General features: G+C 42.5%; 2 protein-coding genes and 1 pseudogene across 12 annotated transcripts; 1 reads left to right on the top strand and 2 right to left on the bottom strand.

The window, feature by feature from the left end:
- The first annotated feature begins 10,218 nt into the window (after nucleotides 1–10,218).
- LOC310922146 (putative ribonuclease ZC3H12B) lies at nucleotides 10,219–54,070 on the top strand. The gene is made up of 6 exons (XM_083882548.1): nucleotides 10,219–10,257; nucleotides 46,882–47,647; nucleotides 50,471–50,610; nucleotides 51,326–51,560; nucleotides 51,648–51,754; nucleotides 52,311–54,070. Exons 2-6 carry the CDS (start codon nucleotides 47,046–47,048, stop codon nucleotides 53,729–53,731), a joined length of 2,505 nt encoding a protein of 834 aa, XP_083738674.1. The 5' UTR covers nucleotides 10,219–10,257; nucleotides 46,882–47,045; the 3' UTR covers nucleotides 53,732–54,070.
- Nucleotides 20,918–26,697, bottom strand: LOC310922288 (ribosomal biogenesis protein LAS1L-like). Of its 10 annotated transcripts, none has more exons than XM_083882738.1 (6): nucleotides 25,034–26,682; nucleotides 24,663–24,788; nucleotides 24,405–24,474; nucleotides 23,146–23,227; nucleotides 22,216–22,335; nucleotides 20,918–21,707 (listed from the first exon to the last, which is right to left on the bottom strand). In XM_083882738.1, exons 2-6 carry the CDS (start codon nucleotides 24,773–24,775, stop codon nucleotides 21,556–21,558), a joined length of 537 nt encoding a protein of 178 aa, XP_083738864.1. In that variant the 5' UTR covers nucleotides 24,776–24,788; nucleotides 25,034–26,682; the 3' UTR covers nucleotides 20,918–21,555. The 10 variants fall into 10 exon arrangements, 6 of the variants coding, with proteins under 6 accessions (XP_083738864.1, XP_083738865.1, XP_083738863.1 ...); XM_083882739.1 differs by having other exon boundaries at nucleotides 25,377–26,682; XM_083882737.1 differs by having other exon boundaries at nucleotides 22,216–22,332; nucleotides 24,663–26,679.
- A 4,717-nt stretch (nucleotides 54,071–58,787) lies between the features above and the next one.
- Nucleotides 58,788–98,916, bottom strand: LOC310922084 (ribosomal biogenesis protein LAS1L-like; annotated as a pseudogene). Its single transcript, XR_014592774.1, has 12 exons — nucleotides 98,720–98,916; nucleotides 97,347–97,472; nucleotides 97,089–97,158; nucleotides 95,830–95,911; nucleotides 94,899–95,018; nucleotides 94,249–94,390; nucleotides 88,147–88,233; nucleotides 76,686–76,901; nucleotides 74,722–74,861; nucleotides 73,902–74,278; nucleotides 73,575–73,716; nucleotides 58,788–61,353 (listed from the first exon to the last, which is right to left on the bottom strand). The product of XR_014592774.1 is annotated as a ribosomal biogenesis protein LAS1L-like (transcript).
- Nucleotides 98,917–115,196: the final 16,280 nt, after the last annotated feature.

Raw genomic sequence — 115,196 nt, 5'->3', positions numbered from 1 at the left:
CTTTGAGTTTTAGAGTCTTTCCATGTATCACAGGTGTCTGCTAGTGTTATAAATATATTATATAATTGGCTTTTTGCAAATATTGAAATAAATACTATATGTGTTATATTAGAAGTTTATGTTGTAATTACATAGTATGCTTAAACTATCTGTTTGGCCGGGATAACATCCAGTGAACATATAAAGAAGACCCTGTTATTGATATACCAACTATCAGCAGCTACCATCTGAAGAAAGTATGGACCAAGGCCCAAGCTGGAGGTGATTATGATGACAAAGCCAAGAAACACGCATGCTCTAAAAAGGTAGACCCAAGGAGGGGCCATGCTAAACAGTTCCTGGAATATGGAAACTAGTTTGTGGAAAAGTTTGAATATTCAACAAGACTGGTGCAATACAAAGAGTATTTAAAGAAGGCCTCTGAAATAGCAGGTTGTGGACTTGACTGAATGCCAAGTCACCCAGCCGGCCGTACTACCTTTTGCCTAATACGTTTCCTAATTGTCTTATTTTTTTTTTATTATTTGTAGTGGTGTGTTTTCGTTTTTATCAGTTTTATGTATGCATTTGTTCCTTGTTTTATATTCCTTTTTATAAGTTGTAATGGTTTGCCCCATGCCACCCATGTTCCACCCTTTTTAGTTTTACCCCAACCCCAGTTATATGTCAGTCACAAGTTATACAGCCCCTGGGTCTTGTCTGTCACTTTGGGGTCTCTCCCAAAAGTCTTGAAAGCTCCAGTAAGAACCCCAAGTGATTGGACAAGACTTCAGCTGTCTCCCCACCCGAGTTATTGATTTGTTACAATGTATGTAATTTACCTAAAGAGCCATATCCCCTTGGCCCCTGATTTGTCCCCAGTTAAACCCATCCCTGAGTTCCTCCCCCCAATAAAAGGTGTTGCATTGGGGGGTTTCCTGCTTTTTTTCCCCTTGCTTTTCCTCCCTCCTGCTTCTGCTGAGGGATGTCTGCTGGGGCAGATACCCTGATGAATAAAGCCAGCAATTAACCCAGAACAGCCTCCCTCTTTTTTCCTGCTGTCGTTGCTTCACTCCTTTGGGCAAGCAAGAACTCACAGGGATCGGTGAGGTTCATCCTGCTACCAAGCCGTACCTTTTACTGTCGAGGTGTCAGGGCTAGCCGAGGCAGAGACAAGACACCTCTTCAATTATTAAACCTATTTCTTAAAATTTACCAGGAAAGTGGACTCTGTTTTTCACACTAAGGAAAGCCAGAACCTCCCTTGGAATGGAGAATGTAAACCCACTCCCTCCAAATTATACTTTTGAAATTAAGGGGCTCTCAGGCAAAGGTATGGGGATAGGAATAGTAGTTCTTCACTAGTAAGTATAACAAGGCAAACAAACAATAACTATGGCATTAAAACAAAACAAAACCAGAAAACCTTGTGACAGCCTTCTTGGCTGAGATGGAAAGGGATGGAGGAGAGACTTTTCTTCACAAAACCCTGGGGCAGTCTGATCCCGGTGCCCCTACAGGACTCTGAGGAACACCAAGCTGGAACCTTGGATAAATCCTGGGCTGGTGGATGAGATATATTAGAAGCTCCACAGTGGTAGCTAGAACTGTGGGATGTCCCGGCGGGCTGGGGGTGCAGGGCTACAGCGTAGCAAAAAAATACTCAGAGCAGTGCTGAAGAAGCAGCGGGGGCGGGACAGCAGCAGCCCCGCTCCAGCAAGGAAGGAGGTGAGCTCAGAATTCCTGGACACACAAACAGATGGTAGTAAATCCCTAGGTAGGACTGGACTTCGGTGGTAGCAGTGAATCCTCCCTGCAGTAAAGCCGCACCTCGATGCCTAGAGACAGAGCAGCTTTCCCCACCCCCTTCCCCTCTGAGGGAAACTCCCAGGGACAAAAGAAGTGTAGCCCAATGCTACCCTCCTGCCCCGACTTTTGGCCACCTCTTTGTTTTGGTCAAGCACGCGCAAGTACCCAGCAGTTAGTCTCCCAGCAACTTATGGCAAAAAAAATTCCATAAGTAAAAAAGGAAGAAATTTAACCCCCAACACCAAATCTTGAAATTTCCTCTAAATTACTGAGTTTCTTAAATAGAAATAGATTCTTTCTGTATCCCATTGAGGTTTTGAGCTTTCAAAATATACTCTTCACATTTGCCAGATTTTTTCCTATGAGTGGGTCACCCCAATTGCACTGGTGTCCTGGGTTGACAGTGCTTCCTATCCCATATCATGGACTACCTTGTTATGTCTGTGAAAAACGAGGTTCACTTTTTAGTAAATTTTAAGAAATATGTTTAATAAAATAATTAAGACAATTAGGAGATAAGAAAAAACCAAGAACGGCCGGCCGGGTGACTCGGCATTCAGCCAAGTCCACACCTTGCCTTCTCAGAGACACTCGTTAAATACCCTTTTCGTTGTATCGATATATGAATATTCATAAAATTCCATAAACTAGTTTCCATATTCCAGGAACTGCTCTGCATGGTCCCTCCTTGGGTCCGCCTTTTTAGAGCATGCGTGTTTCGTGGCTGTGTCCTTTTTATCGCGTCCAGCTTGGGCCTTGGTCCGTGCCTTCTGCGGGTGGTAGATGCTGATAGTTGGTGTTATCAGTAGCAGAGTCTTCTTTACATGTTCACTGGATGTTATCCCAACCAAACAGACAGTTTAAGCAAACTTACACCAACTACTCCCTTTATATCTAGTCTTACCAATAGCAGAAATAAGCTTATACCTTTATATTCTTACTATGTTATTAATCATATAGCATACATCTTGCGAAAAGCCAATTTTATAATACACACATATAACAGTCTAACAGCTGCCCCTGTTTTCCTGTTGGCTGGGCGGGCACTGTCTGCCCCCCCTTTTCTTGGCTCTGCTGGCATTCGCTCTGCTTCTGCTCTGGGCTAGCCTCGCTGTGCTTCGCTTGCCGCTCTCTCTCTCCTTTACGCTGCTCATTTTCGCTGTTTCCGTTTTTTTTTTTTTTTTTTTTCTTCTTTCCCTTTCTTTCCCTTCTTCCCCCCCCCCCCCCCCCCCCCCCCCACACACACACCCTTTTAAGATTTTGGACCGGACCGGACTGGACCGGACCTGACCTGACCAGAGAAGTCCGAGGATCTCCAGGGCCCGCAAAAGAAGCTCTTTCCCTTGTGTCGGGGGGTGTTTATTCATTTGTTAATAAACCGTTTTTTTCCACTTTGTTCGAGAAATTCCTTCCCAAACCCAGGGCTGGGGGAGGGGTGGTAGAGGTTTTGTTATTAGGGGATTCCTTTGGAGGTTCTCCCTTAATTCAACCTAAACCAGGACACCTTTTGGTGCGTTGGCCCGGGAAACCGAGTCAAAGAAAGTGGAAAAAACCTTAATAATAATATTGGTGGTTCTAATTGTTTTGTGGGTGTATCGGGATGTTTTTTTCTGGACTCATAATGGCATTCGGGGTGAAAGCCTGCCAGTATTTCTGGTCCCTAGGGTTTTTTGAGGTTTTACTACCTCTGTGGTGTCTAGGGTTATTTCCTTACCCAGAGATAGCTTTGGTATTTCTCCTTATACGTAATTTATGTAGTCGTGGGGCACTAACCAGAATATTGACCGGGCTTGGCTTGTTTGTGATTGTTTACAAGAAGATTGTAAATATGCTTGATGATTCGTTGTTATGGTTGGGCACTCAGTTTGTTAGGGGAGAAGCAGGGGAAGAGTTTTTTCAGCCTCTGTTTTCCCTCTTCTCCTTTGAATTGTTTATATCTCTGTTAGAAAATATTCAGTTTCCCCTGAGTGTTAAAGAGACCATCTTTCTGGCATTTAATTTAGTAAGTTTCCTCTATACTGTCTGCAGTTTATATAAAATGAAAGCTGAGATTTCCAAAGGGGCTAATGAGACTTCTGATTTAGGGGCAAGGCCAAGTAGGAGAAATCTTGAGTGGAGTGGGAAATGGGAAGATATGGGCCAAATTTTAAAGGAGTTCTCTGATCCTATAGTCTGGAACTTTCCATGTGAACAAATTCAGAACCCAGCTGAGGTGGCAAAGTATTTGAAAGAGAAGTGCCAGGGTAATACCAAGGAGAAAAGGATTATTACAGTGAGCTGGGCCCTGGCATATGTTTATCGTACTCTCTTAGATACTGAAGGGCAGCAGACAGAAGACAGGGAACAGGGAGATAAACTAGTTACTATCCCAATCACTCAGGCTGCAGCTAATATCCCAGGCCCCAGGCCAGTAGCTGAATCAGACAGTAGGGCTCAACCAAGGGCTGTTGCTGCTAATAGAAGAGGCGGAAAGTGTACAACTAAGACTGATCGCAAGGTGGAGGATGATGATGATAATCCAGGAGAAGGACCTTCACCAAAATCAGAAACCACATCGAGGGGTGTAGGTTCTGGAGCCAATATTGATTCCTTTTCCCGAAAGGACCTTCGAGGTCTGAGAAAGGATTACAGGCGACAACCTGATGAATCTATAATAAGTTGGTTAGTCCGCCTCTGGGATGTTGCAGGGGAGGCTACAGTTCTGGATGGCACTGAAGAGAGGCATTTGAGATCTCTGTCGCTTGACCCTGTTATTGATCAGGGCATGATGAGGGAGGCTAGTCCTCACAGCCTCTGGGAACGGATTCTGGACGGTGTAGCACAAAGATACCTGTGTGCAGATGACCTCTATTTGCAGCAGACACAGTGGAGGACCATAGAACAGGGGATCCAACGTCTGAGAGAGATGGCGGTAGCAGAGCTTATCTTTTCAGATGATATAACAACTAGGAATCCAGACCTGGTAGCGTGTACACCTGTAATGTGGAGGAAACTTGTGCGACTTGGGCCATCTGAATACGCCTCTGCTCTAGCAATAATGAAGCGAGAGGAGACAGATGAGACTGTGCTCGATATGGCGAAAAAGCTTCGAGCATATGCTGACGCTGTACATGGCCCAACTCATGCCAGAATTGCAGCTGTGGAAACACGACTGCAGAAATTAGAGGACAAAATAGAGGAGAATCATAGGAAACTCCGGGAAGAGATTAAGGAGGACTTCCTCCAAATCTCGGCTGTGCAAATTAGAGGCCCTGGTATCCAACGCAGGCGCTCCTTTGATGGGGAGAGAAGGTACACCCCACGAGCTGAGTTGTGGTTCTTCCTGCATGAATCTGGAGAGAACATGAGGAGATGGGATGGAAAGCCCACTGCTGCTCTGGCACAACGGGTACGTAATTTGAAGGAAGGTAGGATTCAAAGAGGAAGTCTCAATAAACAGAGAGCAGCTCCAGTTGTTCGCAGCCAGGATGTCAAGTATGATGTCGATGATGACATGTCCGATCCCCTTGAAGGAACCTCTAAGACATATACTCCAGGAAAGAAGGATAATCATGCTTAGAAGCTCCCTGCCTCTAGCCAGGTAGAGGTTAGGGAAAATCGTGTGTTTTGGACTGTGTGGGTTCGTTGGCCTGGCACACTGAAGCCACAAGACTATAAGGCTTTGGTTGACACTGGCTCGCAGTGTACATTGATCTCATCGAGATATGTAGGGGCAGAATCTGTTTCTATTGCTGGTGTGACCGGGGGATCACAGGACTATACGTTGGTGGAGGCAGATGTGAGCCTGACTAAGAATGAGTGGAAGAAACACCCTATTGCGACTGGCCCAGAGGCCCCATGCATCTTGGGCATAGATTACCTCCGGAGTGGGTATTTTAAAGACCCGGAAGGGTTCAGGTGGGCCTTCGGAGTAGCAACTGTGATGGCAGAAAGTATTCGACAATTGAACACCTTGCCTGGACTGTCCGAGAACCCGATCACAGTAGGACTTTTGAAGGGAGAAGAACAAATAGTACCAATTGCCACTTCAATAGTGCATCGGCGGCAATATAGAACCACTCGAGATGCTGTGATCCCCATCCATAAGATGATTCGAGAGCTGGAGAGCCAAGGGGTGGTCAGCAAAACCCACTCACCCTTCAACAGTCCCATCTGGCCGGTGCAGAAATCTGACGGAGAATGGAGATTGACTGTGGATTATCGTGCCTTGAATGAAGTGACTCCACCTCTGAGTGCAGCCGTACCAGACATGCTGGAACTACAGTACGAGCTGGAGTCCAAGGCAGCAAAGTGGTACGCCACTATCAACATCACAAACGCATTTTTCTCTATTCCTCTGGCAGCAGAATGCCGGCCTCAGTTTGCCTTTACATGGAGGGGAGTGCAGTACACCTGGAACAGACTGCCCCAGGGGTGGAAACACAGCCCCACCATCTGCCATGGGCTGATCCAGGCCACACTAGAAAAGGATAAGGCTCCAGAACATCTACAATATATTGATGATATCATTGTGTGGGGAAACACAGCAGCAGAAGTGTTCAAAAAAGGAGAGAAAATCATCCAAATTCTCCTGGAAGCCGGCTTTGCTGTTAAAAAAAGTAAAGTTAAGGGACCTGCTCGGGAGATCCAGTTCCTAGGAGTGAAGTGGCAAGATGGACAGCGTCAGATTCCTACGGATGTTATTAACAAAATCACAGCTATGTCCCCCCCAACTGATAAGAAGGAAACACAAGCTTTCTTAGGTGTCATAGGTTTCTGGAGGATGCACATTCCGGAATACAGTCAGATTGTGAGCCCCCTTTATCTGGTTACCCGCAAGAAGAACGATTTCTATTGGGGCCCTGAGCAGCAACAAGCTTTCACCCAGATCAAGCAGGAGATTGCTCATGCTGTAGCCCTCGGCCCAGTCAGGATGGGACCAGATGTGAAGAATGTGCTCTACTCTGCAGCTGGGAGTCATGGTCTGTCCTGGAGCCTTTGGCAAAAGGTACCTGGTGAGACCCAAGGCCGACCACTGGGATTTTGGAGTCGGAGCTACAGGGGGTCTGAAGATAACTACACCCCAACGGAAAAGGAAATCTTGGCCGCCTACGAGGGAATCCAAGCTGCTTCAGAGGTGATCGGTACGGAAGCACCACTCCTCCTGGCACCCCGACTACCGGTGCTAGGGTGGATGTTTAGAGGAAAGGTTCCCTCCACCCACCATGCCACCAGTGCTACCTGGAGCAAGTGGATTGCCCTCATTACACAACGCGCCTGAGTTGGGAAACTGAATCACGCTGGAATTTTGGAAGTAATTACGAACTGGCCCGAAGGTGAAAGTTTCAGTGTTGCAGATGAAGAACAAGAACCAGTGACCCGGGTTGAGGAAGCTCCGCCATACAACCAACTGCCGGCAGAGGAAGCACGTTATGCTTTATTCACCGACGGTTCCTGCCGCGTCATAGGGATGAGTCGGAGGTGGAAAGCAGCTGTCTGGAGCCCCACACGACAGGTCACAGAGGCCACTGAAGGAGAGGGTGGATCCAGTCAATTTTCTGAACTCAAAGCCATTCAACTGGCCCTAGATATTGCAGAGAGAGAGAAATGGCCAAGGCTCTATCTGTATACTGATTCTTGGATGGTAGCCAACGCTCTGTGGGGATGGCTGAAGAAATGGAAAGAGGCGAACTGGCAGCGTAGAGGAAAACCAATTTGGGCTGCTGAAGAGAGAAAGGATATTGCGGCCCGGTTAGAGAAACTACCTGTGAAGATTCGCCATGTAGATGCCCATGTCCCCAGAAGTAAAGCTAATGAGGAGCAGCAGAACAATCAGCAGGTAGATCAAGCTGCAAAAATAGGGGAGTTGAAGATAGACCTTGACTGGGAGCACAAGGGAGAGTTGTTCCTAGCACGATGGGCCCATGATGCCTCAGGTCACCAAGGTAGAGATGCCACCTATAAGTGGGCACGAGACCGAGGGGTGGATCTAACCATGGACAGCATTTCTCAGGTTATCCATGACTGTGAGACGTGCGCTGCCATTAAACAAGCCAAGCGGATGAAGCCCCTCTGGTATGGAGGGCGGTGGTCTAAGTACAAGTATGGGGAGGCCTGGCAGATTGATTACATCACACTGCCTCAAACCCGCCAAGGCAAGCGCCATGTGCTGACCATGGTAGAAGCCACCACGGGATGGTTGGAAACCTACCCTGTGTCTCATGCTACAGCCCGCAATACTATCCTGGGCCTTGAAAAGCAGGTCCTTTGGAGGCACGGTACTCCCGAGAGAATTGAGTCAGACAATGGGACTCATTTTAAAAATAATCTTATTAAAACCTGGGCGAGGGAACATGGCATTGAATGGGTGTACCATATCCCCTACCACGCACCAGCTACAGGTAAAGTGGAGAGGTACAATGGGTTGTTAAAAACCACCCTGAAAGCATTGGATGGGGGTTCCTTAAAAAACTGGGAGCAGCATTTAGCAAAGGCCACCTGGCTAGTTAACATCCGAGGTTCCACCAACCGAGCGGGTCCTGCTCAGTCCCAGCTCCTTAATATAGTAGATGGAGATAGAGTCCCAGTGGCCCATGTTAGAGGTTTGTTGGGAAAGACAGTATGGATCAACCCTGCCTCGAGTACAGGCAAACCCATCCGTGGAATTGTCTCTGCTCAAGGACCGGGTTATACATGGTGGATAATGCAGAAAGATGGAACAACACGATGTGTACCTCAGGGAGATCTGAATGTGGGGTGAAACTCATATGTGCTGAATGTTACTACCATTGTCTGTGCATTAGATCACTCACATATGAAACAGAAGGAAACGTATAAGTGTCAAAGGTCTGAGCAAGTAAGACGAATGGAAATGTGTAAGTGTCGAAGGTCTGAGTAAGTGAGATGGAAGTTTTTTATTGTGTGTCCACGTATGGGATAAGGGGTGGAATGTCCTGGGTTGACAGTGCTTCCTATCCCATATCGTGGACTACCTTGTTATGTCTAACAGCTGTCCTTGTTTTCCTGTTGGCTGGGCGGGCACTGTCTGCCCCCCCTTTTCTTGGCTCTGCTGGCATTCGCTCTGCTTCTGCTCTGGGCTAGCCTCGCTGTGCTTCGCTTGCCGCTCTCTCTCTCCTTTACGCTGCTCATTTTCGCTGTTTACATTGTTTGTTTTTTTTTTCTTCTTTCCCTTTCTTTCCCTTCTTCCCCCCCCCCCCCCCACCCTTTTAAGATTTTGGACCGGACCGGACTGGACTGGACCTGACCTGACCAGAGAAGTCCGAGGATCTCCAGGGCCCGCAAAAGAAGCTCTTTCCCTTGTGTCGGGGGGTGTTTATTCATTTGTTAATAAACTGGTTTTTTCCACTTTGTTCGAGAAATTCCTTCCCAAACCCAGGGCTGGGGGAGGGGTGGTAGAGGTTTTGTTATTAGGGGATTCCTTTGGAGGTTCTCCCTTAATTCAACCTAAACCAGGACAATTGGCCATTTCATGTTAAGGGAAAGCTGGTATTGGTTTCAGAATGCTTTGGGAAGCTGAAGGTACAGCAACACTGAAACTGATAGGAAGCAATTACATGCTAGCCCTGAGATCTTCAAAGCATCTAGTCCTTAAATATCAATGTTTTAAGCAAAGCCTAAAGTACTTGTAAATTTTATTAATCCTGTGCCAGAGCATCCTACCTAGCTAAAAGTTTAAGTCCCTGGATATGTTAATCTTGGCCCATTCCAAAGGTATGCCTAAATATTCCTGCATTTGGTCATGTCCTTTATTTCATCGTCCAACTCCATGACCTGCAAAACTGGGAAAACAGTGTATTTTTATAAACTGCCTGGCGCCCATCTGCCCTCCCTAAGCCTCCTCCTCCTATTTCAGCAAGGGGATCGGATGTCCGTAGGGGACAACGCCAAGGGAAACTGTCTCACTTTTCCCATTCTCTTCCGGATCCCGACTATACAGCCACCTCGTGGCTCGCTCCTGCGGTTCGGTACTCTCCGGCAGTCAAGCGATGGTGCCCGCCCCCCGTCCCCGTTCGCAGTTCCCGTCCCTGCCTGCAGCGCCCCCTGGCGTCGGGAGGGCCGACGCGCGCTGCCGCGTGCAGGCTGCGCGTGCGCTGGCACCGGGAGCGCGCTGGGCGCCGCGCGGAGCTGCGTGCCTGCAGTAGCGGGGGCGCTCGCGTTGCCGGGCGACGGCGGCCGGGCGGCGGCGCGGGCCCGGTGTGGTGCGGGCTGCAATGAGGAGGCGGCAGCGGCCCCCACACTCTCGTCGGCGCTGAACTCCGCGTCCGCACTTCCCCCATCCCGTCCCGTCCTGGCTCTGCTCCTCCACGCCCCCTCATCTCCCCTTGCTCCGGCCAGCCCTTCCCCCTCCATGCGGCGGGAGCGGCCGGAGTGGGGCCCGTGCCGCGGCCGCTCCGAGCCCCGCCGTCCCTCACGTCTTCGCCGCCAGATCCCGCAGGGAGCCGCGGAGGGTGTCCGTAGCGACAGCAGCGGGTGAGGCCCCAGCCGGGGGCGGGGGTGCCGAGGGCGGCTCGGAGCGGGGGAGCGGCAGAGCCCGGCGGAGCACTCCCCCGGGGTCCGCGCGACGGGGGGATCGAGGCTGCGGGGCGCCCCCTGCCGCTCGTCGGGCGCGGTTCGCGCCCGGCCGCAGCCGTGGCGCGGCCTTGGATCGCCGCTGCCCGGGGGTGCCCCTGCCGCCTTTCGCGCACTGGGAGCGGCGGCCGCCCGGTCTGGCGCGTCCTTCCCCGCTGCAGGGTCGCTGCCCTTGGTTGCTGCCGCCTGTCCCGCAGTAGCCGCATACTGGGTGCGGGGACACGAGGCCTTTGCGGGGACCCATTGCAGCGTCCTCGCACAGCCTGCGGGAGCGTGCTCAGAGCCTGCGGGCTGTTGTGGCAGGGCAGGTGAAACGGCCTGGGCAGTGGGGTACGGAGCCGGGAAATTCTCCTGGCGTCGTTTAGTAATTTAAAGCTCCAAGGAGAGATTGTAAAGGCTGCGTTAGCACGCTATTTAAGGTGTTCAGTGTCTGAACAAAAAAAAATGCAAAAAACTTGTATTAACGAAGAAAGGTGGTGAAATAAGGAAATTTTGTAAAGGATACCTGATGATTGCAACTTGCATCCTTCCATTTTGCTTTATAATGCAACTGTGAATAAGGAACTGTTCACTCATTCAGTATGCTTGAGGTTTGAGATACTTTTTTAATCAGTTCATTTGAAAATGTTATTTTTCATAGCTGTCTGCTTTTCTAATTGTCATTAAATCATTCAGAAATTATATTTCACAACAGGCGTTTACTTCACAAGCTAGCAAAACAGTAAAATTGAAGCAAAAGCTATATTGTGTCTTCTGATAAATGTGAATCTAAATTATTTGGGTTTACTGAGATACATCTGATATAGTTTTACTTTTTTTTTTGTTATAATCTTGCAATGTGTTTCAGTGATTAGCATGTGTTGCTATAAATGAGAAGTAAGAATAGGAGGCATATAAAAATGCTGGTCATTTATGAACTTCCGTTATGCATATCAGTAGTTCTGAGTGCTTGGGAATATGCAGCATTCTTATGCTTGGTATGTTTGTTTATTGAAATGGAAGAGCCTGTCAAGTAGTCTTTTTTGTATAGGAGGGATCCTTTGTTAGTAAGATATATCTTTTGCTTGCCAGATGTTATAACTGAACTATGGTATATAGGACTGGAAGGTATATTTCACAAATTTGGCTAGTGCCACTGATAAAATTAGTTTTGCTTCTTAATGGAAAAATGGGTTAGTGGGAATTTCAAGGTCATCTTCAAATATAGAGTAATTGAGCTGCCTTTGGAATATGTCTTTTCTTCTTCAATGTCACATGTTTTCTGTATATCAATCCTGTCACTGTTGTCATTTTCTGGATCTGTTTGCTTTCTAAAATAATCTGATGTTTAGCAAGTTTTAATAGAAGCAATCCATAAAGTTTCTTAAGTCAACTTCATTTGAATGGTCTCAATAAAAAGTATATTAAAAAAAGAAAATGTAACTGCTAAATCTAAACCTAACTCAAACTCACTATTTGGAAAGAATGACAAGAAAAAGGGTTAAGATGGATGAATGGATACCAGTGACACTTTATATGCTGATGAACTAGTTGTAAATTAGGTAAGTTCTGGCTTTCTGTTCTTTGGTCTTTCTGGAAGCCTTTTCCAATGAAAATTATTCCATTGTAGACATCTGCTGGTTTTGACTTTCCTAGCCACTTTACAGTTTGCAACTGAAATGTTATTTTGTTGAACACTTATAATTCTACTATAAATCTGTGAATAACCAAAGTAAAACAAATTGCTTCTATCATTTGCACTTTTTTACTGTTTGAATCAAGAGCAGAAGCGCTAGGGCTTTTGGGAATAAGGAAGGCAGCATCTAAGTTCAGTTATGAAAGCAGGGTTTAGAAAGATGAAGAAAAGCAATTTATAAATTTGGAAGAAGTTCCCAGGTGTTGCCACATTGGAAATTAGTTTGATATATTGATTTGTCCATCTCATGATGCGAAAAAAAAACATTAAAAAACCCAAATGGCTGTAATGCTACACATACCTGAGAATGCTGTCCTCGTTTGCATAATGGAATCTGTTAGACAATAAAGGGCTTTGAAGAGCCATATTTTTATGGCTAGACAACTATATACTTTTAAATATATATCATTTTTTTGTAATTTTATTGTAAAAGGCTATTTTTTATACACTGTAAATTAAAAACTTGTTTGAGCAATAATACTAGTATTTTTAAAATGCTTTACCATCTGTTAATGTGGGGTGTTTTTAGTTTCCTGTGGACTGTCCCTTTTTGTTGAAAAGCTATATTTTATATTATAAATTCACGGTATCACAGATAATTCATCTGGAAATAAGAATACCATTACCACCTTTACAGATCCAGGCTGTCTGGTGCCATGATATGTAGTATTGCATTAGATATATTTCAGAGTTAGAAAACATATTTGGAAGTGCAGAGCTAAGCAATATAACATTTCCTGAGATGTAGTTTCATTCTTCTGAGGTGACCAATTTATTCATGAGACTGGCCATAATAAGAAAAACACTTCATTAGCTGACAATTTTGATTCAAATATATATGTTCTATATTTAAATAAGCACTTCAGCTAAGTATCTTTGACTTGTAAAGGTAGCTATTGTATTTAATTTTCTTTTGTGGGTTATTTTTGACATGGCTTGCTAGAAAGCAGATTGATTCACCATGTCAAAATAAAACCTAGGCTTTATGTCATTTGTTGTAGACCTCTTCTAGAATTTCATTAGGAAATCATTGTACAGTAGAACTAAAGCATTTTACAAATCCCAGCATAGGCCAAGGTGCTTGTTTGTTACACAGTCAGAATTTAAGAGCCCCCTTTCTGCATTCATTCTATCTGGAGAGAGACCCTCATTGAGATTAATATCTGTTCTCATTAGCTGACTCAACTTCTATTTTAATTGAATGCTGTAACAGGGGCTGAGTATCAACCTTAGGTTAAAGCCAAAGGTTTAGACTCTTATGTTTAGCGAGGACATCCACAAGAAGTATGCATTCCTTTAATGAGCCCACAGACACCTCAGCCAAATCACATAAAGTCAAAACTAAGTCTGACAACTTCAAATTAAAACCACGTGCTATTGCCCCCTCTGACACGATGCTTTTTCTTTTTTAAAAAAATATCAAATACTAGTTTCCATCTCTTTGCCAAGTCTCTCCCTTTTCTGATTTCTAGGTTGTCCTGATTTAAAATACAAACAAAACCCCCACCCCTTAAAACAAAATAATCCATCACACCAAAAAGCCTTCCTGCCTCAGGTCTTGTCCATAGGTAGACATCCCTTTAGAAAGGGAGTGATGAAGTTGCTGGAGCATAGGGATTAGCCATTTTCATTTTCAAAAGCAGAGTAGTAGGCTTTTTCTCTTGTCTTCTTGATGACTTTCTGGCTTCTTCACCTTGGAAATGAGCGGTGTTGCCATTATACGAATAAAGGAATCTTAGCATAAAAGAATTAGTTTGTGTTGGGCTTCCTTCAGGAGATCACTTAGTCCAACACCATGCTTAAGGCAGACTTAATTAGCCATGTACCAACTTTGTTTTTGCAAAAGCAAGGTAACTGGAGTGAAAATATAAAGTCACAAGATGCCTTCAAGCTCCTCTTGCTGCTTTCCATAAAGGTACTGTTTGATGCTTACTGAATGAGGTGTCTTTCTCTGCTTCAGACTTTTTTTTTAGTAGTTTCTAAAGTGATTGTTTCAGTTTATCAGAAAGCTTCTGTCCTAACAGGTGAGTCCATCCTGCCTCTTGTTGGATGGCATAGCATGTGAGAGTCCATCCAGTATATTGAGGTCTTTAAAAACAGAATACTTTTTTTTTTTTTTCGGGTTTCTTAAAGATTGCTTCTGGATGAGAATTTTGGTTAACGGAACATTTGGTTTAGTCTGTCAAAGTAGTGTTGTAAATATTCAATTACAAATTGAATTAGTGTAAGTTAAGATGATAAGAAGCATCACATCCTTGATGTGTCTTTGACTTAGCTGCAATCACAACTTTTTTTTCCCCTTCACAGAGCATTAATGAGTCATTTATATCTGCAGAGTAGGTAGTACCAAATGGCCTCCTATCAGAATGTGGATTAGGAGAAGTAGTGTATTCCTTTGGTCATAGATCCAAATAAATCATCTTGGTTTATAAGGAACTGCCCACAAATAAGCTTTAAGGAGTTACATGTCTGCTTTTATTTTATGTAATGTTGTCAGCTGAAGTGTAAATGTTGCCTTAGTAGGGACAACACACCTTTTGAGTAGCAATAATGCTAGCTGTAGCTCCTTAAGATTATTAGAAAGGGAAGATTGGTGGAAAAAGGGTACAATATATTATTGTTAGAACACCTGTTTTTAAATGTGTGTTTACTGGATAATTATTTCCCCTTTTTTCTGTCTTAGGAAATAATGATTAAATACCTAATGCAGTAGAAATACTCCATTTTCTTCCCTTCAGAAGGCCTGTATTTTATACTTGCCTTGTGCTCAGCACTACTTGTTCTTTCTAGGTTGGGTTAACTCCAAACAGGAATCATGTAACTTAAGAAAGAGCTAAAATGCTGCTTCCTCTGTTTATAATTCCAACTATGCTCATTCTGTCCCTTTGAATTCATACTTATGAGTATGACAAAATTAATGAAGTTTGAGGCAAGGTGCTTAAATTTTATACTACTTTTTCATTTCTCTTCAGTTCACACTTGATTTGTAGTTCACAGAATTATAGAATATATTGAGTTGGAAGGGATCTACAAGGATCATCAAAGTCCAGCTCCTGGCCCTTCACCCCAAAAACCCCACTGTGTGCATGAGAGCATTGTCTGAAGGCTCCTTTAGCTCTGAGGCTTGGTACCATGACCACTGCACTGGAAGCCTGTTCCAGTCCCCGACCACCCTCAGGGGGAAGAACCTCTTTCTAATATCCAACCTAAACTTCCTCTGTTGACTCCTTCACAAGTGATTTCAAGTTCTCTATGTGATATGCTAGACACAGCTTGCTTTTATGTATAGTCCAATACATATATCAGTGATCACTGAAAGTATTTGCTGAAGTAAATTTGAAGTACCTCAATCATTGAGGTGTTGCTGTAGTTTTTTAGGACAATTTTTCAATTTTTCAGTTTAACAAAACTCCACAATATGCTAAGAGCGCAGTAAAAATGGATACTTTCCTAACAAGTTTTCTATTCTATGGTGTTGTTTCTGTCATGCAGTTTGAGTTAAATCATGCAGTCATGATCAAAACAAAATGACTTCTTGGCAAGTTTAGATTTGGTAAAAATCTGGTGAAAAGATTTGGGCCAAGGGATTAATCACATATTTTCATAGCAAAGAAAACATTGTTTTATTTAATGTTCCAAATCTACTGTGACCCTAGTATTTGATATATTTTATTTTGGGTTTTCAGAAATTGCCATGATTTCTCCAACTTATAGCTAATCAAAATGCTTGTTCTCATTTCCCTGGTGTCTGTTGGTAGGTTCATATTTTTCTGTTCCTGGCATTTTCTAAAAGGTTAATTTCTGAACCCTTTATAAAAGGTGCCACAAATGTTTAGTCATACTCTTGTCAATCTTGCAGGGCCAACACCTAGTGTTTGTGATGTACAAATCCACAGTTTGAGCAGAGTTAGAAATATAAAATGAAGTTCTGAGCACTTTCTTTGAGGTCTTATTTCTGATGCAGCAAAGTACTCTGCTTTTCTGTTTAGTTTCTTGCTTGTTATTGGGAGTTGAGCATAGTAACACAGTAACTCGGTACAATTTCTGCTAAGCTGAATGAGGAAGTTTTCATCAAGGTCAGCCAAAAAAAAAAAAAAAAAAAAAAAAGAAATCTAAATTTGAAACGTGTAGCAACTCAGTTGCAAATATGGGATGTTCGTCTTAAGGTTGTTGGGTTGGATTTTTTTTTTTTTTTTTTTTGGTCGTGATCACTAAAAATGCAGTATTTAATCTAATTTTCCTGAAATAAAAAGACCATTAAAAAAGGCAGAGTTGTCCTCATTACTTTTCACAGTCTGGGAAGTAAGGACTGGCTGTTGAATCTAATTCAGCTCCATGTCTTGTCATTGCTGAAGGATACTGTCACTCTCTGATTCTTGTTCAATAATCCAGCCAAACACCAATAACTTGCATTTGGCAATGTTGAAAAGGAAAGTGAGAAACTTAGGTCCTTAGGGTAGTACTTGCGCAATTACTTTCTTGCATGACAATGCTTACATATTTTTGTTTGTCATTATGGTTCTTTCTTGCCTTTGTGTTGCAGAATGTTGTTCCCCTCTGCACAGGTGCAATTATTTTTTTGAGGTGCACTGTAAATTTGATCCGTGTTTAAGAAACAAACAAATTCCTCTCTCAAAAAAATCCCACCCAATTCCTTTTCCAGCTGTCATGATGAGCCCATCAGCTTCTTCATACCTCTAGGGAGAGCCATGAACAAGTAGGTTCTAGTTAATTAGGTGTTTTGGTGAAGAGTCCATTGCATGATTTCATGAATCTAGTTTTTCATACCCACTCAATGATATTCTCACGATGTTTGAAAATTGCTGGATCTGCTAACTCAGGGGCTTACTTTGCATCATTGGCAGTGCCCTGCATTTCCATAGTTCTCAAATAGCATTCATAACTTTCTTAAACTGAGCCAACTGTGGTAAAAGGATTTCAGGAACAGTGGGCTAGAGCTTGGTGAGGAAGGAGAACAACCAAACTTTTAAGTGCAGCATTTGGGAAGGAAGAGCTCTATTTCACTTTTCTGAACTGATCTGTGAAATGTATTGAGTGATACACTGACAGAATTAGAACTTACACATATATGTATATATGGGCATACCCGTCTATCTGTATTTATTTGTGTGTGCATATGGTGGGTTTTTTCCATCACTGTTCAGTGTAGACAAGAACTACAATATAGACTGTAGATCATAAAGGTAAAGCCTAGTGGTATTTCTAAAGTAATTTCCAGTTCTATATATTCTGGTGTATGAATTCCTGAAATTCAGCCCGCTCTGCACAACTGAACTTTTCCTACTGTTACAAGTGTTCCATCAGCATTTGTCAAGGAAGAACATCCCCTTCAGGGTTGGGTGGTGGTAACAATTACATTTATCTTAACTGGTGAGTCAACACTGAAAATCTTCCTTTGTCCTTTGCCTCTGTAATAGAAGAATGCTAAGTCACATTCCTTATTGTTCTTCTCCAAAGATGGTTAAGGGAGGGAGAGAGACAGATGGAGAAACAGAAATGGCAAATTTGTTTTTCTTTTAAAGTACTTTATCTGAATTGACTCAGAAAAGAGGAAGGTTCTAAATTTTATTACTAACCATAGCTAGCAGGCTATTTTTCAGATGCTGTTTCAATATTAATTGTAAGGACAAGGTGTTTACTGCTGGTGTAAACAGCTAGTACTTTAGATTTAATGTATATTAGTGCTTTATTTCAGAGAAGCCATAAGTAGAAAAAGTAAAATATTTTTCCTGACATTGTACTGAGTTTCACTTGATAAAAGACTATACAATATTAGGCCTTTGATTTGTGTAAATTTAAGGTTTCTCTGTTCATCAAAATGACAGTGTTGCGACTTCTCAGGAATGTGTTGAGACTAACATTGCATAGTAAGATAAGAAAAAAAAATCAATAAACTGAATCAAAATGCTGTAATTTATATGGCTCTAATTATCAAGGGACTGAAAAGCCTGATCTACCATTTTAACACTTCTGTTAAAAATGCTGCTTGACTTCGCACATATTCTGTGAATACTACTATACATGTCTCTAAATTACAAATGAGCTGTGGATCTGTGCTCAGATCTTAATTTAGACCATATCTAATTTATTAGATTAAAAAGTACAAGGACTATTTGAACATGTATTCATTTTAAAAATCTTAAAATGAAAGTATTCCTTTTAAATAAGATTCCTCACTCCTCGGCAAGCACAATATTGTAAGCACTGTTAATGTCAAACATTTGTATCAAGAAGCAGCTGCTTTTAAAGCTTTATATACCTCTTTTCCTTCACTTATATGTATTTTGGACTTTTTATGGAAGCTATATCAATATCTATGCTATACATCTTCACTGATTTGATGCTTATATGAGTGTTGTTTGCTAAGTATGGAAGCTCTTAGGACAGTCTTAATGAAACTATATAAAATACTATTAAACTGTGACTGCAAATTGTGAATATCATAGTTTTCTAAAAGCACCAAATTTTGGAGTCACTTTAATTTCCAAATGGCCAACTTAAATAGGAAAATTTTCTAAAAAGCCCATTTTGTCCTATTTTCCTACAGTCATGCAACATTTGACACAGCAAATGAAAATTAAATATGCTAAGCTACCACATTTGTTATGTAGCGAAAATAATTAATTTTAACATTCAAAAATAAATTGATGACAGTGATTAATTCCTGTTGAGCTGCAACATATCAACATATTTGTTATTATGATATGCATATGTAAATTGTAAGGTATTCCTGTAACCTCTATTTAAAATAATCATAAGTATGAAAATCTAGTAGTTCAAGGTGTGCATACACACAGGCAAAATGCTACTAATCTCCAGCTCTTTGCCTTTTTATTAAGGACAAGAGATAATTGCCTATAATGCTGCCTTTTTCCCAACCTGTAAATGAAACTTGAGATAATTTTAGTAAGGATGTAATATAAAAGGGGATCTTTATTTGAAGGCCTTCAGAGGCAGTTATGGAAAGATGTCCACAAAAGCTCACCCCACCCAGGGGTGAGTACATTTTTATAGGTTTTAGGAAATTAGCATAATTGATAAAAAGCACCAATTAGGAGGACAAGTGGTGATGCAATTCCCCCCACCCCCCCCCACCCCGTGTCAAGCCCCTTCTCTGGAGCCCCCCCTTCAGCACTAGTTGTACTTTGTCCATGAGAATGTATCTCGAAGAGTTATTCTCAGCCTTGGTTTCCCAGGAAGAACCAAGATAGCATTGGGGCCTTGTACCTCCCAGGGCTTGGAGCTCCAGAATTTTGTCTTTCTGCTTAAGGAAAGGCCATGGAAAAGTACTGGGAAAACTAGTCACTAATACAATAGGCTACAGAGCTACAAATATATGTGTGAAGAATATAGAGAACATAGAAAAAAAGGGAAAATCTAAATAGCATAATTCCCCCCTGTTTCTTTGGAGACTAACAAGACTCTATCTTGTTTAGTCTCTACTCCATATTTAACCACACTACCGGTTTATACAACCAGCTATCTTACTAGTTGTTATACAGATGCCAACTATAACTACAGCTACTATGAATACTTTTTTATCCAGGCTCCGTTTGGTAACCATGATGTGAATGTATTGAAGATACTCAAGGTTCAGTGAGCTCCTTTGAGAACTACCTGGTGTAGAATGAGTTTGCTTTCAAATTTCAACCAAATCCTTAGCAATTCTTTCACTCTGATCTGCATAAGAACAACAACCAGTGTTAATGATTTTGTGGTTAATAGGAAATTAAGAGCCATTCTGTTTTGTCAATAGCCTTAATATTATTAAATATTATATTTGGAATCACAGCCCCATGGACACAGGCCTGATCTTTATCTAGGGGCAAATCTTACCAGGCCAAATTTTTATACCCAACACCCCCCTGAGAAGTTGTTCTTATGAAGAGTTTTTGGATACATTTTGGACTAGAGCTACATGCAAATTTTTAGGGCCAAATCTGAATCATGGTTACCAACTGTGAAGATAAGAGGCACAAAAGAACAATTTAAATCACATCATCTTGATTGGTATCAGTCTTTGTTTTCTGGTTGTTTCAGGAACAGAGGTCTTCTTAACTCTGGAGCAGTGAATTCAGGGTTCTCTGCCAGCACCTCTGGTTTCAGTGAGGGTACTCAGGGCTTGGAATGGCCCTTTCCACTTAGCTTGTAAAGTTACTGTCTTTCCATTTAATATAGACTCAGTCTCCAAGCTGGAACAGATGGGCAGATTTTTCTGGATAGCATGATGAATCTCTGGAGCTTCTGCAAAGTGGAACTTAAAATCTGTTAAATACCTCAGCAAGTAATTTTTCCCCCCATATGGATTTCTCCCATAATATACACAATTTGATATGGCCTGCCATGCAATATTTCATAAGGATTCATGTTGTCTCTGCCTTGATTGCATGCAGATTCTCAGCAAGGCTATAGGCAAGATTTGAACCTATGTCATGCATGTTTCTGACAAATTTTACTAAATCTGTGTTCTGAGGGTTCCATTCACACATTCAGCTTTACTACTCATATGGGGCACATAGGGAATTTACAGATCCCAAACAATTCCCAACATTTGAGTAATTTCCCTGATCACTGGAGGACCAACCCCAAAGGAACCCCAAATCTCTTGAATTATATGATTGAGAAACTTTCACCACCTCCCTTGCTGTGTTAGTGTCACAGGGTTAAGCTTTAGACCGTCCACTAAAGGTGTCAACTAACACCAATACACACCTGCTTCTTTCTTTGCTTGGTAACTCAGCAGAATCTATTTGCCAATAATCTCCAGGGAAACCTCCTGCCTCTGTTATTTTTAACACAACTCTTTTGCCCATGTTTGGGTTGTTTCTGGTGTAATAGTCTATTCACTTTCCTTGATTTCAGCCTTTGTGCCAGAAAACTGATGGTCCTTTAAATCACACTTTGGGGCAAACCTTGACAAATCAATTTCCTTCTGTGGCACCACTGTTAAGATGCCTTTTTCTGCAGCCCCTTTTACTATTTTATCAGCAAAATGATTAATAATTCAGGAGTTGTTTTCCTGTTTTGCTGAGCTTTGCAATGCATAAAAGCTGCTTCTCTGTATTCCCAAATATTCTGTAGCAGTGCATGGGTCTGTTCAGAGTGTTCAATTCTATTACCTCAAAGAGTTGCCAGTCTTCTTTCCTTCCAGATGACTTTGCTCAGTTTTAGATCTTTCAATGATGTAATCAGATCAGGTCTCTGTGATGATACATTTGATGGCAAGGCCTTTTCCCTGGTTACCTGGTTCATGGTTGTCACTACATAACCTGTCACCTGTTTGCCATCTCGCATGGAGCTGTGTCGCAAGCACAACACGAAAGAACAACACTCACCCATCAGGTTGAGAAGCGAGAAAAGAAGGCTGTTTATTTTGGGAATTTCAACTTATATAGTTTTTGGGATTTGGCCAAGGATTGAGGGACGAGAGGAACACCCCTCTGACCCCAGTGGTCAAACCAGCAGTCCATCACAGAGAGGAATGCGAAAACAATCTACTTTGTTTATGTTAAATTAGTGAGAAACTCCAATAGAAATATGTAAACAAAAACAGAAGGCTGAAAATCAGGGTGACAGAGGTGCTCTCGTCTGCATACAGCTCCCAGTCTGGCACATCCTTCAGGTCTGGTCTGCTGGAATAGGCTTCTTCCACAGTCTGCAAACAGTCAGATACATTATCAGTTAGTGTTAGGAACAGAGACATTCCAGGATTAACAGCAAACATTTTCAGAATAACATTACCCTGTTTCAGTAACATGGCATAGGGTACATGTTGCAGATGTTCACAGAACAAACTTACAGTGGGTTGCATGTAACTGTTGGATGTAGCAATTCTTGGCTACTGGTTAGATGCAGCAATTCTCAGTTGCTGGCTTTTCCAGTTCTCCAGTTCTTTTGCCAGCTGATTTCTGAATATCATTGGGCTGTGCCTTAAACCCTCAGGCAGGACTGTCTTGGTGAGCTGGCTCTTTTTCCCTATTTTAGGATTCTTCCATGTAATAGTGTGATGAATGCTAGGTCAGCCCCAGAAATCCACCAAGACCCAAAGAGGAATCCCAAAACCTGAGCTGAAGGTATATCTTTACGCTAGAAGATGACACATTTAAACTGCTTTCTCTAGCATATCTAATCCTTGTATCTGCTACTGTTCTAGGAACACCTACCATGGAATTCCTTGTGTTTCTGACTGGCCTCATGCTGCGGGGTTTGAATCTCCCATGCACCACTGTCCAACTCTGCATTTGCTTCCACCTCTTCCTGCTCTTCTTTGTCATCCTCATCTTCTTCACACAAAAAGCACACAAAAAAATGGACACTGCTATGGCACTGCACCTTGCTCAAGCTAGGTCAAATTTAAGCAGCAGCTAGGTCCCTGCAGTGGCATTCTAATGAGAAAATGAGTCAGTACTTTAGTATCACCATGGTTAACACAGCATCTACAGCAATAACATATATTTTTTTTGTGCAGGGACTACACTATGCATACATTAGATAGAATGGAAAGAAAATGCCTTTACTTCCATCAGCATTTTCCCAATTCAATCTAAGAACCATGCTGAAGATTATTTAACTGGATTAAGATTATTTAACTGGATTCTCAAGCTTTAACACAAAATTCCCAGGAATCTCTTCAAATGCTATGAACTGGTCGTTCACTCAGGCTTGCAGTATCCACATTTTTCCCCAAATGGAATTTTTAAAGAGTCTTAGGTATCACTAAACCATCAAGAAAAGCTTTTACCTATTTCCCCAAGACGAACTTCCTGTGCTGTAAAAAAGCAAAAGCACCAAACTGTTGCAACCAGCTGTTGTTGTTTCAAGTAATTTTTTCAGGGGTAGGAGAAAGCCTATGTCCCTGTGAGGAACCACAACCTGGAACCACTGGACACAGCTCAGCTATCCTGACAGGGCAGTGGCAAATTCTCTCAGTGTCTGATATCACAACTCTCCCTGCCAGGACAAGCGTGCTGCCCGTCCTGCAGCAAACCCAAACGGAGGCAGGGGTGCTCCCCTCAGGGTCTGCAGCACTGGCATTGCCACCCCAAGTGTGCCTCAGGCCACCCCTCCCAAAGCCAGCCCCTGGTGGCACTCACCCTTGCAGCACAGGGCCAGCTGTGGCAGCTTCCCGTACGTCAGCTCATGACGGAGGTCCACAACCCACACGGGGATGTCCACCTGCAACAACAGCCAACACACGTGACCCCTCTGTTCCCACTGTATCAGGCCACACCTGCAGGCAGCCCTGCAAATCTGCAGAGAGCCTCTACCAGGTGGGAACAGCACCTTCCTGGCCACTCCTGCACTGTAGCTCCCCTGTTTCCCACTTCAAGAGTGGGCCAAGATCCCCCAGCTCTCTGATGCCACTCCTCCTGTGGCCTAGGATCCATACAAACTTGCATTTTACTGTTTAAGTTCTTCAGTGTTAGATGCAACAAGAGATTTCTTTTTAGGCAGAGGTGTTACATGTAATTTAATGACACTGAGAAGCAGTTAAACTATACTTAAATGGATGAGACATTCTGGATAACTATATATCAAAGATACAAATAATATAATATATAATACTGAAATTTACACGGTAATTTGCATGTAGTTTTGTGCAACTTTCCTGAGGACAACTACCTTTAACTATGCAAGACCTTTGCTTTTAAGCTTGATCAGTTTTAAAAAGTGAGAAGCAGAACTTTTCTCAAAAACCTAGGAAAAAAATAAAAATCAATTCATCATTCTCACACAGGGGCCCAAACATATACAGAAGAGTCTCAAATACTGTCTGTCCTTCACTGTCAAAACTTGTTCAGTCCCAGGTATGATGTTCAGTGCAGCTGGCAGTAAAAGGACTCAGTTGGTCCTGCTACTACAATTACATCTTGAACCTTTCCTCCTCCACACACGAGTGGAAAAGCTCACCTGAAGAAAGACACACAAGATGAAAATACCTGCAAATGTAAGTGTTTTTTATGTACAGCCTTGCTTGTCAAAGACTAGGGTTTATAAACCACAGATTTAGCTCTTTTTCCTATCTCAGTAGCAAAGAAAGAAAAATGTGTGACAGTATGTCAAGTGGGACTACACACATGTAAATCAAGACTTTTGATCACATGTGATTTAAAAACCTTTAATGATCATCAGCCTTTGTTACTCTTATTGTGACTTCAAAGAACAGTTTTAGATCCAGTTGCAATAAACCTGTTTAAAACTTTGCAGCTGGAATAAACAATCATCTATATCTGTTTTTTTGGTTACAAAAGAATGACCCTCCACGATTTCATCCACTCAGTGTTGTTAATAACCAATGCATATGCTTTCTGTATAGATGTAAATTATCAAGCAACTCTTACTAAATAGTTACCTCTCTGGCTAATTGTCTCAGAGGAATGCTGACCATCTTCTGTTTCCTTTCTGTGATCAAGTTGACAAATCTGCATGCAGGTTACAGAAAAGATAAATGACTATCAAGAGCTGCAGAGAAACTTGGAACTCCAGAGACAAATTTCCCATGTGCTGTACAACCCTGTGGTCCTAGAGATGCAAAGTGAACTCAGACAGTGGAATAATGACATCTGTCCAGGTCTTTCTCTCAAAGCACAAGGGCCTTGAGAGCCTTTACCTTACAAGAGCCAGCCCATAAGAGAGGATGAGCTCATGTGACTTCAATCTGCCAGATGAATTGAGGACCTTACAGTGAATCAGTTTTGCCATGCAGTCCACTGCAAGAGGCATTTTTGGACTGTACCTGGAAGCAAAGGAAAACCAGATGAGCAGGTTCACACAAATACATGCACTCTGTAAAAAGGGCAACTTTCCCACTACATTTTGTGCTCTGTGGTACATTAAAGCCTAAGAAATGGTATGCTGAGATAGCATCAGAGGCTCTTTCCAGAAGGCTTCTATTGGAACAGAGTGGTTACACGGTTACTCCTAAGCACAGGTTGAATGAGTACATACTGATATGCTAAGCACATACACAAGATGCTTTACCTAGGCGGGTCTCGTGTACGTGTGATGAATGCTAGGAGACCAGCTCCTTAGTGATTTCAGCTTTATTAGGAACAGTCTGGGAAGGAGGCCCGTGGTGTGCACGCACACCACCGCTGCTCCTGATACGGCATGGAGAAGGAGGATGTCAGCTCTGTCGTCTGGCAGATCTGGGTCTTCCTTCCTCATGAGAGTCCCCAAGAAGACGCCTGCTGGTTTCAGGTTCAGGGTCCCCATGTCACTCCTGCCTCACTCTGGTTAGGGTGACGAAGGCAAGGGATCCTGACTAGAGCTTTGATGTCATCTGATGTTCCCTCTGGTCAGAAGTGTCACTTCAGCTCTTTACCTGCACAGGGGGTCGTGGCTCGTTGTTTTTAGGGGTCTTCACTAGGCAAACTCCCTCTCCACTAAGTCCCATGGGAATCTGACATTTGCATACTAGGTGACGTCATCCTCCTCCTCATGGTCTCGGGTGGTTCACTATCTTGGAGGAGAGGGGAGTAGTGGGGGCCATACCTGCCGGTAAGGGAATTTACACAACAACTCATTCAACCAACAACTCATTATCCTCATTAACTTATAACATTGGAACTTTGTATCGACTTTCTAACAATTTATTCTCTACAGTAGCACAGAGTCCTTGGCTTTTCTTATTCACAGGGATGCAGGAGAAGGGACTTTTAAAATTCAGTTTAGTAAACCATCCTAAACTATCTGTTATTCTCCTTTTGCAAAAGTCCAATATGTAGAGAGCAATTTCCCCTGGAAAAAAGAAAACCCTGGAAAAATGCCTTGGGAAACCCCATTCTTAGTGCCATAAGCAGAAGGCTGTGTGACATGCTCTCTATGCTAATTGTCACTAGAAAGTTCTCCTCAGTTGTCTGTGTTATAATATGTTGATTTTTAATGCAAGAATTGTAATATACCTAATCATTGTCCGGTGTTCGTCCCTTCTCTCGGACCATGCCTTAACTTCCCACCCATACCGGGGTGTATAACTACCCCTCTCTGCCCCTGGACTCCACCTTTGGCCTCGTGCCTTTTGCCCCTTGTACTGCTTTTTCCGGTTTGGTCCAATACAGTGGACGCCTTATTGTTTGTTTTTTTTTGTATTATTAAAAGTACTTTTCGGATAACTGGATCTCGATTCAAGTTGCCGAGAGGCTGAGTCCTGAGGAAACTCAAAGGGGTCTTATAGTCTGGGCCAGACCCCAGGAAGTTTCACCAATGGATCCTTCTTAGGAGAGTTTGGCAAATAGAGAAACTGATAAATCACTCAGTGTTTTTCTAATTCATATTTTAAAGGTTGGAAGAAAGGTCTCATTTCTCTTACCCCTCTGGCACTAACAGCCCTTACAGTATCTTAGCTCAGTTTCCATTCTAAGGTATTTGTTAACACAGGACTCTGCTTACTCATAGTCTGGTTCAAGGGAGCCTGAAAAACAACTTTTTCTTTGGACTTGGTGTTTGTGGTTAACAGCACAAAGAGCGCTCACTGCCCGCTACACGGCCCGGAGACAGACGTGCGGTGTGGGCATACCTGCCTGGGGATACCCCCGGCGCACCCATGCTCGGGCAGTGCCGCTGCTCACAGCAGTTCTCGTGTCTCTCTAAAACAAAACTTGTTATTGTGGAAACTGCAATAGTCATTCCTGCCTACAAAGGTGACATTAGCTTCCTCGAGGGACTCAACTCTGCTTTTTCCCTTGTCTCCCGCAGCAGCAAAATCGGTTCCGCAGCCCAGGGGGGTGAGGCTCCCGCCCTCAGATTTCACACTCCCCTCCCCCTCCGGGCTGGCATGGGCAGAGCCCAGGGGTGGAGGGCGAGCCAGGCCGTGGCTGCACAGTGGTGGCCCCCCACCTCCGTGCCATAGCAGGGACCAAGCAGTGCAGCAATGACCCTGGTCCCAGGCCCTTGCCAGGACCGCTCCCCCACCCCATGCCCCAGCTCTTACCAGGGCAATGGCAGAGTCACCTCAGCTCCTGTCAGAGTGGCTGTTCTCCGTCCGTCAAGGGGGAGCGTGGCCTCCCCGCTCATGGAGCCACCGCTGCCCTAAAATCTTGGAAAAAAACTTTCCACATATGGAACATAGGAAGTGGGGGCGGTTCTCCTCTCCCCTGAAATGGCATGACCCCAGGTTCTCTAGGCTGCTCCACAAAACCTTTAGGAAGTGGGGGCTCCTTTCCCTCCTCCTTCTAACCTGTAGGAAATGGGAGCCCTTCCCACGCCTCCCACCAAGGAGCGGGCAGGGCCTCTCCCGGCCGCTCCGTGCCCAGGTCAATTCTCAATTCAAAATCTGCACATGTTAAACACAAAAGAAACTTTTGCATTGTAATTTTCTTTTCTCCACCAATGAACAATCTCAGCCAGTGGCAAACATACACATACACGCATGCCTCGCCTCCCCTCCCTCCCCCACCAATCTGGGGTAGGTTGGAAAAGTGGTGAAAGAAAAAAAACCTTTGAGAAACCACTCCAAAAGCAAACTCCCCCACCACCATGCCGGGTTGTCTCGGGATTGCAAGCAATTACTCACCTTAAAGAGATACACAATACACACACAGATACCAACTACATAGTACACAACAAAAAGAGCTACCTTTATATTACCTCCTGCGGGATCTTGGAGCCATGGTGTCTCAAACTCAGGCCGATGCACAGAATTCTCAAGATTGCCGGCAGGAAAGAATTCTTTGCAAGATGTTCTCTTTCCAGAGGAAGGGTACCAGGTTCTCCCGTCCCATCAGAGTGTGCCAGAATAACTCTTGCCTTTTGCCCAACCTGGAAATGAAATGTGATAATTTTAGTAAGGAGGTAATATAAAAGGGGATCTTTATTTGAAGGCCTTCAGAGGCAGTTATGGAAAGATGTCCACCAAAGCCCACCCTGCCCAGGGGTGAGTACATTTTTATAGGTTTTAGGAAATTAACATTGTTATGAGGAACATACTGTATTAAATAATTTGTGCTCAAAGTATAAATAAAAAGCAATAAGCAGATACCGGTTCCAGGAAACTAGGTTTGCATTCAGAGATGGGTGACTCCGGCAAAAGAAGAAAAGGAATCAACACCTGAAAAGAAGGTCCCAGCCCTGGAGATGGGCCATTAATGGAGATGGGCCATTAATGGAGATGGACCATTAATGGTGATTAATCAAGGATGCGCCAAATCAGATAAGCCTCAACGACTGGGCACACCCGATGCTGCCTTCCTGGAAAATTCATCAATTCATTAGGGTCTGCCCGAAAAACTATTCAGAAGAAAAACTGTATCAAAAGAAGACCCATGAATACACAATTCGAGCAAAAGTGGACAAAGAACCCAGCCTGGGGGAAAATAAAGAGTATAAAAACTGGACTAATGGTGGTGGGATTCGTGAACGAGGGGGATCCATATGTTCACCCAGTGTTGATCCCGGGATCGGGGCTGTCTTTTTATCGTGGCTTTCCTTGTTCTCTGTTACGTGATAAATAAATTCTGTTTTTAAATTTTATTTTTCAAATCTGGCTGTCTCATTTATAACAGATTGGTGACCTCGACGTGATATAATTTTGGGGTTCACGGGCGCCCCGTATTGCTCAGGAGGCGCCCCACTGATTCACAGCAGCCTGACAGTGCAGAAAACCTCGTGGAACCAATTGTATTACAAAGAAATTTCGGCCACAGCTACGATAAAAAGGGGACTCGAGTTCGGAACCCAAGAATTCGAAGGGAACCCAGGAGAAGGGTTTCCCTGATCCGCAAATAATTTTTTTTTTTACTTGTAAAATTCTACGTGCACAAATAGCCCACACAGGAAAAGGAACTGTAAGTATTGCGTGGTTGAGTGAGTGTGACTGAGCGTGTGTCTGAGATGCGACATTATCACGAAGCAAGACCGGACCTTACGGTTGCAGTTCCACTCTCCCGCAAGGGAAGTGGTCAGCCAAACGGGAAGCAAACGTAACGGGATAAAATACTCCTTTCATACGTCAACTCCAAATCCTGGGAAGGGTTTTGGGGATTGGTCACAGGAAAAACTAAAAGGGAAGGACACATCCTTTGACTTCGGGAATTGGTAAACCTTTTAGTTCAGGGCTTGAAAAAGCCCAGGAAACACGGACCCAGAGATCAGGGGAATTTCTTCAATCAAAAGCCCACAGAACAGTTCACTGCAGGCTCAGTAGTTTGGAGAAACTGATCAACAGGTAAGTGTATTGTGGCATTGAATAAAGAAATAAAGAGCTTTTTGTGTGAAACTGACTTCGGACTGTTTGGAAGACAACGATTGATAAGTACACATTGATATTTGAACGAAATGGGACAGAAAAACAGTAAAAGCCAGAAAAAGACTGCGGAAAAACAAAAATCAGAAAAAGAGAATGGCATGCTTGAAATTCCAAGGGAAAGCCCTTTGGGGTGGTTATTAGAAAATTGGGAGGACTGTCCCGGGAGAAGGAAAATGTCTAAGGAAAAGATGATACATTATTGTGTGGAAATATGGGGAGGTAAGGAAATAAGGGAACATCTGGTTTGGCCCACGTTCGGGACTTTCAAAATGTGGGCTTGTCGAGCACTGAATAAATATGTGATTAATAAAAAGCCTGGGGATTGGGAGGAGAGGCAGTATGCCAGAGTCTGGGAGGAACCCCAGATAGGGCTATTCCTGGTAACAACCAAAAAGGAAGTCAAGGGTCTGAGTGAAAAATGGGAACCCCTTTATAACCTCCCGCCTCCATACTTGGTATCTGTGCCTGCCCATGCCCAGGCTTCCCCATCTGCTCCCCCAGACCTCATGTTGCAGCCAGTGCAGCCCCAAGCCCCCCCCTCAGAGGCATCGGCAACCTTGCCTGCACAAGCGGCTGCAGCACTTCCCCCGCTGGCTATGTCAGCGATTCCATTGTTGCCATCTCCCCCATCACCACCTCTCATAGACCTCCAGCCCCCTCCAGTGTCTGCCCTGCAACCGCAGCAGATTCCAGGACCTCCCTACCCCCAGGTAAGTTTTCAACCCGCGCTCCTGTTGCCCTCCCAACCCGTCAAAACCCCACCCCTGCTGGCACCAATCCCAGCACCTCAGCCCACACTGCCTGGGACACAGCCCCAGTGCACTCAGGCTCCCCCTCCCACTGGAGCTAAAAAGCAGGTCCAACGGGCTGGTGTAACTTACTCTCCCCCGAGAACCAGGCGCAGAGCTAAAAAGCTCAACAAGGAGGAGAGTGAGAGTGAGGAAGAAGGCCATCACCTTCTTCCTTTGAGAGAAGTACCAACGGCACCGGGAATTATAGGCTACGTGAACGTACCTATCAATACAGGGGATGTAAGAGCATTTAAGAAAGAAATGGGGAGACTAATGGATGATTCTTTTGGGGTTGCTGAAAGACAGGATGAATTTTTAGGCACTAGTATTTACAGCTTTGAGGATATAAGCTCAATACTAAGGTCATTGTTTAACACTGAGGAAAGAGAAATGATCAGACAAGCAGGAATTCAGGAATGGGAACATCGGAACCCCCAAAGAATAATGGGGGATCAGAAATGACCAAGCCAGAACTCAAAATGGAATGCCCAGTCTGAAGAAGGTAGGCGTAATATGGTTGATTTAAGGAATATTGCGATCCAGGGGATACGGGACGCTGTGCCTCGGGGTCAGAATATCAGTAAAGTGTTTGGGGAATGTCAGGAGAGAGACGAAACTCATACTGAATGGCTGGACCGTTTGCGGAAAAGTTTACAGGTATATTCTGGAACTGATACAAACTCCCTGATTGGGGAGGTGTTACTTAAAATTCAGTTTGTGGCAAAATCGTGGGAAGACATTCGCAGAAAACTTGAGAAATTGGAAAATTGACAAGAAAGAGGTTTGCAAGAATTGTTGAGAGAAGCTCAAAAGGTTTACACGAGAAGGGATGAGGAGGAGCAGAAAGTACAGGCAAAGGTATTGGTGGCTGCAGTCAGGGAAGCTCAAAAACAGGAGCGAGTCTGGGATCCGGTGAAACCGACCCGAAAAGCCGGGATTCAGGGAAAGCAGCCAGCACCCACGGGGAGGGACTCAGAAACTAAGAGTGAAATTCCAGAATGTTACTATTGCAAAAAGAAAGGACATCTTAAAAAGGATTGCATAAAAAGGATGAAAGATGAATGGATCTTTCAGGAGGATTAGGAGTGTCGAGGGCTCTTCATTTTGGGGACCAGAACAACTAAGGAGCCCTTGATAACATTAAAGGTAGGTCCTCAAAAGAAACAAGTTTTATTTTTGGTTGATACTGGCGCAGAAAAATCCACACTACAGAAATTACTGCCCGGATGCAAAAAGGGTAAGGAATCTATGTTAGTAATTGGCGCAAAAGGGGAACCGTTTAAAGTACCTGTGATAAAGGATGTGGAAATTGAATCAGAAAATAAAATTTGCTTAGGGGATATGCTATTAGTGGAGGAAATAGACTACAACTTATTGGGGAGGGATTTAATTGTGGCTCTCGGGATAAACTTCATGGTAAAGGAATCCCAGTTGGTGGTGAGCTTGTACAAGTTAACCACCGTGGATGAAGATAAAATAGATTCTAAGGTTTGGTATGCCCCAGGGAAAGCAGGTCAATTGGAAATAGAACCTATATGTATTGAAATAGAGAAACCAGAAGAACCAATTAGGATTAAACAGTATCCCATCTCAATGGAGGGGAGGAGGGATTTGAAGCCAGTAATAGACGATTTGGTAAAAAGGGGGACGTTGGAACCTTGCATGTCTAGACAAAACACCCCCATTCAGGCCATAAGGAAAACGGATGGCAGCTACAGGTTGGTACAAGACCTTAGTGTGGTGAATGGAAGAACAAGAACCAAATTTCCTGTTGTGGCAAACCCCTATACCCTCCTGAATCGAGTTTGTCCCGGAGACACTTGGTATAGTGTGATAGATTTAAAAGATGCCTTTTGGACCTGCCCTCTAGCTGAGGAAAGCCGAGATTATTTTGCTTTCCAGTGGGAAGACCCTGAGACAAACAGAAAACAACAATTCACGTGGACATCTCTACCTCAGGGTTTTGTGGACTCACTGTATCTGTTTGGGCAAGCCTTAGAACAATTATTAAGCCAATTCGAACCCATAGAAGGAACCAAATTGTTACAATATGTGGATGATTTGCTAGTGGCAGGTCCAAAGGAGGAAGATGTAAGGAAAAGTACAATTGCTTTACTGAATTTCTTGGGAAACAAGGGTTTAAAGGTTTCAAAATCTAAACTTCAGTTTACAGAGCCAGAGATAAGATATTTGGGACATTGGATAACAAAAGGTAAAAAGAAGTTGGACCCCAAAAGAGTGGCGGGTATTATTGCTTTGCCTTCCCCACAGACGAAAAGGGAAATTAGACAGCTGTTAGGACTTTTGGGATATTGCAGACAATGCATTGAAGGATATAGTGAAAAGGTGAAATTTCTGTATGAAAAACTTACTACAGACAGGTTGAAATGGACTGAGCAGGATGAAGAAGGATTCAGAGAACTTAGAGACTTTAGTGGCGGCACCAGTGCTGAGTCTCCCAGATGTAAAAAGACAATTTCAGTTGTTTGTGGATGTTAGTAGTCATACTGCTCATGGGGTTCTAACCCAGGACTGGGCAGGGGCCAGGAAGCCTGTAGGGTATGTATCAAAGCTTTTGGATCCAGTAAGCAGAGGGTGGCCGATTTGCTTGCAGGCGGTTGTGGCAGTGGCTCTATTGGTAGAGGAAGCGAAGAAAGTCACTTTCGGAGCTCCATTGGTAGTATATAACCCTCACAATGTAGGGGGTATTTTGCAGCAGAAAGCAGATAAGTGGCTTACAGATGCTAGACTTCTCAAGTATGAGGCTATACTGATACACTCACAGGAGTTGGAGTTGCGGACAACTCCAGCCCAAAACCCGACTCAGTTTTTTTTTGGTGAACCATTGGAAGGAATTACTCATGACTGTGCAGAGGTAGTAGAATTGCAAACTAAAATAAGGCCTGACTTGGAGGAAGAGGAGCTTGAGGAAGGAGAGAAATGGTTTGTGGATGGTTCAGCAAGAGTGGTGGAAGGGAAAAGGAGATCTGGGTATGCCATAGTTGATGGTAAAACAGGAAATGTTGTGGAGTCTGGACCCCTTAGTGCGAACTGATCGGCTCAGGCATGTGAATTATATGCAGTTCTGTGGGCACTCAAGGGGCTGAAGGGAAAGAAGGGGACAATTTTTATGGATTCTAAGTATGCTTTTGGTGTGGTTCACACGTTTGGAAAGATTTGGGAAGAAAGAGGCTTGGTGAGTACCCATGGGAAAGGATTGGTACATGGGGAAATTATAAAGCAGATTTTGGAAGCAATCAGGGAATCAGAAGCTATTTCAATTGTGCACGTTAGGAGTCATCAGGCTGGGTTGCAATTCAGAACTCGAGGAAATAATTTGGCAGATCAGGAAGCTAGAAATGCTGCTTTATTGGTGATGAGTACTCCTGACATGGAAGGGGGTGAGGTTCAGGAATATTCTCCTCGCCCCTCCCCCGAAGAAATAAAAGGGTACAAGAAAATAGGTGGAAAATTAGAGGAAGGTAGGTGGAAACTATCAGATGGGAGAGAGTTGTTATCTAAGGAATACACAAGGAAAATTCTGAGGAGACTCCATCAACAGACTCATTGGGGTGCGCAGGCTCTTGCGGAACAGTTTCTAAAGTTTTTTGGATGTAGAGGGATTTATGAGCTGGCAAAACAAGAAGTACAAGGATACATGACATGTCAGAAGGTGAACCGAGATAGGTCAAGACAAGCACTTTTGGGGGGGTGACCCTTGGAATATCGGCCGTTCGAAAGAATTCTAATAGACTTCACTGAGTTACCTAAGGTGGGGAGATACAAATATTTGTTGGTGTTGGTGGATAAATTGACTCATTGGGTAGAAGCCTTCCCAAGTGTACAGGCCACAGCCTAAATCATATCTAAAATTCTTTTAGAAGAAATTATACCTCGATATGGGGTAATTAATCATATAGGTTCTGACCAGGGGACACATTTTACCTCAAAGATAATTAAACAACTAGTAGATGCCCTGGGGATTTAGTGGGAGTTCCACACTCCTTGGCATCCTCAGAGCTTGGAACAAGTGGAAAGAATGAATCAGACTTTAAAAGCCCAATTATCTAAATTGATGCTAGAGACCAAAATGTCCTGGGAAAAATGTCTCCCCTTGGCACTGTTAAATATAAGAACTATGCCTTACTCTGAAACTAGAATCTCTCGGTTTGAAATGTTATATGGAATGCCATATGAACATGGGATGCCCGTAGGGCACCCCCTCATGGAAGATGGCCAAATCCAACCTTATTTAGTAGCTATCAATCAGCATTTGCAGGAACTACGGAAACAGGGAATGGTGACTCAAAGTGCTTCCTTGAAGTTTCCGATCCACAAGATACGGCCTGGTGACGAAGTGTTGATCAAAACCTGGAGATAAATCCCGCTGGCACCTCACTGGGAAGGCCCCTTTCTTGTCCTTCTTACCACAGATACAGCTATTCGGACTGCTGAAAAAGGATGGACTCACGCATCCTGAGTTAAGAAAATGGAACACTGAACAGAGTCTCCCGAGTGGAAGGTGACGTCTTCCCCAGGGGACTTGAAGATTAAAATACAACGAAGTGGTAAATGAACAACTGGGACCAGATAAGTTGCCGAGTGTCTGGCTGTGAATGCTTCCCTTTTGTGCATTTTAAGTGTGTGTATTGCAAACAAATTTGGGTTGCTCATTGTAAGGGCAGGGATCTACCAAGGGGTTTGTGTTATAAGTGTTTTGAAGAGGAGACGAGACTGACCTACCGGATTTTAGTGCTCGCTACTAATTCAGGTATATTGGAATTAGATCCCCCGGAGTGGTACTTGTTATTCTGAAAGGGGGTGAGGGGCAGATTGGATGAAAAAGCAAATGTTATTGAAGTCGAGTGCCGGAGGACCAATAAGGTACCTTGTAGGGCAGATCCAGTCAAACTCTCAAGGTTAAATGTTTTCAAAAGAAGGTTTGCAGTCCGGACTAGTTTTGGTACCCCTGAAGAGTATCCTTGCTGCCGTGAAGATGGTTTACCTTGCTGTTGGTGTCAACCTAATGGGCGAAGGCAGAGGCAGAGGGATATGCCTGTGGGGAGTCCTGCTAGTCCTGAGCCTAGTCGTGTGTGAAATAACCGGAGGGCACACCAAGGATGAGATCAGTACTAAAAGGCTGGAGAATGACTGCCGGCAGTGTCTGCAAGCTATCCGGAAGGAGCAGGGGGCCCCTAGAGGGAGCCAGTCTGTCTGCCAGGAGGGTATGGCTAAAAGGTACTGCACCTACAACGGCACTTGGTACCAAACTTGCAAATTGGGAAGGAGAATAATTTGCCAAAGTCTAAAAGCAGAATCTAAAACTGGGAAATCAGAAGCTCGCTCCTCCCATGTATTAAACAAAAGAAATGTGGAAGAAATAACTACTATCCCTGTTTGTCAGCAGTGCAATCGGACAGTATGGATGGGGGGAAAACTAAATCCACCTTTGTAGGGTATTTTCAAGTGAATAATTTGTGTTATGATAATAATCAATTAGATATGTGCAGAATGGGTGGACGAACCTATTGGGTAGGGAAGAATTTAAAACATAATGGTGAATCCACAATTAGCAGTGAACCTATAATGCTCAACCTCCTTGAGGGGAATGATGATCAAATTTGTTGGCAGTATGATAAAAGGTTTTGTTTTTCAATAAATAAATAAGGATTGGATCCTGAAAACAAAATAAAACAGGTATCACAGGAACTAAAAAGACAGGAATCTGAAGCCAGGAAAAAGAGGATGGAACAGGAAAGGTTGAGAACATTCAGTGAGCATTATGAACAGATGGAAAAACAATACGGGGATTGGGGCTTGCCAGCCTCAAATCAAAACCTATTTATTGATTTAATGCAGGAAATAGCAACAGAACTGGGTTTATCAAATTGCTGGATTTGTGGAGGTTTGAAATCGGCAGAGAAATGGCCTTGGAGAGGTGAGAGCTTGTCTCCAGAGCAACTGTTAAAATGGGATAATAATCAAATTTCTAAAATTATGCAAAGACCCGAAGGGTGGATCCTGGACCAACGAATAATTGGTATGATTTTCATAAGCAGAGAAGGGAGAAAATACACTGAAGTGGTCGGGTATACTCCCTGCATATCCACTATAGCAGTAAATTCAAATAACAAAACGAAAAGTTGGCAACCCAAACCCCTGACAGGGTATTGAAGTAAAATAAAAACAGAAGGGTGTGAGTGGATGGAGACAATTGAATTGTGCTGGCATAAGAGCTCTGGAGCCAACCCTTACCAAGCGTTAGAAAACCTGAGAGGTCACTGGAGAGATCCTGGAAACATGAATGTGAGGTGAAAGGCTCCTGATGGAATATATTGGATTTATGGTAAAAAAGCTTATAGCGAGTTGCCCCGAAGGTGGAAGGGTTCATGCACTTTGGGAATGATTAGGCCTTTCTTTTTCACTTTGCCCAGGTCAGAAAGTGGTTTGTTGGGGGCCCCTCTCTATGAGACACTGAGTAGAAGGAAAAGGAGTTTGAAAAAAGAGCTCCCTATTGCTGAGGGAAGCCAGAAATGGGGGGAGGGAGAGTGGCCGGCAGAAAGAATAATGGAGTATTATGGGCCAACTACTTGGGCAAATGATGGGAGTTGGGGTTATAGGACTCCTATTTACTTACTGAATAGGCTGATAAGGCTTCAAGCTGTGGTAGAGATAGTATCTAACCACACTTCAGATGCCCTGGAACTATTGGCTCCACAACACTCCCAGACGCGAGCTTATGTGTATCAAAATTGCATTGCTTTAGACTACCTGTTGGCTGAAGAAGGGGGTGTATGTGGAAAATTTAATGAATCTGAATGTTGTATAGAGATTGATGACTATGGGGAAACAATTAGGGATTTGGTAGCCGAGATAAAGAAAGTGGCTCATGTACTGGTGCAGAAGTGGAATTCCATACCGAAAGCCTCATGGTGGGATCAGTTATTTGGAGAAGGGGCTTGGTGGAAAAAGATGGTATTTTTCATTCTTTGTTCTGTTGCAGGAATTGTATTCTTACCTTGCTTGATACCCTGTTTCATCCGATTAATCCACTCTGTAGTACAGGGAATGCAAATTGCTACTTTACCCACAGACCCAGAATTGGCATTGGGAAAAGGCTGACAATCTAAAGTTTCTAAGATATTGGCTCTGGGAGAAAAAGGAGAAAAGAATCAAGCAGCAATGGCTTTGGCAAAATTTGAAGAAAAAGTAAAAGATAAGAAAATATCATACAAGGAGTACTGTGAATCTTCCCAGGAGGATTGGGACGATTCAGAAAGGTGGGAGGATGACTAAGGGAATCAACAAGTTCCACTTGTAGTATTTTATTTAGTTAAGATTTCTCTCACTACGGGGTATGGGGAGCACTATTTGTGTAGAGTGGGATAAAGGTTAAGGTGAAAAATAAATGATCCACTTGAAACATCTTGCTCAAAAGAGCATGAATTGATGTGTCCATATAAAAAGGGGGTACTGTTATGAGGAACATACTGTATTAAATAATTCGTGCTCAAATAAAGTATAAATAAAAAGCAATAAGCAGATACCGGTTCCAGGAAACTAGGTTTGCATTCAGAGATGAGTGGCTCTGGCAAAAGAAGAAAAGGAATCAACACCTGAAAAGAAGGTCCCAGCCCTGGAGATGGGCCATTAATGGAGATGGGCCATTAATGGAGATGGACCATTAATGGTGATTAATCAAGGATGCGCCAAATCAGATAAGCCTCAACGACTGGGCACACCCGATGCTGCCTTCCTGGAAAATTCATCAATTCATTAGGGTCTGCCCGAAAAACTATTCAGAAGAAAAACTGTATCAAAAGAAGACCCATGAATACACAATTCGAGCAAAAGTGGACAAAGAACCCAGCCTGGGGGAAAATAAAGAGTATAAAAACTGGACTAATGGTGGTGGGATTCGTGAACGAGGGGGATCCATATGTTCACCCAGTGTTGATCCCGGGATCGGGGCTGTCTTTTTATCGTGGCTTTCCTTGTTCTCTGTTATGTGATAAATAAATTCTGTTTTTAAATTTTATTTTTCAAATCTGGCTGTCTCATTTATAACAGCATAATTGATAAAAAGCACCAATTAGTGTAAAAAATAAAATACAAGTTCCTGAATTAAGTTGAGTGTTGTTACTGTAAAGTGCCTTCTCAGTTAGGTACTATTTACCTTACCTATTGTAAGGTTTTCTCTGTTAAATACCATTTACCTCAGACCTATTGTTATTGTAATTGAAAATGCCTTTCCTAAATGTTTTCTCTGTTAAATGCTACTTATCTGGGACCCCTTTCTTTGAAACTGTATCCTTCCCACCGAGTATTGCCCCTGCTGCTCCCCACATGGCAACCGATGACACCAACCGGCATGCAGATAAGGAGAACTCCCATGGGGCTTAGCCCCCAGAGGAAGTGGAATTGATATCTAAAAACTCCTAGAACAAGCGAGCTATTGCCCAGACCGGACTCCAAACTATGTCAGTGAGCAGGGAAAACATCAGGCTACCTGCTGGGGCTCCGTGTCTTGTCACCATGATTTAAATAGTACCCTCTTCGCATGACTACCTTAGACTTTTCAACGAGCAAGTGTCTTCCCAGGGACTTGCGAGAGGACGGAAGCCCCAGCTCTGTAGTGTGGCAAAGCTGAACACCTCCTCCCCTGCATTGTCCATCAGGGGCAGCGGCGGTGTGTGTGATCCCTCGGGTCCCCACCTATAGCTGACCTTAATAAAGGCATTAAAAAGGAGGAGATCTTGCCCGTTCATTTCAATTAGGAGGACAAGTGGTGATGCAATTCCCCCCTCCAGGTCAAGCCCCTTCTCTGGCGCCCTCCCTTCAGCACTAGTTGTACTTTGTCCATGAGAATGTATCTCGAAGAGTTATTCTCAGCCTTGGTTTCCCAGGAAGAACCAAGATAGCATTGGGGCCTTGTACGTCCCAGGGCTTAGAGCTCTGGAATTTTGTCTTTCTGCTTAAGGAAAGGCCATGGAAAAGTACTGGGAAAACTAGTCACTAATACAATAGGCTACAGAGCTACAAATATATGTGTGAATACAGAGAACATAGAAAAGAAGAAAAAAAGACAAAACCTAAATGGCATTAATAATGTCATGCAGCACAACTCTTCCAATTTTTTAATCCATTCTGAAATACCCAAATGTTAATTTTAGCATATTTCTCTGCTTTTCTTCAGTTGTGAATCTGTCCCAGTTGATGTGTGCTACCTAAGTGTATAATTAGAATGAGAAAAAGTTACCGTTTTTATTTGTGACTCCTATTTGAGCATTTTCTTAGTAGATAAAATAGTTCACTACTTCAGAAAATATTCAAAGCAGGCAGCAATGTGTAATATCTGTGCTGCTCCTGAGATGCCATGAAAACACTGATGTTGAGCTGTGTTACCTTCTTCATAATGTGAAAAATGACATTTACTTTCTTAGAAAAATTTATAAGTTTAATAAAAATATAAAATAAACAATTAGGAGACAGAAAAGCAAAAGTATCTTGGCTGTGGGTGTCTCACCAGAAAGCACGCTCACTCCTTCAAAATCCTTGTTTTTAAGGATTAACCTTTTACATATGTATTTTTCAAACATTCCTTTGAGTCCAGATGTTCTCTTGGTTTTTGGCCCCCCTTTCCTTCAAAACTTGCCCCATTGTACCAAATTAACATTTTATTAGATAAAGTCCTTGTTGGCTCCTGGTAGTCTTTCTGATACCAGGAGATCAATGAATTCCTTCTTGTAGCTTTTGTTTCACCGCTGTCTTGATCTTAATCAATTCAAGAATGTAGGACGATTCTCTCTCTCTCTCTGTATCTTCTGGTGAGGGTTTGATTCAGTTTTGTTCAACTGGTTTGACTGGTTTTAAATGTTACAAAAAGTTTTACAACTCAAAAAGAAAATATACAGTAAAACTTTCTACATTATCAATATAGCATTCATTTTAATATTTGCGAAAAGCCAACTCTTTAATATGCATTTATAACAATAAGCACTGTAGAAATGTGATTTTCAAAATCAAGGGCTAATCCAAAATCCAGGGCCATTTATGCATCTTGAGCTGCTCCTGGTCTGTGTCCTCTGACAATAACTACTGCCTAACAAATACTGTTCTGTCACATTTCTGAAGATGTGTGCAATGCATTTTGGTGCTGATTGATTTGTTGGGGTTTTGTGTATGTGCACTGCAGGCTCGAATTGCAATGGCTTTAAAATGGCAATTAGTCATGAGTTGGGGAAGTTAAAGCTCAGAAAAATGTACTTGGGAAGTGCTTTAGAGTAACCACTGGTCTGTGCTGTAGCACAGTACAATGCTGGAGGTCCTGTTGATTGTAGTGTCCTTGAACACTATTTAAAATAATTTTTAAAAAGTCTTCTCTTTCTCTTTGTCTTTACTTATGTATATTGTTTCCATGGGTTTGGACTCTTTAGACAGTAGTTGGTGTGTGTGTAACAAGGAAGTTGTCAGCTTTTCTGTTAGTAGGCCTATACACTGTCTACACTCTAATCATGAGGCATAGCTGTGGATATATCGTATGCCAGTCTGATCAATTGTTTAGTTGTGAAGGCAATAGATTCGGTTTCATTTGTAGAACAAGCAACCTGGGACCATGATAAGTTCACCCAGTTGCTGTTGAGGTCTGTGTTGCTCTTCCTGTCAGAACTGGCGACATGAAAATTAGTTTGGATAGATGTCTTTGTGTATTTCAGTCAGCTTCTGATCATGTAGAAACAGCCACAGTAATCAAAGGCTTGGCTTTTGTTTAGAACAGCTTCCCTTTCAGAAAGATACCTCTTCCTTCTACACATAGGTGCATGCTAATGATAAGTTAGTGAAATGAAGAGTACAGAGAGACACTAAGACATTAAAATCCATGCTGAAGCCATGGAGGGAATAACTTAATTTTCTTAATAAAAACCACCCTTTAAAAATATGATTAAGTTGTTTATTTGGTTTAGTTTGGTTTATTGAGACGGTTTAAGAAATACAAAAGGAGAAATCTGCAATATTTATTCCCTGCTGTGCATGTGGAACTCCTCTAGATGTTACCATTTCGCATGTCATTTTTCAGTTAGATTTTTTTTTTCTTGGGGAGTTATTTAAAAAAAACCCCTCTGATTAGCTACATGTATCTCAAAAGTACACAAGGGAAAACAAACAAACATATCCCTCCTTAAAATAGATAGTATAGAATCATTAAGTATTTCTTATCCAGGTGAGAGAGAGATTTGAGAAAATACACGAGTTGGGGTTCTTTGTTTTAATTTTGCATTTTAGTATCTGCAATGACAGAAAAAAAAGTAAAAATGCTTAAAAGTTGGTGAAAGGAGTTGATAAACTTTTTAATTTAAAGGTTGTTCTTCAAAGTAGGTGTGTGCATCATATAATTGCACCTTTAAAGGGCATGGCTCAGAGCACACTGAAATGATGGAAAGGCAGTGCCATAAGGGGCCAAAAAAAGCTGTTCAATCCATTCTTTTACCTGAGTTTCTATTGGTCCTGCTGAAATGAACAGGCTTTGAATAGAGTATTTCTAGCACCAACTCTTTAATAGTCATTGTCATTTGAATAGTGATTTTTTAATAATTTGCAAGTATTTTCATTTATATTACAGTACTTTATTACTGTGTAGATATTTTCTTTCTGTTTTGATACTATCAAAATTGAAGACATGCTTTCAGCTTGTCCCCTTATGAACAAAATATATATGATTTTGTCTGTCTTTTTTCTGAATCACATTATCAGTTCTACTAGTTGCTCGTGACTGTGCTGAAAGAGGTGTTTAGGAAGAAAACTTGGTTGCTTGCTTAGCAGCAAGCATCATGAGAACTAAATTTTAAAGCTGCAATGTCTGTATTTCTGAGTTATAATAGCTTTAAATTAGAAATTTGTAATAGCTTTCTTTTCATTCCTTTAAGCGTGTGTTCATATTTGGCTGTCTTTGGGGGGAATGTAACTCATAATAAACAAATTCTGACATTTCAGTGAGAAAATGTTGCTGTTCATGATCTGCAAGATGAGGTTTGATTCTATCTTTGAAAATATTTTCTGACTTGTTTCTCAATTTTGTAGTTATCAGCAAAATCAAGCATTACTCAAACTATTTATGTTTTTAAATTTTTATTCTGAGTTTGGTTGTAAGAGGATTTAAAAATATATTTAATTTAACTCACTGTGATAACTCCTTAGTGCATCTATATTAACTTTAAAAAGTATTCAGTATAAGCAGTAAGAAAACAAAAAAGTGAAAAATTATTCACAAGGGTGGTTCTATTAGCTGCTAATTAGTGGGGTTTTTCCCCCCACATAAACTCCCTTAGTGTGCCCACATTCTAAAGATGTCTGGACAAACAGTACCAAACTGTTCCATGTGGTTTTTCTGATATTTCAGCCTGTCATCATAATTCTAGATTGTGTATTAATTGTGCAAGGGACTATATGGTCAGAATAGGCTTGGAACTGATAGAGATCCCTAGGTGCAACTGAACAACCACTACTAAATAATATATATCAGAAAGGAAAAAAAGCTGCTCTTATTGTCAGTACAGATGACATTTGAATTTCTGAGAAGTACAGTGTGGAAAAACAAATAAACAAACAAACTATATTGTTCGTGCTCCTGGGTTTGTTTTTTTTTTTTTAGTCTAAATGCCAGTGAGTTAATTGCATAAATATGTTCCTGCTGACTGGAAGTACTCTTGGAGATGTGGCTATAATTGTGGTGGTTGTTTTCGCATGTATCAAAGGAATTATGGAGTTTGTCACTTAAAGTGGGAAACAGGAGGAATATTAATAACCAGGAGTTGTTTTGGGTGTGGAAAATACAAACTACCAAATAGTCTTTTATTAAAAGCAGTTTTCTATTTTTGCACATATTTTCTTTCAGACTGTATGTATACAATTTATGGATATTACATGCAGACTATCACTTCTCTTTTTTTTGTAAAAAGATTTGGTGGTGATTGGGCCAATTAAAAAAAATAAGCCATAAGGTTATTGTTAGAAAAGAAATTGAATACATATAGCTCTTGCAGAAGGTTGAAGATTTAAGGGCCTGCATGAAATGTGTGCTCTGTTCAGTTACTAGAAACAAAGATAGGCTTTAAACTCAATAACAAGGGTACATTATTTCAGATGTTGAGATTTTTACATTGTAGTTTTGCATTTTGCACTTTATTAAATCTTTTTTCAAATAAAAATAAAATTACAATGTTTGGGCACAACATGATATTTGAGAAATGTGTGTAATATTCATGTAATATTTAATTTTATATTTAAGAACTGCAATATATTTTTTTTGTGTATCAAGCTTTTGCTATTTGAACCTTTTCTCATCTCTTATTTATTATGATGCTAGAATATAATTTGATTGTCTTCTCAGTCATAGTTCATTCACCTGTATAGAAAACATTGTAAAGAATGACTTGTAACAAATTACCTTAAGAAGTTCAAGTAGCAGAAATGTAGATATTTATCTACACATAGTAATAAAAATGCATCTTACCTGAAATGTTTGTAATAAACTGATACAGTGTGTGATAAAAACTCATCTTCAGAACCACAAAGGAGCTTGGGATTACAATGGCCAGCACGAGAACTCTGGTAACAGAGAAATGGTGGCCCAGCACAGGCTTCTCTGGGGGCTGTCATAGAGAGCCCCCAGCCCTATGCTGTGGGGGTGACACCGATCACCATGAGCCTGGGGCTGCTTGTGCCATCTCACAGACGAAATGTGGGATGCAGTTGGGGGATGCAAGGAAAAAGTGTTTTGTGATTGCATATGACTTAGACAGTCTGGGGAGGCATCAAAGGCATTGTAAGGGTCAGGGGAGAGAATGGAGGTTTCAAGATGATAAGTTTAACCAAAGCCAAATTCTTGTGACATTGTGCTTAGAGAGATGACAACTGGGAAAGAAGAATGGAGCTCTTTAAACTTGGATGAACAGAATCATGCTGTTCTTTGTCCAGTGCCAAAGCAGTACAGTCTCAATAATTTGAAAAAAATTAGTCTTGCCACATGTATTGTAGAGCGTTCCTTCATTGCAATATTTTGTAAGCTGTGGGTGCAGTGTGCTGATAACCTTGTTTTTTAACCTTCTTTTATAATAATTATATATATATATATATTTAAAGTGTTGGCAAGGTACAAAGTTAAGTATGAGACCTAATTAAAATCCATTCCAGGTTAAGCTATTAATACATCTATGTTGGCAAGTACGTGGGTTGTAAATATAGTGCTATTAGTTCTATGTGAGAGAAAAATCACTTGGAATTTAAATAGAGAACATTGTAAAAATAATACCTAAGTATTTAGAGGGATACTCTTTGAATAAATAACATGAAAGAACAGCAGTTTTCAAAGTCAAACTTAAATAATCAAGACTGGAATTGGTATTCAAACCCAAATAAACTGTTTTTATTTCATATGGCATAAAGGACTTGGACTATCACAGAATCCTTTAGGTCAGGAAAAAACCTCCAGGATCATTGAGTCCAACCTTTGACCAGTCCCCACCTTGTTAAATAGACCAGAGCACTGAGTGCCACGTCCGGTTGTTTTTTGAACACCTTCATGCATGGTGACTCCACTGCCTCCCTGGACAGTCAAATCCAATGCTTGACAACCCTTTCTGTGAAGAAATTCTTCCTGATGTCCAACCTAAACCTCCCCTGGCACAGCTTGAGGCCATTTCCTCTTGTCCTAATCCTGGTTGTCTGGGAGAAGACTGACCCTTTCAGGCAGTTGTAGAGAGTGATAAGGTGTCCCCTGACCCTCCTTCTCTCCAGGCTGACAAAATATAAATATAATATGAATATATGAAAATACAAAAAAGTATGGTTCTTATTTATTAAAAAAATAGTGTTGATTGACTGAAAACTTGATCTTTTAGGGTTTTTTTTATGTACAAGTGATTAGCATTTTCCTAAGGAAATTAGGCTTTTGAGCAGCTCTCTCTTCATGTGTATACATTTTTGTTTGCATAAATTGGAGTGCAGTGTGGTAGAATGTTACTGTTTTGCCTGTTTATGGTAATTATATATTACTGTAGAAAGGTTTTGCAGGTTAATAATCTTAGTTTCACTTTGAGACAATTTTAGGGGGATTGGTTGTTGTTAGGCCAATATGGACCCGTCTCAGAGATCCTATGATATTTTTATGGTTTTGCTTATCAAATTTTATCACTCTTCTAGACCTGTTCTCTGAAATATTCCCATAGGCAACAGAAACCCACCATTTAATGTAGGGAAATAGTCAAGAAAGAAACCTTCCTAAGACTTACTAGCAGAGCTTTGAACTAGATTAATCAGGGGAAGGGATGTGCTTCTGAGTGTCAGAGAGGAACCAGGAAACACCAGCACTCTAGGAAGCAGTAGGGAAACATGTAAATTGTCCCAAAGGAATTAGGGATGACCTTTTACAAATGGTGAAGAGGCCATTCTATGATTCTGTGAGTGGTATGTTAGGTGCTGTGATTTTCTGCATCTTATTCTCAGGGTTTATGTTTTCTTTTGCCCGAGATTCCAGGCTGGTGGTTCAAATGGGTCTTTTTTGCCCTCTGTGACCTCTAAAGGATTTGAGTCTGCTCAGCGCAAGAATGAAGTGGAGTCTCAAGGTCTTGGTTTTCTTGGTTTCTTGCGTGTTTATTAATTCTTATCTTACAATTCTCTGTGTCCAGCCAAGGTGTTCACAGTAGCTCAGACATGATGCGACTCCCCCCACGATGGGAGGTCACCCTGCTTTTATACAGATAACTATGTGTCTCTTATTTACAATTCTGTGCCAATGTCTAACACCTATACAAGAAGGGTCATTTCCACTTTGACCCAATCTTGTCAAACTACCTTGTGCCCACGTCACTGCAGAAAATGGATGCCAAGGGAGAAGAACAACAACTCAGGGCAACACCCGAATTCCACCATCTTGTCTCCTTGCACCTACATTCTAAAACCCCAAAACTACAAAATCTTCCACATGGTGATAAACTACACTACTATCTGTTACACATTTGTGACTTGCAATTCTTCTCTGTGTTGGATGTTTTTTTCATGGACCAAAATCAAAGACTGTCTTCCTGGGCTCTGTGCCAGGCAAACCCCCTGCACAGACCCCAGACCCTCTTTCTTGCGTCCCAGGCCTCTCTACCAAGGTCTGTGACTTTCCAGGGCGCCCAGAGGGATGCCCTGGACTCCGACATCTTATTACCTAAAACCAAAAGGATATGAAAACTTAAAATGATTAAGCTTTGACTTATATGCACACTGGTGATGCTTTTAATTTTCTTTTGTATCTTATATTATTTTGTTAAATGTCTGTTTTGTTTTCCAGAAGATACTTTTGCTAGGCAAACTTGTTGGTTCTGATAGTAAATCCTTACTGAAAGAGGCTGAAATGGTTTGTGTTAAATTTTATGCATACTGGAACACTGCCCAGTTGTTCCTAGTGTAGACAGGCTTTTCTTGCAGTACAAGACAGGTTTCTAGTGGAAATGGTGGCTCACCCTTTTCTGTTTTATTATCTTTAAATATTACTGAGATAATCCATTTGTTCCAGCTCTACGTTTATTGTGTGGGAATTGTCCTTTTTTTCTGTAGGTACAGTAACTGAGGGAGGAAAAGAGAGTTTTATTTGTGATTACAGAGACAGTGTAATTATATGCTTTATTATAATCAGTTTACATAGAAATGTGAATGACTGAGGGCATCTACTGACTTGTAAACAAAATCATTGTAATTTAATATTTTGCAGAATTGGTCAAAACCTAATTCTTAATTATTTTTTTTTTAAGGAACTTCATGTTGGTGTTGCTTATGCCAGAATATAGTAAGCAAGGCAAATTAGCCCCAGCCTTGTGTAAATTTTTAATTGGCCAACATGATGCAATTGAGTATGAATTCCGGGTGGCTTTGGAAATGAAAGAGAACTGAGCGCTCTGGCTGGAAGTTGAACGTGATGACGGCCTGGTCTATGGTAGGGAAGCTGAAAATGGAGAAGAGGCACTCCAGAGAAGACAGAAATGTGGAACAAGACGTGGGTGAATGCAGTGCTGAATCTGAGGAATGGACGAGCTCAGAAAGTGAGCCTGAGCAACCATACTTCAGAAGCAGTGCTCAGTGGAGAGAAAAGGAGGTTTCCACCAAACCGCATCGGCCGCTCTGCCGGTCCCCATGTCTGGATCGCCCAAGTTTTTCACAGAGCAGTATCACACAAGACTTGAAGTTAGATGAATGCAAAACAAATTTGGACAAGGAATACCAAGCTAAAATGGATTTTGCTTTAAAGCTTGGGTATGCAGGAGATCAGATCCAGGCTGTACTGAATAAGTTGGGAGCAGAAGCGCTCATCAATGATGTTCTAGCAGAGCTTGTGAGACTTGGCAACAAAAGTGAATCAGAGGGACAAAGCACTGCCAGCACTACCACTGGTACTCTGGTGACAAGATGCCCTTGTCCAAAGGAAATAGCAAGCCCCGAATTGTCACTGGAAGATGAAGTGGTGGATAACAGTGATAACTTGAGGCCAATTGTCATTGATGGAAGCAATGTTGCTATGAGGTGGGTCTCCCTGTCACAATATTTGAAAATAATAAATCACTAAAATATTTAAGAAAAGACCAATATTGATGGCAAAGTCATTTTAAGTCATGTAGACTATTACACTGATAATGCATCTATTTTATGGACTCTTTAGTCTAGGCTTTTAATTATGCCATTACTCCTTTATATGTAATCCATATTCCAGTTCCCTTGCCCTCATTTTAAATCCAAGTTCTCACCTCAAATCTTTTGTTCAAGCAATCTATTTGTAGTGTGCTTTTGTGTGGATGGGTTTAGTGTGTTGAAGTCCTTGAACAATACTGAAAATTGTTTCTGGACAATAAAGGAAAGTAACCAAGTAGGGTAGGAAAACTTGGTTCTTTCTGAAGTGACATGCAGTGTATGGTAATGAAATGCAGTGAATTCGTTGTATTTGAGCTCTTGATGGTTGAGCCTGCTCAGTATTCAAAGCAATTTAGCTGTGTCAGAACAGGGATAATGCATGAGCTAAACCTGCTGACCTGCACGGCTAGGCTGCTTGCCCCACCTCGAGTACTGAGTGCAATTTTGGGCATCCAAAGGAGGGCCACAAGGATAGGGGAGAGTCTGGAGGGGAAACCTTATGAGGAGTGGCTGAGATGATTTGGTTTGTTCAGCCTGGAGGAGGCTGAGGTCAGACCTCATTGTGTTCTTCAACATCTTCATGAGGGGAAGTGGAAGGACAGGTACCAATCTCTTCACTCTTGTGACCAGTGACAGGACTTGAGAAAATGGCATGAAGCTTAATCAGGAGAGGTTTAGTCTGGATATTAGAAAAAGATTTTTCACCCAGAGGGTGGTTGAGCACTGGAACAGGCTGTCAGGGCAGTGGTCACAGCACCCAGCCTGTCCAAGCTCAAGAAATGCACAACACTCTTAGGCACGTGGTGGGATTCTTGGGGTGTCCTGCATGGGGCCAGGAGTTGGATTTTGATGGTCCTTGTGGGTCCTTTTTGGCTCAGGATATTCTATATACACTTGGCTGCTTAGGTCAACACTAACCCAAGAGATACCTGTCCCGTGCCACTTTTGAATGTGTCTGTAGAGTATAGAGTTGAGCTAGCCAATGATTTGTTTATCATTAAGTAAGTATGATTTTTTTATGAGGGAGTTATTTAAAGTCTGTTTAGTGATCAGTGATACCAAGATTTCTTCAGGTAATGTTCATACAATAGACTTGATTTAGTATCAGTCTTCTGCTCTAGAAGAACTTGCGATATGAATTATTATTTTTTCAGTGTATTAAGAAAATTTCAGAGTTTTATAGGTGTATTGAGTATGCTGACTTTTCAAATACATAAACCCTTCAAATCCTGTAAAAGTATTTTATATACAGAAATTTCCAGTGTCACGTTGTGGTTACATCAATCCATAAGATGTTTCTGTAAAGCATCATTGCCAAAACTGGATTTAACTTTTTTTTCTTTTTTTTTTTCTGTGCCTGTTGTATTTGAAATCTCTGCTGCTTGAGTTAGTTCTGAGAATAATGTGGCAGGCAGCAACTGGAGAAAAAAGGGGGTGTACTCTGACTATTTCATAGCTCAGATCTGATGCTTTATTTATAGGACCATAAGACTATTTCAAGTTATAAGGGATCCATAAGAATCATCAAATCAACTCATAACAAAATGAATATGCATCTGAAAGTTTTAAAGAATATTAAATTCTGTAAAATCTGAAATGTATCAAAATTTAAGGAAAATGCTTTTAGGAACGTTGTAGCTTCTGTATTAATTATTTAAGTTGTGAGGATTTAGACTATGCTGGTGATCCATAATCAAACAGAAGACATTAGACCTGTCTGCCTTTAGTCTGCTTCAGTGTTACTTTCTGTGATGTTTTGAGCCCAGGAAAACATAGTCCAGTAATCTGTGATGTCATTCTATAAAAATAACAATAACAACAGCAATTTTGAGGTGAAATTTTGAATGATAATCCATAGACTTTTATGAATATAAAGACAATTTTAGTATGATGGAAGTCTCCTAATTATGCAAAATCTGTTCTGCAGACTGAGAATATCTGAAAATGTAAGCTTATGCAGTTTTCTGCTTAAAAATATTGTGATTATAGATGATGCAGATAGAGATTGAATAAGATTAATAATTAAGATTCTCCTTGGTTTCTATCAAACCTCTTAAAAATTCTCCTTTCCCTTGCAGAAACTTCTTAGGCCTTTTTAAAAATTAAACTCTTTTATTTGAATTGTATGCTGTTTTAGAGACTCCTTTGTGTTTCAGAAAACAAATTTTTGATGGGGATGGGACTTAAACAACTTTGACACAATTCTTTCTTTCCTATAAAAAGTTCTAATAAAAATGCAGAACATTTAGTATCAGAGGAAAAGATTTTATTAATATAGATGTTTAAAAGCACTTATCACCCATGGCAGTCAGCATTGTTCATTCCTCTTTTTGTGATAGTGTTTTATGGTGCTACTTATGGTGAGCTCATTTTGTCAGGGAAAGTAATCTTTTTCATTAGGTCACCTAATAAAATGCAAAAAACTGAAAAACTTCATAAACTTCATGTTTACTTGCTTTTGCTCTGGGGATAGTGAAATTTCACCATTTAAGACTTTTAAGTAGCAGAGTTGCTGTAATCTGATGGCTGAATAGCTCTGTACAGTTGTCTTTTTCCAATTATGTAAGGAGGCCTAATAAAACTTTACAGAATTTGTTTTCCTTATATCCTTTGACCATGGCAACTTTAGAAGAAAAAAACAACCAAACCACCACAACAAAAATCAAAACCAAATGTAACTTTTATCCTTGCTGTTTCTAAAACTTGCATGTTCTTCAGCCATGGGAACAAAGAAGAATTTTCCTGCCGGGGAATTCAACTAGCTGTTGATTGGTTTCTGGAAAAAGGACATAAAGATATCACTGTGTTTGTACCTGCATGGAGAAAAGAACAGTCTCGACCTGATGCACCAATTACAGGTAACATCAAGATTTTCTTCGACCCCTTGGTTAAAAATGAAAAAAAATTATTGTTGTGTTTCTGATGGGTCCCAGTACTGGGCTGTGGATGTGGTGATGATGATGTTGCACTGAACTGTTTGTTTGAAAACACAACAGTTTTACTGGCGAGGAAACAAGCATTTAAATATCTGCATATGTAAACAATGATGTGGGTTTTGTAACGTTATTGGATGGTTTCAACACTTTTGAGAAGCAGTAGTTGAAATTTTCCCATTCACAAATGTTGTTGAGCATATGGGAACTGAGTCTTATTTGCTGGATGAGCATAAAAGAAGTAGTAACAGGCCAGGGACTCAGTTAGAAGGGTTATTTTGAACACTGAAAAGGCAGCATGTGTTTTGACCTGTACAAAGTCCTTGCATTTTACTCTAGGCTAACAAGGCTATTGTAATACAGTAACACCTGAATTTCTGATGTGTTCAGGAAGACTGAGTAAAGGTACATAGCTACAGAGTGGCTATGAAGTTCAAATAGCGAATATTTACTCAGTGCTTTGAAACCTCAGAAATAAAATCCACATCTAGGTGTTTTTCAATCATAATGAGGACTGTGTATGAATATAATTGCAAGATACTCTGTCAGACAAAAAAGGCAAGAATTTTCATAATACAAAGGTTGCATTTCTTTCTTTTAAAACTTTTTAAAAAGCTGCTCAACTAAAATTATTTTACAGATCAAGAAATCTTACATAAATTGGAGAAAGAAAAAATTCTTGTTTTCACCCCATCTCGAAGAGTTCAGGGAAGAAGAGTAGTTTGCTATGATGATCGATTCATAGTAAAACTTGCTTTCGACTCAGATGGCATCATTGTGTCAAATGATAACTATCGGGATCTTCAAAATGAAAAACCAGAATGGAAGAAGTTCATAGAGGAGCGGCTGCTAATGTATTCTTTTGTGAATGACAAGTATGGGTTTTTTCTTCAAAAGTAAATGCATTTGCTAATTCAGCATTCTGAGGAAAAACTGATCATGTTTCATTTCTTTTCCCTTAGATTTATGCCTCCAGATGATCCTTTAGGACGCCATGGTCCAAGCCTTGAAAATTTCTTAAGAAAAAGGCCAGTTATTCCTGAACATAAGAAACAACCATGTCCTTATGGTAAGTGCCTAAGTCAGATAGATTTGTTGCATTTAAAGGTAGGTGAAGCAAGCAATTAACATCTTGTCATTACCAGAACAAAAAAATGTACCCCTTTTCATGTTGCCATCCAAGCACAGTATCCACTTTTATACCTTTCATACACATATTTATAAAAACAGTGTAGCAGAAAATTAAGGATTACCAGATACACCTTGTGGATAATACAGCTTTTTGCTATTTTATTCTGGTTTGTATTCGAGGGAGGAGATTCATGATTAATAAAACTGTGTTAAAGCTGATTTTTTTTATATAGCACTGTGTGTATGTTTTCATTATTGAAATCATGAGCCAGTAGGAAGAAAAATGGTATGTCTTGCCTTTGATGCAGATAGACATGGATACAGGCAGCAGAGTCTGTGACTGCCTGTATATATCAAATACATCATTATTCCTTAGGGGTTTAATATAGAAATACTACTATTGAAAAGTGGTGAAAGATGTAAAGAAAAAAGATACCAGCTGGTGGTATTAATGAGTTTTTGATTTATTTAACCTGAAAACCTTTTTCTTCCAGGTAAAAAGTGCACCTATGGGCACAAATGTAAATATTACCACCCAGAACGTGCAAACCAGCCTCAAAGGTCAGTAGCGGATGAGCTTCGAATAAGTGCCAAATTATCTGCTGTGAAAACTATGAGTGAGGGAGCCTTGGCCAAATGTGGCACAGGGCCATCCAGCTCCAAAGGAGAAATCAGTTCTGAAGTGAAACGCATTGCCCCAAAACGCCAGTCAGATCCAAGCATTAGGTCAGTAGCTGTGGAGCCTGAGGAAAAGTTATCAGCAGCCCGGAAGTCCGAGGCCAGCTCTGTCCCGTCTCTGGTTTCTGCATTAAGTGTACCAACGCTCCCTCCACCAAAAAGCCATGCAGCTGGTGCATTAAATACTCGTTCTGCAAGCAGTCCGGTGCCAGGTTCCTCACAGTTTGTACATCAGAAATCCTCACTGGAACATATGTCCAGTGTGCAATATCCTCCTATACTAGTCACCAATAGCCATGGCACCTCAGTTAGCTATATTGACCAGTATCCCAAATATGAGTCACTGGGGGACCATGGCTATTACTCCTTACTCAGTGATTTCTCCAACTTAAGCATAAGTAGTATCCGTAACTCAGATTATTACGGGGCTGATATGGACCAGGGGATGTATTCTAGAAACTCAAGCCCCTGTCCTGACAATTGCTTAAGCCATACAAGTAATGATTCTTATTCCTCTTACAATGACTTGTATCTGGGTGTAGCAGATGCCAGTCCAGAAGACAATGCGAAGAGCCACAGACTGCCATTGAAAAATCGTCTTCAGCCTTTCCCTCATGGTTACCATGAAGCCTTAAATAGAGGTCAGAGTTACGGAACTGAAGATCCTAAGCAATCCCTTCGGAAACAGTCAGTTTCCCACTTAGGCCTACATGCTCAGCATCCCATTGTTGGAGCACGGTCCAGTTGTCCAGGAGAATACCCTGTGCCTCAAAATGTTCATCCCTCAACTGCACAACCAAGCCGTGCCTTGGTGATGACAAGAATGGACAGTATTTCTGACTCACGACTTTATGAAAGTAACCCTACAAGGCAGAGACGACCACCTCTCTGTCGAGAGCAGCACGCCAGCTGGGATCCATTACCATGTGCATCAGACTCTTACACTTACCACTCATATCCACTGAGTAACAACCTCATGCAGCCATGTTATGAACCTGTCATGGTAAGAAGCATGCCTGAGAAGATGGAGCAACTCTGGAGAAATCCCTGGATTGGGATATGTGGTGAGCCACAGGAACCTCATATCATCCCAGAACATCAGTATCAAACATACAAGAACCTCTGCAATATTTTCCCTCCAAGCGTTGTCCTTTCTGTGATGGAAAAGAATCCCCACATGACAGATGCACAACAGCTGGCAGCTATGATTGTTGCCAAATTAAGAACAGGGTGTTAGAGCAGTACAGCCTCTTTTGGATAAATGAACCTGTACAGCACATAGGACCCAGAGGAAAACTTACATGAAGTAAGAGGCCAATCTATTGTAAATATTTTCTACTAAGATAGTATAAAATTCTGTACACAGTAACAATCATATATATGCTGAGGCACTATATAAAAGTTGATTGTATTGCAAATTTTAAGATTTTAAATATAGGGATTTTAAATAGTATTTTATAGGAAATGCATACCTTGCTGCATGGATAGCTCACTAAGAACTATAATGTCACAATTGGTGTCTCAAAGCTGTTACTACAAAATTAGTGTTAGCAATTATATTGCATGTATTAATGTATACTTACAATTTGCTTATAAATACCTAATCGGCCTCTAAAAGTATGCTCTATACACACCCAGATGACTTTTAGGGTTTCAGCTTTGTCATTTGACACTGCCTTCTGGCATCTTAAGTATTGAAGAAAAAGTAAATTTGCTAAAAATTAAAATTGTTTATAGAAGGAAAAACTTTTTTTCAGTTTTTCAATGTCAACATGGCTGTTGGCACTTAAATTTCAGAACTGTCCCTCAAGAGTTTGAATAACTATTACATTGTCTTATATATTGGCTCAGTCCAACAGAAGCCAAATACTTTATTAAATTAGGACCCAAAACATTAAGGAATGTAAAGGCATGAATGGCATTCAGTAAACTGAAACTTTAACTGTAGCTTCTTTCCAAAATCTCTCAAACGTGCAGTAAGCAGCTGCTGGCTCAAATGACTAGACAAGCTGAAAATAAATTGTCAGTATTATGTAAACTGGATTACTCAACTTGAAGCAACAAAAACTGAATGTTAACATGGAAGTTCATCACTAACTGCAGCCCTTCCTCTGGGAGCAAGGATGCTGTTTGAGTGAGCTTGACATTCAAGGTGGCTGTACGAAATCAGCTTCAAAAACAGTGGAGGGGGAAGGCTGCTTCTTGAAAAGAGATGATCCAGTTTGGGTTTGTGGCAAAGCTGTCCTGGTTTTTGCTCTTCAGATCCACGCAAAGGTGTGCATTTGCCTCATGAAGGCTTTTAGAGTTCCTGTTTCAACAGGTGAGATAATTTTGTGTGGCATTGTTTGCGCAACTGGTATCTTGCTCAGGGTGGGAACCTTTGTAGCTAAATGTCTCCAAAAGAGGCGTTTATTGGTTTTTTTAAGCTGCACTGACTGTACGCCCTTTTTTGAATCCAGTGTATATTTCAATATTTTGAACCATGACTAACTCGATATGTCTCGAGCTAGGACTTGTTGACTTCTACTGTAGTTTTTTTCATGAAAGTTGAGAAGGCCTGGTTTATGGCCTTTTGTTTCTTCATGAGAAGGTGTGACACTGCCTAAATGTTTCTTACTGTGAAACACACAGAACGTGAGGCTGCAGTCAGGGTTGTTTCTGGTGTTTTGATAATGGCTTGCATGCTGCTTTCTAGTTATCTGTTTGTCTGAGAAACAAAGTTTATAATTTTCTCTACTTGTGTTACTGTAGTGGTTGGTTTGATTCAAAATATCATGTGGGCTCTTTATCATATGCAAAATAGATTCCTGTCATATTCAAAAACCCACCAAATGAACCAACAAGAAACCACAATTATGGGTGCAACTACAGTTAATTTACTGACATTTGATAACTGTATCATTTCACACAGGATAAATATTCTTGTGTTGGTACAGGTGACGTATATAATGACTATGTCATGTATTTGAAATGAAGTAGCTTGAAGGTGATTCTGTACTTACCCTTGGTGTTTAAAAATAAGTTTTAATTACTTGGTTATTCTCTCTGTTAGCGGGGAAAAAATAATTCAGACATAATAGCTGGGGAAAAACAGATTTACCTCTTGACCGGTTTTCAAAAACATTTCATATTTTTAATTTGCAATTAATTCTTATTCTCTTCTCTTGCATGGTATAAGCAGCTGAGAGCAATGCCTCAAATAACCAGAAATGACCTTTTGTTTGTTGATACAAATTGTATCTCTTTTTCTTGATTGTATAAAAACTGTCTATAAAAAATAATCTCTAGATTAACTTCAGTATTACATTTTCACCACAATGTTTGTGACACCATGTGTCACAGGGAAGTAGCCCATGAGTAATTATGGATTTTTTTTATTTAAAATGGGCACTTGTAGTTTATAGACAAACAGGGACAACTTTTCAGAACCAGGTTATTATGTGCACAAATACTGTGTGTACACCTCAAAGCATTACATAGGTATCTTCAGTCTATTTATTAAGCAGATACATTCTTGCACTAAACTTTATGTAAAAATGTTGCTAACTCATCTGCATGTGTTTAAAATGTAACAGTAATTGCTATAGACCCTATTTTATTCTAACCAATCAATTTATAAATTATTTAGGTATGAGATGAAGTTTATTGTGCACTCATGTTTTCCATCTTGCATGGAATTAAATATTTGTATGCAGAAAAATGTTTGTTCCATTTTTCTCCATTTATACAAATAAGCTATTTTAAGAGAGGGTTAGTAGGTGTTTTTGATGTTTTCTAACATGGAAAAGTCAACAGAGATTTCTGTATGAAGTGCTGGGTGGCTTATGGAGATGTCCATTTTTGTTGGATTTTTCCAGTAATTTAAATTTTCACTAACCTTTATTTTACTGATGGAAGAATTCCTTTTTAAACAATGGGAATGCTGTGCGAATACGAACCAAGCATACTATTTCCCTAAGGCACTTCAAAGGCAATTTGTTTTATTCTGAGAAGCTAGTTGGCATCTCTCATGCATATTTACAGAATTGGCAGAGTAGCCTTGTGGAAATAACCTGCAAATTTTGTATTTGTTTAGTCCTCCTTAGAGATAATGAAACTTTTCTATGTGATGTAGTTTTTCCTGATCAACTACTTTAAGTGATAATTTGGTCACCCACACCTGTTTTCAGATATGTTTACAAGACAGTTCAAAACACTGACACATTCATTAATCTTCAGCGCATAAGATTTCTTCTTACATGGAAGAGTTGATCTTAACACCTGATCATAACTGTCTATATTGTAAATATAAGACTTTGTATAAATGCTCTTTTTTAGAGCATGGTATTTAAATGTTTTTAAAACTCTAAAAGAACAGTTCTAGAAACTATATTTTAATAAAATCCATGAATAAACAATTCTAGATGAGGAGGGGGAAAAGTGTGAAGGCAAAATCATGGACTACTGCAGTTGATAAGAACTGAGCAGTAGATTTTAGTGCTTTACTGGGGCCAGAGCATTCTCTGGGAGTTCTGATTTCCTTATCTTTCATCTTCAGCTATATTACTTTCACATAATTTGTCACTTAAAAGTGTGTAACTTTAAATTCATAAATCAAAAATCAAATGGCTTATGGGATGTCAGTCTAAATATTTTCATGTTTTTTGTAAGAATTACATGTCAGTAATATAGTAAATTGTACATGATTTCACTGCTGTTAGTTCTGTTGTTATCATATTGAGCTGCAATAGTTGGCTTTATTAATTTGTAGAATTAAACATTTCTGTTTAATTATTGTAAAATTTTATAAATCTCTTTGGGTTTTTTTGGTTGACCCAAATATAATGTAAGTCTTAATGACAAAATGAGTGAAAATGGACATTAAACCAGTATGTGGTATTCTTAAATATCTGTAGTGGTAAGTGGGCACTGCTCTAGTTGCTGCAGCATGTATTTTATTTACTAGCATGAGTCTATTTAGCTTCTGTAAAAATGCTTTAGCTGTAAAGTTAAAAATAGGTGTGGAGTATGGTTGCTTAGAACAAGTAGAAGGAGCTTTACTGAAAAAAACAAAACCAAAAACATCTAAGTAGGTGTTTCCCCCTATATACTTCTAATGCCAGTTTGTCTCAAATTATGCATTTTGGCATATTGTTCAAATAATAAAGTTAAAAATACTTGACAACATGCATGCATACCTGATCTATGTCAACCTGCAAACAGGAACATTTGATTATTGTAATTTTTAAAACTCCACACTAAGGGGAAGGAACATACATAATTTCTGTGAAACTTTGTTCCAAAGTTGAAATATTACTTTATCTTGACTTGCCAAAAGTTTACCTGAAGCATTAGTACTCCAGGACTCGTAACAGTCAGACCTTTAGATCTGTCAGTTACCTCTGTGGTAAGCATACAGCTTTCACAATCCTGTGATGTACCTATTGCTTGTTTGTGTGACAGAGCCCTCATTAAGTGTATTTCTTGCAATATTTCAACTAGAAAAATACAATTGCACCATCACATAAATTATTCTTATGTCAGTGTTTGGTTAGCCTTTGAAGAGTCATTATACAATATTGCTGATTTTGGTCTATATTTAAAGTTTGTAAATGTATTAAAAGAATTGCAAGAATCTAAAAGAAGTATAGGCTATCATCTGTTCCCCTCCTGCTCTATCTAAATGTTTTGCCCAATTATTTAATAATATGAAATATGTTATAGTTTATATATATATATAAATTTTGTTTATTTAATAAAATGGAGAGCCATTGGATTATTTGTTTCTAGCTTTTTATTTTTCAACCCTCTTTAGACAAGACCCCCAAAAAGCTTTTGTGCCCAAAACAACTGTTGCAGTCTGTCCAAGTGATTTCTTGGTGGTTTTTTTTTAGCTGATTGACTGAAAAAATTCCCAGATTCTCTAGGTGGGGTAACAGCAGGTACACAGGGCAGTAACTACAGCTGATCAAGGTATTGTAGTAGTAGTAGTAGCAGCACATGACTTTACCAAGTGCACTTCCTCCAAGGAGGAAAAAAGTTACAGATGGTACAGTATGTGCTAGCACCACACATCCTTATTTGAGTTGCTATGCTTGTTTGCAATACAAAATGCAGTAATTTAAGTAATTTCATACTCAGATAAACACAGTAATAAAAGAACAAATCCCTTTCACTCAGAATTTCCTAAATGTCCTGGTTTTGGGCAAATTTGGGAGGAAACCTCCGAATGGGGTTCCTCTGGAGAGCAAACCCAAACAGCCCCTACTCCCGGACGGTTCAGGAAAAGAACTTCCTCGGAGAAAAGTGGAAAAAACTATTTATTTAACAAACAAAATGCCCATAAGCATAAGGAATGAATAATATGAAACAACAAAACCTCTTGCCGCTCTGAAGAGAGATGGCAAAACTGAGGAAGTCCTTGCCATGGGTGTAGCTCAGCTCTACCAGTCTCCCACCAGTCTCAGTTCCTCCAGAAGTCCAGGCCCTGGTGGGCCGCAGGTGTGAGCCCTTGGTGCTCCTCTGGGTTTTTTTCAGTCCAGAGCAGATTTAAACAGTTCCAAAAAAAAGGAAAAAAAAAAAAAACCAGTCCAGGGAGCTTCTTTGCCTCAGCTAGCTAAACTAACTAAAAGCAAAAGTTCTCTGTCTGGCCACTGTCCGTGCCTCCGACGAACACACAGAGCCCGAAGAAAAAAATGTGTAGGAGTGAAGGCTGTTTTCTCAAAACAAACTGCGCACTTCTTCTTTCCCTGCTTCGCTCTCAGAACCAGTCTTAAAGGTACAGAAGTCAATATACAGCACAAACAGAACAGACCGTTGGGGATACAAGCATCATAACATCACCCTAGGACACTAAATAAACCTAATTAACTACTGTGTAAAAGAAGTATTTCTAAAAATACTTGAAAGTGGAAGAGCTTCCATGAAAAATCCCTCATAACAGAAAGAGAGTTTATTCCCTTTTGCATTGGCACTGCTTGCTTTTACAGAAGGAAATATGCAATGTATGTTCCATTTTTGGATGTGTGGTAGCAAGCAACTGCAGTAGAGCAGGATAACAAAAAACTAGAGAAGGAATAAAGAAATAATACTTCCATTCTGGACATCTAGCTAAGCCTTTACTTCAGAGCCAGTCCAAAGCATCTGTGAAGCTGCTGTTCTAAACATGCATTTCAACCCTATGCAATGTACTGCTAAAGTTGTATGTCCCTTTTTGTATCCCTTCCTACTGATGTGTTATTCCTTCTGTTTAGTTTGTAAAACCTGAAAATTACTAGATGGACTCAGAGAAAGCCTCTGTTTTACCCTCTAGCAGATGCACTTTAACAAATTCTTGCTGAGGAGTCCTGCAATAAATATACACTTAAACTCCTGGGGTTTTTGACAGGTAACTGCAGAAACTTCTTAAGTTCGAAGAACCTGAAAAACAAGTAAAGAAAACTGAATTTAAGAAAAACTATTTGGAAGCCATTTTTCTCAATAACTTTCCAGCAAGGTACTTGTTCAGTCCATTTCTGCAGTAATCATACCAGCTCTCAGCAAACACCACAGTATTGATCATAAATATCAACAAAATTATGAACAGACGTAACATGAAGCAAAACACTTCAATCATGAAGCAAAACACTTCAATCAAAAAGAGACAGTAGTGGCTTCAAGACTATCACTTGAAAAAACATTGTGACAAAAACATTTCAAAGGTATTTATGTATCAGTGTGTTATAAATGTATATTATAAAGTTGGCTTTTCGCAAGATATGTGCTATATGATTAATAACGTTGTGGTAAGGATATGAGTTTTTATTTCTGCTATTAGTAAAGAAAATTAGGCATAGTGGTAGTAATTGATATAAGTATGCTTAAACTGTCTGTTTGGTTGGGATAACATCCAGTGAACATGTAAAGAAGACTCTACTACTGATATACCAACTATCAGCATCTACCATCTGAAGAAAGTATGGACCAAGGTCCAAGCTGGAGGTGATAATGAAGACACAGCCACAAAACACGCATGCTTTAAAAAGGTGGACCCAAGGAGAGACCATGCAAAACAGTTCCTGGAATATGGAAACTAGTTTATGGAAGAATATGAATATGCAACAGATTGATACAATAGAAAGGGTATTTAAAGAATGTCTCTGATATGGCAGGGTGTGGACTTGGCTAAATGCCAAGTCATCCGGCCAGCCGTACTTTGCTTTTTTCTATCTCCTAATTGTCTTAATTTTTTTATTAAATATATTTCTTAAAATTTACATAGAAAGTGAACCTTGTTTTTCACAAGTGCATTCAGCCATGCTCTAGCTAGGATTGATCCCTGAAGCTTCATGTGAAATCATAGACAGGTGAAAACTGTAGCACAATCTTATCCTGGCACAATCACTCCTCCAGGACACTATCAGCATCACTGAAATAAGAAGGGCTCAATAGTCTCGCTAATGAGGGCCAGAGGACACTTTCTAGAGTGAAAACTGAGAAGCAGCATCCAGGAGCAAGGTTTGCCTTCAGTCAGTTGTATTTATTTATGAAAAAGTTAAGAAACATAGAGGGATTCCAAAGTACTCTTAACTGTATTTGGCAAACTTCAACTGGTTAAGCAAGTCCATGGTTACTGTACATGCAACTTAAAACACAACATCTTTATAAAACATTGATTTTACATGGTAAAAATCAATAAATCACAGCAACAACTTCTCCTGGAGTGACTATTTTTCCCACCACCATTACTAGATCTTCCATGCCACTTAACTTGTGCAATACTAAAAGTCACAGAGCACTCTGCTGCTGTCTCAGAAAAGTTGAAGGCCACTTTTTATTTTATGGAAGTCATTCTGGGTCCATAACAATCCTCCTGTCATGGGAATATTCAGTTCTGCAGAGCTGTGAGGAAGAGAATAAAGCACATTAGCAGTGGGCTGGTTTGGAAGCTCACATTACCAAAGTAATTTTGATAGCACTTTATTTCAAAAAAAATTCTCATTTTTAGCTTTGAAACATTTATCCACTGGTATGTCCTTAGTTTTTAATCAGTTTGTTCAAGAGTGGCAATAGTCCTGAAACATGAAAGGTACAAGGCACAAACCAAAAGAAGGATGACCAGGTACTAACAATTGTGAGGGAAAAATGACTGCAAAAATAACCAGAGAACAATTCTCATCTGAACCTTCATTTATACTTTGCAGCTAGGAATACAAGCTCAGGTGAAATGCCAGCACAGCAAGCAACTGACATGAGAACAGTCTCTCACAAGTTACAAATCTTACAATATTACCCATTTCTATGGCTTTAGAAAGAATCATGGGACTTACAGAGACATTAAAGGATGCAACCCCTAAAGCAACAGCATGTCAGCAACTCCACCCTCAGAAAACTCTCCAAATTGTCATTATTTGATGAATTTGCTCCTGCTGTCAGGTAAAAGTGACACTGGGAGCCAATAAAAAGCACGTATACTTATCACAAAACCCAAAACATCTGCCTGGGGATGACAACAGCTGTTCAAAGCTTCAGAGATTGCCTCAGCAACACTAAACATGAAGTCTGACAATACACATGCACAGCATACACCAGAAAATCCATTAAAAAATTAACACAGTCTTTTGGGAGGAAGGAATTGCAGAAAGACAAAGAAGAGCATTGCTTTTAGAAAGGGTGTTTCCCATCGCCTATGCTGCAGATGCTTTTTCCTATCACCTTATGGGTGTTTTCAAAGTAAAACATCAAGTTTTCACCATGTCTTGGTTTGAATAGACAGGTATCTGCCAAGGAAGATTGGAGTCTCCCTTGGAATGTAAGCCCCTCCCTGCCCCTTTTCAAATTATTATAAATTTGCAATTAAAAGGCTGTCAGGCAAAGATTTTGGGAATAGGTATAGCAGTTAGTCAGGGCGTTGGAAACAGTCCAAAGTCAGCCCTCCTGGAGTGGCAGATGTGGTCCTGTTGGAAGCAGAGATGGTCCTGTGGAGCCAGGGGTCCCAAAGTGGGTCCGGTCTTCCTTTGAGAGTCCCATGGGAACACCGGAGTGCCTGATGACATTTGTGGTTCCTTTTTATCTCGGTGGAAATGGTTTGCCTTCTGCTCTCTGGTAGAGCATCTCACAGCAGGATGATGAAATGTGTCATGCCATTGGTGAGTTTTAATGGTGTGTTAACAGAAGATATTCCCATGGGGGTAGTGAAAGACTGAGCAGAGATAAGAAACAATACCCCACCCGTTTTTTAACAGCTGGCTTGTTATCAGAGAAGGCAGTTACCTCCTCCCTTCTGGAGTTACAACAGATAAGAAAAAAAACTCCCCAAGCGAGCTTTTGGCCATCCTTTTGGTTTTGGTCAAGTACTCTTTAAGTATCCAACACTTAGTCTCCTTGGTAATTTATGGGGAAAAAATTCTTTAAAGTAAAAAAAAAAATGGAGCAAACCTAACCCCCAACACACCATCTCTCATACCATCCTTTACTACCTCCCTTCATGAGCTTGGTAGAACAGCTCTCTGCAGACAGAGAACTTAGAGGGCAATACCAAAAAGTAAATTGCAAATACCCCTTCTGGAACAGGCCATACAAACACCTTTGATGGAGGAAGCAAAAAACCCACGTAGCTACAAGACAAAGGACAATGTTTCTACACAGAAGAAAATATAAGCAGTCAAGAAAATCTCCTTCTGCCTTGGAGAAGTCAGACCACCTTTCTAATATCATATCCTTTGGCAAATGGAGAAGCTGCTATGCAAGGGAGATAAGAATAATGAACAAGCTGCCATTGTAGCACTCCTGATGAAACCTGGATTGTTTCCAGGCACAGCTACAGGAATAAATTAGGTTATGCTCCTTTCTATTTGTGGTAGCAACAGATTTTCCTCATGTTTCTTTCAAGACTTTTTTCCTTGGCATCCTACCAGGCTGTAATCTGAGTGGAATAAACCGTATGCACTTTTCCCCACACAAAGAGATGCAGAAACACATTACTTTTGGCTTGGTATGTGCTTTCTCATTTTCTATATGAATATTTTCTAGAAATATGAGTTGCACGACACATTACACTGTTCAAAAAACAGCCTGAAATTTACAAATCTGGCTTGTAGATTTTTAGACTGAAATTAACATACAGTCAGTCCTCACCATGACTAAATAATATTTCAAAATGCAGTCTAGGACATCTTCCTCCAAAGGAACAGAATGTTATTGATAAGGGCAGGTCAGTAATTTGATGCCAGAGAGGATGACCAAGAGGATGGAGAAAAATGGAAGTCCTTCTCAGATTTGAAACTGGAAGCTTGGAATCTGAACACAACTCTGAATATGTGAAAATATGAACATGTGCAAGATTTCTTCTCAATGAAATACCCCAGATAGCATTATTCTCAGTTCTTCACATAGCTACTAGATTGGGCCCACCAACCCCAGAAAAGAATCAGTGATTAGAAAATTGTTCAATCGAGTGTTAAGGAAAATAACTACAATTCATATATATTCTGTGAGGCATAGATTTGAGAAATCTCAACTGATCCTTTATAGTAGATTAAAGAGCATATACAATATATTAAAATATATTCCAAATAGTATTTTAGAATATATGAGATGTCATTTAGTAACACTGTGCCTATTACCCTTTCGCATATATTTAAACATTACAAGTATGAAACCTTCAGCATAATCAGAAAATGAACTAGAAAAATTAGCCTAAACAACAGAATAACAGGGTTAAGGGCACAGATAAAGAGAAGAACACGGACTCTAAGATATGTTCTCTTGAAATTGTGCCAAGAGGGCCAAAGCACACATGAAAGAAATAAAAGTGAAAAAGTAAATAAAAGAAGACCACCACCACGGCCTGGAGACCACCACCACTAAAGACTGAGCATGCCCAGAAGGGCGTGGAGTAATTACCATACCAAGCGAGGATGGGCGGGATCAAAACATGAATATGTATGAAAAGAGTCTATAGAATGTCATGCATATGTAAGACCTCAAAAAATTAAAAAATGAGGCAAATCCCCTAAGAAGTATGCGTGTCTTTGGTGAAATTATTCCCCATGCATCTCGACGTCAATAAATACATACCACTTGAAAGCGGTAAGGACTCTCACTTGAAGACTCCTTGCTTGGACCTGACTCGAACCGAGACTGGACAGACTGAGTGGAAGGAGGGAGAGGGTTGGCGCTACGCTGCTGGCCTTCTGACTGGAGAAAAGAGTCAGTGCCACCCTGTGGCAGGAGGTAAGCTGCAGTGGGGAGAGAAAGCTCAGAGAAAAATGGATTCCCATCTCAGTACAGCGGTGCGGCTTTTGTTCAATATTCTCTCTAGGAGAGGTGAAAAACTGAAGGAGAGTTAGTTAGAGCAGTTGGCCCTGTGGGCCAGGAAAAAAGGAAAGTTACACAAGCCATCCTTGATGTTCAGTACAACAGAATGGAGGGAGGTTGGAGAAATGCTTTGGGATTCGGCAATTTCCGAAGGGAAAGATGGCAAGGTCGCTCGCAACCTTGTTGTGTGGTGAAAAGTAAATCGTACCTTGTAAGTTGTCTTGGCTGAGAAAAAAGCGGCTGCAGCAGCGATCCAGGCTTTTGAAGGGGCAGAACAGGCAAAAACAGAAACCTCATCCCTTTCGTCCCAAAAACCTGACAAAGTTGCAAAACTCTTCGGCATTTACAACCGCCCGATTTGCGGTCTGATCACTCCCGTCAGCCCCACCCCGCAGGATGTTTTCGATCACGTGACTCAGGCGGAGGACTTGTCTCCTCAGCCGCTGAGACAGACTGAAAGCGAACCGGAAATAGCTCAGTTGCCCGACTCTTTGGGTGTGGAGACAGGCGGGGACTCAGGCGGGGCCGAGGGCGGAGATGGGCAGTCCCAAGTGATGCAGCACAGAGGTGGAACGCGAGGTGGAGACCAGAGGGACGTGGCAGCGCAGGCGGAGCAGACCCACCGTCAGTGGGCGTGGGCACAGAGCGACCCAGAACAACGCGAATACGTCACTCGCCGTGGTGCACAGCGATGCCTAACGCTTGCCCTCCCCCACGGGGAGAGAAGCAAGCTTCACAGCGCCTGGCAACCACGGCGCCCATGGCAACCACAGTGGCAGCGGCTGCAAGAACAGAGAGACTGACGTGGTCGCGCAACCCCGAACCAACGGGATGTCCCCTCCCTTCCGACTCTGACACTGACTCGGATGCTTCAGACAATCAAGTCACTGCCTTTGCAACTCGTGGCAGACAGCGATTGCAGAGACAATCGCAGCGTGTCACTGCCTCACAACACAAACAGCATTCATCTGAATTGCATCAAGTCATCTCCAAACTTGCTCAACTGTTGCACCATTGCGACAGACAAGAGCAACAGACAGCTGCAAGCCCTCAACTTAGAGCCCAGAGGGACCATAGCCCCTTTCCATCTTCACCAGCAATGCCACCTGTTTTTTCAGTGTCAATGCCAGCTTTTACAACAAATCCCATTGATGAACGCCGAGCTGCTGTTGCCAAGGCAGCAATCATGGATAGAGATTGGGATGACACAAATGCCCTCTCCTGTCCTGTTTTAATTGCTAACGGCCAAGCGAAATGGGAACCATACGATTGGAAAATATTACAGAAAGCCAAAGAGACTGTCACAACATATGGGCTCAGATCAGAGGCAGCGAGAAACATCATTCAGTACATCTACACCGCTGACCTCCTTTGCCCAGCTGACTGTACCAGCATTGCATTATTGTTTTTCACACCGTCACAGCTTCTCATTTTTGAGCGAGAATGGAAGCACCTGGCTGCAGAGGAAGCCGGCAGGCATCGACAAGTGGGTGATCCGTTTTATGCAATCCAGCCCGACATGCTGACTGGGCATGGAGCGTACACTTCATCTGCTGTGCAGCTCACCTATCCTGTCGAAATGCATCAATTGGCTCAATCGCTGGCTCTCAAAGCCCTGCTGCTGGTCCCAGACAAGAAAAAGTCATCACCTTACTCTACAATAAAACAAGGAGCCACTGAACCTTATGAACAATTTATAGACAGATTGGCAGCTGCTTTGAAAGATGCAACAGATTTGACATCAGATGTGCAAGAACATCTGTTTCGTTCTTTAGCTTTTGAAAATGCCAATTCATGCACCAGAACCATCCTAGCCACACTTCCTCAGGGAAGCCCCGTTGATGAAATGTTAGTGAGAGCAACTCGAGCAGAACAAAATAATCAGAATGCAGCATTCATGGCAACCCTGCACGATGCAATCAAACACCAAGGATACATCATTGCTGCTGCTTTGACAAATAGCAAACCCAAGAACAAGTCTTCACGTCGCAACCAGTCAACCAATGTAACTTGATATCGATGTGGAGACACAGGCCACATTAGACAGTTATGTCGAAAGCCTGTGTGGTGCCAAAAATGCAACCTTGACAATCATGCCACTGAGGTTTGCCGAAGATCGGGAAACTTCAAACGCAGCGCGTTGTGGCACCACACAAAGACACAAATCAATGCCCTGACCCAGAAGAATCCCAGCAATGGATTTTTAGTTAAAAACAAACCTGACACTTGGAGGAGTCTTGGTGTGGATGTGGAAACAACTGCAGAAGTCACTCTACAAGACAAAGAAGTTACAATGATTCCCACCAATGTCTGTGGCCCAATGTACAGTGTCAAGTCTCTCATTGAAGGTTTGCTCCTTGGCAGATCCTCCATGAGCAAACGAGGTGTAATTGTAATTCCAGGACTCATTGATGCAGATTTTACCAGACAAGTTCAAATTTTAGCTTATGCCCTGCAACCACCTGTGACAATTCCCAAGGGCAGCAGAATTGCTCAAATTGTAGCTCTTGAAAGTTTTATGCCACATTGCCAACGTCCAAGAGAGCCACGTGAAAAACAAAGAATGGATGAAGGCTTTGGCTCCACTGGCCATGATGTCTTCTTTACCTTGGACTTGAAAAATCGCCCAATCAGAACCATGCAATTGCAGCGTGGTTCTCATCAAATAAGGCTAAAACAACTTCTAGACACAGGATCAGATATTTCTATAATAAATCAATTGTATTGGCCTCCTGATTGGCCTTTGCAGGCTCCGAGCAACCACGTCATCAGAGTGGGTGGAATGACAGTTTCTGCAATCAGCGCAGATCCCATTCGCATCATTTTCAAGAATGGTCGAGTTGTAGCACGACTCCACATCATGCCTTTGCATGTCGAGCTTCCAGGACTGTTGGGCAGAGATGTGTTGTCCCAGCTTGGCTTGGTTTTAACCACGGATCAGCATTTTTCCTAATGGCCACTGCAGAGCAGCCACCCATTCTGAAGATCACCTGGTTGACTGACAATCCTGGATGGGTCGAGCAGTGGCCCATGACTGAAACAAGGCTGCAAATTGCAGAACAGCTGATTCAAGAGCAACTTGATGCTGGACACATTCGACCATCTGTCAGTCCGTGGAACACTCCAATTTTTGTCATTCTGAAAAAATCAGGTAAATGGAGACCGTTGCACGACCTGAGAAAGGTCAATGAACAGATGCAGGCCATGGGTGCCTTGCAACCTGGCCTGCCAGCACCCACCATGATACTGCAAGGGTGGAGCATCGTTGTCATTGATTTAAAAGACTGTTTCTTTACTATTCCGCTCCACTCACAAGACACTAAACGTTTTGCTCTTACAGTGCCATCAATTAATAGAGCTACTCCAACAAAAAGATATGAGTGGGTTGTTTTACCACAAAGCATGAGAAATTCCCCATGTATGTGTCAGTTGTTTGTCGACTGGGCCTTGCAACCAATTCGTCAACACTTCTCTGACACATTGATCTATCATTACATGGACGACATTCTCATTGCCAGAAAGAGGCCATTGCCTAAGACAAAAATAGACTGGCTGATTTCGCAATTAGAGCATCAGGGACTGACAGTTGCGCCAGAAAAAATACAGTGCTCAGCCCCTTGGAAATATTTAGGCTGGCTGATCACAGATGCGCAGATTCATCCCCAGAAAATTACCTTACATGACAACATCACCACTTTGCATGATGCTCAGAAACTTTTTGGAGACCTGCAATAGGTTCGAATCATTGTAGGCATTACCAATGATGACTTGGTACCATTCCTGCCATGGCTTTGTGGCAGTGATGCCAACAGTTCACGAGTTTGTACCCCCGAACAACAAAAAGCTTTAATGCAAGTGTCCGAAAAACTTCAACGTGGATGGAGTCCCCGTAGTGTGGAACTTCTTCCATTGTAACTTTTTCTTTCCAACGCTGAAGCTTGCCCACTTGCCATTGTCTTTCAATGGCAAAAGAAAAATGGGGAAAACTGATCTGACCAAAAATTCGATTCTGCAGCAATTGTAATTGAGTGGGTGTTTCTGCCTGTGCAGACAAAGTGTCGTGTCATGAGCAGAACGGACGCTTTTGCGACACTGATAAGAAAAGGCAGAGACAGAATTGTAGAAATAGATGGGAAAAAACCAGCAGACATCAGCATTCCCGCAAAAGATGAAGACTTGGAATGGCTGTTGAGGCACTCAGTTGCATTGCAAGAAGCATTGCTGGGTTTTGTAGGTGTGGTTCACAACAAGCAGCCAAAAGGTCCGATGTGGCATCTGATCATGCGTCACCGATGGTTGGAAAGGCCTTTGTGTTCGCTGAAACCAGTGGAAGGCAGGACAGTGTTTACAGATGCTGGTCAAAGAACAAAAAAGGCTGCATGTGTTTGGCAGCAACAAGGGGAATGGCTGCAACATGTAATTAAGGGTGAAGCAGGAGATACACTTCAGACCCTTGAGTTGAAAGCCATGTGTTGGGCTTTGCAGACTTGGAACAAGGAACCACTCAATGTCGTGTCAGATTCTTTGTACGTGGTTGGAGTTGTGCAGAGAATTGAAGATGCACTCCTCAGGCAAACCCAGAATCAACGTCTTGGAGAACTGTTTTTGCAACTGAGAAGTGTGCTGAAACAATGTCATCATGTCTTCTGTGTTATGCACATCCAAAGCCATCAATGCAACAGAGGTTTGGGAGAAGGCAATGCACGAGCTGATGCTGCAGTCAGCTGTGTTGTCCATGTTCCCCCTCAAAACAAGTTTGAAAAGGCTCGCAACAGCCATGAGACATTTCATCAAAATGCACGAGCCTTGCACAGGCAATTTCAGATTCCTTTGAGTGATGCACAAGGAATTGTGCGTGCCTGCCCTCAACGCAGTCATCACAGGCCCAGATTGGGGCTTGGCACAAACCCAAAGGGACTGAAAGCTTTAGAACTGTGGCAAATGGATGTAACTCATATTCCAGAGTTTGGAAATATGTCCATGTCACTGTTGATACCTATTCTAAGTTCATTTGGGCGACAGCACAGCCAGGGGAAAAAGCTTTGCATGTAGAGAGGCATCTGTCTGTTTGTTTTGCAGTCATGGGTGTGCCTGTGGAAATCAAGACCAACAACAGTCCAGTCTATGTTGGTCAGCGAGTTGCCAGATTTATGCAGAAAGGGGGGATGAAACATACTACAGGGACCCCTCATTCTCCCACAGGTCAAGCTATTGTAGAAAGAGCAAACCGCACCCTGAAAGAGTATCTTGCAAAACAAAAACAGACCGATGACATTGATGTAGTTAGTAGATTGTCAAAAGTATTATTTACCTTAAATTATTTACGTCTAGCAGAAGGTCAAGAAGAACCTGCAGTCATGATACATCAACAAGCAGTAAAAGAGGGAAGGCCGCAGGCAATTCCAGGACTTTATGTTTATTATAAAAACATGCGTACGGGTGAGTGGCAAGGACCGAGTCAAGTGTTGTTTAATGGTCGTGGATATATGTGTGTGTCTACAGAAGCTGGTCCTGTCTGGGTGCCGAGTCGATTTACCCGTGCGTGTCCTCCGGCAAGAATACCATCGGACAGTGAAAACAATCTGGACAACAACAACCTACCTGGAAGGCCTTCTGACGATCCTGAGCCTGATCAGAATTAATTTTATAGTGTGTGAAATAAGTAGTTTGTGTAGGTATATTAATAGAAGTTGTTATAATAAGTTATTATAAGTTATAAGTATTTTTAACAGAACACTGGAGAAAAAGACCAAAAGTACCAGCAAAATGCTGTGGATTGAACTACTTGTTCTCCACATTGTCCTGACAGGAAGTGTGTTTGGGGTGCTCAACACTGACAAAAGAGAAAACATGTGGGTCATATGGGCCAATTGAACTGGACAAGAGTCATTCTGTCTGTCTTTAGCGACACCATCCAGTCCTTTTCGAACCTGTTTAATTTGAGTTCCATTGCTTTTGATGACAGAGTTCAGAAACTGGACTCAGGCCAAAATATATTCTAATTTGACTGAAGCTTGGAACGCATGATGCCATCAGCCTGTTGGGTCCACTCGCACCCATTCTGAAACTTGATGTGAAATACATAAAATCCCAAGAAACTATTTAGGAGCACAAGCTGTTGCAATCATGCAAGATCTTAAAATAATAGGTACTGAGCCACAGCAATTTGATCTCCTTGGTTCTGTACCAAGTAATTATTGTTTGACATTTGGTCATCTACGACAATCCAAAGTTGGCAACACTTGGTTGTTTCCTAAATCCCTATTGTATTATAGCAATACAGAGTGCTGCAACAATTGGACACAGCTTGTAGCACCACCACGAGATGCTGCAAGAAAATTGCCACCTGGAGTTTTCCTCATCTGTGGAGATCGAACGTGGTCTGCAGTACCCCAGAGAGCTGCAGGGGGCTCATGTTACTTTAGGAGATTGATCCTGTTTGCTCCTTCCATTCATCAAATTACAAAATTTTCACAAACACCCCGATGATCTAAACGTAATGTTCTTGAGTTAGATTCCAACTGTAAGTCTTCAGTATCATTGTGGGGACCCCCAACTGTAATAGTAGCATCGATTTTTGCCCCAGGAGTTGCATCAGCACAAGCTCTCACCCAGTTATGAACCTTAGCTTGTTGGACATCAAAACAAATTAATATAACATCTAATATGTTGAATGAACTCGCTGCGGATGTTACAACCGTCCGCCATGCAGTGCTTCAGAACAGAGCTGCCAATGACTTCCTTCTCCTTGCTCAAGGGCATGGGTGTGAGGAATTTGAAGGCATGTGCTGCATGAATTTGTCAGATCACTCTCGTTCAATTTACAAACAGCTTAGACATCTAAGAAATAACATGGGGAAGATTGTAGTTGTTGATACTCCTTTTGATAAGTGGATCAATTAATTCGGTTTTGCTGATTGGACCAAAGATTTGATCCATTTTGGAATCTTCCTTTTTATTGTTATTATAGTTATATTAATGGTTGTGCCCTGTGTGTTAAAATGTATGCGAAATGCAATTAGTCACGCCTTTGACTCAATCTGGGTAGTTCAAAAAGTAAAAGGGGGATTTGTTACGGATTTCCTCAGGGAAGGAGGACATGATTTATATTTAGATCTTGAACTACCCTAACTGAGGCCTGACCTGAGGCCTTGTTGAGGCCTTGAAGCCTGTGACGCAGGAAAAATTACTTGGTAAATTGTGGCACAGTTAGAATTAGATGTTAAGGTGTTTGGGAAAAATAATGGAGTGTTGAAGGTCACTGAATAGAGTTGTTAATAGGCACGTGTTAGCCACCTTAAAAGTAAACCAAATATTGTGTGACTGCATTCTTTCCTCTGTTGTGTGCCAATGAAAAAGCTATTGAATCTGTAAACTATGTAGAAATGTATATAAGCCGCCATTCTGCACGAAATAAAGGAAGAATGTAGTGGTAACCACAGTGGTCGGACCTGCGTTGCTTTCATCCAACCCTCTATTATTATTAGTGGTATCCCTGGCTTCAATGAAACTGATTTGACAGCTTACAGCATTCAAGTTCTTGGGTTTTGGTTTCTCTCACCCGAGATTTCAAGGCTGGTCGTTTGAGTGGGTTCGAGGGAATGTTTTTCCCTCTCTAACCTCTGAAGGCTTTGAATCTGAGTCTGTGCTCGGTGCAAGAATGAAGGGAGTCTCAAGGCCTTGGTTTTCTTGGTTTCTCACGTTGTTTATTATTTCTTATCTTACAAGTTCCTTGTGTCCAGCCAAGGTGTTCACAGCAGCTCAGACATGATGTGATTCCCCCCATGATGGGAGGTCACTCTGCTTTTATACAGATAACTATGTGTCTCTTATTTACAATTCTGTGCCAATGCCTAACACCTATACAAGAAGGGTCATTTCCACTTTGACCCAATCTTGTCAAACTACCTTGTGCCCATGTCACTGCAGAAGATGGATGCCAAGGGAGAAGAAGAAGAACTCAGGGTTCCACCCTAATTCCACCATCTTGTCCCCTTGCACCTACATTCTAAAAACCCCAAAACTACAAAACTTTCTACACAGTGATAACTACACTACTATCTGTTACACATTTGTGACTTGCAATTCTTCTCTGCTTGGAAGTTTTTCACATGGACCAAAATCAAAGACTGTCTTCCTGGGCTCTGTGCCAGGCAAACTCCCCTGCACAGACCCCAGACCCTCTTCTTCAGGTCCCAGGCCTCTCTACACTTTCCAGGGTGCCCAGAGGGATGCCCTGGACTCCGACACAAGTTCCTATGACTTCAAAGTGTGAAATAATGACCCTATTAAAACATCTCCAATAGGATGCTTTAACTGGGTAAGCTTCATTTAGTGACAAAGGTGATCTGACTAAAGCTTTATAGAATATCCCCGTTATTTCCAGGACAATCCGTGTTTCTTTACTGAGGTCAGATCTGCAGCTCTAAATTACTAGCTACAGCTCTGAAAGGTCACTGGGCACTGCAAACATATTGAAGATCAACCAAAGCCCCAGCTAATAGAAACTTCAATTTTCAAGCCTGCTGGGAATGCTGCTAAACAGCAGTATTTCATAATCCTTGGAATTGTTTCTTTTTAAAAAGAGCAGGAGGGGTGAAGATAGCAATATTAGAAGATGGCATCCTCAAAGGATACCATTAGGGTTAGGTTTAGAGACACTAGTAGATATTTGGGTCAAACTACTTAAATAGAAGTAAAAAGGAAATTTCAGCCATAATTTTTCACATGGTATAGTAAAAGGCACAGAGAGAGAAATGCATTTCATGGTTCAGGGGCCAAGTCTCACCCACACCATTACTCACTTTGTATTGAGAGACTTCTACTCATCCCTCACTGGCTGATCAAGCAGGGTCATACTAGAATAATTATCCAACATGAAACCATCAGGGTCATCTGTCTGACCTGGGAGTTTCCCAAGAGGAAAGTCTTTCCATCATACTTCATCTAGATAAAAACAGTACAAAAACAAGAAGTCTGAGTTTCAGTAATTTGGCATTTAGATGACTTTGAAGCACAATTTAATTGTGGTCAGGCCCAAAGGGCTGAGATGTCTTTGCATTTCAATTAACATTTGTCAGTGATATAGACTGTCTAAATCTTAGAGTCTTAGTCTTAGAGTCACTTTTTACCTGCAGTGATCTGCCAGGCAGACCCTTGCAGTGCTGCCCTTTTCTCAGCAATAGCCACCATGGTACCAGAATGAGCAAGTCCTTCCAAAGGATTTGTTTCAGTCACCATCTCTTCTTCCTCCTCTTTCACTTCCTCTACACCATCGTCTCTCTCTGGGACATTTTGTTTCTTTACAGTCTGCCCTTGATTTTTAACCTGATTTTCTTGCCTGGCTCTCCACTGTAAGCTCTTTATAGTATAAATTGGCTGTTCACTGCCATCTGAAGAGAGGCCTGGACTGGATAAGGGGGCACCTCCTTCTGTGTAAATGGAAGCAAGATAGAGAAGGTTCTTCCAATAAGAACATGGCAAGCGAGGTCTCATGATTGTAAAGATCCTAGAAAGGAAAAAGGGCGATGGAAGTCTTAAAAAGGTTTCATAAATCATCTGGAGTCTTTTTTGCTTTTAAGTGTTTGTTTTCTCCAGGACAGCTGGCTCACACAGATAATCTAACAGTCAAAATCTGATTATCCCCTGGTCAGTGGATGCTGGAATACTCCATCTTTGTGATTAAAATTAAGGACTTGGGATACTTCTAACTGAATTACTGCTTTGCTGCTTTCATGTATAGAAGTTGGGAGCTGTGGTAAATTCCTATCACCTATCACATCTCTACCAAGACACTTTGCTTTTGAACAGGTTGCTTCTTTAAATACCCCCTCAGATAACCTCTGCTTCCATTTTGAAGGTGCAATCCTTTAAAATTCTTTTCCTTCTTCTCTTTGCGTGTAATCACAACACTGTTTGCCATTCCTTTCTAGGTCACAGCATCAAACTTACAGCTGAAGAAGATGTAGGGTTGCCCAGCAGGGAGCTTGCAAGCAACTATCAGTCAGTCAGTCTTATCCACTGCAAAGGAACTTTATGGAGGAACAGCACCTTCACAGACACCTGCTTGTTGCACTGTTGTCTTTTCTTCCCTTCAAAGAAGATAATGAAAACAACAGGGTGCTCAAAATTCATCAAAAATATGCCCTTCATCCCTCTTGTAGTGGTTTGAAAGCAAAACCAGTGAGACACTCCAAGTCAGAAATACAATTTAATAGGAAGAGAAAAAAAAGTAAAATAAAATAAATGCAATAATACAAAAGACCACTGACAGAGTCAGAATACAACCTGACACCTTGTTGGTCAGGGTGTTGGAAGTAGTCCAAAAGTAAGCTCTCTTGGAGAGACAGATGTGGTCCTGTTGGAAGTAGAGATGTGGTCCTGTAGAGAAAAGGGTCCAGAGATGGGTCCGGTCTTCCTTCAGGAGTCCCGTGGGAACACTGGATGTCTGGTGACACTTGTGGCTCCTTTTTATCTAGGTGGAAATGGTTTGGCTCCTTCTCCCTGGGTAGAACATCTCACAATGGGATGATGTAATGTGTCATGTCATTGGTGAGCTTTAATGGCTCATTAACAGAAGATATCCCCATGGAAGTAATGGGAGGGTGAGCAGAGATAAGAAACAATCTCCCACCCGGTTTTAACAGCTGGCTTTTTATCAGAAAGGCAGTCATCCCCTCCCTCCTGGAGTTACAACAGATAAAGAAAAAAAACTTTCCCAACCGGGTTTCAACAGATGGAATAGAATAAACTATTTTTTTTGTTGTTGTTACAAAACCCGAGACACCTCTGCATTTTTACTGGAACACATCCTCAAATAAGCTGTCATTTTAGCCCAAGTGCATGACCAGATGTACTGACCAAATATATCAAGGTTGTTATAAAGGACTTGACGATGCATGGACAGTTCCACCAGACCTGACCACAAAGCAGTGCAGACATTCCCAAGCTGGCCCTGTGCACGTCACCCCAGACAGGAAAGCCATAAGATGTGTTTGAACAGTATTATCCCAAATAAATGCAGCATACTGTATCTGGGACCCAGTATCATTCCAGATAGCTCTGCAAACAGTAGATTTAACAGCTGGGAACTAGCAGCATTCAGGGATCTTGGTACATCATATATATGCTCAGCACTGACTGAAAGCACCAAATCCTAACCTATGATTGCCTGAGAGACTGCCAAAATCTTTGTGCAGTCTGAGCCAGACCAGGAGAGGACAGAAGAGGCACCAAAATTAAGGGGTGCAAACCTCTGCAAGGATGCACTAAGTCACAGTATAAAAATCCAGTTAGCAGAAACCTGTGACACTGAATAATTAAGGCCCTTCGGTGCCCATCTCTGGAATGAAACATACAGTCTGCCAATTTTAAGAGTTCTAGAGTCAGGAACTGAAAACAAAATATTACTTATTACTTGTGTGTAAGTTTAGAAGACAAAAATCCTGTGATAGGATCAATTAAGGACAGCAACACTATTTAGTATCTCATAAAGGCAGGCTTCTGTTAAGGGAGAAAAGAACTGGGAACAGGAATCTCATAACACACCACATATAACGGTAGCAGATAGCATGTAAGGATCTTATTTCTTATAAGTATTGATATCTGGAGAAATTAGCACTTAATGGCCTGATCTTTCCTGTGAAAGATTTGCTTTTCCTATCTCAAGGAGGCTGCAGCAAACTTATCAATAACAATTTCAATTTTTTGCTAAGAAATACATGACATGCACAATCTGTAGGTTGAAAAGTCTAAGAAAGGCAACAATAAAATCTTTATGTTCACATGACAAAATGTACTAATTAGGCTACTGCACTTTATGTATATAGGTCCCACCACTTTACTAGTATAGTTTTACACTAGTACAGAACAAACTCTTATGCTTTTTTAAACACTGAAATTCCAGACACACTCACAAGCATTTACTTTGGCAATGCCAGTCAGCAACTCAGAAATCCAGTTGATCAAGAACTGAGGCCAGAGTTCTGAAGAGTCAGAACATTCCTTCAACTCTATAAACATTTTCTCTATTAGGATCTGTGTAAAACTTCGTGAAAGGAGGCCTGACAACAAAGGCTGCCAAAAGCAGTAAAATGTCAGGGGAATTTTGAGTTGCCATACATCTTTATTTGCTGCGATAAGAAGAAAAAAACAAAACAAAGAAGCCAGAAATTGGTGCTTTGTAATCTTTTTATGAAATACAGGTGTGATACTTGCTCCAAACTAAAGAGGTTTGTTCTCAGATCACTGATTCCAGGATATTTCCAGAGGTCCTCACTGAACCTGAAATGTGATAAATTTTGGGTAAAAATTCGGGTATAAAATAATAACCTGATGTGTAATAGGGAATAAGGTTAATAAAATTGTGAAATCCAGTATAGGGCTAATCGTTTCCCCCCAGCCTGCCAGTCTCAGTTGCAAAGACAGGATGAACATCATCAAGCTAGACAAAGACACTGGCCAACCTCGATAAGAATCACTTCCTTGCCAATGCAAGGAAGAAATTCCTTCGTGACAACGATGCCAATCTCATCAACCCGCTGGCGATCTCATCAGCTCTCCGGCGCAACAAGCAAAATGAAATCAGCATAAGACTAACACATGAAATTGACATAAGAAAGAGTTTTTCCCGGAATGAGACAGTGAGACCTGACGAGATCCGGGAAGGCCATCGAAAAGAAATTCGGACTATTCAGCCCATCCTGGACACCTGGACTGCCTAAGGGCAGAAAAACCCTATAAAATGCTGGACTGAAAGCTGCATCGGCGTGGATTTGGGAGTCTTGTACCGCGGTGCGGACCCCTATCCACCCAGCGCGGCGCTGATATTCTCCTAATTTGTGGTTTTCTCATTTTTCTTGTGCTCGATATTTTGTTATTAATAAATTGTCTTTTATTTATCCGATATTTGCCATTGCATTTATAACAGATTTGGTGCCGTGACTAGGATTCAGAGGAAGCTGCGGGGACCTGCGACCCAGGAGGGTACCCCTGCCGAGTTCGGCAGCCTGGTGAGTGAGGAAAGGCCGCGGCTCCACCCGAACCTCCGAACCAAATTTAGGAACGAGAAAGCCACAAATTAGGACAGGGGAGAGAATGGATCCGGGGGCAAAAGAGAGCTCGGGAAGGCAAAGGGCCTTCGGAAAAGCCGCGGCTTGCAAATTGCTCGTAAAACGTCTACGTGCACGAAGACATCCACGCAGAAAAAGGAGCTGTAAGTACTGCTGGTTGAGCGGGTGATCGGGCGAGTGTGTGAGACGTGATCTGATCACGAAGCGAGTGTGGACTTCAAGGTCGCATTTCCGTATTCCCGCGAGAGGAACGGTCGGCCGCGAAGGAAGCGATTTCGTGTGAAACTCTCTCACATCGCTCGTCAAAACTGGGACGAGGGAAGTCTCGGGGACCGATCACAGAGTGGGCAAAAAGGGGAAGGGTACGTCCTGTTGAGCTCGGGAATTGGTAAACCCTTTTTGCCAGCGGACCAAGGTAAGGGTACAAAAGGAATCCGAAAGTATTGAGAACCGATCAGGAACCTCCGGCACAGCTCGCTGGAGGGGTGAGTGATCGAAAAAGCCCCATCCCCTGAAAAAGAAAAAAAAACACAACGCACAGGCAGAAAAAGTCGACTCGCAGAGAAATTTAAAGATTTGGTAAGGAGAACTTGCAAAAACATGGGACAGAGAAAGAGTAAGCCCCAGAAAAAGACCTCAGAAAAGTGCCCCTCTGGTAAGGGAAAGGGAACCATGAAAATCCCTCGAAATAGTCCCTTGGGGTGGATGTTGGAACACTGGGGAGACTGTCCACAAAGAAAAGGGAAATCCAAGGAAAAAATGATTTATTATTGCATGGATGTGTGGGGTGGTGAAGAATTGAGGAACCACCTTACGTGGCCAGTAATGGGAATATTTGAAAGTTGGGTATGTAGTGAGTTAAATCGCTATGTGAAAAATAAGAGCCCCTCGGACCCCGAGGAGAGGGAATACGCCCGGCTCTGGTTAAACACCCGAGCGGGCCTGTTTCCGATGAAACAGAAAGGGCGGCCCGGAACTGGGACCGAGCCCTGGGAACCCCTGGACCACCTACCACCTCCCTACAATGGGTTAAATTCCCCACCCTCTCCGGAGCAAGTGGTGCCCATGGCTCCTTTGGATCCTCCAAGCCAACTCTTGGGGGCACCGGCATCCCAGGTGGGGAGCCAGGTCTCTCCTCCATTGTCCCCTCTGGCAGCTTCTTTGCTGCCCTCCCCACTCTTGCCTCTTCCGTCCGGTTTGGGTCCGTCGGCGGTGCCCCCGCCAATAGACGCTATAGCCGCGAGAGCCCCTTCTGAGGTCCTTCCTGCACAAGCTTGGGAGCACTCTCATTCACTTTTGCCGCCGCCACCAGGGTTGGTCCTGAGCAGAGGAGAGACTCCCTTTTGCCGCACAGGCGGCAATCCCGCCCCCGCAATCTGGGAGGGGGAGACAACCCACTGCAACCAGTTCTCCCCCTTCTAGCAGAACCCGACTGAAAGCAAGGATGGTGGGTGATGAATGAGGAGAGAGTGAGAATGAGGGACACAACCTACTTCCACTGAGGGAGGTACCCACGGCCCCTGGAGTAATTGGGTTTGTCAACGTACCCCTCAACACGGGAGATGTAAGGGCGTTTAAGAAAGAAATGGGACGATTGTTAGACGATCCTTTTGGGGTGGCAGATAGGTTGGATGAGTTCCTGGGAAGCAGTATTTATACCTATGAAGACCTGATGGCAATCCTAAAGTCTTTATTCAACAACGAGGAAAGGGAAATGATAAAACAAGCGGGTATCAGAGATTGGGACAGAAGAAACCCACAAGGGACACCAGGGGACCAAAAGTGGCCCAGCTCTAGCCCGAGCTGGAATGCACAAACAGAGAACAGGAGGAGGAGCATGGTAGACCTAAGAAATATCATAATCCAGGGCATTCAGGAAGCCATCCCAAAGGGTCAGAACATTAGCAAAGCTTTCAATGAATGTCAGGGGAAAGATGAGTCCCCCACTGAATGGATTGAGCGACTAAGGTGAAGTCTACAAATATATTCTGGGACGGACCCCAATTCCCCCGTAGGGGAGGTGTTGCTCAAAACACAGTTTGTAGCGAAATCCTGGGAGGACATTCGAAGAAAGCTTGAGAAGATAGATGGCTGGCAAGACAAAAGCTTGCAAGAGTTGCTGAGGGAAGCGCAGAAAGTTTACATGAGGAGGGAGGATGAGAAGCAGAAGGTGCAAGCCAAGGTTTTGGTAGCGGCAGTGAAGGAGGTTCAGAGACAGGAACAGGCTTCGAGTAAGTATAAGACCTTACCCCGAAAGCCTTCAGGCCCCCGCAAGGCAACCCCAGACACCAGAAGGGAATTGCCTGAGTGTTACTATTGTAAAAAGGCAGGACACCTACGGAGAGATTGCAAGAAAAAGATAAGAGATGAAAAGCTGTTCCAGGAGGATTAGGGGTCTCAGGGGCTCTTCACTTTGGGGACCAGGACATCTAATGAGCCCCTGGTAAAATTGAAAGTAGGTCCCCAGCGTCAAGAGATCGTTTTTCTGGTGGATACCGGGGCAGAAAGGAGCACCTTGCAGCATTTACCAGAGGGATGCACGGTCAGTGAAGAGAAAGTTGTGGTAGTGGGGGCAAAAGAAGATCCTTTTAAAGTACCAGTGATAAAAAGCGTAGAAATTGAATCAGAGAATAAAGTTTGCTTGGGAAATTTGTTGTTGGTAGAGGAAGCTGATTACAACTTGCTAGGGAGAGATATGATTATCGCTCTTGAAATTAGCATAGTTGTAAGAAGCTCCGATCTCGTGGTAAGAATGTTTAAGCTCACCGAGAAGGATGAGGCAGACATCAATCCAGAGGTATGGCACTCAAAAGGGGAGGTTGGGAAGCTAGAAATAGATCCCATTCACATCATAATCAAGAACCCCGAGGACCCTATACGGGTCAAACAATATCCCATTCCTCTGGAAGGGAGAAAGGGATTGAAGCGGGTAATCGATGACCTTTTGAAGGGAGGAACAATAGAGCCATGCATGTTCCCCCATAACACCCCTATACTGGCTGTGAAAAAGGCAGATGGAAGCTATCGGCTAGTTCAAGATTTGAGGGCAGTAAATGCTCGAACCAGGACTAGGTTTCCGGTGGTAGCCAATCCATATACTTTACTGAACCGGCTCACGCCTGAGGATGTATGGTATAGTGTGATTGACCTGAAGGATGCATTCTGGACTTGTCCCTTGGATGAGAAAAGCAGGGATTACTTTGCTTTCCAATGGGAGGACCCTGATACCAATAGAAAACAGCAGTTGAGATGGACAGTGCTTCCCCAAGGGTTTGTAGAATCTCCTAACCTGTTTGGGCAGGCCCTGGAACACCTCTTGACTCAATTTACCCCAGAGGCAGAGACGAAACTGTTACAATATGTGGATGACCTGTTAATAGCTGGACCTTCTGAGGGAAGTGTGAGGAAATGCACGATGAAATTACTAAATTTTATTGGAGCTAAGGGATTGAAAGTTTCAAAATCCAAACTACAGTTCACGGAGCCTGAAGTGAAATATTTGGGTCATTGGCTGTCCCAAGGGAAAAAAGAAATTAGACCCTGAGAGGGTCGCGAGAATCATTACCTTACCCGCTCCAAAAACTAAGAGACAAATACGCCAAGTGTTAGGGCTCCTGGGATACTGTAGACAGTGGATTGAAGGTTTCAGTGAGAAAGTGAGATTTCTGTATGAAAGATTGAACACCGACAGGGTGAAGTGAACTGAGCAGAATGAATTAGATTTCCAAAAATTGAAAGAGGTTCTCATGGCAGCCCCAGTACTGACCCTTCCAGATGTGAACAAAGAGTTCCAATTGTTTGTAGATGTCAGTGGACAGACTGCACAGAGAGTTCTGACTCAGGAATGGGCCAGCAAAAGGAAACCTGTAGGATTTTTATCCAAAATCCTGGATCCCGTGAGTTGGGGATGGCCTACGTGCCTGCAGGCCATCGTCGCAGTAGCACTCCTGGTGGAAGAGGCGAAGAAAATCACCTTTGGAGCCTCACTGGTAGTTTACACCCCCCCACAATGTGAGAAACATTCTACAACAAAAGGCAGAAAAGTGGTTGACCGATTCCAGGCTTCTGAAATATGAAGCCATTCTGATCAGCTCCCCGGGATTGGAGTTAAAAACCACCTCAGCACAGAACCCGGCACAGTTCATGTTTGGAGACCCCTCCGAGGAACTGTTGCATGACTGTGCTGAGATCGTGGAACTCCAGACAAAAGTAAGACCAGATTTGGAGGATCAAGAATTAGAAGGGGGAGAAAAATGGTTTGTGGATGGGTCAGCGAAAGTAGTGGAAGGGAAAAGGAAATCAGGGTACGCAGTGGTGGACGGCAGAACGGGAAAGGTGGTGGAATCAAGCCCCCTGAGGCCCGAATGGTCGGCCCAGGCTTGTGAGCTTTACGCTCTCCTGAGGGCTCTCAAAAGGCTAAAAAGAAAAAGGAGGACCATATTCACCGATTCCCAATATGCGTTTGGGGTGGTTCACACTTTCGGAAAGATTTGGGAAGAAAGAGGTTTAATAAACACAAAGGGGAAAGGCTTGGTACACGGGGAGATGATTCGACAAATCTTGGAGGCAATCAAAAAACCAAGAGAGATTGCGGTGGTACATGTGAAAGGGCATCAGACCAAATTGCAATTTCAAACGCGCAGCAATAATCTGGCCGATCAGGAAGCGAAAAGGGCAGCTTTGCTCACAGTAAGCATTCCCGAGGTAGTCGAGGAGGAGAACTCCAAAATCCAAATATGTCCCTCTGAAAAGGACATTGAAGGATTCAAGGAGATGGGAGGAGCTTTGGAAATGGGAAAATGGAAGTTGCCTGACGGAAGGGAACTGGTCCCAAAAAGTACGGCCAGAGGGATCCTGAGACGTCTGCATGAGCAGACCCATTGGGGAACACGGGCACTGGCTAACCAGTTTCTGAAGTTCTTTGGGTGCAAGGGTATCTTTGAATTGGCGAAACAGGAGGTACAAGGGTGCGTGACTTGCCAGAAAGTGAACCGGTCCAGATCCAGACAAACGGCTTGGGGAGGTCGTCCTCTTTCATATCGACCGTTTGAAAGGATCCAGGTGGATTTCACTGATTTACCAAAGGTCAGAAGGTATAGGTATTTATTGGTTATTGTGGACAAATTGACACACTGGGTAAAGGCATACCCAAGGGCGAAAGCCACAGCTCAAACGGTTTCCAAAGTATTGTTAGAAGAAATAGTCCCCAAGTACGGAATCGTGGATTGCATAGATTCAGACCAAGGCACTCATTTCACCTCAAAAATTATAAAACAATTAACCAAGGCCTTGGGAATCAGATGGCAATATCACACCCCCTGGCACCCCCAGAGTTCAAGGCAAGTAGAAAGAAAGAATCAAACTTTAAAATCACAATTGGCAAAACTCATGTTGGAAACAAAAATGTGCTGGGTGAAATGCCTTCCCCTTGCTTTGCTGAATGTAAGAACTATGCCTCACTCTGATACGGGGCTGTCCCCCTTTGAAATGTTGTATGGGATGCCATACAAACACGGAATGCCAGTGGGACATCCCCGGGTCGAGGATGTGCAATTGCAACCTTATCTCATCACTGTAAACAAAAATTTACAAGAGCTTCGAAGGCGCGGACTCATTCCCCAAAGCGCTCCTCTCGGGTTTCCAATCCACCAGATTCAGCCGGGAGACAAAGTGTTAATCAAGACTTGGAAAGAAACCCCCCTCGCTCCACAGTGGGAGGGACCGTTCCTAGTGCTGCTCACGACCGACACTGCAGTTCGAACCGTTGAGAAGGGTTGGACTCATTCATCAAGGGTGAAGAAGATCGAGGACCCAAAAACCTCGGACTGGAAAGTTTCCACCCCTCCCGGAGAACTCAAAATCAAGCTCAGGCGTCAACCTAAATGACCAGTCAGATAAGTTGCAATACCCCAGACTGTGAATGTTTTCCTTTCATTTTGAGTGTGTATACTGTAAACAGGTTTGGGTCAGCCATTGTTGGGGAGGGAATCGACCTAGAGGTTTGTGTACTAACTGTCTAGTTGAGGAGCAAAATAACACAAACTGTCTCAATACTTGCCACTCGGGCCGGACTTTTAGAATTAGACTCTCCTGAGTGGTACCAAATTTTCAAAAAGGGAATAAAGGGAAAATTAGACCCTAAAGCAGAGGCTTTGGCAATTGAGTGCCGGAGGACCATCAAAGTACCTTGCCGAGGGGATACAATCAAATTATCCCGGTGGGCAACCTAGAAGAGAAGGTTTGCCATCAGGACCACACGGGCCCCTGAAGCACACCCTTGCTGCCGAGAAGATGGTTTACCCCGCCGTATGTTTGCATACGGGCGAAGGGCAAGGCAGAGGGGTATTTCTGTGGGGAATCCTGACAGTCCTGGGTCTAGCCGTGTGCTGGGTCAAGGGGGCCCTTCCAGGGGCACTCCTGAGGGAGAATCCTCCCGCGAAGTGTGAATGGTGCTTAACAGCTCCAAAAACCGGGCAGATAATGGATTGTCCTCTGGAAAGGCAGTTGGGTGATTGTTGAGCTAATAGCACTCGATTTCACCTTTGTGAATTGGAAGAAAGGGTCCAGTGCCAACGCTCAGGGGCAAGTCCTAAGGGCGAGCTGTTCAGGGATCCTGCTCACTCATTAGACAAAGGCGCGAACTCGAAATTCCTTACCCAGTGCAAACATGTCAGCAATGTAACAAAACTGTATGGGTGGGAGGAAAAAGGCAATCTACTTTCCTTGCCTACTACAAAGTGAATCCCCTGTGCTACGACAAAACGAAACTGAAAATATGTAACATGGGTGGAAAATTGTATTAGGAAGGGAAGAATCTCAAACACGAGGAACTAAGTTCCTTTGATACTGAACCCATCGTTTTTGACTTATTGCCTCCGGGTGATAATCGTGTGTGTTTGCAGTTTGATCAGACCTTTTGTTTTTCAAAGAATGAAGAAGGGATGGACCCTGAGAATAAAATGAACCAAGTGATGAATCCTCTCAGGAGGGATGGGAAGAGTACAATCTTAACTAGAATTAAGGTCAATAAAAGGAACGAATTTTTAATTTGATGAATTATTAGGTGGGGGACTGTGATAAATTTTGGGTAAAAATTCGGGTATAAAATAATAACCTGATGTGTAATAGGGAATAAGGTTAATAAAATTGTGAAATCCAGTATAGGGCTAATCGTTTCCCCCCAGCCTGCCAGTCTCAGTTGCAAAGACAGGATGAACATCATCAAGCTAGACAAAGACACTGGCCAACCTCGATAAGAATCACTTCCTTGCCAATGCAAGGAAGAAATTCCTTCGTGACAACGATGCCAATCTCATCAACCCGCTGGCGATCTCATCAGCTCTCCGGCGCAACAAGCAAAATGAAATCAGCATAAGACTAACACATGAAATTGACATAAGAAAGAGTTTTTCCCGGAATGAGACAATGAGACCTGACGAGATCCAGGAAGGCCATCGAAAAGAAATTCGGACTATTCAGCCCATCCTGGACACCTGGACTGCCTAAGGGCAGAAAAACCCTATAAAATGCTGGACTGAAAGCTGCATCGACGTGGATTTGGGAGTCTTGTACCGCGGTGCGGACCCCTATCCACCCAGCGCGGCGCTGATATTCTCCTAATTTGTGGTTTTCTCATTTTTCTTGTGCTCGATATTTTGTTATTAATAAATTGTCTTTTATTTATCCGATATTTGCCATTGCATTTATAACATGAAACTAATATCTTTCTTATGCTACACAAGTAAAATAAGTAGCAATTTGATAATTAGCACAAGGAAATTATTAACACAGGAAGATCTACCTGTTTTGCTAATCCCTTTCCAGTTTCAGCTTATTTCACACATAATTAAGAGCTATTCTATCTAAAAATATACTGCAAATAGAAGGTTCATTGAGCAAAGCAACATAAAATCAAAAAGCTTTTAAATTTTTCTTCTGTTATATAGTCATGGAAGTTCAAGAATCTTTCTTGGAAAGTTCTTTGGCTGTTGTTATAAATGAAATAACCAGATTAATAATCAAAAATAAATTTTATTTTGCCACAAACAGCGATCACGGAAAGCCACAATAAAAAGTACAACACCGATCCCGGGATCAGTATTGGGAGAACCTGTGTTTGGCCTCTATCGCACGGAACCTTCCCCATTCACAAATCCAGCCACTGAGGGGCCAGTTTATATACAGTTTATTTCCCCTAAGGCAGGGTTCTTTGTCCACTTTTGCTCAGATTGCATATTCATGTGTCTTCTTTTGGGACTTTTGTTCTCCGAGACTGCTTTCCGGGCAGGTATGAGAGATTGATTAGATTTCCGAGAAGTCGGCATTGGGATGCACATCCATGATGTCTCTGATTGTCATATCCCAGATACATATCAGGTATGAATCACCTAGGTTCGGCCCGACCCAGCCCTGGTAACGACTCATCTCTGTCTGCAGCAGCTCTTTTCTGTTGTAAATTTGTATTTCTTCCTCGGAGCCGCCTGCAAATCAGCTTTCCCTGGTTGCAGCTTGCAAACCTCCAATTTTAGATTCTTTAATTTCCAAGCATGAATTACTTTATGTATACATTATTGTTGGGGCTTTAACAGTTAATAATGCTTACAGAAAGATATAAAGGACACAGTAACCTTGAAACTGCTAGCTAGATAACAGTCATGCAAAGCTAAGCAGAAGTTGAGAAAAAACATATGGAGGCAGCATCTAAAAACCGCAAACAGGAATTATGCTAGGCGAGTGCCAACCAATCAATAGTAGAGCTTTATGCATGCTTGCCTCGTGCAATATGTTTATAGCAAATAGGAAAATGCATGATCGCGTGCACGGAAGCAAAAAACTGTATAAGAGTCCACACGGACGCAACAATAAAGCAAGCATTAGCCTACTCATCATATTGATGTGTCTCGCTTCTTCACCTTCGGCCGCGACACATTATATATAACAGCTGTGAAATAGGGAATTTATTTATTTTCATTCCCTCTAGGTGCTTAGTTCTCTTTCAAACAATAAATGCAACTTTACAAATATGGGCAGCATCTTGGAACTAAGATACAGCTGGTGAGTGAGGCTGGAAAAACCCCATGCATTTTGATTTTTTCCAAATCTTCAGTGTAGAAGAGAAACTAGAGGGAGTTCCTGAAATCAGCAACTGTTGCAGAAAAGGGTAGAGATGCAAGCTTTGAAAGATGTTTTGGCTAGATATTCAGTGCTGAAGAACTATCCTTCCATTCCAAGAAATTTATGCAAAAGCAATAGCTAAGCATGGCCATAAGGGGTTCTGGAAAACAGGGCAAAAGATGTTTAAGTACTCATGTTGGGGGTTAGGTTTGTTCCTTTTTAACTTTAAAGAATTTTTTCCCCATAAGTTACCAAGGAGACTAAGTGTTGGATACTTAAAGAGTACTTGACCAAAACAAAGAGGTGGCCAAAGCTTGGAGGGGGAGATTTTTCTTTATCTGTTGTAACTCCAGAAGGGAGAGGGGAACTGCCTTCTCTGATAACAAGCCAGCTGTTAAAAACTGGGTGGGGCATTGGCTTTTATCTCTGCTCAGTCTTTCACTGCCTCCCAAGCCAGCTGTTAAAACTGGATGGAGAAGTGTTTCTTATCTCTGTTCACTCTTCCAGTACCTCCATGGGAATATCTTCTGTTAATGGACCATTAAAGCTCACCAATGGCATGACACATTTCATCATCCTATTGTGAGATGCTCCACCCAGGGAGAAGGAGCCAAACCATTTCCACCTAGATAAAAAGGAGCCACAAGTGCCACCAGGCACTCCAGTGTTCCCACGTGACTCCCAAAGGAAGACTGGACCCATCTCTGGACCCCTGGCTCCACAGGATCATCTCTGCTTCCAACAGGACCACATCTGCCACTCCAGGAGGGCTTACTTTTGGACTGTTTCCAACACCCTGACCAACAGGGAGTTAGGTTTTATTTCTGACTTTGTCAAAGGTTTTTCAAAGATTTCTTGTTTGTTTGTTTGCTTATTCTTTTGTACTACAACAATTGTATTTTTAATATCCCTAGTAAAAAACTGCTATACCTATTCCCAAAATCATTGCCTGACAGCCTTTTAATTGCAAATTTATAATAATTGGGAAAGGGAGGGAGAGAGGAGTTTACATTCCAAGGGGGACTCCAATCTTCCCTGGCAGATACCTGTCTCTCTATACCAAGACAGATAACACAGATATACAAAAAATATGCAGCCAATTAACGATTTCATTATAATGAGAAATAAAGAACAGATTAGGTCATAACACTAGCTATGCAGTTTCTACTTCGGTGATGCATAAAACAGTCACCTTCATACTTTATATTTAGCAGCTTGAGACAATCTCATCTTTAGGATGAGAAAGCCATAGCTGAGAAGAGCTTCAGACACTGTCTCCCTAGAGCAGAGAGACTTATTACTGCCACTTATTCCTTTATGTATCAAAACACCACTTGCACCAATTCTGAAACAAGTTTGACTGCCAAATACCTGGAACTGTGAGGAGGGAATGGAGAATTTTTTGTTCGAACAAGAGATCTGGTAATGCTGTTCTTGTATGGCATATATATTTATATTGAAAACATCAGGAGTTATAGCTCTTATCTGTAACATGATACTCTCTCCCCTCTGCAGTTATACCAATTAGATTTCTCAAAGCAGGTCAAGATCTCCATGCAAATTTATATGGTAATAAGGAAGTTTCAACACACTAGGTCCTAGAGGCTCTGTAGTAATAGAAACCTAAATAATACAGAAAATAGCAAGTATTACCCTGCAATTTTTAAGAATTCTAAAGGTTACTGTGAAATCAAAATCTCTAAAGGGTTGTTGGGAGATTTTGAAGACACTGAAGATGGTATATGCCTTGGGGCGAGCATCGTTAATTCTGGGACAACACCTTGGAGACCATCTGGCTGAAGGACCATTGCTCATTAGCACAGATCAACAACTCTCCCCCAAAAAAACCCCCAACCTTCCGCCATCAGGTCATGTTTTCATTTTCAAAAGCAGAGTAGGAGGCTTTTTCTATGGGATGTTCTTCTTAAGGTTGTTGGGTTGGATTTTTTTTTTTTTTTTGGTCGTGATCACTAAAAATGCAGTATTTAATCTAATTTTCCTGAAATAAAAAGACCATTAAAAAAGGCAGAGTTGTCCTCATTACTTTTCACAGTCTGGGAAGTAAGGACTGGCTGTTGAATCTAATTCAGCTCCATGTCTTGTCATTGCTGAAGGATACTGTCACTCTCTGATTCTTGTTCAATAATCCAGCCAAACACCAATAACTTGCATTTGGCAATGTTGAAAAGGAAAGTGAGAAACTTAGGTCCTTAGGGTAGTACTTGCGCAATTACTTTCTTGCATGACAATGCTTACATATTTTTGTTTGTCATTATGGTTCTTTCTTGCCTTTGTGTTGCAGAATGTTGTTCCCCTCTGCACAGGTGCAATTATTTTTTTGAGGTGCACTGTAAATTTGATCCGTGTTTAAGAAACAAACAAATTCCTCTCTCAAAAAAATCCCACCCAATTCCTTTTCCAGCTGTCATGATGAGCCCATCAGCTTCTTCATACCTCTAGGGAGAGCCATGAACAAGTAGGTTCTAGTTAATTAGGTGTTTTGGTGAAGAGTCCATTGCATGATTTCATGAATCTAGTTTTTCATACCCACTCAATGATATTCTCACGATGTTTGAAAATTGCTGGATCTGCTAACTCAGGGGCTTACTTTGCATCATTGGCAGTGCCCTGCATTTCCATAGTTCTCAAATAGCATTCATAACTTTCTTAAACTGAGCCAACTGTGGTAAAAGGATTTCAGGAACAGTGGGCTAGAGCTTGGTGAGGAAGGAGAACAACCAAACTTTTAAGTGCAGCATTTGGGAAGGAAGAGCTCTATTTCACTTTTCTGAACTGATCTGTGAAATGTATTGAGTGATACACTGACAGAATTAGAACTTACACATATATGTATATATGGGCATACCCGTCTATCTGTATTTATTTGTGTGTGCATATGGTGGGTTTTTTCCATCACTGTTCAGTGTAGACAAGAACTACAATATAGACTGTAGATCATAAAGGTAAAGCCTAGTGGTATTTCTAAAGTAATTTCCAGTTCTATATATTCTGGTGTATGAATTCCTGAAATTCAGCCCGCTCTGCACAACTGAACTTTTCCTACTGTTACAAGTGTTCCATCAGCATTTGTCAAGGAAGAACATCCCCTTCAGGGTTGGGTGGTGGTAACAATTACATTTATCTTAACTGGTGAGTCAACACTGAAAATCTTCCTTTGTCCTTTGCCTCTGTAATAGAAGAATGCTAAGTCACATTCCTTATTGTTCTTCTCCAAAGATGGTTAAGGGAGGGAGAGAGACAGATGGAGAAACAGAAATGGCAAATTTGTTTTTCTTTTAAAGTACTTTATCTGAATTGACTCAGAAAAGAGGAAGGTTCTAAATTTTATTACTAACCATAGCTAGCAGGCTATTTTTCAGATGCTGTTTCAATATTAATTGTAAGGACAAGGTGTTTACTGCTGGTGTAAACAGCTAGTACTTTAGATTTAATGTATATTAGTGCTTTATTTCAGAGAAGCCATAAGTAGAAAAAGTAAAATATTTTTCCTGACATTGTACTGAGTTTCACTTGATAAAAGACTATACAATATTAGGCCTTTGATTTGTGTAAATTTAAGGTTTCTCTGTTCATCAAAATGACAGTGTTGCGACTTCTCAGGAATGTGTTGAGACTAACATTGCATAGTAAGATAAGAAAAAAAAATCAATAAACTGAATCAAAATGCTGTAATTTATATGGCTCTAATTATCAAGGGACTGAAAAGCCTGATCTACCATTTTAACACTTCTGTTAAAAATGCTGCTTGACTTCGCACATATTCTGTGAATACTACTATACATGTCTCTAAATTACAAATGAGCTGTGGATCTGTGCTCAGATCTTAATTTAGACCATATCTAATTTATTAGATTAAAAAGTACAAGGACTATTTGAACATGTATTCATTTTAAAAATCTTAAAATGAAAGTATTCCTTTTAAATAAGATTCCTCACTCCTCGGCAAGCACAATATTGTAAGCACTGTTAATGTCAAACATTTGTATCAAGAAGCAGCTGCTTTTAAAGCTTTATATACCTCTTTTCCTTCACTTATATGTATTTTGGACTTTTTATGGAAGCTATATCAATATCTATGCTATACATCTTCACTGATTTGATGCTTATATGAGTGTTGTTTGCTAAGTATGGAAGCTCTTAGGACAGTCTTAATGAAACTATATAAAATACTATTAAACTGTGACTGCAAATTGTGAATATCATAGTTTTCTAAAAGCACCAAATTTTGGAGTCACTTTAATTTCCAAATGGCCAACTTAAATAGGAAAATTTTCTAAAAAGCCCATTTTGTCCTATTTTCCTACAGTCATGCAACATTTGACACAGCAAATGAAAATTAAATATGCTAAGCTACCACATTTGTTATGTAGCGAAAATAATTAATTTTAACATTCAAAAATAAATTGATGACAGTGATTAATTCCTGTTGAGCTGCAACATATCAACATATTTGTTATTATGATATGCATATGTAAATTGTAAGGTATTCCTGTAACCTCTATTTAAAATAATCATAAGTATGAAAATCTAGTAGTTCAAGGTGTGCATACACACAGGCAAAATGCTACTAATCTCCAGCTCTTTGCCTTTTTATTAAGGACAAGAGATAATTGCCTATAATGCTGCCTTTTTCCCAACCTGTAAATGAAACTTGAGATAATTTTAGTAAGGATGTAATATAAAAGGGGATCTTTATTTGAAGGCCTTCAGAGGCAGTTATGGAAAGATGTCCACAAAAGCTCACCCCACCCAGGGGTGAGTACATTTTTATAGGTTTTAGGAAATTAGCATAATTGATAAAAAGCACCAATTAGGAGGACAAGTGGTGATGCAATTCCCCCCACCCCCCCCCCACCCCGTGTCAAGCCCCTTCTCTGGAGCCCCCCCTTCAGCACTAGTTGTACTTTGTCCATGAGAATGTATCTCGAAGAGTTATTCTCAGCCTTGGTTTCCCAGGAAGAACCAAGATAGCATTGAGGCCTTGTACCTCCCAGGGCTTGGAGCTCCAGAATTTTGTCTTTCTGCTTAAGGAAAGGCCATGGAAAAGTACTGGGAAAACTAGTCACTAATACAATAGGCTACAGAGCTACAAATATATGTGTGAAGAATATAGAGAACATAGAAAAAAAGGGAAAATCTAAATAGCATAATTCCCCCCTGTTTCTTTGGAGACTAACAAGACTCTATCTTGTTTAGTCTCTACTCCATATTTAACCACACTACCGGTTTATACAACCAGCTATCTTACTAGTTGTTATACAGATGCCAACTATAACTACAGCTACTATGAATACTTTTTTATCCAGGCTCCGTTTGGTAACCATGATGTGAATGTATTGAAGATACTCAAGGTTCAGTGAGCTCCTTTGAGAACTACCTGGTGTAGAATGAGTTTGCTTTCAAATTTCAACCAAATCCTTAGCAATTCTTTCACTCTGATCTGCATAAGAACAACAACCAGTGTTAATGATTTTGTGGTTAATAGGAAATTAAGAGCCATTCTGTTTTGTCAATAGCCTTAATATTATTAAATATTATATTTGGAATCACAGCCCCATGGACACAGGCCTGATCTTTATCTAGGGGCAAATCTTACCAGGCCAAATTTTTATACCCAACACCCCCCTGAGAAGTTGTTCTTATGAAGAGTTTTTGGATACATTTTGGACTAGAGCTACATGCAAATTTTTAGGGCCAAATCTGAATCATGGTTACCAACTGTGAAGATAAGAGGCACAAAAGAACAATTTAAATCACATCATCTTGATTGGTATCAGTCTTTGTTTTCTGGTTGTTTCAGGAACAGAGGTCTTCTTAACTCTGGAGCAGTGAATTCAGGGTTCTCTGCCAGCACCTCTGGTTTCAGTGAGGGTACTCAGGGCTTGGAATGGCCCTTTCCACTTAGCTTGTAAAGTTACTGTCTTTCCATTTAATATAGACTCAGTCTCCAAGCTGGAACAGATGGGCAGATTTTTCTGGATAGCATGATGAATCTCTGGAGCTTCTGCAAAGTGGAACTTAAAATCTGTTAAATACCTCAGCAAGTAATTTTTCCCCCCATATGGATTTCTCCCATAATATACACAATTTGATATGGCCTGCCATGCAATATTTCATAAGGATTCATGTTGTCTCTGCCTTGATTGCATGCAGATTCTCAGCAAGGCTATAGGCAAGATTTGAACCTATGTCATGCATGTTTCTGACAAATTTTACTAAATCTGTGTTCTGAGGGTTCCATTCACACATTCAGCTTTACTACTCATATGGGGCACATAGGGAATTTACAGATCCCAAACAATTCCCAACATTTGAGTAATTTCCCTGATCACTGGAGGACCAACCCCAAAGGAACCCCAAATCTCTTGAATTATATGATTGAGAAACTTTCACCACCTCCCTTGCTGTGTTAGTGTCACAGGGTTAAGCTTTAGACCGTCCACTAAAGGTGTCAACTAACACCAATACACACCTGCTTCTTTCTTTGCTTGGTAACTCAGCAGAATCTATTTGCCAATAATCTCCAGGGAAACCTCCTGCCTCTGTTATTTTTAACACAACTCTTTTGCCCATGTTTGGGTTGTTTCTGGTGTAATAGTCTATTCACTTTCCTTGATTTCAGCCTTTGTGCCAGAAAACTGATGGTCCTTTAAATCACACTTTGGGGCAAACCTTGACAAATCAATTTCCTTCTGTGGCACCACTGTTAAGATGCCTTTTTCTGCAGCCCCTTTTACTATTTTATCAGCAAAATGATTAATAATTCAGGAGTTGTTTTCCTGTTTTGCTGAGCTTTGCAATGCATAAAAGCTGCTTCTCTGTATTCCCAAATATTCTGTAGCAGTGCATGGGTCTGTTCAGAGTGTTCAATTCTATTACCTCAAAGAGTTGCCAGTCTTCTTTCCTTCCAGATGACTTTGCTCAGTTTTAGATCTTTCAATGATGTAATCAGATCAGGTCTCTGTGATGATACATTTGATGGCAAGGCCTTTTCCCTGGTTACCTGGTTCATGGTTGTCACTACATAACCTGTCACCTGTTTGCCATCTCGCATGGAGCTGTGTCGCAAGCACAACACGAAAGAACAACACTCACCCATCAGGTTGAGAAGCGAGAAAAGAAGGCTGTTTATTTTGGGAATTTCAACTTATATAGTTTTTGGGATTTGGCCAAGGATTGAGGGACGAGAGGAACACCCCTCTGACCCCAGTGGTCAAACCAGCAGTCCATCACAGAGAGGAATGCGAAAACAATCTACTTTGTTTATGTTAAATTAGTGAGAAACTCCAATAGAAATATGTAAACAAAAACAGAAGGCTGAAAATCAGGGTGACAGAGGTGCTCTCGTCTGCATACAGCTCCCAGTCTGGCACATCCTTCAGGTCTGGTCTGCTGGAATAGGCTTCTTCCACAGTCTGCAAACAGTCAGATACATTATCAGTTAGTGTTAGGAACAGAGACATTCCAGGATTAACAGCAAACATTTTCAGAATAACATTACCCTGTTTCAGTAACATGGCATAGGGTACATGTTGCAGATGTTCACAGAACAAACTTACAGTGGGTTGCATGTAACTGTTGGATGTAGCAATTCTTGGCTACTGGTTAGATGCAGCAATTCTCAGTTGCTGGCTTTTCCAGTTCTCCAGTTCTTTTGCCAGCTGATTTCTGAATATCATTGGGCTGTGCCTTAAACCCTCAGGCAGGACTGTCTTGGTGAGCTGGCTCTTTTTCCCTATTTTAGGATTCTTCCATGTAATAGTGTGATGAATGCTAGGTCAGCCCCAGAAATCCACCAAGACCCAAAGAGGAATCCCAAAACCTGAGCTGAAGGTATATCTTTACGCTAGAAGATGACACATTTAAACTGCTTTCTCTAGCATATCTAATCCTTGTATCTGCTACTGTTCTAGGAACACCTACCATGGAATTCCTTGTGTTTCTGACTGGCCTCATGCTGCGGGGTTTGAATCTCCCATGCACCACTGTCCAACTCTGCATTTGCTTCCACCTCTTCCTGCTCTTCTTTGTCATCCTCATCTTCTTCACACAAAAAGCACACAAAAAAATGGACACTGCTATGGCACTGCACCTTGCTCAAGCTAGGTCAAATTTAAGCAGCAGCTAGGTCCCTGCAGTGGCATTCTAATGAGAAAATGAGTCAGTACTTTAGTATCACCATGGTTAACACAGCATCTACAGCAATAACATATATTTTTTTTTGTGCAGGGACTACACTATGCATACATTAGATAGAATGGAAAGAAAATGCCTTTACTTCCATCAGCATTTTCCCAATTCAATCTAAGAACCATGCTGAAGATTATTTAACTGGATTAAGATTATTTAACTGGATTCTCAAGCTTTAACACAAAATTCCCAGGAATCTCTTCAAATGCTATGAACTGGTCGTTCACTCAGGCTTGCAGTATCCACATTTTTCCCCAAATGGAATTTTTAAAGAGTCTTAGGTATCACTAAACCATCAAGAAAAGCTTTTACCTATTTCCCCAAGACGAACTTCCTGTGCTGTAAAAAAGCAAAAGCACCAAACTGTTGCAACCAGCTGTTGTTGTTTCAAGTAATTTTTTCAGGGGTAGGAGAAAGCCTATGTCCCTGTGAGGAACCACAACCTGGAACCACTGGACACAGCTCAGCTATCCTGACAGGGCAGTGGCAAATTCTCTCAGTGTCTGATATCACAACTCTCCCTGCCAGGACAAGCGTGCTGCCCGTCCTGCAGCAAACCCAAACGGAGGCAGGGGTGCTCCCCTCAGGGTCTGCAGCACTGGCATTGCCACCCCAAGTGTGCCTCAGGCCACCCCTCCCAAAGCCAGCCCCTGGTGGCACTCACCCTTGCAGCACAGGGCCAGCTGTGGCAGCTTCCCGTACGTCAGCTCATGACGGAGGTCCACAACCCACACGGGGATGTCCACCTGCAACAACAGCCAACACACGTGACCCCTCTGTTCCCACTGCATCAGGCCACACCTGCAGGCAGCCCTGCAAATCTGCAGAGAGCCTCTACCAGGTGGGAACAGCACCTTCCTGGCCACTCCTGCACTGTAGCTCCCCTGTTTCCCACTTCAAGAGTGGGCCAAGATCCCCCAGCTCTCTGATGCCACTCCTCCTGTGGCCTAGGATCCATACAAACTTGCATTTTACTGTTTAAGTTCTTCAGTGTTAGATGCAACAAGAGATTTCTTTTTAGGCAGAGGTGTTACATGTAATTTAATGACACTGAGAAGCAGTTAAACTATACTTAAATGGATGAGACATTCTGGATAACTATATATCAAAGATACAAATAATATAATATATAATACTGAAATTTACACGGTAATTTGCATGTAGTTTTGTGCAACTTTCCTGAGGACAACTACCTTTAACTATGCAAGACCTTTGCTTTTAAGCTTGATCAGTTTTAAAAAGTGAGAAGCAGAACTTTTCTCAAAAACCTAGGAAAAAAATAAAAATCAATTCATCATTCTCACACAGGGGCCCAAACATATACAGAAGAGTCTCAAATACTGTCTGTCCTTCACTGTCAAAACTTGTTCAGTCCCAGGTATGATGTTCAGTGCAGCTGGCAGTAAAAGGACTCAGTTGGTCCTGCTACTACAATTACATCTTGAACCTTTCCTCCTCCACACACGAGTGGAAAAGCTCACCTGAAGAAAGACACACAAGATGAAAATACCTGCAAATGTAAGTGTTTTTTATGTACAGCCTTGCTTGTCAAAGACTAGGGTTTATAAACCACAGATTTAGCTCTTTTTCCTATCTCAGTAGCAAAGAAAGAAAAATGTGTGACAGTATGTCAAGTGGGACTACACACATGTAAATCAAGACTTTTGATCACATGTGATTTAAAAACCTTTAATGATCATCAGCCTTTGTTACTCTTATTGTGACTTCAAAGAACAGTTTTAGATCCAGTTGCAATAAACCTGTTTAAAACTTTGCAGCTGGAATAAACAATCATCTATATCTGTTTTTTTGGTTACAAAAGAATGACCCTCCACGATTTCATCCACTCAGTGTTGTTAATAACCAATGCATATGCTTTCTGTATAGATGTAAATTATCAAGCAACTCTTACTAAATAGTTACCTCTCTGGCTAATTGTCTCAGAGGAATGCTGACCATCTTCTGTTTCCTTTCTGTGATCAAGTTGACAAATCTGCATGCAGGTTACAGAAAAGATAAATGACTATCAAGAGCTGCAGAGAAACTTGGAACTCCAGAGACAAATTTCCCATGTGCTGTACAACCCTGTGGTCCTAGAGATGCAAAGTGAACTCAGACAGTGGAATAATGACATCTGTCCAGGTCTTTCTCTCAAAGCACAAGGGCCTTGAGAGCCTTTACCTTACAAGAGCCAGCCCATAAGAGAGGATGAGCTCATGTGACTTCAATCTGCCAGATGAATTGAGGACCTTACAGTGAATCAGTTTTGCCATGCAGTCCACTGCAAGAGGCATTTTTGGACTGTACCTGGAAGCAAAGGAAAACCAGATGAGCAGGTTCACACAAATACATGCACTCTGTAAAAAGGGCAACTTTCCCACTACATTTTGTGCTCTGTGGTACATTAAAGCCTAAGAAATGGTATGCTGAGATAGCATCAGAGGCTCTTTCCAGAAGGCTTCTATTGGAACAGAGTGGTTACACGGTTACTCCTAAGCACAGGTTGAATGAGTACATACTGATATGCTAAGCACATACACAAGATGCTTTACCTAGGCGGGTCTCGTGTACGTGTGATGAATGCTAGGAGACCAGCTCCTTAGTGATTTCAGCTTTATTAGGAACAGTCTGGGAAGGAGGCCCGTGGTGTGCACGCACACCACCGCTGCTCCTGATACGGCATGGAGAAGGAGGATGTCAGCTCTGTCGTCTGGCAGATCTGGGTCTTCCTTCCTCATGAGGGTCCCCAAGAAGACGCCTGCTGGTTTCAGGTTCAGGGTCCCCATGTCACTCCTGCCTCACTCTGGTTAGGGTGACGAAGGCAAGGGATCCTGACTAGAGCTTTGATGTCATCTGATGTTCCCTCTGGTCAGAAGTGTCACTTCAGCTCTTTACCTGCACAGGGGGTCGTGGCTCGTTGTTTTTAGGGGTCTTCACTAGGCAAACTCCCTCTCCCCTAAGTCCCATGGGAATCTGACATTTGCATACTAGGTGACGTCATCCTCCTCCTCATGGTCTCAGGTGGTTCACTATCTTGGAGGAGAGGGGAGTAGTGGGGGCCATACCTGCCGGTAAGGGAATTTACACAACAACTCATTCAACCAACAACTCATTATCCTCATTAACTTATAACATTGGAACTTTGTATCGACTTTCTAACAATTTATTCTCTACATTCGGATGCAGCAGAGGCAGTTTAGGGGCCTTGGATATGCTCACTGCCTCGAGAAATGAGCCCGAGAAGTTGAGGGCATGCAGGGCTTCTGCCTCCCCTGCTCCCACGGGGCCACTGTGCTCTTGGCATAAACTTCGTGCCCGAAGCCTCCTGCAACGAAGGAGCCCTGCAAGATGGGGCCACCTGTCTGGCTGCACTGCTGGCCTGCCCACACAGCTCCGGCGGCAGAGCCGCTCCGGTGGGGAGCTGTGCTTGGGTCCTCGGCGTCTCTAGGGCCCAGGACCGCGAGCGCCGGGCGCAGCACACAGACAGCTCCAGGCACAGAGGGCCGGTCCCGAGAGCCGCATCGCGCTCCCCGCCCGCGGCGCGTGGCCCGTACCGGCTCTTCCATGCCGAGATGCGGTCCAGTGCGTCCTCCTGCAGCCGGCTGTTCCCGCAGTACAGCCCCACCATCACCTGGTCCCGTTCTGCCCGGCCCGTCCATGCCACCACTGCCCACAGCGGCTTCAGCTGCCTGAGGTCCGGGGACGCGCTCGGCCGCCTGCGGCGCCCGGCCAAACCTGCACGGGCCGCCATGCCGCCACTGCCAGCGCCGCTCCTCGCTCCGCCACCCCGCGGGCCGCACCCGCCCTGTCCTGCCCGCGCTCGCCCTGTCCTGCCCTGTCCGCGTTGCGCCGCTTCCGCTTCCTGCGCCCGCCGCTTGCGGGTGGGTGCGGCCGCTTCAGGCCTGCCTGGCCCGCGGCTGCTGCCGGAGTGCGGCGGGGCTGCCGCCAGCGTCTGCTGTGGCCCGAGGGTCTCGGGGCCAGTGCAGAACAGGCGCGTCCTGCGGGGAGCTGAGGGACGGCGAGATGTGTCCTGAATCAGGGCGAGGGGAGCCTTGTGAGAAAACACAGCACCATCCCCAACAGCCACACCATGTGCCCCATAATGTTGTCCAAACGTATCTGGAACTCTGTCAGCCTTGGTGCTGTGGCCACTTCCCTGGGCAGCTTGTTCCAGGGCCCAACGACCCTCTGTGTGAAAAGTCTTTTCTTAATAGCCAACCTAAACGTCCCGTGACTCAGCTTCATGCCATTTCCTTGAGTCACTGGTCACAAGAGTGAAGAGATCAGTTCCTGCCCCTCCACTTCCCCTCGTGAAGATGTTGAAGACCACAAAGGTCTGAGCTCAGTCTCCAGGCTGAACAAACCAAGTGACCTCAACCACTCCTCATAAGGCTTTCCCTCCAGACCTCTCCCCTTCCTTCTGGCCCCTATTTGGATGCCCAAACCAGCAGAGAGTACTCAAGGTGGGGCAAGCACACTTCTTGGTGAAGAACTTTTTTCTAATATCCAGCCTAAACCTCCCCTAACACTATGTCAGGCCATTCCCTGGGGTCCTGTCTCTGGTCGCCAAAGGGAAGAGATCAGTGCCTGCTCCTCCTCCTCATGATGAAGTTGTAAATTGATGTGGTTTTCCCCTCAGTCTCCTCCAGGCTGAACAGACCAAGTGACCTCCGCCCTGCTCATCCAGGTTCCCCTTGTTATAAATGCATATTATAAAGTTGGCTTTTTGCAAATATTAAATGCTATATGTGTAGTATGGGTAGGTTTTGCTGTATTTTTTACTTCTGCTATGAATGAAACTTAGAAATAAGTAATGTGATGAATATATATATATTTCTTAGGCTATAACATGATATTAAAGTAGGGATTGTTTTCGTGGCATCTAAACTGGCTAAACCAGAAGGATGGAGAAAATCTCTCACATTCCTGAAATATCTTATCCAGATGAAGACTACTGACCAAAGCTTCAGGGAACCTCTGTTATCAGTATCTTATCCAGATGAAGACTGCCAAAAAACTCCAGAAGAGGAATTTATTGTACCAATGCTACCAGACAGAATGGAGTCACTTGCATATGGGTCTACGAGATAAAATGGTTGGGGAGGAGTTGAAACTGAACAAAGAAATTCACACTCAGAAGGAATGTTTGAATCATGTATGTGATTTTATGAATATGCAACAGGCTGATATTTTTAAGGAGTGAGCCTTCTTGTTAACAGGTGTGCTCTTGACTGAATGCCAAGTCACCCAGCCATATAATCTTTTGCTTTATTTCTGTCTCCTAATTGTCTATTTTTAATTTTTTATTAAACCTATAAATTCTTCTAAGAAAGTGAACCTCATTTATCACACCCTCAAGACCCTTCACCAGTTCTTGATTTTTATGTAACAAACTCAGTGGACTACTAGCCAAAATAACTACATGGGATTTTTTTGTTCAAAAAGAAGTACATAATCTACACTACTCAATATAATTTTAATGTCATTTACTTTCTTGAGGCATAGGTATAAATTAGGAATATTCCTCTTTTAACTGGATAGTCTTGTTATGTATGTTTAATTCTGAAATAACTGAAGTTTTTGCGATATAAAAAAACCAACATCCTGTTTATATAGCAGGATGATGTGCTAAGATTATTTTGTTTAGGAAGTAAAAAATTCGGTATATAATAGCATTTAAGTTTTTAAATTTCATTTAGGTTGTATTCACATTTCAGTTTTGATTAAGTTTTGTCTGTATGTATGATTTTTCTGTTCACAATAGCATTTTAAAGCTGCTTTATTTTTCTTGAAACATGAGGTAGCTTCCCTCTATTCCAGTGCAATTATAATGAATTAGTTTTTGTCTAAAGTGAAAGAAAAAACACTGCAAACATTTCAGGCACAAAGCACATGAGAAGTTGGAGAGGCAATGATAGTTGGTAATACGTTTTTATTTTGAATCAGAATAAAAAATCGGAAACTGGATATCTCTTAAGAATCAAATTGTCAGGATGCAGTGGGGGCCAGCAATTCCTGGCAGGTCAGTCAGTGAGCCAGAACCCAAGCATGAAACCAAAACTGCCAGAGCAGGGTCCTCATCAGCCAAGCCCCAGCTACACAGTACCAGGTGAGGTGTGCTGAACAGGGCAGACCCAGAGATGGCAACCAGATTCAGCCAAAACTTGCAGGGGAGAAATGGGCTACTGAATAAATGAATCAATATGATTCCAACAGAAGCTGATTTATTGTTTACATTGAGCTACAGTTATAGTTTCTAGCACTACTGTCCACGCATACAGGTGTCTCTCGATTGGCTAAGCCATTTGTCCATCAGACAGGCACACATCCTTCAGGGCACCTAATTAGTCAAGTGTCCATCACCACGTTGTGTGTCCTTTAAGTTTTGCATTTTTTTGCAGTTTCTCAGGCTCTTGGTCCTTATTTTAGACCTGTTGTTCCAGTAGCCTTGATGAATTCCCGAGAACTCTGAAAACAAGACTGCAGGTGGCTTCTTATCTACAAACAGTTTGGCTGGTACAGAGAATGGCCTAAGGCATTCAGATACATTGCTACAAAAACTCCTCATCATGAGGCAAAGCCGTGCTGATGAGGAGTGAATCTGCAGACCCTGATTAGGACCACATCCAGTGACTCTTTACCAGGGTCACACAGATAAGTGATCACCAGTTATATCCAGGCTGAAGCAATCACTTTTGTAAGACCACAATGAGACATTTTGATTGAGTAAAACCATTCGGCTGCAAGACAAAATGAGAGAAAACATCTACATGTTTAACATGAAGATACAATAGTGTATTGATACAGAAGTAATGTCCAAAATAAAAAAGATCTAATGAGGCATTTTAAGCTCATGAAAATCTTTCCATCTTTATTGGTTAGAAAGAAAAAAAAAAAAAATCCCCACTTTTCATAGAACCATAGAACATCTCAAGTTAGAAGGGACCCATAACGATCAAGTCCAACTCCCTGCTCCTTGCAGGACTATCATATGACACTAAGCCATATGAAAAAGAGCACTTTTGCCTCCTGCAATGAAAGTATCAGTAAAAAGAACATATTCTTGCAAAATGGCTTAGGATTTTTCAGTAAAAAATTACTTCATGCATGCTGACCAGTCCTGCTAACTTGAATGGACCTGTGAATCAGCATGGAATGAATACAGCTCTCCCTTCTTCTTCATGTTCCCAGCACTCTCCAGTGTGGAAGCATGAGGAGTTGCTTGTCACTGGAAAACATCAACACAGCTTCATACAGTGCAGAAGTGATGGGGAAATGGGCCTGTGCTTGGCAACATGGCTTTGCCAAGAAGGTGAGAGTCCTTCCCTTCTCTAGACCACACTTTGGTCTCATGAAGTCTCTTAGTTGCATGTTTCCCAAGCAAGAGGAGCACTATGAGGCATTTTGCTTTAGTGAATGCCTCGCTTTTCCCCTTTAGGGAAAAGCACTTCTGCCCGCTGGTATTACCCATTCTGAGAGCAGTTTGTGGTATGGTTCCCTGATGACTCCAGTGCAGCTCAGGAAAGGAAGGGACTTAGGCTTATCTGTGCTTATGACTGTCTCCTTTGGCCCTGCTGGGGAGCTGGTAATTATCGAATTATAGAATGCAGTGAGTTGGAAGGGACTCACAAGGATCACTGAGTCCAACTCTTAGGCCTGCACAGGACACCCCAAGAACCCCATGTGCCTGACATCCTTGTCCAAATGAATCTTGAATTCAGACAGGCCAGGTGCTGTGACCACTGCCCTGGAGAGCCTGTTCCAGTGCTCAGCTACCCTCTGGGTGAAAAACTTTTTCTTGATATCCAAGCTAGGAGTAGATGAGGGCAATGGCATAAAAATGGATTGCATTGGGTCCCTAGATGTGATTTTTAGCTGTGTGGTTTCCTTAACCAACCATGTCATGCACTTTGTGCTTAGAAGTCACTATCTTCCTAGTTTGCTACATTCACCCCTAATGCTTTTATTCTTACCCTATTCCAAAACTCTGTCCTTTTTCACTTAAAAATAACATATTTAGCACAAATTGTCTCACAGTGGGTTAAGGACTAAGCTGCTTCTGATGCCCAGCATGCTAAATAAATTAATGGTCATGAGGCATCTGCTAGGCCCTTAGACCCTTTGGCACTTCCTTGTGAGCTTAATTTCCTATCTAGGTTTCTAAAGAAGTGAGTTTTGTGCCTTCCCATGCCAGCCAAGCCCTTCCAGACTAGTACTGTCTGCTCATTAGGAGCAGCAGAGAAGAAGAATCAAGTCTTCTGCAGCAAGACAAAATGAGCTATACTGGGTATCAGCTTTCTTGTTCAAATGAGATTTTGGGGTGTAACCACAAAGTGAGATACTTTGCTACTACTGCAAGTGGAAGCCTGACCAAGGTAGCTAACTGTGCTGTGTCCCACATCCTTTTCTTGCACTGATTTGCAGCTCCATCTCCCTACCCCTTTTGCCACAGAGTGGCACCAAATTGGCTGATGCAATTTGATCTTGTGACTTCCAGCACATTGCAGAGCTTGTGAGGTGAGCAGGATTTGAAACGAGCTAGAGGACTGCTCACTGTGGCCATTCACCACTGTTAAATAATACTACCTCCTGCTTGCTTCCCAGCCAGTGACATCCTGAAAGCATTTAGAAATTCAGTACTCCTGTCCCTCTCTTCTGTTTTCTTAATATTGTCTAAATTCAGTGGGCTGGGATTTCCACTGATTTTAGCCATGTTAACTCTATAGCATCCACCTGTGCTCCCTGTGCTTTGAACATGGTGTGGTTATTAGATCCAACCTGTCCCAGGCTGCAACAAAAAAGCTTTAAGACCCTTCAAGAAGTCTCTTGGTCAAATGTTTCAATATGGGAAGAGTCAGACCTGATCCGCTGCTTCTGTTTTCTCCTACAAAGGCTATGACAGAGGTGGATACTGCTCACAGAAGGGATAGTATTGTCAGAGTTACTGTAGCCATGAAATGGATGAGAGGAGCCACTGACACTCAAGGCACTTTCAGACAAATAATCCATATTCTTACCCATCCTGAATACTGCCAGCACCATAACTGGTGAAAACTTGTGCCAGTGCAGACAATGACTTTCCTGAGCCCTCAGGGTATGGAAAATTTAGAGTTTGGTGCAGCACATTCACACAATCTTTCAGCCTGCATCTGCAGAGCCTATCTGCACAGCCTGTCAGTTGCCAGTGTGACTCAGCAGCATAGGGAAATTCAGTTTTGGATGGTGAAGGCAGAGCCTGGTGAAGCCCCAGGCTCTGACTCACAGAAAGCAAATGCATTTGACATATGCTGGACATGAATGAAAGTTCCCAAATCTGGATGTTCCTCAGGACTCAAGAACAAGCACCCTCAAGACATATGCTGGCTCTCAGATGCTTTGAAGTGTTTGCTCACTGAGGTGCAAGTAGTGCCCCTTCTAGATATTTCTGCCTTTTGCTGTTTCTGTGCAATTGTACCATTGCTCTTCTGGATATATTTAGATTTGATGTCACTGTAGTTGTCCAAACAGGTTTTCATTCTGATCCCACAATGTTTGCAAAGAAGTGATGGAAAATCCTTGGTGACTAAATGATGGGAGAATGTGTGTGTATGGGAGGGTCTGTCCACTTGCTGTGGCCAGGCAGCTTGTAACCACTCTGATGCTACCACATGTTGAACAAGCCTGTTTTCAGCCTGAAGATTGTGCCTGGAAAAACAGCTGATTGCAGTAAGGCCAAATCTTTCCTACGTAACATTCTGAGTATCCTTCTTTCAGCCTACCTCTGCCTGCAGAGGAGCTCTGGAAGAAACTGGTAAGGACTGAGTCTCAGAATCCTCATCAAAGGCCTTAATTGTAGCCACTCTCTGTCCTGGCTGCCAAACTGCAGAAGTCATTCTCAGTTAGGCCACCTCTGTCCCTATCTAAGAAGGAGACAGGGGTGATGCAGTGAGGTTGATTTTAATATACTGCTTCCTTGGCTTTCTTTGAAACAAATCTCCATCCCACCATTTATTTGGGAGGAAAATATGAAGTGAATATCCTTCCCTCATCCCAGCCTTGCACAAAGTTGACCCTCTGTGCCTTCTGTGTTAGCAGTATTAATAATCATATCTGTATCTATTCATGTAGTTCTTGGCAGCCAGTATGGCTTCACAGCATAGATCAGGTTGTAGATTTAGGCTATTGCTTTTTGTCTCTTAAAAAGATTGTGACAGGGTGAACAATTCTCTCCTTTCATGTTGGAGGTATATTTAATATATGCCTTGGAGGTATATTTAATAATAATAATTGGTTTGCACAGGACTTCATCTTTATACTGATTCCCAAAGATGAGCTAATTGGTCTGCACAGCTTACCAGTGTGTGAACCCTTACAATTTATCTTTGGGATTATTAAAGAGAGGAAAATCTCAACCCCTCATTCAGTAAAGCATTTGAGATTGTGCTTCATTTTGAGTGTCTCTGGGAGTGAAGTACCTATTTAAGTGGGCTTAAGATCCCAGATACCTGGTTGGGGCAAAAGTTTCCTATTTATTCTGGACCAGGGTAGACTCGTGCTGGAAGATAATAAATGTGTGAGCATTGCTGCGATGATCTTTTTCTCACAGCCCTGATTAGATGCCTCAGGTAATAACATCATTAGTAATAATAATGAAGCCAAAGCACCCGTGGTTTTAAGGCAGTTTGTATCAGCTTGTCACTGACCATAGATAACTATTTCAGTAACTTAGAGTGGTGAAATCACATCTTCATGGTTCCTATTCCTTCTGCTAACTGCTATAAATTGCACTTTACAGTTGCATCATAGATGTAAGGTGTAAGTCTCTCTGTATTTTTTTTTTCTAAAAGGTTTCTTGTCTGTCTGTTCTTGAGCTTTATAAATGGGAGACCTGCAATTTCTAAATGCACTGAACAGAGCCATGGTACTCTGAGAAAGACGTTCCATATCCTAGTAGTTTTACTTTAGTGTCTCAGGCTTATCTCCATTTGGGAGATTTCTCAGCATGATTTAAACTGTCAGTGTTGCTGATGTTGCATAAATGGAGAAATATGGACAATAGAAATAAAATTATTTGCTACTCTCTCCCTTCCTACCTTGTTCCTGTCTAGACTTACAGAATCATAGAATCATAGAGTATGCTGAGTTGGAAGGGATCCTGAAGGATGAATGAATCTAACTCCTGGCCCTGCACAGGATCATCCCCAAGAATCCCACCATGTGCCTGAGAGCACTGTTCAAATGATTCTTGAACTCAGACAGCCTTGGTGCTGTGACCACTCCCCTGGGAAATCTGTTCCAGTGCTCAACCACTCTCTGGGTGAAAAGCTTTTTCTTGATATCCAACCTAGACCTCCCCTGACTCAGCTTCATGCCATTTTCTCGAGTCCTGTCACTGGTCATGAGAGTGAAGAGATTGGTACCTGTCTTTCCACTTCCCCTCGTGAAGATGTTGAAGACCACAATGAGGTCTCCCGTCAATCTCCTCTTCTCCAGGCTGAATAAACCAAGTGGCCTCAGTCACTCCTCATAAGGCTTCCCCTCCAGACCTCCCCATCCTGTGGTCTTCCTTTGGACCCTCTCTAATAAATTAATATCTTTTTTATATTGTGGTGCCCAAAACTGCACACAGTATTCAAGCTGGGGTTGTGCCAGTGCAGAGCAGAGCAGAGCAGGACAATCCCTCCCATGCCCAGCTGGTGATGCTGTGCCTGATGCCCTCCAGGACACCGTTGGCCTTCCTGGCTGCTGGGGCACTGCTGGCTCAGATTCAACTTGCCACTGTCCAGGATCCCCAGGTCCCTTTCCCATGGCACTGCTCTCCAGCCTCTTGTTCCCCAGTCTGTACATACAGCCAGGGTTGCTCTGTTCCAGTACAGAATCTGGCCCTTGTTAAACTTCATACAGTTGGTGATTGTCCACTTCTCTAATTTGTCCAGGACTCTCTGCAGGGCCTCCCTGCCTTGAAGGGAGTCAACAGCTACTCACAATTTAGTATCATTGGCAAGGTTACTTAGTATTCCTTCAAGTCCTGCATCTGACTTGTTAATATTGAAAGAGAGCTGGGCCAAGGAACCCCACCAGTGACAGGTCACCAGCCTGATGCTACTCCATTCACTCTTTTTGTGCCCAACCTGTGAGCCAGCTGCTCACCCATCTCATAACACGGTTATTCAGCTGTATGCTGGACATTTTATCCAGAAGGATACTGTGAGAGACTATCAAAAGCTTTGCTGAAGTCTGAAACGATTACATCAGTTGCCTTTTCTAGATCAACTAGGTGGGCTACTCTGTCATAGAAGGAAACATGTTTGACAATCAAGACTTCCCCCTCATGAAGCCATGCTGGTTGTGACCGATGCCTGCATTGTCCTCCCAGTGTTTTTCAATACGTCCCAGAATAATATTTTCCATTATTTTAATGGGCACTGAAGTGAGACTGATGGACCTGCAGTTTCCAGGGTCCTTCTTGCCTTTCTTGAAAATCGGGACAATGTTCACCAGCTTGCAGTCAGCTGGGACCTCTCCGAATTCCCAAGACACGCAAAAATCATCAGGAGGGGCTTTGCATTGACATCAGCAGCTCTTTGAGGATTCTTGGTTGAATCCCATCAGGCCCCTTAGATTTGTGGAGATCCATCTGGAGCAGCAGATCCTGCACAATTTCAGGGTCAACTGGGAATTGATCATTCTTGCAGTCATGGTCCTCCAGCTCGGGGCACTGAGACCCCTGATGTGTGTTTCTCTTACACATTTTCATTTATAGAAAACTTCTTCAATATTTGCAGTCATTCTCATCTCAGACTTCCTTCCACACTGCTGTAAATGAGACATCCTCCGTAAGCTCCTGCAATGCTGATATGTGCTCTAGAGTTAGCCCCTTCCAGGTACTCCTCAATGTTCTTCCAACTTGGAGCTACTTGTGTGCACTCTGCTAACCCAGTGCAATAGCAATGAGCTGGAATTACATCACAGAATCACAGAATATTCTGAGTTGGAAGGGACCTACAAGGATCATAGTGTCCAACTCTTAAGTGAATGGCCCATTGGGGATTAAACACACAACCTTGATGTTGTAGGACCTCGGAGATCCTCGGACTTCTCAGGTCAGGTCAGGTCCGGTGCCGGTCCAAATCTTAAAGGGGGAGTGGGGGGGGCGAAGGGGAAAAGAAAGGGAAAAGAGGGAAAGAAAAAAACAAACAGAGGCGGCAGAAAGAGAAAAAGAGCAAGCAAAGCAGCAAGCCAAGCAGCAAAAAGCCAAGCCAGAGCAGCCAAAAAGCCAGCAGCCAAGCAGAGAGAGAGAGAGTGCCAGCCGAGCCAACAGCAAAAGTCCCAGCCCCTGCCCCTGAAAGGGGGGGGGGGACAGGACGGGACAGCTGTTAGACATAACAAGGTAGTCCACGATATGGGATAGGAGGCACCGTCAACCCAGGACATTCCACCCCTTATCCCATACGTGGACACACAATAAAAAAACTTCCATCTCACTTACTCAGACCTTCGACACTTAGACATTTCCATTCGTCTTACTTGCTCAGACCTTTGACACTTATACGTTTCCTTCTGTTTCATGTCTGAGTGATCTAATGCACAGACAATGGTAGTAACATTCAGCACATATGAGTCTTATCCCACATTCAGATCTCCCTGAGGTACACATCGTGTTGTTCCATCTTTCTGCATTATCCACCATGTATAACCCGGTCCTTGAGCAGAGACAATTCCACGGATGGGTTTGCCTGTACTCGAGGCAGGGTTGATCCATACTGTCTTTCCCAACAAACCTCTAACATGGGCCACTGGGGCTTTATCTCCATCTACTATATTAAGGAGCTGGGACTGAGCAGGACTCGCTCGGTTGGTAGAACCTCGGGTGTTAACTAACCAGGTGGCCTTTGCTAAATGCTGCTCCCAGTTGTTAAAGGACCCCCCACCCAATGCTTTCAGGGTGGTTTTTAACAACCCATTGTGCCTCTCCACTTTACCTGCAGCTGGTGCGTGGTAGGGGATATGGTATACCCACTCAATGCCATGTTCCCTCGCCCAGGTTTTAATAAGATTATTTTTAAAATGAGTCCCATTGTCTGACTCAATTCTCTCGGGAGTACCGTGCCTCCAAAGGACCTGCTTTTCAAGGCCCAGGATAGTATTGCGGGCTGTAGCATGAGACACAGGGTAGGTTTCCAACCATCCCGTGGTGGCTTCTACCATGGTCAGCACATGGCGCTTGCCTTGGCGGGTTTGAGGCAGTGTGATGTAATCAATCTGACAGGCCTCCCCATAGTTGTACTTAGACCACTGCCCTCTATACCAGAGGGGCTTCATCCGCTTGGCTTGTTTAATGGCAGCGCACGTCTCACAGTCACGGATAACCTGAGAAATGCTGTCCATGGTTAGATCCACCCCTCGGTCTTGTGCCCACTTATAGGTGGCATCTCTACCTTGGTGACCTGAGGCATCATGGGCCCATCGTGCTAGGAACAACTCTCCCTTATGCTCCCAGTCAAGGTCTATCTTCAATTCCCCTATCTTTGCAGCTTGATCTACCTGCTGATTGTTTTGCTGCTCCTCATTAGCTCTGCTTCTGGGGACATGGGCATCTACATGGCGAATCTTCACAGGTAGTTTCTCTAACCGGGCCGCAATATCTTTCCACTCTTCAGCAGCCCAAATTGGTTTCCCTCCACGCTGCCAATTCGCCTCTTTCCATTTCTTCAGCCATCCCCACAGAGCGTTGGCTACCATCCAAGAATCAGTATACAGATAGAGCCTTGGCCATTTCTCTCTCTTTGCTATATCTAGGGCCAGTTGAATGGCTTTGAGTTCAGAAAATTGACTGGATCCACCCTCTCCTTCAGTGGCCTCTGCGACCTGTTGTGTGGGGCTCCATACAGCTGCTTTCCACCTCCAACTCATCCCTATGATGCGGCAGGAACTGTCGGTGAATAAAGCATAATGTGCTTCCTCTGCTGGCAGCTGGTTGTATGGCGGAGCTTCCTCAACCCGGGTCACTGGTTCTTGTTCTTCATCTGTGACACTGAAACTTTCACCTTTGGGCCAGTTCGTAATTACTTCCAAAATTCCAGGGCAATTCAGTTTCCCAACTCGGGCGTGTTGTGTAATGAGGGCAAACCACTTGCTCCAGGTAGCACTGGTGGCATGGTGGGTGGAGGGAACCTTTCCTCTAAACATCCACCCTAGCACCGGTAGTCGGGGTGCCAGAAGGAGTGGTGCTCTTGTATCAATCACCTCTGAAGCAGCTTGGATTCCCTCGTAGGCGGCCAAGATTTCCTTTTCTGTTGGGGTGTAGTTATCTTCAGACCCCCTGTAGCTCCAACTCCAAAATCCCAGTGGTCGGCCTCGGGTCTCACCAGGTACCTTTTGCCAAAGGCTCCAGGACAGACCATGGCTCCCAACTGCAGAGTAGAGCACATTCTTCACATCTGGTCCCGTCCTGACGGGGCCGAGGGCTACAGCATGAGCAATCTCCTGCTTGATCTGGGTGAAAGCTTGTTGCTGCTCAGGGCCCCAATAGAAATCGTTCTTCTTGTGGGTAACCAGATAAAGGGGGCTCACAATCTGACTGTACTCAGGAATATGCATCCTCCAGAAACCTATGACACCTAAGAAAGCTTGTGTTTCCTTCTTATCCGTTGGGGGGGACATAGCTGTGATTTTGTTAATGACATCTGTAGGAATCTGACGCCGTCCATCTTGCCACTTCACTCCTAGGAACTGGATCTCCCGAGCAGGTCCCTTAACTTTACTTTTCTTAACAGCAAAGCCGGCTTCCAGGAGAATTTGGATGATTTTCTCTCCTTTTTTGAACACTTCTGCTGCTGTGTTTCCCCACACAATGATATCATCAATATATTGTAGATGTTCTGGAGCCTTATCCTTTTCTAGTGTGGCCTGGATCAGCCCATGGCAGATGGTGGGGCTGTGTTTCCACCCCTGGGGCAGTCTGTTCCAGGTGTACTGCACTCCCCTCCATGTAAAGGCAAACTGAGGCCGGCATTCTGCTGCCAGAGGAATAGAGAAAAATGCGTTTGCGATGTTGATAGTGGCGTACCACTTTGCTGCCTTGGACTCCAGCTCGTACTGTAGTTCCAGCATGTCTGGTACGGCTGCACTCAGAGGTGGAGTCACTTCATTCAAGGCACGATAATCCACAGTCAATCTCCATTCTCCGTCAGATTTCTGCACCGGCCAGATGGGACTGTTGAAGGGTGAGTGGGTTTTGCTGACCACCCCTTGGCTCTCCAGCTCTCGAATCATCTTATGGATGGGGATCACAGCATCTCGAGTGGTTCTATATTGCCGCCGATGCACTATTGAAGTGGCAATTGGTACTATTTGTTCTTCTCCCTTCAAAAGTCCTACTGTGATCGGGTTCTCGGACAGTCCAGGCAAGGTGTTCAATTGTCGAATACTTTCTGCCATCACAGTTGCTACTCCGAAGGCCCACCTGAACCCTTCCGGGTCTTTAAAATACCCACTCCGGAGGTAATCTATGCCCAAGATGCATGGGGCCTCTGGGCCAGTCGCAATAGGGTGTTTCTTCCACTCATTCTTAGTCAGGCTCACATCTGCCTCCACCAACGTATAGTCCTGTGATCCCCCAGTCACACCAGCAATAGAAACAGATTCTGCCCCTACATATCTCGATGAGATCAATGTACACTGCAAGCCAGTGTCAACCAAAGCCTTATAGTCTTGTGGCTTCAGTGTGCCAGGCCAACGAACCCACACAGTCCAAAACACACGATTTTCCCTAACCTCTACCTGGCTAGAGGCAGGGAGCTTCTAAGCATGATTATCCTTCTTTCCTGGAGTATATGTCTTAGAGGTTCCTTCAAGGGGATCGGACATGTCATCATCGACATCATACTTGACATCCTGGCTGCGAACAACTGGAGCTGCTCTCTGTTTATTGAGACTTCCTCTTTGAATCCTACCTTCCTTCAAATTACGTACCCGTTGTGCCAGAGCAGCAGTGGGCTTTCCATCCCATCTCCTCATGTTCTCTCCAGATTCATGCAGGAAGAACCACAACTCAGCTCGTGGGGTGTACCTTCTCTCCCCATCAAAGGAGCGCCTGCGTTGGATACCAGGGCCTCTAATTTGCACAGCCGAGATTTGGAGGAAGTCCTCCTTAATCTCTTCCCGGAGTTTCCTATGATTCTCCTCTATTTTGTCCTCTAATTTCTGCAGTCGTGTTTCCACAGCTGCAATTCTGGCATGAGTTGGGCCATGTACAGCGTCAGCATATGCTCGAAGCTTTTTCGCCATATCGAGCACAGTCTCATCTGTCTCCTCTCGCTTCATTATTGCTAGAGCAGAGGCGTATTCAGATGGCCCAAGTCGCACAAGTTTCCTCCACATTACAGGTGTACACGCTACCAGGTCTGGATTCCTAGTTGTTATATCATCTGAAAAGATAAGCTCTGCTACCGCCATCTCTCTCAGACGTTGGATCCCCTGTTCTATGGTCCTCCACTGTGTCTGCTGCAAATAGAGGTCATCTGCACACAGGTATCTTTGTGCTACACCGTCCAGAATCCGTTCCCAGAGGCTGTGAGGACTAGCCTCCCTCATCATGCCCTGATCAATAACAGGGTCAAGCGACAGAGATCTCAAATGCCTCTCTTCAGTGCCATCCAGAACTGTAGCCTCCCCTGCAACATCCCAGAGGCGGACTAACCAACTTATTATAGATTCATCAGGTTGTCGCCTGTAATCCTTTCTCAGACCTCGAAGGTCCTTTCGGGAAAAGGAATCAATATTGGCTCCAGAACCTACACCCCTCGATGTGGTTTCTGATTTTGGTGAAGGTCCTTCTCCTGGATTATCATCATCATCCTCCACCTTGCGATCAGTCTTAGTTGTACACTTTCCGCCTCTTCTATTAGCAGCAACAGCCCTTGGTTGAGCCCTACTGTCTGATTCAGCTACTGGCCTGGGGCCTGGGATATTAGCTGCAGCCTGAGTGACTGGGATGGTAACTAATTTATCTCCCTGTTCCCTTTATTCTATCTGCTGCCCTACAGTATCTAGCAGAGTACAATAAACATATGCCAGGGCCCAGCTCACTGTAATAATCCTTTTCTCCTTGGTATTACCATGGCACTTCTCTTTCAAGTACTTTGCCACCTCAGCTGGGTTCTGAATTTGTTCACATGGAAAGTTCCAGACTATAGGATCAGAGAACTCCTTTAAAATTTGGCCCATATCTTCCCATTTCCCACTCCACTCAAGATTTCTCCTACTTGGCCTTGCCCCTAAATCAGAAGTCTCATTAGCCCCTTTGGAAATCTCAGCTTTCATTTTATATAAACTGCAGACAGTATAGAGGAAACTTACTAAATTAAATGCCAGAAAGATGGTCTTTTTAACACTCAGGGGAAACTGAATATTTTCTAATAGAGATATAAACAATTCAAAGGAGAAGAGGGAAAACAGAGGCTGAAAAAACTCTTCCCCTGCTTCTCCCCTAACAAACTGAGTGCCCAACCATAACAACGAATCATCAAGCATATTTACAATCTTCTTGTAAACCATCACAAACAAGCCCAGCCCGGTCAATATTCTGGTTAGTGCCCCATGGCTACACAAATTACGTATAAGGAGAAATACCAAAGCTATCTCCGGGTAAGGAAATAACCCTAGACACCACAGAGGTAGTAAAACCTCAAAAAACCCTAGGGACCAGAAATACTGGCAGGCTTTCACCCCGAATGCCATTATGAGTCCAGAAAAAAACATCCCGATACACCCACAAAACAATTAGAACCACCAATATTATTATTAAGGTTTTTTCCACTTTCTTTGACTCGGTTTCCCGGGCCAACGCACCAAAAAGTGTCCTGGTTTAGGATAAATTAGGGGAGACCCTCCAAAGGAATCACCTAATAACAAAACTTCTACCACCCCTCCCCCAGCCCTGCATTTGGGAAGGAATTTCTCGAACAAAGTGGAAAAAAACAGTTTATTGACAAATGAAAAAAAACCACCCCCCGACACAAGAAAAAAGGAAAAAAGAAAGCTCAGGTTACTGTGAGGGGGAGGGCGCAGAGCTTCTTTCGCGGGCTCCGGAGATCCTTGGACTTCTCAGGTCAGGTCAGGTCCAGTGCCGGTCCAAATCTTAAAGGGGGTGGGGGGAAGGGGAAAAGAAAGGGAAAAGAGGGAAAGAAAAAAACAAACAGAGGCGGCAGAAAGAGAAAAAGAGCAAGCCAAGCAGCAAAAAGCCAAGCGGCAAAAGCCAAGCCAGAGCAGCCAAAAAGCCAGCAGCCGAGCAGAGAGAGAGAGAGTGCCAGCCGAGCCAACAGCAAAAGTCCCAGCCCCTGCCCCCGAAACGGGGGGGGGGGGACGGGATGGGACAGCTGTTAGACATAACAAGGTAGTCCATGATATGGGATAGGAGGCACTGTCAACCCAGAACACACCATGCTCTAATGAACTGAGTTAATGCCAGTTTCTGTATAGTCATGGAAACATGAACTGCCCTGGAGCTTGTGGGCCTGATATTTCTGGGTCTGAGAGATTTTAGCCTGCTGGCAGCTGCTAACTTTTTCCTAAGGAAAAATTTCTCAAGAAAGCTTCTTCTCAAAACAGTCTTGGCAAACAACTATCCCTTCTCAAAACAATCTTTCTCCAGGTGGTGTTTTGCTGTTTCTCTAGTTTAACCAATGGGATTAGAGAGGTGTCGTTCCTATTCACCAATCATGTTAAGTCTGTATCGGAACACCTTATAAAAGGTAGTAAGAACTAGACAAAAAAGCCTTTTTTCTATGCTCTTTGCCTTCTGAAATATTTGGAGTCTCTCATCTTTCTTTCATGTCCTACAGCAACAGAGCCAATTAGTCTGTTTTACCTCATTGGAATCCCTTGTCTTCTGGATATCACCTTACATCTTCCTCCTTCTTGCCTTTGTATTAACAGGTTGGAAAGGACACAATGTATAACATTCATACTGTGCATCACTGGTACAAGCAGGACCTGAACCCTAGCACCCTCCCTCGCCTCTGAAACTGAAAACTGATTTTTGCCACAGAT

The sequence above is a fragment of the Zosterops lateralis genome (assembly GCF_965231275.1).
Source record: "Zosterops lateralis genome assembly, chromosome: W".
NCBI lineage: Eukaryota > Metazoa > Chordata > Aves > Passeriformes > Zosteropidae > Zosterops > Zosterops lateralis.
Note: the sequence above shows the minus strand (reverse complement) of the source record. Positions and strands in the feature narration are given on the sequence as shown.

Bases quoted from the DNA above. Each gene is read 5' to 3' on its own strand.
- LOC310922288 (XM_083882736.1), bottom strand. From the start codon at position 24,886: ATGTACCACAGAGCACAAAATGTAGTGGGAAAGTTGCCCTTTTTACAG. The intron at 23,228-24,404 runs GTAACTATTTAG...CTGTTGTTGCAG, and splicing joins TGAGACAATTAGCCAGAGAG to GTGGACATCCCCGTGTGGGT. The intron at 22,336-23,145 runs GTGAGTGCCACC...TTTTGTGTGAAG, and splicing joins GCTGGCCCTGTGCTGCAAGG to AAGATGAGGATGACAAAGAA.
- LOC310922146 (XM_083882548.1), top strand. From the start codon at position 47,046: ATGACGGCCTGGTCTATGGTAGGGAAGCTGAAAATGGAGAAGAGGCAC. The intron at 50,611-51,325 runs GTAACATCAAGA...ATTATTTTACAG, and splicing joins ACCTGATGCACCAATTACAG to ATCAAGAAATCTTACATAAA. The intron at 51,561-51,647 runs GTATGGGTTTTT...CTTTTCCCTTAG, and splicing joins TATTCTTTTGTGAATGACAA to ATTTATGCCTCCAGATGATC.